Source organism: Squalius cephalus (assembly GCF_949319135.1).
Source record: "Squalius cephalus genome assembly, chromosome: 1".
Taxonomy (NCBI): Eukaryota; Metazoa; Chordata; class Actinopteri; order Cypriniformes; family Leuciscidae; genus Squalius; species Squalius cephalus.
The window spans coordinates 6616788-6760966 of NC_137122.1; the positions used below are offsets into that span (position 1 = coordinate 6616788).

The window sequence follows — 144179 nt, forward strand, 5'->3', positions numbered from 1 at the left end:
TTATTACTCATTGCACATTAATAAATCAACGTTTTGTTTTGAAAAAAAGTTTGTTGTTTATTTACAATACAATGTTCATGGTTACCTTCAAAGCCTTCAAGTGTTCACAAGATGTTGTATGAGTCTGAACATTTGCACCCTCATACTGATAACTATAATATACTTATAAAGACAGTAAATAAAGAATTAGTAAAACTAAAAATATGGATGGATATTAATAAATTATCTTTGAATTTAAATAAAACGAAGGGAATGATGTTTGGTAATTATAAAGAAAACGCAGAAATATTATTAAGTATTGATGGTGTTGCATTAGAAATAGTGTCAGAAGTTAAATTCTTGGGAATTACTATTGATAGTAAATTATAGGGATACTCCACTTTAAAGTGAAAATTCTGTTGAAAAGAAAGGAAGATATTTAGAAGAATGTCAGTAACCAGAGAGTTTCTGGGTCCCATCGACTTCCATAGTAGGAAAAAATATAATATGGAAGTCAATGAGACCAGAAACTGTCTGGTTACTGACATTCTTCTAAATATCTTCCTTTGTGTTCAGCAGAAGAAAGAAATTCTTACAGGTTTGAAACAACATGAGGGTGAATATATGATGACAGAATTTTCATTTTAAAGTGGAGTATCCCTTTAAGCTGGAAACCACACATCAGATACATACAAGGTAAAGTATCTAATAGTATTTGTATAATTAATAAAGTTAAATGTCTTGGAATATAATATACTCATTGCATAGAAATTTGTGGCAATAATTATAAAAGTTCACTACATACCCTCTAAGCATATTTTTATACTGCTCAATTCTAGTATAAAGCCCACAAAAATATATGCATATGTATATGGGTGATAAACTGTTTGTTTATTTATTTTTATTGTGTTATACACTACTGGTCAAAAGTTTTAGATCGGTAAGATTTTTAATGTTTTTAAAAGAAGTCTCTTCTGCTCACCAAGGCTGCATTTAGCATATAAAAAACAATAAAACAAAACATATTTTATGACAATTTAAAATGACTGTTCTCTATTTCAATATATTTTAAAGTGTAATTTATTCCTGTGATCAAAGCTGAATGTTCAGCATCATTACTCCAGTCTTCAATGACACATGATCCTTCAGAAATCATTCTAATATACTGATTTGATGGTCAAGAAACATTTTATGATTATTATCAATGTTGAAAACAGTTTTTTACATTTCTATTTCATGATGCTATGATGAATAGAAAGTTCAAAAGAACAGCATTTATCTGAAACTGAAAGCTTTTGTAACATTAAACACTACCGTTCAAAAGGTTGCTGTCAGTAAGAATTTTAATTTTATTTTGGGGGGAAATAAATAAATTAAATCAATACTTTTATTCATCAAGGATGAGTTAAACTGATCAAAAGTTACAGTAAAGACATTTATAATGTTAGAAAATAATCTATTTTTAAAAATGCTGTTCTTTTGAACTTTCTATTCATCAAAGAATTTTGAAAAAAAATATTGTACATAACGGTTTTCAACATTGAAAATAGTAATGAATATTGTTTGAGCATCGACTCATATTAGAATGATTTCTGAAGGATCATGTGACACTGAAGACTGGAGTAATGATGCTGAAAATTCAGTTTTGATCACAGGAATAAATTACACTTTACTGTATATTCACATAGAAAACAGCTGTTTTAAATTGTAAATAATATTTCACAATAATACTGTTTTTGTTTTGTATTTTTAATCAAATAAATGCAGCCTTGGTGAGCAGAAGACTTCTTTTAAAAACATTAAAAATCTTACCGATCTAAAACTTTTGACCGGTAGTGTATGTATATATTTATATATATTCTTTTCTTTCTTTTTTTTTGTTGCTAGAAATAAACTTCAATCAATCAAATCAATGTTTGTTTTGAAAAAAAGTTTGTTGTTTATTTACAATACAATGTTCATGGGTACATCATGGATATCAAGTAATTAACCAAGTCTGCCACGGGACACTACATTATCCTGCCATGGCACAGTTCCATGTGGAGACTGAAAAAAAGCCTTCAAGTCATTCCGAACAGCTATGGCAGCTCGGGTGGAACGGGCCTTGGACATCCGTGTCGGTTCTATGGGGACAAAGTTTGTGTCGTCTGCCACCATTCTTCGCCACTCTCCAGGCTGCACAGTCCCTTCAGTCACAGTCTGTAAAATGTGGTGGTACATATCGGCTCTCTGGGCTGTTCATTTCGTCTGTGTAGGTGAGGTAGTTGTGCAGGACAACACACGTTTTAACGACACTCACAGCTTTGTCTGGATGGAACTCAATTGGTCTTCCCAGGATTCTCCACCGTGCAGCCATGATGCCAAAGGCATTTTCAATCACCCGCCTTGCTCTGGAGTGGCGGTAATTGTAGATTTACTTGTCCCTCGTCATGTTCCCCCGTTTCAGAAAACACAGTATTAATCACTGTACCACAATCATAGGCATAACAAACATGTTATGAAGACACAATGTAGGCCTACTATGTTTTAATTTCATTACATACCTGGAAAGGGACGCATGAGATTGCAGTGTAGGGGGAAGGCAGCATTAGCAACGATAACGTGAGGGATTTGGACTCTGGTCCCAGGCAGTTCAGCTGGTTGGGGCAGATTCAACTGGTGGTCCAGCAGCATCGACCCAAATCTACTCGCTTTGAAAACGCCACCATCGCTTTCCCGTCCATATCCTCCCACGTCCACCATCGTGAACCGATACCTGGCATCGCAGGTTGCCATGAGGACAATGGAGTGATTCCCCTTGTAATTAAAATAATCACTCCCTGCGTTTGGTGGTGCCTTGACGTTAACATGTTTCCCGTCGAGGCTGTCAACGCAGTTTGGGAAGTTCCAAAGCCGCCAAAAATCTGAAGCAATAGCTTCCCACTGGCTGGTTGAAGGGCAGGGCAAAAATTCGGGCTGCAGCGCAGTCCACAGCGCTTTGCAGACCTCCGATACTATGCGGGACACCGTGGTCGCACCCATTTTGTAGCCCAACCCGGTGATCTGTTGGTTTGCACCCGAAGATAAAATCTTTAAAGTCACTGCCAGTCTCTGAGCGAGGTCAATAGGCATACTGTGTGTATTCTGATGCTGTATTAACGGCTTTAAACGATGAACAAGATCGTCAAATCGACCTTTCGACATCCGAAAATACTTAAAGTGCATTTCTTCATCCAAGTCCCTCAGCGGTCGAACAACCGTAACAAATTCGCCAATCCTTCCCGTCTTCGTGCACTGGTCGTACAGACCACCTTCGCTGACGTCTTCTTTTTCTTCTACGATTAAACATTTGCAATAAAATCATTTGTTGTTCAACGTTGATTAGCTCCAGCTGCAACAACACTCTCTCTCTTTCGCTCGCCATTGTCGGAAATGAAAAAGCGGAACCGGCGCACGGAACCAAAACAAACTAGGAAAGAGATTCGCGAACCACACACCCCCCCCCCTAGCGTTCTGGCGGTGAAATGCACCGCGATGCAACGGAACCCGACGCAGAACCATAAAACAGTCACGACGCCGTTGGAGTGACGGCGTAGCTACGCCGTGGAGTTGACGCAGAAGCATAATGAGGCCTTTAAGAGTAACATACCATAAAAATTTCTTCATCCTCGGTGCCACGGTTCAGGTAGTTATTTAGGAAAAACTGCATTTTTTGGGTTTGGGGGGGCCCAGTGCGGGGGGGGGGGGGGGGGCCCGGGGACCAAATGAAATTTTTCCGTAAAAGTCTAGTGGGGCTACATGCCCACCAAATTTCATGTTCCCCGGTGTTTCGGTGTCCCTGGTATCGTTGACGAAAAATTCAGTAGATGACAAAAAAAAAAAAAAAAACTTTGACAATCCCTTTATGACCGCTTTCGCTAGCTACGCTAGCGGCGGTCATAATTACCGTGATCTCAGACTGTGTTTAAGTGGTTTCTCCACTGCATGGATCTTCATGTGTAGCTTCATGTCACTTTTAAAATCAAAACTCTTCCGACACTGATCACACGTGTGCAGCTTCCCACTGCTGTGGATCCTCTCATGCATTTTCAGATGTGATGATCGATTTTTTTCTCCAGTGTGGATCCTTTCATGTTTTTTCAGATCTGCTGACAGATGACAGAATCTTGTCACAGTGTGAACACTTGTAAGGTTTTTCTCCAGTGTGAATTCTCTGGTGCAGTTTTAAACCGTCCGCTGTAGTAAAAGTCTTCTCACACTCAAAGCACATATACTCTCTCACACCAGTGTGAGTTTTCTCATGTCTATGTAAATTAGGCAGCTTTGAAAAACCCTTTCCACACACAGAACATGAATGTGGCTTCTCCTTCATATGAACTGTCAGGTGTCTCTTCAGCTCTGATGACCTAAGAAATGTTTTGCTGCACTGATCACATGAGAACAGCTTCTCTCCAGTATGGATCATCATGTGAACATTAAGGGCTGATGATCGACTGAAACTCTTCCCGCACTGATCACATGAGAACGGCTTCTCTCCGGTGTGGACCATCATGTGAACATTAAGGGCTGATGATCGACTGAAACTCTTCCGGCACTGATCACATGAGAACGGCTTCTCTCCGGTGTGGACCATCATGTGAACATTAAGGGCTGATGATCGACTGAAATTCTTCCCGCACTGATCACATGAGAACGGCTTCTCTCCGGTGTGGACCATCATGTGAACATTAAGGGCTGATGATCGACTGAAACTCTTCCCGCACTGATCACATGAGAACGGCTTCTCTCCAGTGTGGATCCTCTCATGTGTTTTCAGATGTCCTGACAGACTGAATCTCTTGTCACAGTGTGAACACTTGTAAGGTTTTTCTCCAGTGTGAATTCTCTGGTGCAGTTTTAAACCGTCCGCTGTAGTAAAAGTCTTCTCACACTCAAAGCACATGTACTCTCTCACACCAGTGTGAGTTTTCTGATGTCTATGTAAATGTTGCAGCAGTGAAAAACCCTTTCCACACACAGAACATGAATGTGGCTTCTCCTTTGTATGAACTGTCAGGTGTGTCTTCAGGTCTGATGCTCTAAGAAATGTTTTGCCGCATTGATCACATGAAAACGTCTTCTCTCCGGTGTGGATCCTCATGTGAACATTAAGGGATGATAAATGACTGAAACTCTTTCCACATTGATCACATGAGAACGGCTTCTCTCCAGTGTGGATCCTCATGTGACGCTCAAGACTTCCTTTGGTTGTGAAGCTCTTTCCACACTGAGTGCAGGTGAAAGATTTCTTGGCTCTTTTCTTTAAAAAATTTTTTTTAGTCTTTGAGCGACTCAATGGTTTTCCTTCAGGATTGACATGATGTTCCTCCTTCACTTCTCTCAGTTCTTCACTCTCCTCCTTCACTTCACTCAGTTCTTCACTCTCCTCCTTCACTTCACTCAGTTCTTCTCTCTCCTCCTTCACTTTCATCAGTTCTTCACTCTCCTCCTTCACTTCACTCAGTTCTTCACTCTCCTCCTCCACTTCACTCAGTTCTTCACTCTCCTCCTTCACTTCACTCAGTTCTTCTCTCTCCTCCTTCACTTCACTCAGTTCTTCACTCTCCTCCTTCACTTCCATCGGGTCTGACAGGAAAGAAACAAATGTTACATTTAATTTTCAGTACATCAAAATAATTCAAAGAGAGAAATATAAAGTGAAGGACATGAAAGTTAGCCCTGATGTAATAGTAGAAAGTAGACAACTGTTATAAAATAATATGATAATTTGATGCCTTTTTATTATTGATTATATGTCCTTGAAACTTTCCATGAACGAAGTAAATTTATCTTCCAATTATTATATTTAAAACATTATAGGCACAAATCCCATGTTTCTTTAGCAATAACTATTACCGTATTTTCCGGACTATAAGTCGCTCCGGAGTATAAGTCGCATCAGTCAAAAAATGCGTCATGAAGAGGAAAAAAACATATATAAGTCGCACTGGACTATAAGTCGCATTTATTTAGAATTTTTTTCCAGAAAATCCAAGACCAAGAACAGACATTTAATCTGGAAAGGCAAGTTATTCAACTACACAGTAGCACACAGACAGAACAACAAGCTGAATAGGTGTCCGGTATGTTAACGCAACACATTAACAGTTATTCAGCTACATAATAGCATAAAAAACACATACCTGGGAGGCTGAATAGGCTAAATTAACATAAGCCAGCGAGTCTATTGGCGCTTTTCCATTACCAGTGCCAGCTCAACTCGACTCGCCTCGGCTCGCCTCAGCCCGCTTAGAATCTCGCCGGAGGTGGTACGAAAAAAGTACCTGGAAGCAGGTACAGGTACAACTTTTACACAGTGGAAAACCAAACAGAGCCGAGTCGAGTCGAGCCGAGGCGAGCTGGTACTGTGTAGTGGAAAAGCGCCATAACAAGCAAGTTACCAGTAAACAAGTTCACAAGCTCCCGCGATCTCATTCCACATAATTTTCTTCATCCTTGGTGTCGCTTCTGAACAACTCCGCCAACTAGAGCGCCCTCTCGCGGCTGTAGACGGTAATGTTTTCTCTTGGTTCATCTCAGTCTGAATTAATTTTGATATATAAGTCGCACCTGAATATAAGTCGCAGGACCAGCCAAACTATGAAAAAAAGTGCGACTTATAGTCCGGAAAATACGGTAATTTGATCAATGACACAATTATCTAACATGATATTAACATTAAAATATACAATACTGCCATGTTTCGATACCAACTTTGAGATTGATATTTATTTGACTAAAACCGTTAATTATTAATGGCTGTTCACACTAGACTTTTCCTTGCACTGACTTCCATTCATGCGCATGTTAAAGTGGGACACCAGAAACACAAGCTCAAGTGAATTACCCTGTGACAAATAACACAAGCGTTTAGCATTCAAGTGGAGTAGATTGTTTATTTTAAAATTTGTACTTATTATTATTTGTTATATGTTAAATTTATGTTGTGAGTCGAAGCCTGCAGCCCGGGCCTGCTGAGGCCACGCTGGACAGCACAGCATCCTGAACGTATCAAGAAGGCCAAGAGTTGATCGTTGCCCATTCAGTGATGGTCCCCCACAGTATCAACAGCAGTTGAGGCCAGCAGAGAAGAGAGAGAAGGGCTAGCGAAGAGGCCCTTTAAAAGCAATCATTTCGATCTTCAAAGTACCAATTTATAGAGACCAAACTATATGCGTGGGGTTACGTTGACTGTTAGTTCTATAATAAAATACATAGTATCAAAGGGATAATAGTATCAACAGATACTAGTATTTAAAGACACAACACAAGACAGTAAATCATTCAAAAAATGTTCTGGAATGCATATTAATTTCATGTTTATCAGTTCTTCGATAAATGAATGCAGGAGAGTCTGTTCTAATATCTGTAGGTTTTGTAGCAGAGGCCCTGTTCACATTGCTTAGAGTCATAAAACCAACTTATCTGATCATGGTCATGGTGACAAAGACCTTCTTGCCCTGTTTTGGGGGATGGGGCCACAGATCCCAGAGTGAGTTCTTTTGTTCATTATCATTTGTTAAACTATAACAAATACTTGTGTCTGGACTTGTCTCAGTCATTACACACACATCCAAACTTTAATTGAGGATAGTAAGAGTGCAAGGGCTTTAGATACAGCTTTGGATGTGACTAGCTTAGTGAACACTGTTTATTGTTGGGTCCCCAATACCGACTAAGCTAATGAAATATATGCTTCCAAAGGTCATAGATCCTCTTCTTAATATCATTAATTCCTCTTTGTCATTAGGATACAACATTACTGAGACTGCTCTCATTAGAATCACAAATGATTTGCTCTGATCATCTGATCATGGTTGTATCTCTCTATAGCCTAAGTGTTACTCGATCTTAGTGCTGCATTTGACACTATCGACCACAACATCTTTTTAAATAGACTCAAACACTTTGTTGGCATTAGTGGAATCGCATTAGCATGGTTTAAATCATACTTATCTGAACGTTATCAGTTTGTAGCAGTAAATGAAGAGATGTCTCATCGATCACAAGTTCAGTATGGCGTACCACAAGGCTCAGTACTAGGACCGTTGCTGTTCACTCTGTACATGCTACCATTAGGAGATATCATTAGGAAGCATGACATTAGTTTTCACTGTTATGCTGATGATACTCAGCTCTATATTTCTTCAAAACCTAACGAAACTTACCAATTCACAAAATGAATGCATAGCAGATATAAATAAACTGGATTACTAGTAATTTCCTACTACTTAATTCTGAAAAAACAAAAAACAGATTCTAATTATTGGACAAAAAAAGTCCTCACGTAATAACCTAGAATACTGTCTAACGCTTGATGGCTGCTCTGTCAAGTCTTCGTCGTCGGTGAGGAACCTGGGTGTGCTCTTTGATACCAATCTTTCTTATAATGTCACGTGTCTAAAAAGATCAAAAAAATATCTAAATTACGCCATATGCTCTCAATGAAAATGCTGAGCAATTAGTTCATGCGTTCCAGACATCAAGGCTAGATTATTGTAATTCTCTACTTGGTGGTTGCCCTGCACGCTTAATAAACAAACTACAGCTGGTCCAAAACGCAGCAGCTCGAGTTCTTACCAGAACCAGGAAGTATGACCATATTAGCCCGGTTCTGTCAAAACTGCACTGGCTCCCTATTGAACATCGCAAACATTTTAAAATATTGCTGATTACTTACAAAGCACTAAATGGATTAGCTCCGCAGTACTTGAGCGAGCTCTTAACGCATTATAGTCCTTCATGTCTATTACGATCTCAAAATTACGGGCAGTTGAAAATACTTAGAATATCAAAATCGACTAAATCGATCCTTTTCCTATTTACCACCAAAACTTTGGAACAATCTCCCTTACATTGTCCGGAAAGCAGACACACTCTGTCGGTTCAAAGCTAGACTAAAAACACATCTCTTTAACCTAGCATACACATAACACATTATAGACTTCTATAATTCAATGTTAGGCTGCATAGATTAGGTCAGCCGAGACCGGGAACACTTCCCATAAATCCGGATGTACTCGTTACATCATAAGAAGAATGGTATCTACGCTAATATTAGTCTGTTTATCCCAAAGTTTACCGCAGTCCGTCGTATCCAGGGCGTATCCAGATCTGATTAAAGGGGGGGTGAAATGCTATTTCATGCATACTGAGTTTTTTACACTGGTAAAGAGTTGGATTCCCATGCTAAACATGGACAAAGTTTAAAAAACTAAGTTGTACGTTTGAAGGAGTATTTTTGTTCCAAAAATACTCCTTCCGGTTTGTCACAAGTTTCGGAAAGTTTTTTTCGAGTATGGCTCTGTCTTACGTAAGATAGGGCGGAATTTCCTTATATGGGTCCTAAGGGCACTTCTCCGGTAAGATCGCGGCCGCGCGCGCACTCGTAGACCAGAGCAAGAGAGTGAAAGCAGTTCGCCATCAAAGCGCCCTGCCCGGCTTTTGGGAAGTCAATGTCACCAAAGAAGTGTGTTTTTGGTTGCCAGGGCAAGACAACCCTGCACAGATTCCCAAAGAACCCAGCGTTAAGGAACCCGTGGCAGTTTGTTTTCCTGAGCATAAACGGAGTTGTGCAAGACTTTTGTTCCCTGCATTTTGACGATGATTGTTTTATAAACAAAGCCCAGATCTACGGATTTGCAGATCGTCTAATGCTTACGGATCGAGCAGTCACAATGATAAAGGTTCGCGGTCGTGCGTTGGAACCAGACGGTGAGTAAAACTGTTTGTTGAACAAATGTCTCTGTGTGTTGTCACTAGCTTGGTGCGTTAGCACAGCTAAGCTTCGCCCACACGGCCCGCCCCCAGCCGCTCGTTTTTTTCCGGAAAGACTCGGTACAGCCTATCTTTATGTTAAAAATTTAATAAAACAAAATACTTTTTGGAGATATGAAGGATGCAATATTACTCTATAGGTACTCAAGATTAACAGGAGATTGAGTGAAAATGAGCATTTCACCCCCCCTTTAAGGACCAGCGCCTGGACACGACAACAACGTAGTCCTGAACTGTCAACTAGTCTTCTCCCCTATGAAGGCCTCCTTCCCTTTACCTCTATACAAATAAAACGTTGTCGGGATAATTCCGGTTCGCGTGGCTACGCAGACGCGACGACAATTTCTGGGCATACCTATCGCCCGAACACGTGATACACATATGCGTGCCTTCTGCATTTTCCCGGATTTGCGTTTCAGAGGTTTGCGCAGAGAAAACGGGTAATCGTTTGCACCTTCGAACCTATTTCAGGGAGTGCGTTCTCGAGACACTAGGCACTTTTTTGTGCGGATGGGCAGCCGGAGCGCGTTAAAGGGCACCTATTATGGAATTTTGAAAATGACCTTTCATGTAGTGTGTAACATAGATCTAAGTGAACAAAAACATCCTGCAAAGTTTTATATATGAAAGTTCACCGTAAAAAAAGTTATTGTCTCTCAAAAGTAGGAGTCGACTCTGAGTCAATTTTAATGAATCGTTTTTCCAATGAGTCATTTTCCTTTTCGTTGTGACGTCAAGACGAAAAAATTTCAAATTGGCCGCACCCACTCATTGCGCACGCACGCAGACACCAGGGAAAACTTGAAAACATCATGTCGACAACAAAACGCTGTGTTCTGAAGTGCGAATCAAAAGTGACCTTTTTTCACTGCCCAGGGACGAGCATGTGAAGAATCAGTGGCTAGAGTTTATATTTACAACTATACCATGCAAGTAACGTTGTAGCCCAAACCTTGTGCTGTGTTCACGTCATTTTAATGACGATTGCTTTACAAACTGCTTTCAAGTGTGGATTCGCGAGCCGGTTGTTACAGAAGGAAAGTTCAGTACCAAGTTTATTTGGATCAGCTTCTTCCTCCGAATCACAACCTGTAAGTATTATTAATAATTGTTGCTTTTATGTGTTATGTAGCATGCTCAAGTATTTGTGTGTTGTGTAAGTTACGATCAGCGCAGCTTCTAGGTCTCCAATGTAAATTTTTTTGAAGTGAAATGTTAGTCGTTGTTATTGGATTTGTCAAAGAATAGAGCACTACCTTGTAGTACTGCAGTGCTTTGTGACACCTTGAGGCTGAGGCCAGCAACTCGCCTTAGGGTGCCGGCTTGGGACCTGGCAATAGTTTTGGAAGGCCTGTCAGGGACTCCATTCAAGCCCCTAGATTCATTCTGACTTTAAAGACCATCTTTCTTCTAGCTATTTCGTCCCTAAATAGGGTCGGTTCCCTTTCGGTTCCTCCCACCTGCCTTGAGTTTTCACCCAGGATGGTCAAGGCATTCTTATACCCTAAGCAGAGATACGTCCCGAAGGTGCCAACCAATATTCCGAGGCCTATTGTACTGCAGGCTTTCTGTCGTCCTCTGTTTACTTCTTCAGACCAGGAAAAACTGAATCTCGTGTCCAGGGCGAGCACTGGATACTTGTGTCCACAGGGCTGCCCAGTGGAGAAAATCAGATCAGTTGTTTGTCTGCTTTGGATCACCCAAGAAGGGTCTTCCAGCCTCTAAGCAGACAATCAGCAAGTGAATAGTTGAGGCTCTCTCTCTTCCCTATCTCCCTATCTATCTCTTCCCTTCAAGAGGTTTGTGATGCGGCGGGTTGGTCCTCGCCACTCACATTTGTGAGATATTATAGCCTGGACCTGGACGTATCTTGCCGCCAGTTTTACATACAGGCAATTTTAAGCATGGCATATTGGGAATTCTTGTTCCCAAAGCGTCATTGATGCTGCGCGAGTTCCCTCGAAAGAGAAAGTCTCAGGTTACCACTGTAACCCTAGTTCCCTGAGAAGGTAACGAGATGCTGCGTCACCCTGCACATACTTCCTGCATCCCTGTGATCGACTTTGCTTTGGCTCTCGAAGCTAGCGCCGGTTGCACAGGATGTGCTTTTATCCTTTACCCGCCCGTGACGTTCCTTCTTTCCAATGGACTAGTTGACATACGTGCTTCAGACGCAATCACGTAGGGGCGTTCCCAAATCATCATCGACGCAGCGTCTCGTTCCCTTCTCAGGGAACTAGGGTTACAGTTGTAACCTGAGACGTTTTCTTTGTAACAAAATACTGTTGAAAAACAAACAGAACTAAACTACATTGTGGAGATGATTCGAGCACTAGGGGTAGGCACCTGTTAGAAACACATTATTTGAGTCAGATAGATGACAAAAGCCTATTAAACTGCTCAATTGAAAGACAATACTGTCATTTCTCACACTATGACATGGATAAAACATCAATAATACATTTTACACCATCATGACTATAAGTTTGCGTGTGCACTCGCAGCCTTTTGTTCTGTGCAAATGCAATGTTGTAATATTGTGTTTATTTTGTGTAGGCTTATTTATATCTGATTTATCTCATACAGGATGCATTTGGTTAAGAATTAATGTAGTAAAGTGTACGGTATTGCACGTACAGTGTACGGCAATGCACGACTAATAATGACTATTGGACTGTCATATTACATAACATTATAAAGAGAACAATATTGTAATAAAACATTTATTATTTGGATTATTTGGGTTTAGTTGCCGTGTCGCGTTGCTCCAGAAATAGCACGTCCACAACATAAGTCATTCTGAATGGCACGTAACCAGTGATGGGGATAACGGCGTTATAAATAAACAGCGTAACTAACAGCATTATTTTTTTCAATAACGAGTAATCAAACTAATTACTGTTTCCTCCGTTACAACGCTGTTACCGTTACTGTTACTAAAAATGCGGCATTACTATAATTGAGCTCACTGAAACAGTTTTCATCCGAGTAGGCTCTCTCTCAGCCACTTGAGCTGCAAATGTGACCGAATGTGAATTACACATTTCAGCATTAGAATAATCTCTGTAGTATATTGGTATCATATAGCCTACAATGTTTAAATTAGTTTATATAACATAAACTCCAAAATAACCTGCAGGGAACGATGATAATATTTTAATAAAGGTGTCTTAGAATTTGAAATTGAATTTATCTTGGCATAGTTAAATAACAAGTGTTCAGTACATGGGCATGACATACAGTGAGTCTCAAACACCATTGTTTTCTCCTTCTTATTTAAATCTCGTTTTTTGAAAAACACCCCTGAAAAATAGGCGAATCTCCACAAAACACCGACTGTGACGCAACAGTCGGGATCATTAATATGTACACCTCCAAAAATTTGCATATGCCAGCCCATGTTCAATGCCATGTTCAATGTTCAATGTCAAATCATCAGAAGTTCTGCAGGTGAATAAACAAGCAAGGATCATAGGGAAAATGGCAGATCTATCTATCTATCTATCTATCTATCTCAGGGATGGGCAACTTCGGTCCTGGAGGGCCACTGTCCTACAGAGTTTAGCTCCAACCCTGAAAAAAATCACCTGCCTGTAATTTTCTAGTAATCTTGAGGACCTTGATTAGCTTGTTCAGGTGTGTTTGATTAGGGTTGAAGCTAAACTCTGTAGGACAGTGGCCCTCCAGGACCGAAGTTGCCCATCCCTGATCTATCTGATACCGCTACAGTTTAATTCGAAGTTGTTAGTTTGCTCTGCCCATTTCACCACGGACTGTTTTTCTAACCTGGAACAATATCAAGCAGCCAGGCTTCTCTCTGCGTCTCATACTGACGAAGGGGGCAATTTCAACTAACGTTATATTCCCGCAAGTGGTAAGTAGTGATTTTATTAATGATAATTTACACTGTGTTATCTAGATCCAGCGCGATATTTTTTTTTCCTCGAGAGACATCATGGCTTGCAAACGAGCGAACGAAGCATGGCAGTTGCTCAGTGTTTGGATGTACAAATGAACACAAAAGTATTTTTTTAGTTCCTTCATCCGAGCCTCTGGAGAAGAACCAGTGGGTTATGTGAAAATCTGATGCGTAATTGTTCAAGTTCAGAAAGATAATCTTTCTCTCAAAGTTGTTCAATACTGTTTGCATCAGTAAATCAAGCCAGTGACTAAACGCTCAACTTCTCGTCGTTTCTCGCAGAAACTGCGTTGCAGTGATAAGATCTTCATTCACGCGATCGACAGGCTGTCATCTGCTCAATGGTCATCACTGCAACCTTTTATGTGATGGGAATAGATCTAAATACTTAAACTTCTCACGATTCGTTAATCCCGATAGCTGTAATAGTAAAAACGTATAAAAGCTGTAATAGTAAAAGTTTTCCAGATAGATCTACATGTAATGCCAGATATTTCATATGCAAGCATGTCAGCCAATCACAGCAGTGGGCGTTTACACTGAAGTCTCACAGCAGCCAATCACAGCAGTGGGCGTTTACACTGAAGTCTCACAGCAGCCAATCACAGCAGTGGGCGTTTACACTGAAGTCTCACAGCAGCCAATCACAGCAGTGGGCTTTTACACTGAAGTCTCACAGCAGCCAATCACAGCAGAGGGCGTTTACACTGAAGTCTCACAGCAGCCAATCACAGCAGAGGGCGTTTACACTGAAGTCTCACAGCAGCCAATCACAGCAGAGGGCGTTTACACTGAAGTCTCACAGCAGCCAATCACAGCAGTGGGCGTTTACACTTAAGTCTCACAGCAGACACACCCCTTCAAACAGAGTGTTCAAATCAGGGGTTGAAATCTGGCTAGGAAATATGCCTTTTATTTCTAAATTATAACAACTTTAGATCTAAAAAAAACATACTAACATTATAAGGGCACCCCAGGAAACATTATAAAATAATAAAACAATCCATTCTAGGGCACCTTTAGTATAAGTTTATAGGTGTCTCTTACATTGTCCCACAGCAACATTAAATTAGTGTAGATAAGTGTACAATGTTTTATAATAATACAGTGTTCTATTTAGTGTCCATTTAATTCATTTAACATTTCATATTGGGGGTATCCAAGAAATTTCTTATATTTAAACACTTTTTTTTAAAGTAACGCAATAGTTACTTTCCCTGGTAATTAGTTACTTTTGTAACTTACTTTCTCAGCTCTCAGATTCTGTCGATTTAATTATGAAATTCAAACAATAAACACGGTTTTGGTGCTTGACAAATCGCTGACAGAGTTCAAGCGGCACGTGAACCGATCATCTGTTATGCCACGTTACAGGCAACCTGTAACCCGTGTTTTTCCAACTCGTAACTGGGAATACATGTAGCCTATTGTTTTTTTAGTACTTGCGTAGTCATATTGTATTGTATCGATATCGAGATATCTGGCATGAAAATCGAGATATGAAATTTTGTCCATATCGTTCAGCCCTACCGAGGTCCACCCACCACAGATTTAACAAATCCTGTGAGAAACACTGGTATTGCTATGCTAATGCAGCTTATAAGTTGTTTTAGGATTCACCGCTGTGGAGTATAGTTCAACTGTATTAATTATGTCACATTTTTACTTATTTCATCTGTTAACTCTCACTCATTCTTATACTCACTCATTACATGACATTAGCGGTTTTAAGGAAATATGATTTGGTATGCATATAATTAAGGGCGTGCAAAGATGGGTGGTGTTTATGATCATATAGTGGGCCGGTCTTGGCCAAAATGCCTGGGGCGATTTTTTTGTTCCAGTCCAGCCCTGAGTCAGACCAATGTCGTCTGCAAATTATGCAAGACCGTCGTCGGTTTCTCTATGTTTATTTAACACTTTGCACTATTTTATTACTCTTTATTAAGCATTTCTTACGCATTTATTAATTTTGCACCTTAATGTTAAGAGATAATTGTTAAGTGTTCATTGTGATTTTAGACTTATGTTTACATTATTATAATTATTTGAGTGTGTTCCATGGTTGTGTTGACATTTCTGCCTTTATAACTGAGGGGATTATAATCAGAGGAGGGTTAAGTTTAAAATAAAAAATGTTTAAATGTAACATATTTCTCTCCTGGTCCTTTAAATAGGTCATTATCAATATCGATATGAAACACTTAGGCTAGGCCTACTCATATTGTGATACAGTTTTCAGCCATATCGCCCAACCCTACTACAGATAAATAACTACAGCAGCATAATATGTCCAAATTAATCTAAAATCTTATCTAATCTAATCTAAAATATAGTTTAATGTTATGATTCATTAATCACTATAAGTTAGATCATTATAATAACATTTTATATGCGCAGAAACTGAAAATTACCATAACACTTTTGAAAATAAAGAGCACCACAGAGCACTATTGTACGAAGAGTAAAACGCTATAATTTTAAGGAGCAGCTAGGCTATTGATTTAATGTCTCACGTGGCTCATTATAGGCTGTATGTAAGAGTAAAATAAAGTAAAGCATTTAGCAGATCTGTTCCAGTATGACACTTGAGATCGATATAATCCATCCATTCCCTTCATAGATCTCAAACTTTAACGTTTGACTTGACGAAACAATCACACAAACGAACACAACATCGCTCAGGTCTGAATGAACTCAACATATTCTCCTCATGCTCGCTGCTGCTGCACTAAATGTTTATTTCAGAAGGAAGACGCCAGAAAAGACGCACAAGTATCGCTGCGATCGATGAAAACAATACAGAAATGAGCCTGTCGCTTAATCAAACTGTATAAAGTGTGTGTGACGGTTGTGTAAATGTGAGAAATACCGTGAACTGCTCTCCTCACCTCAGAAGACTCGACGCTGAAACTCTCAATGACGGAAGAGACGGCGCGAGCGAGCGGTGACGTCATCGCCCTCCAACGCACGCGCGTACGGGACACCCCCGCAGCCAATCAGGGCCACGCAGATTCAGCTTCACTAGTAGCCTTCCATTAGTATTATTTTTGAACTGAAGTGACTCCAGTTACCAGTTACTAAAGGTGAAAGGAACTTTTTCAAGTGAAGCCCAAAATAGGCAGAATAGGCAGAGGAGGATTATGGTGTTAGAATTTTTGCTTTATATATATATATATATATATATATATATATATATATATATATATATAGATATATATAGATATAGATATATAGATAGATAGATAGATAGATTAATATTCACAAATAAATGTAAAGAGATTCACAAAAAAATATATCAAATTCACAAATAAATTGATTAAGATCCACAAATAAATGTAAGGAAATTCACAAAAAAATATCAAATTCACAAATAAATTAAATGAGATTTGCAAATAAAAAAATTACAATTGTTTTATTATTTTACAAACACAACTCTGCCTGGCATTTATTTGTGAACCGCTTTCTGTGCATTTGTAAATCGCTGCATGTATCTGTGAATCTCTTCTTGTGCATTAGCGAATCCCCTCACGCATTTGTGGATTTTGAAACACTTCTAGCGTCGTCGTGCAGAGAAATCCACAAAGTGGTCTCCACCCACCGTTTACTCAAGCCAATCAGATAACGGCCACAAATCACGTTTGGCTTTACACTCGGGGCGATCTTGCTCTGAAATAACTTTGCTCATTCATCATACATCTGCACTGGCTCAAATAGGAAGTGTAGGCTACGCATAAGGCCCATACAATCGCTACAGCAAAGGATGTTTAAAATTTGGATTTTGTCAGAATTAGACCATTAGACTGTGTATCAAGTCAAGCCACAATTTTGGCGAGCCTTGGAAAAAGCCCAGCAAACATCGGTCCGATGGCAACGTCGTGTCCCTGGCCAAAAATAGTCGCGGTAGGACGGGATAAATCGGTAAAAATATGTAACACAGAACATTTCCTAAAAATGCATTCAGATACATTTGTACATGTCCACAGTTCTCTGGGATTGCATGTATAATTGTTATTTTGACTTTTAGTTACGTGTAGTTCAATATACAGCAGAGGAAATAAGTATTGAACACGTCACCATTTTTCACAGTAAATATATTTCCAAAGGTGCTATTGACATGAAATTTTCACCAGATGTTGATAACAACCCAAGGAATCAGTACATACAAAGAAACCAAAACAAATAAGCTCAGAAATTAAGTTATGTGTAATAATGTGAAATGACACAGGGAAAAAGTATTGAACACATGAAGAAAGGGAGGTGCAAAAAGGCATGAAAAGCCATGACAACAGCTTTTTTCAGGATTTTTTTCCTGTATTTGAAAGTGAAATAAATGAATATTTGGACTCCATAAAATATTCAAAGAACTGTAAAGCTCTGAAGACTGTGCAGACATATTCAACACTTGTGACGTCCCTTGACTGAATGATATTGGAACTCTTATAACTGTAAGTGTGACAGGTTAAAGAAAATACTTACTGTACTGTGTACTGTTATGGGTTAAAAGGTTTTATTAAATTAATAGGATGTGAGTATCTTAAAATATTTAAGGTTAAAAAGCTCATGCGTTCAGTACTAGTAATAAGGATTTCATATAATTTCATACAATTCATATAATTGTGTTAAAAAGTTAAAATCTGACATGTGTACAAAGGGTAACAATCATAAGAGGAATATGTAAATGTTATATTGATTACTTCATTTTGTAGTGCCTAATTTACGGGTAAAAGGTGTTAATCTGTGATCGCCAAAGTGATCTTAATCTATGCGCCCGTGATTGATTGCTTTTGTCTTCCAATCCTTTTCTCCGGGGAAATCGCGGTCTTTTCCTCATAACACTAAAGTTTTCAGTGAGGAAACACCCATATCACTCTTGTGATTATTTCTCCCCTTTTTCAGGTACGTTGTAGATATTAAACTGAGTTGAGTAAATGTAATAATGAGTTAACATGTTAAGAGTGTTGAAGGTGTGTTTTAGTAACATTTTGAGTAAGTGAGAGTTAAGTTTGCAGAGTTTAAAATATGCGTGTGTGAGCGGAGCCCCCGCTCGGTTACAGAGAAAAATAGCTTTGTAACGAGAGCAGCCGCCATTCTATGTCAATTGTGAATTAACAGATACACAGTTAATAATCCATTTTGCTGTGTTATTTGTATAATGTCTTTCAAGCACTTTATTGATATGTGTGATAAATGTAGTTATTGTTTATTGAGCTAAAGCTACGTTGTGCATGATTGACAGCTAAAGTTATATTGACAAAATTAGTATATGTTCCAGTGAATTATAGAGTATGCTGTTGTGACTTGAATAAGCCATATACCTACAAAACTACTATTTGCTGTACATCTGTTGATTTGTAAAATGTATTATTTTTGCAAATATAACACTAAAGTTTTCAGTGAGGAAACACCCATATCACTCTTGTGATTATTTCTCCCCTTTTTCAGGGGTGTAACATAAGTGATGCTATGAATTGGACTCATTCATTCATTCATTTTATTTTTTTGAGTGTCATGCACAGAATTTGTGCCCAGCCCACATGGGCTTATAAGACACTGACATTTCAAATGAAAAGCAGACCTTATACCATTATAGACAATATCATTACATCTTGGGATAGAGCGTTCTTTGCCTTAAAGTCCAAGCTTTCTCCACAAATGTTGCCACACTAAACCAGTCATTACTAAACAACCAGCCCAACATATCCCCTTCAGATAACCAAAATAAATCAGGATTCTTACATTTAATCTTTTCAAACAAAACATTTCTCAAATCATAATACAAAGGACAGTAAAACATAAAATGAAATTCATCCTCAACCAAACTCAAATCACAGACAGCACAAAGCCGGCCTTCCTCAGGAACCCCTTTATACCGACCCACCTCCACCTCCAAAGGCAGCACTCCTGCTCTGAGCTGTGCACACAGGGATCTCTGTCTCCTTTTCATATTACAATTCACATAGGGCTCTGTGGAAAAGCAGACCTTGAACTGCACATAAATTCTCAGTTTAGGTTTATTTAACACTTCTAACTCCCACTGCTTTTTATAAATATCAAATAATGTTTCTTTTATAATAGGTATTTTAAATTGTAAATTATTCTGAAACAAAATTTGAGAGTTTACTTTATATGAGATCTCATGAACATCTTTAGTCAGGGGTGCCCATTGACTTTATCCCAGTTAAAGACTTTCCTGGTAAGTCTATAGTCAGGTAGGCTCACCAAGCGATTCCACAATCTACACACTTTAACCCTTTGCCTCACCACACAAGGCTCCCAACCCATGTCTCCCTCTACAGCTACCTTAGGGGCGAACCTATGAACACCGAGAAAACAACGTAAAGCTCTATGCTGAACAGAGTTACACTCAGGACTTTCCATAAATCCCCACACCCCAGCAGCATAAAACAGCACAGGTGCAACCATAAAATCATACAGCCGCGTGAATATAGGGAAACTCAAATCAGGACATACCTTCATCTTAGTAACCACAGACCCCAATGCCCTTCCAGCAGATTCCCCCAAAACTCTCCTGCCCACAAAAAAACTCATATTTTCTTGAAAAACAAAGACAAGGTACTTATACACTGTAAAAAATTATCGTGATTTTAACGTGATTTAAAAGACTGTAAAAATCCTACAGTTAAAAACTGTTAATTGGTTAACAGAAAGTTTCCATACTATATACGGTAAATAACTGTGATAGATCTAATGGTACAATTTTACTGTAAAATACCGTTAAATTTACAGTTTTTGAAAGGGAAAATGAACATTGTATAATTTACAGTCAAAAAAACTTAAATTGACGTTCCCACAATTCCCTGTGTGACACTTCACATTTGATGTATTTTTGTTGAAATAACTATGTTTCTTCATAGTTTTCTTAGTTTGTTCTGATCACACTGTAAAACTTTACTGTAAATTTACAGCGAATTTCTTACAGAATTGTACTGTATTTCCATAATACAGTATAAGGCTGTATCTTTTACAGAACAGCTGTAAATATACAGCACATTTCTGTTTTCATCCTACTAAATTCGTAATACAGTATCATACTGTAAACGCATTGCATTGTGGGATTGATTTTTTTCGCGGTCAATTCAGATCAGACGTGATGCGATCAGAGTAGACAGTACAGGCAAACTTGATTTGTCAGCGGGTCTGAAGAATAATTATTCCTTTAATCAATAACAGTTTCTGTGAATTTGTGATTAATCTTTTAACTTTTGTGAGCTTTGGTTCGTGTGAGCTTCGGTTCGTGTTAGCTTCTGTGAGCATCTTTCAAACATGACAGCAGAAAATGTTAACGTCACATGAAGACGGGAGGAAGAATCTGTCATCAAACTTGCATCTGTGACCAAAAGTGGATTTTAGAGCTTGAGAAGATTGTTCAACTTGATACGGTAAGCCAATCTATTTTTTGCGTTCGGATTTCTACATCGTTTACACGAATAGTTTGATTTTGCGAACGCGGGGGAAAAAATCACTTTGTCAAGTAAGTTAAGTTAACGTTAGCTGCTAACTTAACTTCGATATTTCACATAGGCAGCATACTATGTCATTTGCATGACCTGCTTTTATATATATACATATATAACGTTATACGTTTCATTTCTATATTGTTTACACGAATGGTTTGATTTTATAAATGTGGTTTGCTACCGCGGAAAAAAAATCACTCTGTTCCACCTCTTTACCAAGTAACTTAACTTAAATATTCCACATAGACAGCATACCATCTCATTTGCATGACCTGCTTTTATATATATATACATATATATGCGTTTCATTTCTATATTGTTTACACGAATGGTTTGATTTTATAAACGTGGTTGTTACCGCGCAAAAAAAAAAAAAAATCACTCGTTCCACCTCTTTACCAAGTAAGTTAACGTTAACTTAGATATTTCACGTAGGCAACATTTACCATGCCATTTGGATGATCTGCTTTTTATTAATATGTATTTTGTTTTCGTTTCAGGTTTTGGAATGATGACAATCCAGTGCTAAAGTAAGTGCTTTAGTATTGTTACAGTTAGGCTATTCCACGTGTTAACAAAAATGCCATGGTGTCAGTTCTGTGATTGTGCTTTTGAATCGTTGTCAGCATTTTGCCAGCACATGAAAATCCATAGTCATGTTCCAAATACTGTTTTCAAATGTGGTATTCCTGATTGCTCCAGAACATTTAAAAAGTTCACTGCTTTTAAGGCTCACATATTCAGGGATCACAAAGACAGGCCCTCAAAGACATCTGTTGAGCAGTTAGGAATTGATGCTTTAGTCTGTGACATTGGTACATGTCAAGAAAAGTGCAGTGATTTGAAAAACTTCGTTTTACACTTGAAACATCATATCAAAGAAGGCACCAGAGTGCCATGTCCATTTACATGTAATAAAAGCTTTTCTGTAGCATCTACATTGACTTCACATTTATCCAGGAATCATCGAAAATCTTCAGCAGAAAGGTTGCGTCATAGTATACTGCAGTCTAATGTTTCAGTACAGAGGCCGCATGGTGAGGTATCTAACATGGCTGAACACTCACATCCACAGTCTGAATTCTATGATTGTGGTGATGGCATAGAGCAGTTGGAGAATGCACTATTGCCAGATAATGCAGATGAATCTCTTTTTTTGAAAAACATGGCTCTGTTTTATCTCAAGTTACAGGCAAAGCATATTCTCCCCTCATCTGTGATTCAGTCAGTAATTGATGGGATGCAAGACATCCATGATATTAGCCAGTCTCATTTGCTACTCAAGCTAAGGGAAAAATTGACTGCGCTTGGTATTTCTGAAAATGATATAAAGAGCGTTGTTGATGTCTTGCAAACTGATGATCTTTTTCGGAAGTCTAATATTAATGCACTTAGCACTGATAAGAGGAGAAAGTCTTTTTATAAAGACAATTTTAAGTTTGTGGATCCTGTCCCAGTCTGTCTTGGTCAAAATGAATCTGGCAAGGAAAGCTTTGCTCAATATATTCCTATTAAGAAAAGCTTAGAAGCACTGTTCTGCTGTAAATCAGTGATAGAACAACATAAGAATTCACGATCTGAAGTCAGAGCAAAAGATATCCTCTCTGATGTATGGGATGGCAACAATATTGATGAAAATATGCTGTTTAAAACTGATAAAGATTCATTAGCTTTAATCTTGTATGAAGATGCTTTTGAAGTTGCCAATCCACTTGGGTCTGGTAAGAAAAAGCACAAAATTCTTGCCGTTTACATGACACTTGCAAACCTGTTGCCTCACTGTAGGTCAGGCATTGACCCTATGCAGCTAGTTCTGCTGTGTAGGGAACAAGATTTTAGATTTTTTGGACAAGATTTGGTCTTTGCCACTCTGGTAAAAGACCTTAAAGACCTTGAGGAAAATGGTGTTGAATTAGCTGATGGAAAGGTGCACAAAGGTACATTGTGTGCCATAGCTGGAGATAACCTTGGATCACATTACATTGGTGGCTTTGTTGAAAATTTCAGTAAAAGTAAACACTTTTGCAGATATTGTGAAATAGACCGTCAGACATTTAACTCAGCTCCCCTAACAAAGGCATTAACAAGAACTGTGGAGTCGTATGAGCAAAATCTTAAGGATTTGGATGCTGATCAAACTGAAATTGCAATTGGTGTCAAATATAATTCTCCCTTTAATAACCTGAAATATTTTCACGTTTGTCAGCCAGGATTACCTCCCTGTCTTGGACACGATCTTTTTGAAGGTGTTGTGTCATTTGACCTTGCTTTGTACATCGGTCATCTTGTGAATCAGGAGAAACAGTTCACATACACTGAACTAAATCGTCGCATTAGCCAGTTAAAGTATCTTGGGAATGATGCACGTGATAAACCAGTTGAGGTGACTCCTGGTACTGGGAAATTAAGTGGGCATGCAGTTCAGAATTGGTGCCTTCTCCGGCTTTTACCTCTTTTGGTTGGGGAAAAGATTGTCAATCCAACTGAAAATGAGGTATGGCAGTTAGTACTTCAACTCAGACAGATAGCAGAGCTCATCTGTGCTCCTTCCATTAATATTAGTCAGATTGCATATTTATCAGTGCTAATAGAGGAGTATATTGAGACTCGAAAGGTGGCTTTTCCAAATCATCCACTTAAGCCAAAGCACCACTACCTGTGTCATTATCCTGAGCTCACCGATCGTTTTGGTCCACTTATTCGCCTATGGACGCTACGCTTTGAAAGTAAGCACTCATACTTTAAACAGTGTGCGAGAAAACTGCACAATTTCAAGAACCTGAGTGCTACATTGGCAGAAAGACATCAACTTCTGCAGGCTTACCTAAATGCAGGAAGCCCTTTCCCTGAAAATGTTGTGGCAGAGAGGGGAATAGAGTTTCATGTTAATGACTACAATGATGACATTCGAGGATCTGTTGCCTGTCTTAACTTTCAGCCAGGGAATACAGTAGCATCTAATGAAGTGACTGTAAAGGGAACACTTTACAAAAAAAACATGCATGTTGTTTTGCAGAAGAATGATGAGGGAATTGTATTTGGGAACATTCAGTTAATTCTTGTACATGACAATTGCAATGTGTATTTTGTCACAAAGAAAAGTCAGTCTTTTTGTCTTATAGACCAGGGAGTTCATTGCTTGACATCACAAGATCAAGGCTACCTTTGCATAAATCAAGACAGCCTACTGGATTACTATCCTCTGCCTGAATACTCATTGTGTGGCTTGTCAGTAATTGTTCTCCATCATTCCTTCCCAATTCTAGAATAATGTCTGGAATGAAAGAAGTCCTGAAAGATACTGTATTGTCGGTGTTGCCAAGCCTATCTCCAGATGTAACCAACCAGCTGGTTGAGAAGCTCATGGACCAAGGTGTCGAAGGCTTGGATGATTTGGTTTATGTAAAAGAAGATGACATTTTGGAGTTTATACGACCTATCCAATGCAGAAAACTTCTTAGTTCCTGGAAAAATCAAGGTAAAGATAATGTATATTAAAAAAAACAAAAAACTAATAGAGTATATGATTTAAGGGTTAATTCACCCAAAAATGAAAACTTTGTCATTAATTACTCACCCTCATGTCGTTCCACACAAGCAAGACAATCTTCAGTACACAAAGATATTTTTGATGAAATTAAAGAAATTCTGTCACTCCATAGACATTAAAGTAATGCATGTTACACCAGTGGTGTAACCTCTATTTTATGAAGCAACATGAGTGTTGTTTGCACCCCAAAAAAACCCAAAAAACTTTATTTGCACAATATTAATCTCCAAGGTATGTTCACTAAAGCACCATGATGCATGCCATGCTGTGTTGACGTGAGAGCAGACATTGTTTTGTGAACGTACATTGGAGATTATTATTTTGTAAATAAAGTGGTACATTATGTTTTTTTTTTTTTGTATTTGGGGTTAAACAAAGCACTTGCATCGCCTCATAAAATTAAGGTTAAACCATTGGAGTCATATGGATTACTGTACTGAAAGTGCAAGTTGCGTATACTGTCTATTGAGGGACAGAAGTCTCTCAGATTTTATCCAAAAGATCTTCATTTGTGTACCAAAGTGAACAAAAGTCTTGGTTTGGAATGACGTGAGGGTGAGTAATTAATGACAGAATGTACATTTTTGGGTGAATTATCCCTTTTAATTGTCACAATGCATTCCAGTACTGTTTAAAGTGTAATTCTTGAGGCAATAACTGATTATATATATATATATATATCTATATATTTACACAGAACATCAAAACTGCACAGTGGTACTGCCACCTGCTGAGGTTCTCCCCTCGGTTCCCCCCGAAACAAACACTACTCTTGGTTCACCTCCATCAAGCTCCTTAAGGCCAACATCAAGCAGTCTAGCATCAACCAGTGCGTCACATTCATGGACTGAAAATTTCCAAATTCCCTGGAACTTAATGCCAGCCGGTATAAAGAGTGCTGTTGAGAATGGACAGAGACCTTCTCCTTCTGACCGAAGACAGATGATTAGAATCCTTGCTGACGAAATGAGAAAACATGACACAAACCCCACCAGATCACAGTGTCTTACTGTTGCTCGCAAAATAGTGAGCCAGTATCCAAAGTCTTTTGCTGACATGTTGGGTGACAAGCAGGTTGGGGGTGGATATGAATCTGTTCTTTCACAGCTGAAAGTACGCATAGAGCATTTGAATCGAACATGTACACTAAGTCATCATAGGATCCAAAGAAGTGACACTGAATCTACTAGAAAACGAAGTTCCACTGACTCGTATGGTTGTACAAGATGGCAGCCTGCTCTTCCACCTGGTGAAAGTTATGACAGTCTTGAAGCGAAACGTCAGAAGATGGAGGAGATGCATCTTCATGAAGGAATCTCTGGAGCAGAGAGAGGAGACGTTTGCAAGCTCATGGAGGGAACCTATTGGCTTCAGCGTCACATGATCAATGCAACCCCATCCCCTACAATTGCAGATATAAAAACCAAATGGCCTTATCTCTTCACACAGAGGCATATATATGGCCATTTTGAACAGCTTACTGACAAAAAAGTGCTCAGATGTTTGGAATTGTCTATTCAGGAGTGTGGACAAATCATAATTGAGTTTTTCAAAAGCAAACCAACCAATGATGACATTCGAAGCATACTCTCCAGAGGTGGAAATGATGTGGATGCCATGGTCCTACAATTACTCCTTGCACACTTCAAAGAGAAGTTAGATGGTGTTTTCCTTCAAGCAGATGTAAGTAGAGACAAATTTCATTTATCTGTAATCTCTTTTATGTTTTGGTTCTGTTGATCATGGTTGTGCTGTCTTTTTAAAAATTTGTTTCAGGAATTTGCGACTCCATCTGATGTCCAGCAATCTCTTCATTTGCCAGAGAGTCCACGCCTAATATTTCTTGGTATGTAAACATTAAAGGAGTAGTTTTACCCTAAAATGAAAAGCAAGTCATCATTTACTTGCCCCATTGCAAAAAAAAAATGTTTTACTTAACTAGTATTTATTTTCTTGTTTCCAATCCAGATATCTAAAAATTCTTACATGAAGAAGTAAAAATGGTCTTGTTTTCTGAAATGTTTTTGCAAAAAAAAAAAAAGTTTAAGCAAACCATTTTCAGAAAACAAGACAATAATTTTTTACTTGTCTAGTAAATTATTCTTGATGTAAGAACTTGTAGATATTTCGGCTGGAAACAAGACAAAATACTAAGAAAAGGATTTTTTGCAGTGGGGTGTTTTACCAATATCATATGACTTTTTCAGGTAGAGAGTGGTGATGGTATGAGAAATATAAAACAGATTTTAATTGGCAACATATTTATGGAAGAATCAACTGGGTTCAGCAAAATTGTGTCGTTAAGTCCAGCTAACAAACTCTAACACTACTTTCCTTTCACCAGCTCATTGCTATAAATTAAATTATAGTATTACTGTATTGATGAACCCTACCCAAAAACACTACTAAGACAGAATGAAATGGTGAATCCTGTGAATGGTGTTTCAGAGTTATTTTAAGTTATTTAGAACTATGAATAGACAACTACATAGAACCACAGTGGAACCCACAAGTTATTTTAATTATTATTATTATTTATTCATTCTGTTTTTTATTTTTATTACAGGTCAATCTCTAAGCAACCAGCGCTGGATGTTAAGTTTGGAGGGTCAAGTTGTGTGTGAAGGAGCACAGTCCAACTTCATCACTGGCCTGGCAGCGCTGTTTGCCTCCTTCTATAATTTCAACTTGCAGTACCAGGAAGAGGCAGCATGCACTCTTGAGTTTGTTCAGAGGTTAGTCATTACGAATTTTCCATTCATATATTTTAGACTGAATTGTCACTAACCTTTCTTGACAGTATTTGTTAAGGACTTCTTCTTTTTTTTCACAAATGTTTTGTACAGCTGACTACGGTCTTTGGTGTTTTATGCCCCCAACGTCGCCTTCCAGGCAGCGAGGGGATGGGTAGGTTTAAGGTTGAGGGTAGGGTTAGCTGCCTCTAAGGAGCCATTGGGGGCATAAAACACCATCGAGCGCTGACTACTGGGAATAACAATATGGCCCTGGTTTCACACACTACAAAAAATGCTTTTCTTACTTAGTATTTTTGTCTTGTTCCAGTCCAAATATATATATATATATATATATATATATATATATATATAAAAAAAATCTTAAATCAAGATGCATTTACTGAAGTAGTAAAATGCCATAAGATATTATGTCTTGTTTTCTGGGGAAATAAATCAAAATTAAGTGAGATTTTGCTTAAAACTAAATTCCTGTTTGATTTAAAATATTTTTTCTTACCCCATGGACAGATAATTTTGCTTGTTTTCTCTTAAAAAAATCTCACTTAATTTTGATTTATTTCCCCAGAAAAGAAGACAGATATTTTAGATATTTGGACTGGAAACCAGACAAAAATACTAAGTAAGAAAAGCATTTTTTGCAGTGCAGACAGGCCTTAAGCCAGGTCTAGGCCTTAGTAAAATTAGGGTATTTAAAGAGACGGTTCAGAGTAATTTCCACCTAGGGTCCTTTGCACCATGACCTTAGAGCTAAACACCCCCCAGAAGCTTTTTTTCATTATTAAAGTAAGAGCTTATTTAGAGATATCAGCCGGATGGTTTAGTGCAGGCGCTAATGGATCCAAGGCTGTATCTCGTAAATTACCCCACTAATAATGCCCAGAATGGTACCAAACTTATACAGTAGTACAAATAGGTTCTGTACTCATAAATTGAGGCATTGGAAAGTTTGTAAGTACATCAGGAGTTTATTTAAATAACACTTGCCTGATAGCTAATGCTACTGATAACCTGGACGTTCCGGTCACTTCAGTGATTTGGGAAAAGCCCGTAAAAGCTTGCGCAATCACACAGTGTTGCTGAATTTTTTTTTGGACAACTTAGTGTTAACTAATAATTGTTGCAAACTGGTACTACCAACAAAATACTAGTGTATTACTGGAACTGGGACACTACATCGTTGTTACACTATCCTTATGCATCGCTTTCTGTCAGGACTTTTACGTGCTTTTTTTCAAATCACTGAAGTGACCTCGACGTCCGGGACCACCGAAACTCTGATGGGACCTGATTCAGTACCTGTGATGAAGGGATGATATTGTTAATATTATAAATAAATAATATATACACACAGTCTATAATATTTCTTTTTTTCTTTTTTTTTCTGCCTTTTAGACGCTTTCTGGACATCAATCCTGAGCGTGGATCAAAAGCAAAGAGAGGAAAAGTGACTTCAAAGAGAACTGGCCACGTTGTGCAAAAGAAGAACACCACTGTAAGCCCACAGGTTTCCTCACTTCTGAGAAAACTTGCAGACTTTGAATGGAATTTTGTTTAGATCCCGTCAGCAAGTGCATTAAAAGTAAATATGATTACTGCATCGTTAATTCCATTTATAAAAATACAACTGGCATTTCAGCCAATTTTGGGTTTTCTGTTCTTTTTCTTTTTTGACTCTTTCTAGGTCACTTTCAATTTCAGAAAAAAACTTTCAATTTGTTAAAGGTTAACAAAATTACTGCATTATTAAGTGCTAAGTGTTGTTCAAATAACATTTTACATGTTTAAAAAACAAATACAGCTGGCATTTCAGCCAAATATGTTCAGATAAGACAAAACTTTCAATTTGTTAAAGGTTAACAAGATTACTGCATTATTACAAGATTACTGCATTATTAAGTGCCAAGTGATGTTCAAATAACATTTTACATGTTTAAAAAAGCCAAAATGCTTTTAAAATAAATGTTTTAAAACCCAAAGAATGTTGTTGGTTTCTATTTTCTAGTGTGACTACTACTCTTTTGAAAGTTCAAAGTATAATATTTTTAATTATGTAATTAAAGCAATTTTCCCTGTAAAAATACAATTTATTGCTGTAGACAACAGTATAATACTGTAAAATTATGTGGTATGTACTGTATTTTGTAATTACAGTGCAGTACTGTAAATGCTGTTTACAGTACTAGGTCTGTAAAAATACAGTATGTGGCTGGCAACCCAGCTGCCAGTATTTTACTGTAAATTTACAGTACAATGTTTTACAGTATTGTACTGTAAATTCTGTTTACAGTACTAGGTCTGTAAAAATACAGTATGTGGCTGGCAACCCAGCTGCCAGTATTTTACTGTAAATTTACAGCGAAAAGTTTTACAGTGCAGTTATGTACATTAGAGTTTTGTGTTACATTTAATGTTGTTAAATTAATGTTTAATGCATTTTTAAAATTTCATGTGTGTTACCGTGATGGTGTTTAATGTTTGTGTGAATGACATTGTGCAGCTTCTTTAACTTTCTTGTAGAAGAGCTGCTTGTGATGAGCTTTGGTTGATCATGTGACTCTCATCACTGCTGTGATTGGTGGTTATCAGTGTATTATGGTACAAAACAGATATTAATACTTCAATAGGACGGTAAATTCACATTATATCAGATAATGAATTACAGTTTATTACTGTAAATTTTAAGTTTATTGTAAAACCAATAACGTTGCTACCGTATTTATGACGGTGAAGTACTGGCAACCACAGCTGCCGTTTTTTTACCGTAAAAATCACGGTTTAATTTTTTACAGTGTATGTTGCAGAATAGCTCAACAATGATTGACCAAAATAAAATGCATAATCACTTTGGCAGGTAGATGGCTTTCTGAAATGCACAATTTGTGTTTTCTCTAAATTAATAGTAAGTCTCCATTTGGTACACCAATCATTCATAATTTTCAACATTTTTTCTGCAATCAACACAATATTGTCAGCGTATAAAAGAATACTAAGATTAAGGTCTTCAATAGTTATTCCCAGATTTGCCGTTTTAATTTCTCGTGCCAAATCATTAACATAAAGAGCAAATAACGTTGGAGAGAGAACATCTCCTTGTTTTAGCCGATTGTTCAAAATGGCAGAATAAACTTTATAAACTGTACTCAATAAACTTATGCCTCTGTAATTTAGAGGTATTCTAGGGTCGGCCTGACAAGACTTGGGGATTGGCTTGATGATTGATTTATACCACCCTGATGGAATGACACCACTACAAAAACAATTTGTAAACAAACAGTGCAGAGTATTCAAAAGCTTGGGACATTTAAGAACTTCATTTGTCAGTTCATCTTCTCCCACAGCTTTTTGTAATTTAATTTTTTCAATTACCTTCTGTACCTCCGCCACTGTAATGTCACTATTTAACAAGTCATTTGTTGACAGCAGTGGTGGACTAACATTGTTCCCTTCGAGAACTGCCTTGGCCTTACAGGTATTTATAAAAAACTGGTCATCAAACTGATAGGAGCAGCTACTAGCAAACAAGTTGCTATAATCTGAATCCCATCTTTCCAACACCTGATCAGTTTGAAAGACAGATTCTCCACTCTCTGTGATAATTTCAAGTGGGATAGTTTTTTTCTTCTTAGGCCCAAGCTTATTTATTTCTTGCCAGAAGTATTTAGAATTACTATTATGAAACTGTTCCATCTGAAGAACATTCCCCCAACTCCTTTTGTAAGTTCTGAGCTTTTTATCAAATTCAGATTGACCACTTCTAAAAGCTCTGTATAACTCCTGCCCTGAGGAGGGATCTTTACATTTCAAGTATTTTTTTCTCAGCCATACGAAGACTTTGCCACACACTCTGCAGTTCATTATTCCAGTATGGCTGTTTGATTTTATACTGCCTTTGTTTAGTTCTACTATACATTTCACTTTTGGGTCCATATTTGCTAATTTCCTTATTTAATACCATACAGAGACGTTCATAACAATAATTCATATTATCCTGTGTTTTTTCTCCAAGTTGTAATTCCTCTCTTATGACACTTAGAGCATTATCACACACTTCAGAATCAAAAAAATTATCATGCAACTTTCTTATCAACCTTTTAGTTTGTAGACCAAACTCGATATCATTCCCAACACACAGAATCTGCTTTGTTTGAAAACGCAGATAAAGCACAGAATGATCAGGAAGCCTACATCTATCATCTATCATATCTATCTCCTGTAGCCCATTTTTGTCCACCAGGTCATGAGGGGTAAAAACACTAAATTCAGAGCATGTTTTTAAGTCCACATGTGGGATCACTAAATAATCCACCACAACCCCCTCCCCTTGACTGATACAGAGGTGAAGCCATCATTTTCAGGATTAACCCTTCCATTCAGAACACAACATTTAGAATCTCAATGATGAAAATGAAAATCAATGAAACTGTTTATTTAGGCCTGCATCCAAGACAACTCTGGGGGGGATGTCGTCTTCATCAACATAATCTCTAAGGTGCGCAATGCGACTATTTAAATCCCCACATATATAAATAGAAATCGAAATCAGCAGCATATATTAATGACAGCAAATGAGCAAAAAAAAGATCCGCATTACGACCCCATGGTGAGGTTTCTGGAGATAAATAACATGAAATTACCATGAAGGAATACTGAGAAACAATATGCTTAAAGCGCAAACACAAAATTCCATCAAATGTCTTATCAATGGCTTTTATAATGTAATAGTTCAGAAAGCCGGTTTTAACAAAAATACCCACACCTCCAGAGGCTTTTACTGCTTTTTTGTGTGCCACCCTGTTATGTCCAATCCAAGTAAATCCACTGAGTTCGGGGGTAAGTATAGATAAATGAGTTTCATTTAGAGAAATAATGTCTGGCTCAAGAGACAACAGCAGATGCGCTCTAAGTTTACAGTTATTTAGCGTCCATCCATTAACATTCCAATGAACCAAGACAACACAGTCAGCACTTACAGACTGGGCATGGTCTCGTCACATCCGAGGGCCTCTTCCTGCAGTATCCTCTGGACCAACGCGCTTAAAGGAGAACTCCGGTCAATTTTAACATTGAGCTCATTTTTTTGTAAATTTGGAGTGCTGTCAATACAGAGAACAACGACAAAAATCGGTGTTGCCTACACCGTGTTATCCTCTTTTTAAAATTTGCACCCTGTTAACTTCAATGGGGCAAGTTTTAAACCTGCTTTTAGCCTCTTAGCATCCTTGATGTGTCATTACAAGTGCCCAGCCATGTGAGTGATTCCTTCAGAGTGAACATGGTGAATCTGACTGCAGTAGATGTGAAAGATATGAATAAAAGTGATGTTAATTCAGCCAGCGCACATACCTGTATTTTCTTCCTGTTTTCGGTCGAAGTCCGAAGTAGTCGATTGCCGAGTTCACTCGCGTGATAACCTATGCACGTGAACTCGACAATCGACTACTGTGGACTTCAGCCGAAAACAGGATGTAAATACAGGTATGTGAAACACTTTGAGGCTTTGTTTGGCCATAGTCACGTGACATGGGTGTTTTGAATCACGCTTCGGATCAGTGTTTCGAAACATCTGCGCTTCGGGATCTCGCAAAGCTTCGGAACGACTGTTTCGCGTCAGCCATCCCTAGCTTCAACAGAGTACCTGCCTTCAATGAAGTTAACGCTTGTCAATGGAGAGGGGCCAGACTCTTTGTACAAATTAAATGTACGAGAGTCTGGTAGAACCAGGCTAATTTTTTTCTGGCGGTGAAGCGAATGGTAAAAAAAAAGAATGAAAGCGGAACGAAACTGCGCTACTCGTTTGTGCTTACGGACCTTTTATTAGTTCGGACCATTTCGGATATTTCATGAGTCAGGAGGTGTTTTGCATAAATGTTAACATATCACAAATAGTTTCTGTGATTTAGTGTGGTTTATTGTGTTTATATCTTACACTACCATAAAATTAAAGGGACACTTCACCCATTTGCATTAAGCTTTGCATTGTTAGAAACCCAGTCATACTATTGAATGGTCGTGCAACACTCTCTCATTTTCCCCTGAGACGGGAGAAATCTGTTATTTACCTCTTACACTTCCTCCTACAATGACGCAAAAATCGTCATTTTGCGTCATTGTAGGAGGAAGTGTTAGAGGGGGGGATTTCTGTTAAGACTACAGACACTAGTTTCTCATCTTTCCCAGGGTGGGGCGCGCTCACGCTACAGACCTATTACAGATCAGTGGGTGGGACTTTACTCTCTGAAACTGAAAGCAATATCCTCCATCTTGTTTGAAGCTAAGCTAACAGGCGCTGTGGAGACAGATGTAAAGTTATGACAATAGCGGAGGAGAGTGCTCAATATGATATAGAAGAAGAGGATTTCGGAAGTCTGATGCTTGAATCAGGTGTTTGTGGCTACCTTTACAAGCCGCATTATAGCGAAGAGCAGCCGAGGCAGAAGACCTGCCTGCCGCGGACGAGGAGCCCGGACTGGCTCGAGTTAGGGCGGACTGGTGGCGCCGGTGATCTCACAATGCAGCTACGAACCGCTACGAACACAGAGATAGAGTCTGCGGCAAAGAATTTCAACGATGACAATTTCTCCTGGACGAAATCTCTGAATCAGACGAGGACACGGACGTTTGTGTTGAGAACTATCCTAGTTTCGCACCGCATATGTTCTGACTGAACATCCAGGTACCATGCAATAATTCACCTTTTCGAAAGAAATACAAACGAGGAGTAATGCACTATATGAGTTCGCCAAATAACTAGACATTTTGTGTGAATGTGAAATGAATTTCAAGCTCTGGTAGTAGCTAGCCTTGTAGACGGAAGAGTGATTTCTCTTATAGGCAGATATGCGCTTTCTGGATTAGTGGGAGTGGCTTGCGGAGCTGTGCAATGTGGTGCATTGTGGGAGTTGTTGTCTTTCATACAAATGCGTTCTGAAGTTATTTTTTGTCTTTTCTCGGTCACGAAGGCACCAAATTCAAAAATTATTTTACATTTCGACTACATATATGACCCACTTTAAATAAAAATCAATGTTCAAATGGGTGAAATGACCCTTTAACTATTTGTGCAGGTGAGGTAATGCACAATGAAAATAGGCAAGTATCAGGAAGGAGACTAACTTTACCTGATTCCTCACCTATGGCCTCAGCTTTAAATACTTAAGTAATGCTTTATGGCCGTGCCTTTTTGCATAATGAATATAAATCCTGTGTGTATGCAAAGAACGAATCTTCAGTTTTTGATCATATTTGGCATGTATTGTGAGTGTATTATTGTCACTTGGAGGGCAGTTTATGTGCTCTCTATATTAAGGCAGTTAATGGCTCAGGTTTGTTCTGTTACAAAGTTGCTATCTAAGCATACTCTAAGATTATCAATTTTGTAATCACTTCAGTGAAATTTTTAAAACGTGATTTTGTTTGTTGTGCTTGACGAAATTACATTAAGTTGCAATTTTTCTTTCAGGGTCACATAACGAACAGCCATCTGTCAGACGTAGAATTCAGAAATCCTTCTCCAGGCCATCTGGCAGAACCAAAGAGACATTGCATTTGTTTCTTGTTTAATGTCCTTCACAAAGGTGTGTGTGTTTTTTTACCATATAGTTATGGTGTTTATTGATTAAGGTGTCCTTTCTTACCTTAAATATGTTTCACCCATTTGTTTTTAATGTCTATTGTCTCCAGTTCCAAATTCTGCATTATCATCCAAGTCCCATTTTATGTGAGAACTTTGTGATTCGCATCTTATTTTATACACAATACAAACATACATTTTTCTAAATAATTGTTCATACAGTTACAAATATAATGTCTGTCATTGCTCAAGAAAAAGCTAAAGTACAGCCAGCTAATTTTATAGTAACTAATGCAGTATTACACTGTGAAGTGTACATTTCTTATCACTTCACAATTTAACATATGTAGACCAGGTGTAGCCAACCCTGGTCCTCGAGAGCCACTGCCCTGCTTGTTTTCCAACTATTCCTGCCATTCCAGCTTCTGACTGACAGCACACCTGATCCATTATTAGTCAGCAGGAAGTAGGGCAGGGATAGTCTGGAAACAAGCAGGAGAGTGGCTCTCGAGGACCAGGGTTGGCTACCTTGGATTTAGTCATTGTGAATGATTATTATATGGTGAAGGGTTAAAATTTAAGAATATGTTTTCAGATATGCTTCCTTACATAACATCACAGTGAAGAATACTGATTTTAGCTTTTAAGGTTAAGATCTCAGCAAAGTTGAAATTCCTGTTTTCTTTAATGGCTCTTCGAGCCCCAGTTTCACTCAGACTGATGGGATTAGCACACGAATGATTACCCAAATGGCTCTTGGAGCCTTATGCTGATTGAATTAGGATTGGCCAGACCCTCACAGTCTAGAGTGTTACCTTAACCTGTATACCTAATTTGCATGCTTTGTTTGAATTTGTCTCCACCCCCAAAAGTCCCTCCTCCTAAAATGCCTATAAGATAACATGTAAAGTTATGTTAGATCAGATCATGTTGGAAGTTTCTACAGCCGCGTACAGTGGAGTTCTCAATAAAGAATAACTTCTGTTGAACGTGATCCCAACTGTCTCCTGGTCTCTGCTTTGAAGAAAGAAAAACTTTACAACAGATGGTGCCGTGACCCGGATGGAGAAAAAGGAAACTCAAAGAATTTTAAGCTCAAAGTACTGAATCTTGAAACTTCAAGCTCAACAAAAGATCTGACAAAGATTGCCAGACTGAATCTTTCCAGCTTCCTCCAGATTGAAAACTTCAAGCTCCAAAAAAGATCTCAACAAAGCTGACTGAGTTCCAGACTGAATCTTGAAACTTCAAGCTCAAAGATCTCAACAAAGCTGACTGAGTCCCAGACTGAATCTTGAAACTTCAAGCTCAAAGATCTCAACAAAGCTGACTGAGTTCCAGACGAATGTTTTCTGTACAACCAACGATTCGGTGAGTTTTCACTCCATTTCAAAGAACCAATGCAGACCAGTACAAATGTTTTCCTCTGCGCCGTTCAGAGAAGTAGTTAACAAACAGCTGTAGAGTTTGGTTAACTAAAGATAAGCCTCTAAAAAGTTTTCTTTTAGAGATGAAATTGATCCTCTGTTGTTGACAGGGAAGATTAACAGTTACATGTTAATATTGTTTGTACCTTTGTAAGCTAGAGAAGATTTAGCCTCATGTGCTAATAAGATTGTACCCTCTGTTTGCAAGACAGTAGAGAGAAGTTTTTTAGTGTTTGTTTGTGGTAACAGAAATTCACAAAATGTTTAGGAAAAGTACTAGAGAGATTACCCCTTTATGGACAGACAATGAGTTTAAGTCTTTGTTATCAGAACACATGGACACAATAGTGACTGAGCAAGTCAGATTGAATTTAACAAAGAAATTTGGCATTAAGGCAGACGAAGTGTGGTCAATTGAAGATTGCAAGAAAGTGTTGGGTGCATGTATCAGGAAGAAAGATGTTAAAGGCATTGTCTTCTGTCACAGAGAATTTAGCTTATCCATTGTACAAGAACAAGCTCGTTGTATAGATAAGTTGAAAGAACAGAACAAACAATTGCTTACTCAAGTGTCCTGTTTCACGAAAACGGTGGGCCTCAAGGCCTCAACCAAATGTGACACAGAAGACCACCAGTCAGATGAAAGCTATCCTGATTTACAGTCTTTTGATAGTATAGAGGACAATGTCAATGCAGATGTAAATGCAGTTGAAGTGTGCGTAGCTAGACAAAAGCCTCAGGGAAAAGGTGTTGATACAGTTTCATTTGCAACCCCCATATTGCAGCCACAAGCAGTCAAAACATCTTTAGGTCCTAAAGATATTGAGAGAATTGCTGAAAGTTTGCCATCAGTGCAAAGAAATTTTTCTGAGTTTAGGAGAGAGTTGTCCAAAAAGATGCGACTCTATGATATGACTCTAGCTGAAGTCACCCAGCTAATATCACAGATCTTGACTGATTCAGAATTCAATGATTTTGAAAGTGCTGTAAACAATTCTGAACTGCAACAAGCCAGTAAAGATGAAGTTCTGAAAGTGTTCAAGGACATTGTTGGACCGAAAGTGGATTGGTTGAAAATTACTAGTTGTGTACAGAAGAAGGATGAAACTGTTTGTGAGTACACAGAAAGATTTTGCCAGACCGCTGCCGCTTACAGCGGAATTGCTGACACTCCAGAGAAGGTGTTAGGTCATAATGGTCCTCTAGTTCGCGCATGGTCCGATGGTCTTCTGTCAGAACATAAAAATGCATTGCCTTACTTAGAATTAACATGGTCCAGTAGAACCCTGCAAGACAACTTGGACAGTTTAGCTATTTGGGAAAGAGACTCTGATGTCAAGGCAAGAGTAAAAATTGCAGCAGCATCCTTTAAGGTTAACTCAGAGAAGCAAAAGAAACGCAAAAGCCCTAGAGAAGCCAGTTGTTCTTACTGTGGCAAGCACGGACATTTTGGAAATGAGTGTAGGAAAAGCAAAAAGAACTTTAAAGATGTAAATAAGGTTACTCAGCTTCTGCTTAGCCTGCTTGATAATCTGAAGCAGCCCCTCCCCTCCTCGTTAAACTTGTGGGGCAACTTGATACAGTGTTAGCCATTTAGGCTGTGAATGCTTAATTTCCCCAGTAACTCACAACAAAGATGAAAAGACTTATTTTTTGTTTAATAGAACAAAAAGAAAGTGACTGTCTCAGCCTTTGTTTGGGGGACATTCAGTATACTCACAGCCTTAAATGTTAAGCCACAGACCATTACAATCAGACACCATTCTCTGTTAATGATGTTTATTAGGACTGATGTTTCACTAGAGAATGGAAATGTGCCAATTTTCTCACACACTGTACAGTGTGTACACAACACAGGGACAGAATAGGACACGGACAAGTGAGGTGCCCTGGGAAGAACTGACGCAACAGGCGTTCGGGGGTGAACCCAGGGTGAAGACACTACCTCATAGGCCTTTCCCCATTCAGTCCATCCTTACCTCACTGGTCCATAGGTGTCAAATAAATTAAGAAATAGGGAAAGAATGAAACGACAACAGTAGACTCTAAAAACGATAGAACCATAGTGTTTAAACTGCTACAACCGTAGTGTTTTGAAGAAATACTGCTCTCTGGTTTTCTGTTTTCTGTCTTACAGTGTGCAGATAAAACTTGATGGCTTTTTCGAGATCCATATGCAACGACCGTCTCATCTGCGTATGAAGCCCCAACCTCAAGAAGACAACCAGACCCACTGCTGAACGAACCATCACAAAAGAAAATGAAAAATACACAACGCAGAGAATTCACGGACCCTAAATTGCATGTTTGTTTCTGTGTCAGCATGTAATTACAGATGAACAACACAGAATAAGTTATACGTGCCTGTAACTTGCACAAGTTACAAGAATGAACTTGCTATGTGCCTGTAACTTACACCAGTTACAAGAATTAACTTTTAAGTGTCTAAATTTGTATTTTGTGAGAGTTATTTTAAGAACTCTCAAAGAGGGGACTGAAGGGTTAAAATTTAAGAATATGTTTTCAGATATGCTTCCTTACATAACATCACAGTGAAGAATACTGATTTTAGCTTTTAAGGTTAAGATCTCAGCAAAGTTGAAATTCCTGTTTTCTTTAATGGCTCTTCGAGCCCCAGTTTCACTCAGACTGATGGGATTAGCACACGAATGATTACCCAAATGGCTCTTGGAGCCTTATGCTGATTGAATTAGGATTGGCCAGACCCTCACAGTCTAGAGTGTTACCTTAACCTGTATACCTAATTTGCATGCTTTGTTCAACCTCAATGTAAATCCCTCCCCCTAAATGTATATAAATTTGCAAGGCAACTCTCTTGAGTTAGTCTTGATGATGATGATGAACTACAGACTACTTGGAAGAATAAATATCTTCTGCTTATAAGATCCATCTCAAGTCTCCTGGTCTCTGCTTTGAAGAAAGAAAAACTTTACAACAATGGCTACAATAGTTAGTTAAAATAAATAGTAAAATAGTAGTTCAAATAAAACAATATTGTTTACTGTTTTTATTTAACTACCCTCTTATTTAAGTTTGTGTGTGTTTTGTTTTCATTAACAGAATTTCCTAATGTTGTCTTGCCTCTTGACCGCTGCATTCGGGAGAGAGCACAGAAGTGAGGGTATGTGTGTTAATGGTCTTTTCCAGCCATGGGGTTGTCCTATCCAAAATTGAATTTACATTTTACAAATCTTTACATTTTGAAATAGCTGCCACCAGACCCTCAAGGAGCGCTTACCCCATGTCAACCGAAAGTGAAAGTAAGAAATATTATATATTTCTAATTATTGTGAACAGCGTGATTTTTGTTTTTTTGTAAGATAAAATCAGAGATTGATTTGGTAAATATGGATGATGCTCAAAGACTGAGATGGCTGTTCACATGTGAAACATATAAATTTGCCAATTATCTTGAGAAAGCCTGGGAGAAGAGGAAAAAAGCTCTTTATCGAGATGATCTGTAGACGAGGATTCGTTTGTATATGCTGTGTGTGTATGTATATATTTGTATTCATGTATTTCTCCGAATGATTTGTATATGCGATCGGAAGATGTTTGCTGAATAAGTTTGTGGTGTCTTGTAATCCCATGTGGGATGGGCCAAATGTTTGGCATGACACAGAAATAAAATTTAACTAACTATATATGGTGTGTTTAAAACACTGGCTTATTTGGTGTTTGTTGTCAACTTTTGTTAGAAGTACAAGTATTTAACCAAGTATTGATACCATTGTTTTCGCTCGTTGTCAATTCAGTCTCCCCTAAATTGACCTTTACTTGGATTTTTTTTTTGTTTTGTTTTTTTGAGGTGAAGTAATCCTGTGTAATTTCTTTCACAGAATGATGCCAAACGCCTTAATGGCGATTTTCAATATGAGGAGTGGTGGCCAAATTGAAAAGAAGTCATTCAACGCTATACGGACGCCTTTGTACGATGTAATGCAAGGTAATTTTGGCCTTATGACATAAAAAAAATCTAATATTAATGTAATTTTTATTGTTAACTTTTATCTATTCAGGGGACATTCTTTAAAAGACCACCTGTCTTTATCAGAAATGTCCTTGTCACTTTTACAGTTACACACCCTGTTTAATGCAGAACATCTTTTATTGGCATAAGATTATTATGCAGCAAAATAACATGGTTATCTATCGACATTTTCAAAAAAAGTATGTCATTTACCTAAAAAATTAGCCTTTTTCTTTTTTTTTTTTAAACCATATTCTCTTTCCTCAGATGCTGTGATGAGGTGGAGCCCAAATGCTCCAGACTCAGACATTGATGCAGCAGTGGAGGGACACCTGAAGAACGCTCAGGAACAGCTGAGGGTGGTGGATTTAAAAGATGAGTCATAAACAAAACAAAAACCATAAAGCCATAAACAAACTTCATAGACTCTAAAAACTTGTATTTATGGCTGTTTAACAGAAAATGCCATTACCACAGAATTTACCACATTGTATTATTTCTAACAACTGGAAGAATTCAAATGTAATATTCACAATAAAATGTTGTGCTAAATTATAGCACAATTTTTTGCTTCAGTCCACAAATAATGTTTTGACGTACACGTGATTAAACGGTTTTATAGACGTCCAGGTCTAACCGGACCGATTTTGGACCTTTTTAGAACCTTTGTCAAGTTCAGATAGTGTAAAAATAGCCTAAATGATTGCCTTTCACGTTGTTACACAATATGGGTGTGATTATTTTATATGCATGATTATATATATATATATATATATATATATATATATATATATATATATATCTTATACACATCCAGAAGAACCAAAAAAAATAAACCCATGTCGACGTCCAGGGATGCGCAGAAAAGACGTGGAATTCACGGCCACACGACGTCAAAGACGTCAATTCAACTTTCATTTTGGAACTATTTTTCAACCATGACGGGACGTCTCGGACGGATGTCTTTTCAACAGTCATAAAACGTCCAAATGTTTGCTGGGTTTGAACTTGTCTCTCAGCCGCCTGCTCATAGAGATCCATTTAGCCTATATTATAAAGCTCGTTTTGAGGAGAAAAAGGGTTGTAGCTCGTTGTCTAGGTTACTGTGATTGTAAATAGGTGTCGTTTGTGTTCTAACAACGTTTAGCTCAAGAATATTGATCCGGGAAGTTCGAATAGCCTATGTGAATATTGCCAACTTCGCTGAACTCCTTGAGTTAAGCGCTGACCGCATTTCTTCTTTATATTTGAGTCCAAGTTCAAACACTAGAAACGCTCCATTAACTGCCAGCGGGACATTAAACAGTGTCTGTCCGAGCTCACAACAGGTTTTGCGTGGGGAACGTATCATATTAAAACAGTTATAACAGAGTTATTCAGGAATATGTGGTGTAGCCAATTATTAATTTATTTGCACATTTATTTATTTTTGTATAATGTTGTGGACTTATTTTATTAATCTACGGAAGCCCTGAGCCGCAACATAAAAAAAGAATTCCGTAAGCAAAAAAAAAAGTCGAAATATTTTGAGAAGCGTGTGTGTGTGTTGTAGAATAGTCTCTGAGTGCCCCCCCCCCCCCCCCCCCCCCCCCCCCCCCCCCCCCCGTTGATACTCAGTCCGTTGAAAAGATACCTTTCAAAGAGATGAAATCAATGTCCTTTTAGAGGAGATAGAGTGAAGCAGAGATGTAATTTTTAACAGATTTAAAGGATTTCTTTTATTTATTTTTTTGTTCATTCGTTTAATTTTGATTAAAATTATTAGATTGAATTATTTCTATTTTTTTTCTGACTTTTAATTATTTAATTTATACATTAATTTAACCAACAACAAAAAAGAGTAATAAAGTGTAAAATAAAGTACAATCAAAACCTTATATTATAATCACATACATTTGAATAAAGTTAAGGGTGTAATCTGCCGGTTGTCCTGCAGGTGTCCTCATAACTCTGTCTTCTTACGATGAACTTGAGGATGTACGATTACTCCAGAGCACTCGTAGATCTAAGATGATTTTCAAGTGCTACTTAAGCTACGATGCTTTTGGGAAACAGACCGTAATATTAAGATCAGTCGTACGATCGTTTTTACGATCAACTTAGGCTTACGATGCTTTTGAGAAACACAGCCCAGGGCCGGGTTTCCCGATAACGATGTATCTTAGCTCTTAAGAGCGCTTTCTACGTGCAAAGTTACGAACGCTCGCAGCAATTCCACGAGCGTTTCCCAAAAATGAACTTAAGATGAACGCGCGAGAACGGGCTCTACGTGCTCTACGTGCTACTTAAGAGTCGCTGTCCATTCGTGAAGTGCTGAAACATAACCTTATATGGAATCGTATTCTGAACGTTTAACCTAATAATTGTCATCTGTTGTGGATTACCAATCAAGACAAGTCTATATAAAGCACCTACAGCCGGAGGCACTGACAAAATGGCTGAAAAACAAAACAAACAAACAAAAAAAACACACGAAAAGATACCTTTCAAAAAGATGAAATTGATGTTCTTTTAGAGGAGATAGAGTGAAACAAAGATGCCATTTTTTAGCAGAGTTAAAGGATTTTTTTTTTTTTGTCCATTCATTTAATTTTGATTAAAATTATTATATTAAATTATTTCTATTTTTTTTTCTGACCTTTTTTGATTTTGCGAACCGCGTTCATTCTGTCCATTTCAGGAACCGGCGTTTTGCAATAATTCATGTTTTAGAATAAAATGCAGGTGAATAGAGTAGGTGATTTATGAAGTGTGCTTTTATGTCGTGTAATATTTGGGGCAGCAGCAGCAATGTTATTAATGTGTGATAATGTGACTATAATATCCGCTTGTGAGCGTGAGACACACGTTGAGCCGATCCCTTCCCATAATGAACTAAAGAATAGGTTTTACTAGCTACTTTTGAACGATTTGTACATTAATGACCGCTTATATTATGTTACTATCCTATGAAATAGTTCATCATAATAAGACTAAGAAGTCGACTGCTTTTTCTGACGCAGTTTGAGTCCCGTGACAAGCAAGACTTTATTTGTTTTGATTCTTTATTGATTAAAGCTCAACAAACTTTTGCCATAACAATGAAAGACATCACTTATTTTTTAGTCTTTCCAATAACACCAGTATCATGTGGAGAACGATGTTTCTGACGTCAGTTCGTAGTTTAACACAGGTAAACCAGTCAAACCAGTGGACCGGTCACATGCGTGCCCGTTTTAATATGATGCGCATATTTAACCATAGCCTATGAATATTGTATTCTTCCGTTAACTTGTTTAGTGGAAAACAAGTCTGTCGGTAGTAAGGAGTTCCGACATCTGGTTGAATGAACGAGTTCTTCCGCATTCAGGAGTAAAACCTCAGCTGTTCTAAATCCACTGTAAACACGGCTTCAAGTGGCTTATTGCTTTATAAAACTGGTACTCTATAAAAATATTCATTTTAATGTTTATTTTATTCAGAAAATAAACACCAGCAACAAAAATATAACGTTAAAACACAATGTATCCCTCCGCCAAGTAATGTAGTTCCAAAAAGACATGAACTAACAAAGTTAGCATCACAAACGGAAGTTGGCAAGTAACACTAATGTAATGCGCTCACAGGTGTGTGTGTGTGTGTGTGAGAGAGAGAGAGAGAGAGAGAGAGAGAGAGAGAGAGAGAGAGAGAGAGAGAGAGAGAGAGTAAGGGGAGAGCAGGTTGTTATCTCCCATATGCCTCATAAAGTTGAGGTGAAGATGCATAAAAGCAGCTCAAAGTAAATCTCCTTTATAAAAGCTTTACAGGGCATAACTAGTCTTCACTTTAGATGAGCTCACAAACATAGTTCACTGACCACCACTACTAAATGCTTTATAACTACCTGAATTAACATGAATTACAGTAGAAATAAATGTTAGTATTAACATACTAAGTAACTATTAGGTAATGAATGTACACTAAAACATTTTAATATTAATAATTTACTTACACCTTATGAACCACTGACAACTCCTAAATAACCGGTTTGTAAGTAATGCAAATACTTCATTTAGAAATGATAAATTGACCAGAATAAAGTATGAAAATAAAATTAAAATCTAGATTTAAAATTTAAATCTAGAATAAAGCATTTAGCTGTATTTACAAACTGTTTTTAACTTTAGATGATTATTATTAATTATTATTATAAAGTGTTTCCAAATTAAATCTAAATGAGACCATAAATGATGTTGAAAATATGTCCACATACTAAAAGAATTTAGTATGGACGCTATAGGGAGGTGTCCCCACCAATTCCAAAATCAAACCTACGCCCTTGAGCCTTTGTATGACGAGCAGAACACGTCAAAAAAAAAAAAATAGGCCTAACTAATAAAAGCACCTGAAGCTAAAAGACATCACACACAACGGAGACTTCACACGCACAGAAGGACCAATCAACCCGTTGGATGAACAGGTAGGTCTATTTTCTTATGAATGAATGAATGATACATCTTTATTTCAAACTATTATAAGAAAAAGGAACGCATAAATAAAATAGATACAAACGAGTAAAAATAGAAGTAGAAAAAGAAAGGGGATCTGGCAAACATGGGTCCGACGGCAGCGTCGCGGTAGGACGGCATTTCGGTAAACATGTGTAACACAGAGAAGGTGATGTCAAAGACACATGGTCAACTTTTATTTTCCAAATATTTATTCAACTAGGCCTATTCCAACGGTTCGGAGGGACGTCTTTTCAGTGGCCATTATGTTTGCTGGGAGAAGCCCTATCAACACGAGACTTATCATAACCAAGTCCCAATCAAACAAGAAATATCAGGACGTGAAAAAAAGATCAGAACAGACGGTTAATAAGAGTTTATTTCAGCCGATTATCAGTCACCTTTAGGGTTGAGCGCTTTATAGAATAGTGATTGCTATGATAACTCTTGTTTTTTCATACCTTGGCCCTGCCGGTTCACCAGAGGATCTATGGCCACGTGCGCGTGTCAGACTATGTAAAGCAATTGTTCCCTGACAGAGTTTTGGGTGTGTGCTCGCAAGGACGTAGGTTTGATTGTGCAATTGATGGAGACGAGGACATCCAAGTTGAGCTGCATCTGCCATTGAAAGGATAGATCACCCAAAAATGAAAATTCTATCATCATTGACTCACTCTCAAGTTGTTTCAAACGAATTTCTTTCTTATTCTGAACACAAAAGAAGAAAGGGATTGTACAGTAGTAAACTGATTTTCCCCGCATTTATTTGCACAGAACTGTTGATTTCTCCCTTACCGTATGGTTTCCTCCGGAGTGGAGCATTGCCACTTCACACAAGAGCCTCTCGCAAGTTAGAAAGAAAAAACAAAGCCAATTAGTTTAGTGATATGTGTTAAAGCAGGCGGTACTCCGATATATTAACCGTTTGTGTTGAATTGCGAATTTTGAATGTCGTTTGAATTGCGCATTTTTCTTAACGCTCTTGTAAGAGATTTTAATCTAAATAAGATGTTTCCTGATTAAATAAAATAAGCCTAATACATTAAAAAAAAAAAACACACAATACACAACCGGACAACAGTGAAGCAACACAATCTCATGAAAGTGCGTACCACTTGTAAAGCCCTGGGACTAGGGGTCTGAAAAATCAGCTTTGATCACAGAAATAAATTACATTTTAAATTATTTCAAAATGCTAAACAATTTAGAAAGTAATACTTCATAATATTGGTGTTTTTACTGTATTTTTGTTCAAATACATTCAGCCTTTTTCTTTAAAAAACATTTTAAAAAGTCTTTTTTTTTTTTTTTTTTTTACTTTTAACCACCTGTATATATTTAGTTTATTTATATCTGACACTTTCCTAATCACGGGCATTGAAAGTGAAAGGTTTCATGTAAGACTTGTGTGATGCTTTAATCAGTTTGTGGTAAGTAACAGGTAAAAATGTTCCCTGGAAACCCGCACCTGGTCCTCATAAGATTTAGGTATCAGAGGAGGCAGGAAACACACGGACTAGAATCTTAGGAAAATTTAGTTTATATGTGCGTTTAAAGGAAAAAAAACATGAAATAATAATGTACTAAAAAAACTAAAGATTTATATCAGATTCAAATTTCAAATGATTTTACCCTTTGAAAATCTTTAAGTTGAGAAAAAATTAAAAGGAAAACACTAAAAAAACAAAGCACATCACATTCAAATTCTGGAAATTTCCCTTTTATAACACTGGTTTCTTATTTGCTTATTTGTGCTGTTCTAACCAGTCCTTTAAATGCCTGTTGAAATATTCTTAATTTTTAGTTTTTCTTTTCTTCCCTTTAAATTTATAACAATTAACTATTTTTCCAACTATTCCACAAATTATATCAACTGAATACTAGACCATTCGATCTCTCACTGTGGCACTGAAATGTTCAGTTAAATACCTCAGTCAAATGAAATAATCAACAAATACAAATTTCACATATAAATGTCAAAACACATCACATGATCAGTGAATACAATACTGCGAAATGCGAATGAGCTAGGGAACTCTCTATGGAAACGGAAGGATCAGTAGATAATGTTTTTTTTTTTTTTTTTTTTTTTTTTTTTAAGCGCTCAGTTCATTCAGTTGTGAAATATAACGTGAAGAAAACTCAAGATGTATCCAACCAGTTTTCCCGACGCGAATCCAAGAAATTTAAGTCCATTCCGCTCTTTGGGTGGCCCGTGTTATGGAAATTTTACATTTAGATGTATTCTTTTTACTTAGATGTGTTTTTTTACTTCTAGTATCACTTGTATTAACATTAAATTCTTATTTTTACTCATAAGCATTTAAAGGAATATAACCATATAAGCTAAAGTGCATTATTAAATATATGTAACCAAGTTTTAGAAATGCATAAGTTAAGATAAGCATGCAGGAACAAAATGTTCTGGGTTATAGGAGACTTAGTAGACTATGTGTACTCAAAGTGACCTATTGTGTACTTCAAGTGTGAAAAGTATGTGCGCAGCTTTGATAGAAATAGATATAAGCAAAATGTGTGAATAAGAGCAGCAGCTAAAAACAGGAAACTTTTGCAGACGTGATATTGTTCTGTCTAGATAGAATTTATGTTAGACAGAGATCTCGAACAAAGACGTGTTGCCTTTTAAGGTAAACCAAGGCGATCTTTTGAGACAGACCAGGATGTGTTAAGGGTATAAAAGCTGGGCAAAAAGGAGAAGTCAGCGCCCTTCTCATATCAGACTCTGACTGATGTGTGAACTGCCAATTTCTTGCAAGAAATAAAGATCTTTATAACTTTTGAAATCTCCAGCTGTCTTCCAATTATTATTTAAAGTTGAGAAAAGAATTTCCGCAACAAATGGCGACGAGGATGGGATTCGCAAAGCTGATGACCTCCGTGGACGAAGCAATTGATTGAACATCCCAAAGACAAGAAGTCTCTGGCTCCGATACCCCAACGCTAAAAATGCAAGGGACGGGAGAATTGTGGACACCACGGCAGGCCTAGGTGGACGCGATCCCGAATAAAAGAACCAAGCTGCAAAAGCACGGTGAGGGAAAATTATTTACGTGAGTAAATAAGAAAATTATTTGCGTATTGAATATTTTTCCTAAAAGGGTCAGGAGTTTGGAATAAGCCTGAAAGTAATTTCCAAACAGGGTTTGAGAATAAGCCTGATAGTAATTTCTCAAATGCCATGTGTTAATTGTTTTCCCAGAAGGGCCAGAGTTTGAGAATAAGCCTGATAGTAATTTCTCAAACGTCCAGACAAGGTGCTGTTTGAAATAAGCCTGATAGTAATTTTCGAACATTTAAGAAGGCACTTGTTTGGGAAAAAGACCTAGCATCGACGGATGTGGGCATTTTGAAAGTCCTAAATTGACGGATTTAGGCAGGCGTGGTGGCCACGCTGGGGGGAAGAATTAACACAGTAAATATAGTGCGTGGTGACCACGCAGCGGAAAAATTTAAATACGCAAATATAAATACTGTTGAGTAAAATTAGTGCAAAAATGAGTAATGTTAATGATAAAGAGTTGGAGACAGTGGATTTCTCAAAAGGGAATTATTGTTCCATGACCAAGAAAAATGGAACGGGGTGGCATCATAGGATACCACAGTTAATTATATTGTACAGATTTAATGTGTGTTTAATGTCTGAGTGTAAGCCATCTGCAAAAGACAAAGGAAAATTGGACAAAAAGCAAGTCCAAAAATATACAGAAAAAGATAATTATGACTTTGATGGTCGAATTATAGATGTATGGTTAAATGAGGCAATTACCAGACAAAGAAGACAGATAAACGCAGCATTAGCACAATTAGAGAGTGCAAATAGTAGAGAGACCAAGGCAGAGGAAGCCAGAAAAACTTTACTAAACTCTGTTTCTAATTCTTCCGAGGAAATGAGATGCATGAAAACCCGCCTGGCTGAGGACGACCGCTGTCCGGCTCCCTACTCCCCCTACCAACCACCACCAGCAGTGGCCCTCCACGAACCACAAAGACAACCAGGAGCAATGGGAGGTCAAGATCCTGAGGAAGGCAAAGAAGAAGAGGGAACGAGTCTGCAAGCAAGACCACCAAAACACCCATATCGAAGCCTGCTAGGTTCGATCACCCTGCCCTCTGCTCCTCCAGACTACACTCCTCCATCTCCAAAATTCGTAAATGTTCACCAACCCAAAGAGAAGCACAGGCCAGACAATCAAAGATAAGTATCTGAAAACTGTTTTTCTGGACGGTCTGGACCCTGAAATAGGGAAAAAGGTCAAAACGTCTTGTGTGGGGTACCACCAAGCGCGGCTGGAAGAAATCCGACGACACGCAACACATCAACAAAGGCTGCTGAGAGACCAAGCCAAGAACAAACAGAAAAAGACTGACAAAAACACTCAACTGGCTCTGCTGAAGATGGGAGGGTTGATGATGAAAAATTACTCAAGAGGAGGAGGAAGAGGTGGCAGAAGAGGACTAGGCAGAGGAGGAAGAGGACGTGGAATGGGTGACCAACCCGCAATGGACCCTGAAGCTTGTTAAATTGTGGGCGAAAAGGACACTGGAGAAATGACTGTCCGGATCCTCCAAAGAAGAGAGGATTCCAACAGCCACCAAAGCCACAAGGAGATTGAAAGAAGGAGGGGGAGGGGAGCGACGGTGAAGGGTCTGACTCCCAGGTGGTAAATATGTCTAATCTTATCTCTTTTTCTGCTCCTTGCAATGAAGAAAATGTGCTTGCTGTTTCTTGCAATGAAGAAAATATGCTTGCTGACACTGAACTTTTGGTATAAAGCATTTGCAAAATTACCAATGATTGACATTAGTGTCGAGGGAAAGAAAATTAAGTTCTAAATTGACAGTGGAGTGACGAACTCAGTAATTAAAAATGAACAATTGCCTGATTTAACTGTATTATCTGGAAAATGGGCAACCTCCAGAAGTGCCACAGGGCATCTGGTAAAGGAACCATATACAGCAGATTTGTCTTGTCAGATTGGTGATCGCTCATTTTCTCATGCTTTTCTTGTAACTACTACCTGTCCTTGTAATCTTCTGGGAAGAGATTTGATGTGTAAACTAAAGCTGAACTTGTATTGTGATGACAGTGGCCTCACTGCTGATATGAGTATGGTGCGAATGCCAACTGAAACATTATATGTTTTTGAATGGAGCACTCCTCAGTGTGGTCTGCAAAACAAAGACACAAATAGGATGCCTCCTGACCATGATTTCATGGAAGAAAGTGATTTGCATTGCACATGTCATGTTAGCAGTGAGCCAGATTAAATTTTTGCTGAAAAATGGTCTGAACTAGAGATTGAGGAACTAAAAACCTCAGAGTTAATTTGGTCAGATAAATGGTGTGCTGTGAAGGTTGAATTGACTGATAGCCAAGCATCACTGTATGATGTGGAGGGGGCCGTCCCTCACATCTTTTTAGCTAAACCACAGACTGCAGAGTGGAGAGAATGGGGCTTTTTGTGAAACAGTGTGACTAAAAGATTGGTGGCTGACAAAATGTGTGGCCATCTGAGAGCACAGGGTTTACAAACAGTCACTATAAGAGAAAATATTAAGGGAATCAGAACTGTTAAAGTGATGAATAAATAGTACTAAATGAATTGAACGTGTTTAAATATTATACTTTTTATATGAAGGCGTCTAGAATTTGTATCCCGTTATCCCTGGGAGACAGTGTGGAAAAATGGTTTTGATCTATGAGATTCTAAGAGTCAATGGTTTACTGTATGTTTGACTAAGATACTTTTTGTGCATTGTGCATATGAGAATGAGATTGGGTGACCAACTTTAAATATAAATTGTGGGTTGACAAAAATATTGGTCACTCCATTTCATTTAAAAGGTCATTTTCTTGATTCAATAGAAACAATGTTTTCTAATTATAAACATTTGAAATCACATGCTGTCATCATCAGCGAGATAGAAATGTTTTTTATTTTTGTCCATGGATCAAAGATTGTGTGAAGATTTCTAAATCTTCTTTTAAATAGCTTATGAACAACAACAAAAAGTTTGAAAAATTTAAATTGTGCAAAGAATGACAAATTGCATTTGAGAAATTGAAACGGATTCTCTCAACTGCAATTGTAGGTCTATACAATTATTTTAAAGTGTTTCATCTATTTGATTTTGAAAAGTTAGGTTTACGTTCACTGTGTAAACTTAAACATATGATGACTGCATCGGACAATAGAAAATTGATATCCTAACGTTCAGACACTGTCGCAAGGGGAATGCCACAGTGTGTCTACGTTCAGTAGTTTCTGTCGTCGTCGAACTTTGTTACCGTTCATATTTGGTGGTATTTCACTCCTAATATATGTTCCCCATTCAGTTCATAAACTGCTAAGGCAGACATGAATGAATGAATGAATGAATGAATCTCTGGCCAGAGAAGGGTGTGTGGAGTGTGTGAAAGTGAGTGTGTGAATTATGGTGTTCAGAGACATAAATGATGTCAATCAAAACAGCTGTATCTAAACAGGTTAAAATATGACCCAACAGGGAAGAAAATATTCCCAATAAAATAATGGCCATGGATGATTTTGGCTAACTATCCTGAGCTGGGTTATTGTTGTGGCAGAAATAAACAATGCAACACGCACAGCGTATAACTTTGGGAAGGCAGAGAGCAAGCAAGCTTGCCCTGTCTACCCCATATTTAACTTTTTACAGGATGTCATGATGGATCTCATCGAACAGAACTGATTCTGTTCCAAATGTATATAAAATATTGTCTTGTTGCTGTTTAACATGAAATTTTACAGGTCTCATCAAAAAAGGACGACCGGTCGGACAACCAGATGAGTCTGGCGACATGATACATGTTGTCACGAATTAACAAAAATACTTAAGGTCTCCATTCACAGGTGAAAGCAGCCAGGAAATGGTTCACTCCACAAACAAGGTCCCATCTGGGGTGCAGTGACACCTCCGTCCAAGCATCTCGACTTAAACTACACCAACCAGCCTCAGCAACCCCAAACGCCGACACCAACGACAACGCAAAGCGTAGAGTGAGGGACAAAGGAAGTGCTGGTAACTTTCCTCCCTTGCCGGCGTGGGAAGCCCATTGCGACGATTCGCAAAGAATCACCCTGGTGAAGATGCAACGTCCATGGGGCAACGAGATGATCAACACATCTGGAGGAAGATGTGAACCAACTAATGGTTTAAGCTTAGCATAATAATTAATTGTGTGTTATGATAATTGATGTTTTTATTCAGTTTCAATCAAACTGTGCGACTAAGAATTGATATAGATCTCATGATTTGAACAATTACTAATTAATAGGTACATTCAGGTACTCGTAAATTAAGAAGAGGAAAATGTCTTAATTCTGTAAAGTATAAGGACTCTAAATAGGTACATTACTGTAAAGATAAAAATAATCTAGGGACTATTTTTGAGGAGAAACTTGAGGGGTTTAGAACCCTAATTCAGATATCATAGATGCTAAAAAATGAATAGTTGTAATAGTTGTTCTCTAATAAGAGAAGTTACTTTGCTGGACTAGGTCCGAATAGATAATTGGGTAAACTTCTATAGCGATTAATTAATGACTACATTAAATATTTTTTAGGTGTTTCCATTTGTTAAAATAGCAAAAGAAAAACTTTCAAAAGGAGATTGATTTAGGGAAACATATTTAATTTCTGGATATTATTAGTTAAAGAAGTTACCAGTGTGATTATTGAAATGTTCCTTTCATGTATTGTCTAATTTCTGTATTTGATATCTGAGAGGTGACTGTGGGTCTAGTCTATCTAGGAATACAGTAACAGTGCTTGCTAATTTAGCCAGGCTTCCATAAATGAAATATGGACTTGTTTTGTTGAGAAAGGTCTTCAACGAATTAAAAATAATTATGTAGGGAGCACAAAGTTAAAACCTAGACCAAGAACAATGTAACCCAAACATGTTAAATTTAAACTAAAATGAATCTAAACAGTTAAGACATTTCAGTGAAATAGAATATTTGCTCAAAGCAAAATTCTAAAAAGCTTTTTAATTCAGAATGAAGTTACAGATTTAATGACCTGGATCAATGGATCCATTATGAACTATTCCGCATTGCCAACAAATAGAGGCAGGACATGTTATGTCCATCAGTTAATTCTGGAAAAATAGGATTTTAGGATTGGTAACTAATGATTAAATGGCACATCAGCAGCTAAAGTTATTCTCATGGCAACAGCTGGGTGAGAGAATAAAAAAAAAAAAATAAAAAAAATAATGACATTGTTTGAAACAAGATAATACAACTATTGATATTTGTGTTAAGGATAAAAATGAAAATTATGGAACTTTGTTGGTTAGATTTTATTACACATATCCTTAAATAGATCTGACTAAGTAAAACAATCACCTACTTGAAATAAAAGCTAGCAAAATAAGGTTAAGAACAATGGTTAATCAGCAGTATCAGCCTGTTAAAGGCCTAATAGATCAATGTGATTCAAAATTTAGCTTGATTCAAAGTTAAAAGGCAATGTACTATGGTATGATTAGTTTTTTTTGAAAATAGAATTAGATTGCTAGAATTAGAATGTTGGGAAGAAGATGAAGTTGAGGTTACAGTGCCTGAAGATGAGGTATACGAGAACGAGAGCGAACATGAGTTTGACTAAGAAATTAAATGACCATGGGAAAATTTACCTGTTGTAAATTACTATGATTATAGGAGAAGTAAATGTCAAAATTTGTGTGTATGTTCTTTGAATGAACATGGGGTGGAGTGTTATGGAAATTTTACATTTAGATGTATTCTTTTTACTTAGATGTGTTTTTTTACTTCTAGTATCACTTGTATTAACATTAAATTCTTATTTTTACTCATAAGCATTTAAAGGAATATAACCATATAAGCTAAAGTGCATTATTAAATATATGTAACCAAGTTTTAGAAATGCATAAGTTAAGATAAGCATGCAGGAACAAAATGTTCTGGGTTATAGGAGACTTAGTAGACTATGTGTACTCAAAGTGACCTATTGTGTACTTCAAGTGTGAAAAGTATGTGCGCAGCTTTGATAGAAATAGATATAAGCAAAATGTGTGAATAAGAGCAGCAGCTAAAAACAGGAAACTTTTGCAGACGTGATATTGTTCTGTCTAGATAGAATTTATGTTAGACAGAGATCTCGAACAAAGACGTGTTGCCTTTTAAGGTAAACCAAGGCGATCTTTTGAGACAGACCAGGATGTGTTAAGGGTATAAAAGCTGGGCAAAAAGGAGAAGTCAGCGCCCTTCTCATATCAGACTCTGACTGATGTGTGAACTGCCAATTTCTTGCAAGAAATAAAGATCTTTATAACTTTTGAAATCTCCAGCTGTCTTCCAATTATTATTTAAAGTTGAGAAAAGAATTTCCGCAACACCCGCCATCTGGTTCTCTTCTCAAATGCACAGTTCAGCGTCAGCGATTCAATGACTCGAACACAGTCCGAAAAGCACAAACAAACCCGGCCTCCACATAACCGGACAACACACTTAATTCATTCACATAAAATCATGACAACCTTGAAATGATTTTCGATTCAATATCGTTCACTTAACAACTCAACAGATCACAAAATCAGTTGTTAACATCATACAAGTGATAGGCTATTACAAACATATATAATAACAAACATATATTATGCACCAAACAAAATACATTTATTAATCTATCTCCAAACAATCCAAACATTATTCAATTTGAATACTGAACTCACCACTTCCCTTGTGAACACTCAGAACTCAGTTAAAGTTGTTTTCTCCGTGTGACGCAGCTGATATAAAGTTGATTGAGTCGATCTCAGTCTATAACTCGTTACAAAACTCACTCAAATCAGCAAATCTCATTCTATATATATATATATATATATATATATATATATATATATATATATATATATATATATATAGCCTATACAATTCAGATCTTTTAACTAATAACGTCTATAATATTCTTCTCTTTTCAGGGATTCTCTGAAGCAGAACTTGAACTTTTCCCAAGTTCAACCAAATCGTCGCTGCATCTTCTCCGTCTAACTTGTGGGCGGAGTAACCCTCACTGAATCAACCTAATCGGTTTCTCTACCTCTACAGTGCGATTTCATCATTTCCATTGGGTAAGGTTTTTTTTTCTCTAATATGCCTTATATTACATTTAATTTAATTTCAATATTATTGCATTTCAAAAAATCTAAACAATTTATTTGATAATTTAAGGAATTTTTTTCATTCACTATTTTTCCTTGGAACTGTGGCTGTTAATTTGGTCTTATTTTGGCCCTGGGTTACATTCAGATTTACCATGTTCTTGTGTAAATTTGAAAATTATATTTTGAGTTTTATGATTTTTTTTATGGACAATTGGGCAATTTTGCGGAAACTCCCGGTGCTCCTCACACAACATGGAGAATAGTTACATTTCATTAAGACTAAGGTGAAGGTTTTCAGATGTTGATGAAGTTAATTATTAGCCTAGCCTACTATATGTTTGAACGGTGTATTTTTATTTTATCGTTTGAGTGACATTTGAGTGACAACAGCCAGGCTCATGTTTGGAGGACAGAGGGAACACCGTTAGATCTGTCATACAATTGTTAGTTTTATTAAATACATAATGTCAATAGGCTATATTCTGTGTAACTCTTGTTTTTTATGTTTATGTAGTCTAATTTTAAAGGGAATGACAATGGTTATGGTTATGAGTATGATTCTGATCATAGGCCTATACAAATTCAAGACATTATTAGTAATGTCGTAGGCCTAGAAATTAACATCATAGCAGGAGCACTGATCATAACAGCAGATTTTACTCACTATGTTAAAGTTATTGATGTTCTCACTGAAATTGGGTATAAAAACACAGATAGGCTATCGACTTCTACTTTGGTAAATTTACGTACGGATGCGACCAGACGATCTGTACTGCTGTCCAATCAAAAAAGGTGACAAAAAGATTCCTGTTAAAGGAGAACTCGGCAACTCTAGCGAACTCTAGTCACTTCTTCGCTGATTTTCCATTTTGTTGTCGCATGTTTTCCCCACGAGCTCCCCCTACAGCTGTGGGGGGGCGTATATGTCACAACAGGGTCGTAAAATACTCACTTGCGGTGGCCTCTTCCCCCTCTCTACCGCTGCTCATGTGCGTTTGTTATGATCGGAGCAAGCCAACTGAATCGTGTGGAGCTATGTCTACCGAGGTGGGTAATACATCATACATCCGTGTGTGTTTATGTCGAACTGCCGTAAAGCAATTCGTGTTTCGCGCTCGTTCTCATTCTCGTTCTCTCTTCTCACGAGACTTCCAATTTCTATCTTGCCGGGACGGTAGTCCCCAAGTTGCAAGGTTGGTTTTCCGCCTGGGAACGCTGGGGGGAGCGGGGAAAGTCACCAATATCACCAGAACAGGTTGTTTAACCATCCAAAAGAATTCTAGACAGTTTTATTAAGTTAAAAAAGTTACCAAGTTCTCCTTTAATTTCAGAAATCTTTGTTATGCGTGAATAAAAACATCACCATTTTTTAATAAAAAGTGTTCTGAGACTCTCTGGAACTACATTAACAGTTACCATGGCAAAGTTAAAGCTTCTATACAGGACGCTGGAGACGCCACTGCACTGTGTGCTGTTTTGTTCTCAGAAGTTATCAGGTATCCTAAAGTGTTTTACCTTAACTTCCTCATGATGGAGAACTTTAAATCGTGGGATGAGTGTAAAGACCATCATCCCATGTTAACAGGAGGTTCATGGAAAAATATGAGTAATTCTGTCCCAGAAAAGGTTAGAGAAAGGGGAAAAAAAACTCATTCTCACTTGTGTCGAGAAAATAACGAGAGATCAAGAAAAAAGAGGCGCTTTATTTGAGATTGCTCCTCTAAATGAAGAAGCAGATTGACCATATAGCTCTCTGACTCTTTGACTGCACTTTGTTGTTGTGTGTGTTAGAAGAAGACCGAGGAGGAACGGTGTAGAAAGAGGAGGAAGGCTGGAGAAAGAAGATGGAGGAGGATGCGACCAGACGAGCTGTGCTGCTGTCCAATAAAAAAAGGTGACAAAAAGATTCCTGTTAATATCAGAAATCTTTGTTATACGTAAATGAAAACATCACCATTAAAAACTGTTCTGAGACACTCTGGAACTTTATTAAGGGTTATCATGACAAAGTTGATGGTTCTATACGGGACGCTATTTCTCGTATCATTTATACGCCAAAAAGAGTTTTTGTGTACATATGATACGCACTTTATGGCGTGTAATACGCACGCACTCCTCACCCCTAATCCTACCCAAGGGGTTTACAGTGCGTATCATTTGAACGCAAAAACTCCTTTTGGCGTATAAATGATACAAGAAATATAATCCGTGCTATAGATACGCACTTTCATGAGATCGTGTTGTGGAGACGCCACTGCACTGTGTGCTGTTTTATTCTCTGAAGTGATCAGGTATCGTAACATGTTTATCCTTAACTTCCTCATGATGGAGAACTTTAAATCGTGGGATGAGTGTAAAGACCATCATCCCATGTTAACAGGAGGATCATGGAAAAAACAGAATAATTCTGTCCCAGAAAAGGTTAGAGAAAGAGAAAAGAAACTCGTTCTCACTTGTGTCGAGAAAATAACGAGAGATCAAGAAAAAAGAGGCGCTTTATTTGAGATTGCTCCTCTAAATGAAGAAGCAGATTGACCATATAGCTCTCTGACTCTTTGACTGCACTTTGTTGTTGTGTGTGTTAGAAGAAGACCGAGGAGGGACGGTGTAGAAAGAGGAGGAAGGCTGGAGAAAGAAAATGGAGGAGGAAGAAGGAGGAAGAAGATGGAGGAGGATGCGACCAGACGAGCTGTGCTGCTGTCCAATAAAAAAAGGTGACAAAGAGATAGGCCTACTTGGTAATTCCAGAAATCTATGTTATACGTAAATGAAAACAGGTTCATGGAAAAATCTGAATAAATCTCTCCCAGAAAAGGTTAGAGAAAGAGAAAAAAAAAAACTCGTTCTCACTTGTGTCGAGAAAATAATGAGAGATCAAGAAAAAAGAGGCGCTTTATTTGAGATTGCTCCTCTAAATGAAGAAGCAGATTGACCATATAGCTCTCTGACTCTTTGACTGCACTTTGTTGTTGTGTGTGTTAGAAGAAGACCGAGGAGGGACGGTGTAGAAAGAGGAGGAAGGCTGGAGAAAGAAAATGGAGGAGGAAGAAGGAGGAAGAAGATGGAGGAGGATGCGACCAGACGAGCTGTGCTGCTGTCCAATAAAAAAAGGTGACAAAGAGATAGGCCTACTTGGTAATTCCAGAAATCTATGTTATACGTAAATGAAAACAGGTTCATGGAAAAATCTGAATAAATCTCTCCCAGAAAAGGTTAGAGAAAGAGAAAAAAAAAAACTCGTTCTCACTTGTGTCGAGAAAATAATGAGAGATCAAGAAAAAAGAGGCGCTTTATTTGAGATTGCTCCTCTAAATGAAGAAGCAGATTGACCATATAGCTCTCTGACTCTTTGACTGCACTTTGTTGTTGTGTGTGTTAGAAGAAGACCGAGGAGGGACGGTGTAGAAAGAGGAGGAAGGCTGGAGAAAGAAGATGGAGGAGGAGGAAGGAGGAAGAAGGTGGAGGAGGAAGGGTGTAGAAAGAGGAGGAGGAAGGGTGTAGAAAGAGGAGGAGGACGAAGGAGGAGGAAGAAGGAAATTTTTCTCTTTTAAAATGTTTGATTTTAAAACTCTAATATCAGGTTTTATGTGTATATGTTATGTGTGAATATTCCCAAACTATCTGACAGTGCGATCCCTTTGGGTTATGCAGTTTAATTTTTATAAAAAATAAATAAATAAAAACAAGAGATCGCTGTTAGGACTACACAAGACAAATTATATCTCATGTTTAATCACTACAGACAGCATATGTCTGTATTAAAGAAAAACATTTTCATTTCAATATCTCGACTACATTTCAGGCGAGGCAAGGCGCATCTCAAACAAGCCTATTTGCTTCTATGGGGCCATAACGTAAGATACAAGGTAATGGAGCATTTTATACATTTTCGTGTTTCTTTAGAAATAAATAATGGACAAATGGAGTCTTCAAACGCCTCAGATGTAAAGTTATTCGCTGTCAAAGTGACGCCAAAATGACGCCAAAATGAATGGGAGTCAATGGGATGCTAACAGCAGGTGGGGGTCTGCTAATCAATGGCGGCACCCGGGGAACCTTCAAAATAATATGAAACCCTGCCCCCCTGTTCTTTCCATAGATATCATATAATAAAGATAAAAACATTTATTATATGATATCTATGACGTCACATGGGGCGGGGCAGTGCAAACCTCCAAACTCCATCTGAGTCCGTTTTGTCCGACGCCTTTATGTCTGAGGCTGTTCACGTTTACCATGTTCTATAGTGTAAGTTTGAGAATGATATTGTGAGTTTTATGATTTTAATGGACAAGTGGACAATTTTGCCTCAAGTGGGCCGCGCGGAAAACTCCCGGTGCTTCTCACACAACATGAAGGAGAAGAGTTACATTTCATTAAACTATTCGTTTTCGGATTTTGAAGAAGTTAATTATTACTGTATATTTGAACAGTGCATTTTTATTTAATTTTTTACATTTTAGTGACAGCAACCAGAACTCTGCTCATGATCCTGAAGCCGGCTCGTGTTTGGAGGACAGAGGGAACACTGTGAGTTAGATCTGTCATACAAGTATTGTTAGTTTTATTAAATACATAATGTCAAAGTATTTTGTGTAACTCTTGTTTTTTATGTTTATGTAGTTTAATTCCAAAGGGAATGACGAGCCGACAGTCCTTCTCTCCTTCGTTCCAGAGATGGTGAAAGAGAGGGAGTTTTTCAGGACCCCAATAGTTAATCTAAAGGGTGTGAAACCCCGTCCTGTAAAAATGCTCGACCAACCCTTTAAAGTGCGTTCTAACTGGGACATGGGTCATGGGTCAACATTTCAAGACATCATTAATGTCTTAGGCCCAGACAATTTAGTAGACGACATACCAGGAGCACCAATCATAATAGCAGATTTTACTCACTATGTTAAAATTATTAATTTTCTCGCTGAAATTTGGTATAAAAAACCCCCCCCAGATAGGCAGGCTATCGACTTCTCAGTTGGTGACTTTACACTACGGATGCAACCAGACGATCTGTACTGCTATCCAATAAAAAAAGGTGACAAACAGATAGGCTCACTTGTTAATTACAAAAAGCTTTGTTATACGACAATGAAAACATCAGAAGAATTCAATAAAAACTGTTCTGAGACTCTCTGGAATTTTATTAAGGGTTATCATGATAAAGTTGATGCTTCTATACGGGACGCTGGAGACGCCACTGCACTGTGTGCTGTTTTATTCTCAGAAGTTATCAGGAATCATAACGTGTTTTACCTTAACCTCCTCATGATGGAGAACTTTAAATCGTGGAAAGAGTTTAAAGACAATCACCCCATGTTAACTGGAGGATCATGGAAAAAAACAAAAAAGGTTAGAGAAAGAGGAAAAAAACTCGTTCTCACTTGTGTCATGAAAATGATGAAAGATAAAAAAAAAAGAGGCGCTTTATTCGAGATTGCTCCTCTAAATGAAGAGGCAGATTGACCATGTGTTACAGAGCAGGCTCCCGCACCGCCTCCTCTTCACCACCGTCTCTGGAATATTAACATTACTCACCGAACTCCAATTCCCATAATGCCTCTCACCTGGGACTGATTGCACTACACACCTGCACCTCATTCACACACACATATAAACGCAGCGCCAGCTGAAGCTTGGGCTTTGATCCTGTAGGATGTTAAAGGTTTTTTAAATTTTTTTTTTTCTCTTTCTTCCTGGAGGTTGAGGAGCTCAGGCTGGAAGCTGGAGGAGCTGAAAACGCAGCGCCAGCTGAAGCTTGGGCTTTGATCCTGTAGGATGTTAAAGGGTTTTTAAATTTTTTTTTTTTCTCTTTCTTCCTGGAGGTTGAGGAGCTCAGGCTGGAAGCTGGAGGAGCTGAAAACGCAGCGCCAGCTGAAGCTTGGGCTTTGATCCTGTAGGATGTTAAAGGTTTTTTTTTAGGTTTTTTTTTTTTCTTTCTTCCTGGAGGTTGAGGAGCTCAGGCTGGAAGCTGGAGGAGCTGAAAACGCAGCGCCAGCTGAAGCTTGGGCTTTGATCCTGTAGGATGTTAAAGGGTTTTTAAATTTTTTTTTTTTCTCTTTCTTCCTGGAGGTTGAGGAGCTCAGGCTGGAAGCTGGAGGAGCTGAAAACGCAGCGCCAGCTGAAGCTTGGGCTTTGATCCTGTAGGATGTTAAAGGGTTTTTAAATTTTTTTTTTTTCTCTTTCTTCCTGGAGGTTGAGGAGCTCAGGCTGGAAGCTGGAGGAGCTGAAAACGCAGCGCCAGCTGAAGCTTGGGCTTTGATCCTGTAGGATGTTAAAGGTTTTTTTTTAGTTTTTTTTTTTCTCTTTCTTCCTGGAGGTTGAGGAGCTCAGGCTGGAAGCTGGAGGAGCTGAAAACGCAGCGCCAGCTGAAGCTTGGGCTTTGATCCTGTAGGATGTTAAAGGGTTTTTTTTAGTTTTTTTTTTTCTCTTTCTTCCTGGAGGTTGAGGAGCTCAGGCTGGAAGCTGGAGGAGCTGAAAACGCAGCGCCAGCTGAAGCTTGGGCTTTGATCCTGTAGGATGTTAAAGGGTGTTTTTTTTTTCTTTCTTCCTGGAGGTTGAGGAGCTCAGGCTGGAAGCTGGAGGAGCTGAAAACGCAGCGCCAGCTGAAGCTTGGGCTTTGATCCTGTAGGATGTTAAAGGGTGTTTTTTTTTTCTTTCTTCCTGGAGGTTGAGGAGCTCAGGCTGGAAGCTGGAGGAGCTGAAAACGCAGCGCCAGCTGAAGCTTGGGCTTTGATCCTGTAGGATGTTAAAGGTTTTTTTTTCGTTTTTTTTTTTTTCTTTCTTCCTGGAGGTTGAGGAGCTCAGGCTGGAAGCTGGAGGAGCTGAAAACGCAGCGCCAGCTGAAGCTTGGGCTTTGATCCTGTAGGATGTTAAAGGGTTTTTAAATTTTTTTTTTTTCTCTTTCTTCCTGGAGGTTGAGGAGCTCAGGCTGGAAGCTGGAGGAGCTGAAAACGCAGCGCCAGCTGAAGCTTGGGCTTTGATCCTGTAGGATGTTAAAGGTTTTTTTTTAGGTTTTTTTTTTTTCTTTCTTCCTGGAGGTTGAGGAGCTCAGGCTGGAAGCTGGAGGAGCTGAAAACGCAGCGCCAGCTGAAGCTTGGGCTTTGATCCTGTAGGATGTTAAAGGGTTTTTAAATTTTTTTTTTTTCTCTTTCTTCCTGGAGGTTGAGGAGCTCAGGCTGGAAGCTGGAGGAGCTGAAAACGCAGCGCCAGCTGAAGCTTGGGCTTTGATCCTGTAGGATGTTAAAGGTTTTTTTTTAGTTTTTTTTTTTCTCTTTCTTCCTGGAGGTTGAGGAGCTCAGGCTGGAAGCTGGAGGAGCTGAAAACGCAGCGCCAGCTGAAGCTTGGGCTTTGATCCTGTAGGATGTTAAAGGGTGTTTTTTTTTTCTTTCTTCCTGGAGGTTGAGGAGCTCAGACTGGAAGCTGGAGGAGCTGAAAACGCAGCGCCAGCTGAAGCTTGGGCTTTGATCCTGTAGGATGTTAAAGGTTTTTTTTTAGTTTTTTTTTTTTTCTTTCTTCCTGGAGGTTGAGGAGCTCAGACTGGAAGCTGGAGGAGCTGAAAACGCAGCGCCAGCTGAAGCTTGGGCTTTGATCCTGTAGGATGTTAAAGGTTTTTTTTTAGTTTTTTTTTTTCTCTTTCTTCCTGGAGGTTGAGGAGCTCAGGCTGGAAGCTGGAGGAGCTGAAAACGCAGCGCCAGCTGAAGCTTGGGCTTTGATCCTGTAGGATGTTAAAGGGTGTTTTTTTTTTCTTTCTTCCTGGAGGTTGAGGAGCTCAGGCTGGAAGCTGGAGGAGCTGAAAACGCAGCGCCAGCTGAAGCTTGGGCTTTGATCCTGTAGGATGTTAAAGGTTTTTTTTTAGTTTTTTTTTTTTTCTTTCTTCCTGGAGGTTGAGGAGCTCAGACTGGAAGCTGGAGGAGCTGAAAACGCAGCGCCAGCTGAAGCTTGGGCTTTGATCCTGTAGGATGTTAAAGGTTTTTTTTTAGTTTTTTTTTTTTTCTTTCTTCCTGGAGGTTGAGGAGCTCAGACTGGAAGCTGGAGGAGCTGAAAACGCAGCGCCAGCTGAAGCTTGGGCTTTGATCCTGTAGGATGTTAAAGGTTTTTTTTTCGTTTTTTTTTTTTTCTTTCTTCCTGGAGGTTGAGGAGCTCAGGCTGGAAGCTGGAGGAGCTGAAAACGCAGCGCCAGCTGAAGCTTGGGCTTTGATCCTGTAGGATGTTAAAGGGTTTTTAAATTTTTTTTTTTTCTCTTTCTTCCTGGAGGTTGAGGAGCTCAGGCTGGAAGCTGGAGGAGCTGAAAACGCAGCGCCAGCTGAAGCTTGGGCTTTGATCCTGTAGGATGTTAAAGGGTTTTTAAATTTTTTTTTTTTCTCTTTCTTCCTGGAGGTTGAGGAGCTCAGGCTGGAAGCTGGAGGAGCTGAAAACGCAGCGCCAGCTGAAGCTTGGGCTTTGATCCTGTAGGATGTTAAAGGGTTTTTAAATTTTTTTTTTTTCTCTTTCTTCCTGGAGGTTGAGGAGCTCAGGCTGGAAGCTGGAGGAGCTGAAAACGCAGCGCCAGCTGAAGCTTGGGCTTTGATCCTGTAGGATGTTAAAGGTTTTTTTTTAGTTTTTTTTTTTCTCTTTCTTCCTGGAGGTTGAGGAGCTCAGGCTGGAAGCTGGAGGAGCTGAAAACGCAGCGCCAGCTGAAGCTTGGGCTTTGATCCTGTAGGATGTTAAAGGTTTTTTTTTAGTTTTTTTTTTTTTCTTTCTTCCTGGAGGTTGAGGAGCTCAGACTGGAAGCTGGAGGAGCTGAAAACGCAGCGCCAGCTGAAGCTTGGGCTTTGATCCTGTAGGATGTTAAAGGTTTTTTTTTAGTTTTTTTTTTTCTCTTTCTTCCTGGAGGTTGAGGAGCTCAGGCTGGAAGCTGGAGGAGCTGAAAACGCAGCGCCAGCTGAAGCTTGGGCTTTGATCCTGTAGGATGTTAAAGGGTGTTTTTTTTTTCTTTCTTCCTGGAGGTTGAGGAGCTCAGGCTGGAAGCTGGAGGAGCTGAAAACGCAGCGCCAGCTGAAGCTTGGGCTTTGATCCTGTAGGATGTTAAAGGTTTTTTTTTAGTTTTTTTTTTTTTCTTTCTTCCTGGAGGTTGAGGAGCTCAGGCTGGAAGCTGGAGGAGCTGAAAACGCAGCGCCAGCTGAAGCTTGGGCTTTGATCCTGTAGGATGTTAAAGGTTTTTTTTTCGTTTTTTTTTTTTTTCTTTCTTCCTGGAGGTTGAGGAGCTCAGGCTGGAAGCTGGAGGAGCTGAAAACGCAGCGCCAGCTGAAGCTTGGGCTTTGATCCTGTAGGATGTTAAAGGGTTTTTTAATTTTTTTTTTTTCTCTTTCTTCCTGGAGGTTGAGGAGCTCAGGCTGGAAGCTGGAGGAGCTGAAAACGCAGCGCCAGCTGAAGCTTGGGCTTTGATCCTGTAGGATGTTAAAGGTTTTTTTTTCGTTTTTTTTTTTTTCTTTCTTCCTGGAGGTTGAGGAGCTCAGGCTGGAAGCTGGAGGAGCTGAAAACGCAGCGCCAGCTGAAGCTTGGGCTTTGATACTGTAGGATGTTAAAGGGTTTTTTAAATTTTTTTTTTTCTCTTTCTTCCTGGAGGTTGAGGAGCTCAGGCTGGAAGCTGGAGGAGCTGAAAACGCAGCGCCAGCTGAAGCTTGGGCTTTGATACTGTAGGATGTTAAAGGGTTTTTTAATTTTTTTTTTTTCTCTTTCTTCCTGGAGGTTGAGGAGCTCAGACTGGAAGCTGGAGGAGCTGAAAACGCAGCGCCAGCTGAAGCTTGGGCTTTGATCCTGTAGGATGTTAAAGGGTTTTTAAATTTTTTTTTTTTCTCTTTCTTCCTGGAGGTTGAGGAGCTCAGGCTGGAAGCTGGAGGAGCTGAAAACGCAGCGCCAGCTGAAGCTTGGGCTTTGATCCTGTAGGATGTTAAAGGTTTTTTTTTAGGTTTTTTTTTTTTCTTTCTTCCTGGAGGTTGAGGAGCTCAGGCTGGAAGCTGGAGGAGCTGAAAACGCAGCGCCAGCTGAAGCTTGGGCTTTGATCCTGTAGGATGTTAAAGGGTTTTTAAATTTTTTTTTTTTTCTTTCTTCCTGGAGGTTGAGGAGCTCAGGCTGGAAGCTGGAGGAGCTGAAAACGCAGCGCCAGCTGAAGCTTGGGCTTTGATCCTGTAGGATGTTAAAGGTTTTTTTTTAGTTTTTTTTTTTCTCTTTCTTCCTGGAGGTTGAGGAGCTCAGGCTGGAAGCTGGAGGAGCTGAAAACGCAGCGCCAGCTGAAGCTTGGGCTTTGATCCTGTAGGATGTTAAAGGTTTTTTTTTAGTTTTTTTTTTTTTCTTTCTTCCTGGAGGTTGAGGAGCTCAGGCTGGAAGCTGGAGGAGCTGAAAACGCAGCGCCAGCTGAAGCTTGGGCTTTGATCCTGTAGGATGTTAAAGGGTGTTTTTTTTTTCTTTCTTCCTGGAGGTTGAGGAGCTCAGGCTGGAAGCTGGAGGAGCTGAAAACGCAGCGCCAGCTGAAGCTTGGGCTTTGATCCTGTAGGATGTTAAAGGTTTTTTTTTAGTTTTTTTTTTTTTCTTTCTTCCTGGAGGTTGAGGAGCTCAGGCTGGAAGCTGGAGGAGCTGAAAACGCAGCGCCAGCTGAAGCTTGGGCTTTGATCCTGTAGGATGTTAAAGGTTTTTTTTTCGTTTTTTTTTTTTTTCTTTCTTCCTGGAGGTTGAGGAGCTCAGGCTGGAAGCTGGAGGAGCTGAAAACGCAGCGCCAGCTGAAGCTTGGGCTTTGATACTGTAGGATGTTAAAGGTTTTTTTTTTGTTTTTCTTTCTTCCTGGAGGTTGAGGAGCTCAGGCTGGAAGCTGGAGGAGCTGAAAACGCAGCGCCAGCTGAAGCTTGGGCTTTGATCCTGTAGGATGTTAAAGGGTTTTTTTTAGTTTTTTTTTTCTCTTTCTTCCTGGAGGTTGAGGAGCTCAGGCTGGAAGCTGGAGGAGCTGAAAACGCAGCGCCAGCTGAAGCTTGGGCTTTGATACTGTAGGATGTTAAAGGTTTTTTTAGTTTTTTTTTTTTCTCTTTCTTCCTGGAGGTTGAGGAGCTCAGGCTGGAAGCTGGAGGAGCTGAAAACGCAGCGCCGTCATGGACGCAGAAGATCTTTGTTTTCTTTCTTTATTTTCTTAGTTAGGATTAGAGGTTATTTAAAAGTTATACTTCGTTTGGTTTTGTTATTTTTCTTTGGCACCGTCCATGTCCCCTCTTCCTCTTTGTGAAATTGACCATCTTACAGAAATTCTGTATTCACTGCATATTACCTATATTCTTCATGTTTGTGTCTTACTTCACTTTTTGCCTATAACCTTGGTGTACTGAATAAAGGTGTTGGCTTTTTGCACAGTTACCTGGATTGGTGGGTCTTTGTACAAAATATATATGTTTCTCTTTTAATATCAATTTTAAATGTTGGACCCCCGAACCCCTAGACTATATTGGGGGTTGTAACATGAAATAAAGTGATATTTTAAAACGGAGAGACTTGTTAATGTTTGATGTTCTATTATGTTGGTATTTAAAAGTTTTGGTTATGTTAGTTAGTGTTGAGCCTGTGCTTGGATCGAGGACCTGCTACCAGGAACTCGGATCATATAAAGCAACCACTATGGTAGTACTGTAGTTGAAACCAGTATCGCTTCTAGACTGCCAACACTGAACACCACATGTGAATATGACCACATATCTCGCAATTCTGCTTTTAAAAAATATGTATTTGAACTCTTAGATATTTTAACTCTTACATTTTATTTCTTATCCTTATTTCTTAGTTTTCAAAATATATATTTCTTCTTGACAAGTTAATATTATGTGAGCATAGAGTGTCATTCTAAGTCATTTTATGAGAGAGAATTTACTCAGTGACATCAGAACGGCCAAACTTTTCCACTTTTCTGTATATATTTAATTAACCTGATGCACTCCTAAATAATTAAAAGATAGACAGGTAGAGGGCGCTACATATCTTATGTAAGTTATGTTAACTTATGTTATGTTAAACTTATGTTAACTTACTACTCTGTTTTGTCTTCCCCTTTGCATTCAGGGGCGTAGCCAGGGGTGTGCCAGGGTGCGCCGGTGCCACCCACAGTGGCAGCTGGCACACCTAAAAAGAGATGCAGAATTAATATTTTTTTCAGAATTATTTTTTATAGTCTCAATAAAAAATGTTTCACTACACTTGGGCTATTGTTGTTTACTTAGAATATATACAGTGCAATGCATAAGTTTAGACACCCATGCTAAAGTTGACTAAAAAGAGGAATAAAAAATCATCTTTTGGAAATTGAACTTAATGCCTTAATTTAAAAAATTAGGAAAAATCCAACCTTTAAGGACACCAATTTTCTTTGTGAATGAATAATGTATCGTAAATAAATAAATGTTCTTCCTTAAAATACATGATGCATAAGTGAGTACACCCCTATGTTAAATTCCCATAGAGGCAGGCAGATTTTTAATTTTAAAGGCCAGTTACTACATGGATCCAGGATACTATGCATCCTGATAAAGTTCCCTTGGCCTTTGGAATTAAAATAGCCCCACATCATCACATAGCCTTCACCATACCTAGAGATTGGCATGGGGTACTTTCCATAAGATCATCTCTCAATGCAAATCAAACTAGCTATTAGGCTAACTGAAATAAAACCATGCCAATCTCTAGGTATGGTGAAGGCTATGTGATGATGTGGGGCTATTTTAATTCCAAAGGCCAAGGGAACTTTATCAGGATGCATAGTATCCTAAAAAAAATTTTTTTTAAATACTTAAAAATAAAAAATCTGCCTGCCTCTATGGGAATTTAACATAGGGGTGTACTCACTTATACACCATGTATTTTAAGGAAGAACATTTATTTATTTACGATACATTATTCATTCACAAAGAAAATTGGTGTCCTTAAAGGTTGGATTTTTCCTCATTTTTTAAATTAAGGCATTAAGTTCAATTTCCAAAATATGATTTTTTATTCCTCTTTTTAGTCAACTTTAGCATGGGTGTATTCACTTATGCATTGCACTGTATATATATATATATATATATATATATATATATATATATATATTTTAAATCAACCCTTTCACGCAGGACTTCCGTGTTGTTCTGATTTTAACTGCTGAACTTGTTCTGCTTGTTTCTTCTGGCAGCAGCTCTGTGTTGATGTGTCATCTTGAACATTGTGAATTTGCATTTCCTTCAGTCCAACTTGTGCTTTTGGTGTAAAATGGTCATTCGGCTGAGATTAGTCGATTTGTTCCTCCATTTTTTAGTAAGATTTGGTGTGAAAGAACTTAAAGACTAAGAACACAATTATAAGAAGGTAACATGACAATGAAGACAAACTTTTCATTAAAAATAAAGAAATTTAGCAAAGAAAAGAAAATGAAATCATTTCAGATAATCAAGCATAAAATCAGTTTGGCAGCAACATATACAGTCATTGAGTCTGTAAGATATTCTCACCTGTAGATGTGGAAATCACCTCTGATGTTCCTGATTCACTCACCCCACTCTAATTAGAGCAAATACAATAATACAAGAGCATGAACTATACCATACAGGAGTATTCAGTTAAAGATCCAAGAGTTCTGGACTGTCTATAAATAGTTATAAACGTCCATCAGAGCAGCAGAAGGCTATAGCACTGTGTGTTACATCCGTGTGTTGGGTGTGCCAGATTTATTTCCTGCTTCTCTTGTTCACTTTCACTTTCTTAGGTACACCTGATTGGTTCAGGTTTCTTTTTTTTTTTCTTCTTTTTTTTTATCATAACAGACATAACACAGATTGACAATAATATATTACATCCCAGATAGCAACATTGTTCCGGCCCACATCTGGCACATGTGGAAAGATGATCTGGCCCTCATGCAGGCCATAGCAATGCCACATGTCAGCCAAGAGCAAAGAAATAAACCAGAACTGGACCTGATCTGAGCCACAAAACCTGTGTATATTAAATATGGAGTCATATCAACCTTAATAAGACTGTTAACAAGCAGAATCACTGAAGGAAAGAAGAGAACAGAAAAAGAGATGAGCAGAAAGACAAGAACTACAACTGACTTCAGACACAGCCTCAGATGAAATCAACTGAAGAGAAAAGAAGACTAAAGAGGAGGATTAAACAACTCCAGAGAATTTAGATTTGAGTTTTTGGTTTGTGCACTAATGGGCCACCGTAGCCTTGGCTCAATTTGAGCATTCTGCAATGAAAGTCACAAAGCAGGGCTGAACAGCTGTTTTGGAAGCTTCTTCCCGCCTGTCTTCCTTGTCCACTTGCGTCCCAGTTCCTGCCAGTGGTGTTTCAGGCTTCGAAACAGCGATCTGTCTGCTGGCTGGAGGGTGTGGGTGGTGTGGGGAGGATAGCTCACTACATGGATATTATTTTTCTTCATGAGCTTGCGATTGAAGACATGGCTCTAGTGGCCATCTAAGAGCAGGACATGGGGTCTTGGATCCTCCTTAGGCAGCTGCTGGACAAACCGCTGGCCCCACTCCAGAAACAGCTGGGAGTTTATCCAGCCATTTTCTGACACGCGGATAATTGCTTTTTCTGGTTGCTCCTCCAGCCACTCTGCCCTGAGCCTCTTTCCCTTAAAAATTACCATTGTGGGGGTGTAAGTCCCATCCGCATTGAACCCAGCCAGGACTGTTGTCGTTTCTCCTTTTTCCCCTGATGTTACCTGGAAGCAGGACTTGCCAGTCACCCCAACAACCTTTTTTGAGATGAAATGGTCCTGCAGTCCGGATTCATCGCAGTTCCACAGGTGAGATGGCATCTCCTGGATCTGTAGGCGGTGGAGGAGTGACGTGTAGGTCTGAAACCATTGTTCAACTTCTGTGAGATTCATCCCAGAGGCCGTTGCAGCTGAGAGTGATTCTGGCTTGTGGAGGCTCAGGTTTGGATTCCTTTTCATGAACCCCTCAAACCAGTAGTGACCAGCTTTTTGCTTTTCCGCAGAAAAACCAGGGATGCCATTAATTTTGCAGTACTGGAACGTAATACGCCATATATCACTGCATTCCAGGGGGAACCCCCTTTCAGCTAACATTTTAACAAGGCTAGCCAATTCACTCTCAGCCTGAGCTGAGAGCAGGGGGCTCTTACCTGAGGCTTGGCGGTAGCCACTCACCAGCCCTTTCACTCGCCTTTGCAGCGTTGATTTTGCCCTGGCTAGAAACCTTAATTCTGGTTTGTGACCTTCAGTCACCTCCTGCTCATATTCTTCAATAGCCCCTGCCATTCTCTCTTCACTCCATTGGTTTAGTTTTCTTCCTTTCCTACTTAGCTGTCTTTTCCTTTTCTGTAATGCCCTGTCACTCCTTTCTTCTCTCTCTCTCTCTCTGTCCCTCTCCTGGGTGCCATCTTGTGTATATTGAAAAATATAAATTTTATAAAAATGTTATATTCAGACACATTATTATTATTACTTCTAACTTAAAAATGTTATCTTCTTGTTCATGAAATGGCTGCACTGTGTTTGCTAGCATTAGCCCTAAAACTGTCCCACTCAACCTAACACTGCCAGGTTGAGTAGGACAGTGCTGTGAATCTAATTTTCACAAATATTTTATACAGCTAGATGCTTATTGTTATGTTATAATGTATAGCGAGGCGGTTGTTATAGCGAATAACAACCTCGACAGGCTGAACGGGACTCTGACGCGATGCGAGCTTGAATCAGCCTGAAGGGGTTGTTATTCGCTATAAAAACCGTCTCGCTATACATTATCCCGCTTATTACATGGCTACCTACAACATAAATAAATATTTTGACGCAATATTGATTTAAAAAGGAGTTTATTGTAGTGATGTGTCATTCATGAACGATTCGTTCATTTTGAACGAATCTTTAATATGACTCGGGACTACCGAGTTGTCTCGGAGAATGATTCGTTCATTTTGTGTTGACCGCGCATGCGCATTACGCAACATATGGGTCAGTGACTCGTCAGTGTCTGACTCTGATCTGTCTGCTTGGCCGGAAACAGAAAAGATTAGTTCATCTTTCGAGTCTCGAGTCTTCGGGTTCAAGTCCGAGTCTTTCGTTCTTCCTGTCAGTCCCATAGAGGCTATGCTGTCAGTAACGGAAACAGAAATGATTAGTTCATCTCTCGAGTCTCGAGTCTTCGGGTTCGGGTCCGAGTCTTTCGTTCTTCCTGTCAGTCCCATAGAGGCTATGCTGTCAGTAACAGAAACAGAAATGATTAGTTCATCTCTCGAGTCTCGAGTCTTCGGGTTCGAGTCCGAGTCTTTCGTTCTTCCTGTCAGTCCCATAGAGGCTATGCTGTCAGTAACAGAAACAGAAATGATTAGTTCATCTCTCGAGTCTCGAGTCTTCGGGTTCGTGTCCGAGTCTTTCGTTCTTCCTGTCAGTCCCATAGAGGCTATGCTGTCAGTAACAGAAACAGAAATGATTAGTTCATCTCTCGAGTCTCGAGTCTTCGGGTTCGAGTCCGAGTCTTTCGTTCTTCCTGTCAGTCCCATAGAGGCTATGCTGTCAGTAACAGAAACAGAAATGATTAGTTCATCTCTCGAGTCTCGAGTCTTCGGGTTCGGGTCCGAGTCTTTCGTTCTTCCTGTCAGTCCCATAGAGGCTATGCTGTCAGTAACAGAAACAGAAATGATTAGTTCATCTCTCGAGTCTCGAGTCTTCGGGTTCGAGTCCGAGTCTTTCGTTCTTCCTGTCAGTCCCATAGAGGCTATGCTGTCAGTAACGGAAACAGAAATGATTAGTTCATCTCTCGAGTCTCGAGTCTTCGGGTTCGAGTCCGAGTCTTTCGTTCTTCCTGTCAGTCCCATAGAGGCTATGCTGTCAGTAACAGAAACAGAAATGATTAGTTCATCTCTCGAGTCTCGAGTCTTCGGGTTCGTGTCCGAGTCTTTCGTTCTTCCTGTCAGTCCCATAGAGGCTATGCTGTCAGTAACGGAAACAGAAATGATTAGTTCATCTCTCGAGTCTCGAGTCTTCGGGTTCGAGTCCGAGTCTTTCGTTCTTCCTGTCAGTCCCATAGAGGCTATGCTGTCAGTAGCGGAAACAGAAATGATTAGTTCATCTCTCGAGTCTTCGGGTTTGAGTCCTTCGTTCTTTTGTCACGTGACTTGTAACCGTATTGAACACTAATTCACAACCTTTTTACAAACAAGCGCGTAGTTATTTTTTTTTTATTGTTATTATTTTTTTTACTCTTACAGTTACGTGATGCGTTTCTGTTCTCAAGATTATTTTCTATAACATTGAATGTGATATTTAAGAGTTGGTTAATGCAAAGCTTTATCCATATGATAGGGGAAACCACTTTGATGAGACTTGTATACAGTGGATTATAATTTTCAGTTAATTTCATAAACATATACAAATATGGGAAATATATTGACTATTCAAATCTAACTTCACAAATTCAAGTCAATTAGACTATTACAAATTTTGTATCATCTGTATTTTATTTTTCTCTATTGAGTTGTTTTATTATTTTGTTATAATGTGTTATTGTGTATTTTATGTGTTATTTTGTGTTATTAAAGAATAAAATTAATGAATAAAATTAATGAATAAAAATCAGTTTAAAAAATTGAAATGAAGTGTTATGTATTTTGGATTCATGTATATTTTTGAGTCATTCACTATGTTTTTTGTCCATAATAAATCACCTAAAAAGTTTGAAACCTACACCTTTGTACATAGCTTATTATAACACTGTACACATTCTTGACTGGTTGTTTATTGTTTGTTTATTGTTGTTTTTTTTTTTTTTTGCCAACAAAGCTTTAAAACACATTGGATAACCATCCAAAAAGGAATTAAATCAAATTAAATAAAAATAAATACAAATTAAAAGAACACTATAAAGCCACAGAGCATAATAACCATAACCATGAACTTAAATCACAATATAAAGCCTAAAAACAATATTTCACAACAAGCCAGGCTTTTCAAATAAATGAATAATTGTGAAACACACTGTGGCTATATTTTAGGGCCTGCTTTAAGGCATGTTTGCATTCAAAAAAACAAGCTCCCGGACCTTGGCTGGGCTGAGCCTGTTTCTTCGGTCCGAGATAATCTGCCCCATCTTAGAAAATACTCTTTCCGATGGTACAGATGTGGCCACGATGCAAAGTCTAGCCTTTATGACCTAAGAAAGGCTTTTATAAACAGCTGAACATCTCCTCCACCATGCCAGAGGGTCCGATGTGCGGGGTAAGAGTGGCTCCGCAAGGTAGGCCCGCATCTCCACCATAGCTTCTGATGTAGTTGAAGTGGTAGCAGAAGGCCTCAAGCTTGCTACCCTCTCATTGAAGTCTTCCCAAAACATGGCCCCTGCACTGGAAGACGCACCAGAATCTGGAGGATGCTCCTCTTCAGTGTGAGTTGGGTTAATAGCTGCTGCAGCTGCTGTAACCCTTTTCACTGTGTCTTCGGCTGCCTGGTGGTTGACAAAGGCTTGCTTTTTGAACCTTGGATCCAAGCAAGTTGCATCCGCAAGCTTCTCAATGAGCTCCACTCTGCCAAAACGTCTAGTCCTTTCTGACATCAGGGTGTCCACTAGTTTTTTTACAGGTGCAAAGCTGGAGGGATTCCTTTGATTCTGGGCAACAATCCTCTGAAGACCTCTAGTCATCAATATGATTTTGGAGGCAGTCACAAACCTACAAAAATGTACAATTGTTTACATACTGTACATATAACAAAGCCAAAATCAGTATTACACATACTAGAAATACATGCATGATTAAGAGATATAGAGTTTAAAATGTGGTTTTGATATGAATGTTAATCAAAAAAAATGTATTTAAAAATACTTACTTTTCTGCACTCACTTCGGTAGTGACCTCCTCAAAAGGATGAATGATATCTACAATTTCTCTGCACATTTCCCATTCATCTGGCGACAAGGTTGGCAGAGATGCATTAGTGAGAGCCATTGCGGAGATGATTGGCTCTTTGATGTCAATAAATCTTTTCAACATATAAAATGTTGAATTCCACCTTGTAGCCACGTCTTGTTTTAAGCGCAGCTGCTCTTGACCCATTTGTTTTTGCGTGGCCTTCAGCTTATCTGAAGCAACTGTGGAAGAACTCAACCGTTGTCTTGACCTTTTGCAATATTGCTTGGACCTCTCTCAGTGCAGCTCTCACAATAAGGTTCAGCAAATGTGCAAAAGAGGGTATGTGATCCCAGTGGAGGTGGTCTTTCAGGGCTGAAACGATGTTGCTGGCATTGTCTGTGACACAGGCTACAATTTTGTCAACCACACCCCATTCATTGGTAACCCTGGTCAGCTCACTTGCCAGGTGAGCAGCAGTGTGTCTGTCAGTCAAGACAAAGCAGTCCAGGAGATAGGAGGTCATCTGAAAGTCCTCTATAAAATGACAAGTCACAGCCATGTAACTTGTGGTAGTCACAGAGGTCCAGCAGTCTGTTGTAAGACATACGCTAGATGCACTCTTGATTTTGTCCATGATGTCTGCTCTTAACTTCTCATACAGCCTAGGCATTACAGTTTTTGTAAGTGTTTTTCTGCTAGGTAGGCTGTATGATTGGTCCAGAAGAAATGAGTATTCCTTAAAGCCCTTATCCTCCACTATAGAAAAGGGCTGAAAGTCGCAAGCAATCATTTTGACCAGAGCCTCATCTAGTTTGTTCTGTCTCAATGGATCCATTGGTCATGTTATGAAACTGCTCATAGAGGTTTGCTGTTGTGGCCTCCTTGACCTAACTGCTCCTTGGATGGTGGTGGGTGCTGCTGGTATACTGGATTCTGATGATGAGGTGCCAGCCAAAGAAGTCGAATATCCAGCTGAAGAGGTGCTGGTGGTGGAAACAGCTCCAGCTGCTGCAGAGCCACCATCTTCAATCTCTGTTCTAACTTGTGCTAACAGCACAGTTGGATGTGAGGTTTTCAGGTGTCTTCTCAAATTTGAAGTGCTTCCTCCTTTGGTGGAAAAAAAATTCTTGCAGATGTTGCATTTTGCCTCAATGGCCGAAGTTGCCACAAAATGAGTCCAAACATCACTCCTTTTTCTAGAGCTCATCCTGATCTGTCTGAGTGTCTTCTCTGCTCTTCACCTTGTGCAAAACAACGGGGGATGGGACGGGCGTGTCACTGTCCCCTTGGTGACAGCTTTGAGAGACAGTTGCAATATAACTCAACCATTGGCTGAGCAATCAACCAATCATCCAACATGTGTGTGTGTGTCAAACAAGGGTTTAGCCAATGGTTGAGTTATATTGCAACTGTCTCTCAAAAAAATAACTACGCGCTTGTTTGTAAAAAGGTTGTGAATTAGTGTTCAATACGGTTACAAGTCACGTGACAAAAGAACGAAGGACTCAAACCCGAAGACTCGAGAGATGAACTAATCATTTCTGTTTCCGCTACTGACAGCATAGCCTCTATGGGACTGACAGGAAGAACGAAAGACTCGGACACGAACCCGAAGACTCGAGACTCGAGAGATGAACTAATCATTTCTGTTTCTGTTACTGACAGCATAGCCTCTATGGGACTGACAGGAAGAACGAAAGACTCGGACACGAACCCGAAGACTCGAGACTCGAGAGATGAACTAATCATTTCTGTTTCTGTTACTGACAGCATAGCCTCTATGGGACTGACAGGAAGAACGAAAGACTCGGACTCGAACCCGAAGACTCGAGACTCGAGAGATGAACTAATCATTTCTGTTTCCGCTACTGACAGCATAGCCTCTATGGGACTGACAGGAAGAACGAAAGACTCGGACACGAACCCGAAGACTCGAGACTCGAGAGATGAACTAATCATTTCTGTTTCCGCTACTGACAGCATAGCCTCTATGGGACTGACAGGAAGAACGAAAGACTCGGACACGAACCCGAAGACTCGAGACTCGAGAGATGAACTAATCATTTCTGTTTCCGTTACTGAAAGCATAGCCTCTATGGGACTGACAGGAAGAACGAAAGACTCGGACTCGAACCCGAAGACTCGAGACTCGAGAGATGAACTAATCATTTCTGTTTCCGTTACTGACAGCATAGCCTCTATGGGACTGACAGGAAGAACGAAAGACTCGGACTCGAACCCGAAGACTCGAGACTCGAGAGATGAACTAATCATTTCTGTTTCTGTTACTGACAGCATAGCCTCTATGGGACTGACAGGAAGAACGAAAGACTCGGACTCGAACCCGAAGACTCGAGACTCGAGAGATGAACTAATCATTTCTGTTTCTGTTACTGACAGCATAGCCTCTATGGGACTGACAGGAAGAACGAAAGACTCGGACTCGAACCCGAAGACTCGAGACTCGAGAGATGAACTAATCATTTCTGTTTCCGTTACTGACAGCATAGCCTCTATGGGACTGACAGGAAGAACGAAAGACTCGGACTCGAACCCGAAGACTCGAGACTCGAGAGATGAACTAATCATTTCTGTTTCTGTTACTGACAGCATAGCCTCTATGGGACTGACAGGAAGAACGAAAGACTCGGACTCGAACCCGAAGACTCGAGACTCGAGAGATGAACTAATCATTTCTGTTTCCGCTACTGACAGCATAGCCTCTATGGGACTGACAGGAAGAACGAAAGACTCGGACTCGAACCCGAAGACTCGAGACTCGAGAGATGAACTAATCATTTCTGTTTCTGTTACTGACAGCATAGCCTCTATGGGACTGACAGGAAGAACGAAAGACTCGGACTCGAACCCGAAGACTCGAGAGATGAACTAATCATTTCTGTTTCTGTTACTGACAGCATAGCCTCTATGGGACTGACAGGAAGAACGAAAGACTCGGACTCGAACCCGAAGACTCGAGACTCGAGAGATGAACTAATCATTTCTGTTTCTGTTACTGACAGCATAGCCTCTATGGGACTGACAGGAAGAACGAAAGACTCGGACACGAACCCGAAGACTCGAGACTCGAGAGATGAACTAATCATTTCTGTTTCTGTTACTGACAGCATAGCCTCTATGGGACTGACAGGAAGAACGAAAAAGACTCGGACTCGAACCCGAAGACTCGAGACTCGAGAGATGAACTAATCATTTCTGTTTCTGTTACTGACAGCATAGCCTCTATGGGACTGACAGGAAGAACGAAAGACTCGGACTCGAACCCGAAGACTCGAGACTCGAGAGATGAACTAATCATTTCTGTTTCCGCTACTGACAGCATAGCCTCTATGGGACTGACAGGAAGAACGAAAGACTCGGACACGAACCCGAAGACTCGAGACTCGAGAGATGAACTAATCATTTCTGTTTCCGCTACTGACAGCATAGCCTCTATGGGACTGACAGGAAGAACGAAAGACTCGGACTAGAACCCGAAGACTCGAGACTCGAGAGATGAACTAATCATTTCTGTTTCCGTTACTGACAGCATAGCCTCTATGGGACTGACAGGAAGAACGAAAGACTCGGACCCGAACCCGAAGACTCGAGACTCGAGAGATGAACTAATCATTTCTGTTTCCGCTACTGACAGCATAGCCTCTATGGGACTGACAGGAAGAACGAAAGACTCGGACCCGAACCCGAAGACTCGAGACTCGAGAGATGAACTAATCATTTCTGTTTCCGCTACTGACAGCATAGCCTCTATGGGACTGACAGGAAGAACGAAAGACTCGGACTCGAACCCGAAGACTCGAGACTCGAGAGATGAACTAATCATTTCTGTTTCTGTTACTGACAGCATAGCCTCTATGGGACTGACAGGAAGAACGAAAGACTCGGACTCAAACCCGAAGACTCGAGACTCGAGAGATCAACTAATCATTTCTGTTTCTGTTACTGACAGCATAGCCTCTATGGGACTGACAGGAAGAACGAAAGACTCGGACTCGAACCCGAAGACTCGAGACTCGAGAGATGAACTAATCATTTCTGTTTCCGCTACTGACAGCATAGCCTCTATGGGACTGACAGGAAGAACGAAAGACTCGGACTCGAACCCGAAGACTCGAGACTCGAGAGATGAACTAATCATTTCTGTTTCTGTTACTGACAGCATAGCCTCTATGGGACTGACAGGAAGAACGAAAGACTCGGACTCGAACCCGAAGACTCGAGACTCGAGAGATGAACTAATCATTTCTGTTTCCGCTACTGACAGCATAGCCTCTATGGGACTGACAGGAAGAACGAAAGACTCGGACTCGAACCCGAAGACTCGAGACTCGAGAGATGAACTAATCATTTCTGTTTCTGTTACTGACAGCATAGCCTCTATGGGACTGACAGGAAGAACGAAAGACTCGGACCCGAACCCGAAGACTCGAGACTCGAGAGATGAACTAATCATTTCTGTTTCCGTTACTGACAGCATAGCCTCTATGGGACTGACAGGAAGAACGAAAGACTCGGACTCGAACCCGAAGACTCGAGACTCGAGAGATGAACTAATCATTTCTGTTTCTGTTACTGACAGCATAGCCTCTATGGGACTGACAGGAAGAACGAAAGACTCGGACTCGAACCCGAAGACTCGAGACTCGAGAGATGAACTAATCATTTCTGTTTCTGTTACTGACAGCATAGCCTCTATGGGACTGACAGGAAGAACGAAAGACTCGGACTCGAACCCGAAGACTCGAGACTCGAGAGATGAACTAATCATTTCTGTTTCTGTTACTGACAGCATAGCCTCTATGGGACTGACAGGAAGAACGAAAGACTCGGACTCGAACCCGAAGACTCGAGACTCGAGAGATGAACTAATCATTTCTGTTTCCGCTACTGACAGCATAGCCTCTATGGGACTGACAGGAAGAACGAAAGACTCGGACTCGAACCCGAAGACTCGAGACTCGAGAGATGAACTAATCATTTCTGTTTCTGTTACTGACAGCATAGCCTCTATGGGACTGACAGGAAGAACGAAAGACTCGGACCCGAACCCGAAGACTCGAGACTCGAGAGATGAACTAATCATTTCTGTTTCCGTTACTGACAGCATAGCCTCTATGGGACTGACAGGAAGAACGAAAGACTCGGACTCGAACCCGAAGACTCGAGACTCGAGAGATGAACTAATCATTTCTGTTTCCGCTACTGACAGCATAGCCTCTATGGGACTGACAGGAAGAACGAAAGACTCGGACTCGAACCCGAAGACTCGAGACTCGAGAGATGAACTAATCATTTCTGTTTCTGTTACTGACAGCATAGCCTCTATGGGACTGACAGGAAGAACGAAAGACTCGGACTCGAACCCGAAGACTCGAGACTCGAGAGATGAACTAATCATTTCTGTTTCCGCTACTGACAGCATAGCCTCTATGGGACTGACAGGAAGAACGAAAGACTCGGACCCGAACCCGAAGACTCGAGACTCGAGAGATGAACTAATCATTTCTGTTTCTGTTACTGACAGCATAGCCTCTATGGGACTGACAGGAAGAACGAAAGACTCGGACTCGAACCCGAAGACTCGAGACTCGAGAGATGAACTAATCATTTCTGTTTCCGCTACTGACAGCATAGCCTCTATGGGACTGACAGGAAGAACGAAAGACTCGGACTCGAACCCGAAGACTCGAGACTCGAGAGATGAACTAATCATTTCTGTTTCTGTTACTGACAGCATAGCCTCTATGGGACTGACAGGAAGAACGAAAGACTCGGACCCGAACCCGAAGACTCGAGACTCGAGAGATGAACTAATCATTTCTGTTTCCGCTACTGACAGCATAGCCTCTATGGGACTGACAGGAAGAACGAAAGACTCGGACTCGAACCCGAAGACTCGAGACTCGAGAGATGAACTAATCATTTCTGTTTCTGTTACTGACAGCATAGCCTCTATGGGACTGACAGGAAGAACGAAAGACTCGGACTCGAACCCGAAGACTCGAGACTCGAGAGATGAACTAATCATTTCTGTTTCCGCTACTGACAGCATAGCCTCTATGGGACTGACAGGAAGAACGAAAGACTCGGACTCGAACCCGAAGACTCGAGACTCGAGAGATGAACTAATCATTTCTGTTTCCGCTACTGACAGCATAGCCTCTATGGGACTGACAGGAAGAACGAAAGACTCGGACTCGAACCCGAAGACTCGAGACTCGAGAGATGAACTAATCATTTCTGTTTCTGTTACTGACAGCATAGCCTCTATGGGACTGACAGGAAGAACGAAAGACTCGGACCCGAACCCGAAGACTCGAGACTCGAGAGATGAACTAATCATTTCTGTTTCCGTTACTGACAGCATAGCCTCTATGGGACTGACAGGAAGAACGAAAGACTCGGACTCGAACCCGAAGACTCGAGACTCGAGAGATGAACTAATCATTTCTGTTTCCGTTACTGACAGCATAGCCTCTATGGGACTGACAGGAAGAACGAAAGACTCGGACTCGAACCCGAAGACTCGAGACTCGAGAGATGAACTAATCATTTCTGTTTCCGCTACTGACAGCATAGCCTCTATGGGACTGACAGGAAGAACGAAAGACTCGGACCCGAACCCGAAGACTCGAGACTCGAGAGATGAACTAATCATTTCTGTTTCTGTTACTGACAGCATAGCCTCTATGGGACTGACAGGAAGAACGAAAGACTCGGACTCGAACCCGAAGACTCGAGACTCGAGAGATGAACTAATCATTTCTGTTTCCGCTACTGACAGCATAGCCTCTATGGGACTGACAGGAAGAACGAAAGACTCGGACTCGAACCCGAAGACTCGAGACTCGAGAGATGAACTAATCATTTCTGTTTCTGTTACTGACAGCATAGCCTCTATGGGACTGACAGGAAGAACGAAAGACTCGGACCCGAACCCGAAGACTCGAGACTCGAGAGATGAACTAATCATTTCTGTTTCCGCTACTGACAGCATAGCCTCTATGGGACTGACAGGAAGAACGAAAGACTCGGACCCGAACCCGAAGACTCGAGACTCGAGAGATGAACTAATCATTTCTGTTTCTGTTACTGACAGCATAGCCTCTATGGGACTGACAGGAAGAACGAAAGACTCGGACCCGAACCCGAAGACTCGAGACTCGAGAGATGAACTAATCATTTCTGTTTCCGCTACTGACAGCATAGCCTCTATGGGACTGACAGGAAGAACGAAAGACTCGGACTCGAACCCGAAGACTCGAGACTCGAGAGATGAACTAATCATTTCTGTTTCTGTTACTGACAGCATAGCCTCTATGGGACTGACAGGAAGAACGAAAGACTCGGACTCGAACCCGAAGACTCGAGACTCGAGAGATGAACTAATCATTTCTGTTTCTGTTACTGACAGCATAGCCTCTATGGGACTGACAGGAAGAACGAAAGACTCGGACTCGAACCCGAAGACTCGAGACTCGAGAGATGAACTAATCATTTCTGTTTCCGCTACTGACAGCATAGCCTCTATGGGACTGACAGGAAGAACGAAAGACTCGGACCCGAACCCGAAGACTCGAGACTCGAGAAATGAACTAATCATTTCTGTTTCTGTTACTGACAGCATAGCCTCTATGGGACTGACAGGAAGAACGAAAGACTCGGACTCGAACCCGAAGACTCGAGACTCGAGAAATGAACTAATCATTTCTGTTTCTGTTACTGACAGCATAGCCTCTATGGGACTGACAGGAAGAACGAAAGACTCGGACCCGAACCCGAAGACTCGAGACTCGAGAAATGAACTAATCATTTCTGTTTCCGTTACTGACAGCATAGCCTCTATGGGACTGACAGGAAGAACGAAAGACTCGGACCCGAACCCGAAGACTCGAGACTCGAGAAATGAACTAATCATTTCTGTTTCTGTTACTGACAGCATAGCCTCTATGGGACTGACAGGAAGAACGAAAGACTCGGACTCGAACCCGAAGACTCGAGACTCGAGAAATGAACTAATCATTTCTGTTTCTGTTACTGACAGCATAGCCTCTATGGGACTGACAGGAAGAACGAAAGACTCGGACCCGAACCCGAAGACTCGAGACTCGAGAGATGAACTAATCATTTCTGTTTCTGTTACTGACAGCATAGCCTCTATGGGACTGACAGGAAGAATGAAAGACTCGGACTCGAACCCGAAGACTCGAGACTCGAGAGATGAACTAATCATTTCTGTTTCCGGAGTCCGGACCGGACCTGTGTCACACGGCCCGGCCCAGATCAGAGTCAGACACAGACGAGTCGACAACTAACGTCTCGACACGAACCCGAAGACACGAGAGGAGGAGAACAAACGTGATAAATATGAAGTTGCAAAAGAAAGAACGTCTCGGATCAGGAGGTGAGGTCAGATGAACTAAAACTGCAATAGCCTGAACTTAAGACTCAACAACTAATCAATTAATTAAACATTTCAGTTTCTTATAATTCTTCTTCTTATTTTTTACAAATGTAATCAACATTTTCACAAGTACTATATGTGTTGGGCTATTTAACATGTAATTTTAATTATATTCTGCTGAAATGAACGAAATGACTCGAAAAAAGATTCGTTCATTTTGCTGAACGAGACTCAAAGATCCGAGTCAGTGAAATGATCCCACAAACTTCCCACTACTAGTTTATTGATTTAAAAACGATTGTACTGCTTCCTCTAAAGAAAATAGTCCGTTCCGCGTCCATAGCAACGCTCTGTTTATCATGGCAACGGTCTGTTATACTTCGCAGCGGTCTGATATCAAGAAATAACACACCACATTCTACATTGGAATTCAGCCAAGCCATGCAATATTAATCCCTAATGCACAGACAGTATAAATGTAAAGCAAAAGTTTTATTGTTACACCATGTGACAGAATTATCAAACTTATTATTCTAAAATAGATTTACACCTGCCGGGTGGCTTATCTTGAGGTCCCAGGAGTCAAGCGATTTGAAAATGAACAACCCACATCTGTGATGTCACACCAATCACAACCTTTATTTCACATCCAATAGACATTCAGCTACAGTAACAATTGTTGTGATTGGCTTACAAAATTAACCCTTTACAGTAGGCTACCCAAACGCTTAAGTGTCCCACTCAACCTGAATTCACCCTATATAAAAGTGTATTAAGCAATATTCATAAACAAATCACAAGAAACAAAGTCTGTTAAAAGCGTGGAGTCCATTGAACCACACCATAAAACAGTCCAAAGAATCCTGGTGTATTGCTTGTCCCAAAGTGAATGTGAGTAATGTCCACCGGTGGTGATATACGAAGTCCACGGAAGTGATAATCCAAAAAAGGAAAGTCCACAAAGGCCCAGTCTGCTGGTGATCACCTGGTCGTATAGTGAGCAACGACCTCCATTGTTTGACATGCTGCCTGCTTTATACTGTGTTACGTCCAAGGACGTATTCATTTGTGTATTGTATATCAAGAGTGTTATTTGCCAGTGCATATGTGTTTCTCTCTCTCTCTCTCTCTCTAATTGTGTGTCTGATTAGTAGGATTGATGGCTACCACCTGTGCTCGTTACCTGTGAGCGCTGCTCGCGCACTGATTGGTGCGTGTCCTGAGGAGTCTAATATAAAACCGCAGAGAGAGCGCTGAGGAAGGGGAGAGACAGCGCGGCGTTTGAGATTGTTCCGCTCTCCAAGTCCAGACGAGCGAGTTGCGCTCTGTGGTGTATGTTCACAATGTGTGTGAGAATGTGCCTTTGTAGCTTTTGTTATTTATGATTAGACAAGTTTTTATGGGTAACGTAGGGGGGAGAGGATACCCATTACTTTTCTCCTGTTTATGGATTAGTTAGGGAGTGAGGGAAGTTATATGTTTTGTTTTGCTTTTTGTTTTGTATAGGTAAGTTAATGTTATCCCCTTTGTAGTTAGAGGTATTGTTTTGTTTTCTTTTGACTTGGGCCCTCCTCCCGAGGTAATACTTTTGTTTGAATTTATTTTGTAATATGTTTCTCTACTTTATATCTTTCTTTTTATAACGCCTGCTGACGTTAAATAAAAGGCAGACACGCCATGAGAGAATAAACTTGTTGGTTCATTCATTCCTTCTTCTGTGACTCTGGGACTGGAGAGCTGGAGATTCTCAAAGTCTCTCCACTTTTTCTTTGTTCGTCGTTCCCTATTTACCCCTAGATTAAGGGGAAGACGTAACAATTGGGGGCTCGTCCGTTTGTGCGACATATAGTTGAAAGCTTTTCAAGTGAAGAAAACATAGCGGTAAGATAATTTATTCTCTTCTCTCTTTGTGTTGTCTGTGATGTCTTCGTAATAGGGGAGGGGAAAGAGACTTCTTGTGGTAGGAGAAATGGAGTTTGATTTGACAGCTTTCACTCTTTCTCCTACCACAGAAGTTTTTGAACGTTGTAGAAAAAAAGATCTATTGTCGATCGCAGATTTTTTTAGTATTCGGGTGATGAGAGAGGCTACTAAACAGGTTATAAAAAAAGAGTTGTATGACAAGCTAGTAGAGGATGGTATTTTGGCAGAGGGTTCAGATAAGGAGAAATATCAGGATGTGGCACCTATATTTTTTTCAGATTCTGAGCAGGTGCGGTATGATCCCAGGTTGGAGATTAGACTTAGAGAATTAGACTTAGAAATAAAAAAACAAGAATGTGAGTCTCAAATTATTAGGCTGCGGGTTATAGAGGCGGAGAAGGAGCGTGAAGTTCAATTGCGTAAATTAGATCTTGAAGCGTTAAAAAAGCCGGTGCCCGTACCTCGTTCTCGACCACCCTCTATAGCTTCCCCAGTTTCGCCAGTTAGCCCTGATCATGCTTCTACTGTTTCTGCGTTTGACATCAGCAAATATGTTAAACTCGTGCCTCCTTTTAGAGAAGCTGAAGTGGATGCTTATTTTGTAGCCTTTGAGCGAATAGCTGGTAAGCTCAATTGGCCGAAAGATATGTGGGCGTTGTTACTTCAATGTAGTCTCGTGGGTAAGGCACAGGAAGTTATTTCAGCGTTAAGTTTGGAGGATTCGCTTGATTATGATGTGGTAAAGATGACAGTGCTTCGTGTATACGAGTTAGTTCCCGAGGCGTATCGCCAGAGGTTTCGATCTCATGCGAAGACATCCAGGCAAACGTATGTTGAGTTTGGAAGAGAGAAGAGAGCGTTGTTTGAAAAATGGTGCCTGTCTAGCAAAACTGACACCTTTGAACAACTTTGCGAATTGGTTTTGTTAGAGGATTTTAAAAAGAGTATTCCAGAAAAAGTTGTGCAGCACTTAAATGAGCAGAAGATAACCACGCTTGCCGAGGCTGCTGTATCCGCTGATGAATTTGTGCTCACGCATCGTAAGTTTTTCTTGCAAGAGTTACCAACTCCGAATTTTTCTTCATCCGCCGATAAGTTTGTAAGGGAAGAGTTCCCTTCTCAAAGTTTTTCTCGTTCGCGGAAAAACGATGTGCGTCCAAAAATGACTGGTCGTAATTCGGCGCGTCAGGGAGACAGGCGGGCTTGTTTTTACTGCCTGGATCCTGGACATTTAATTTCGGAGTGTAGGGAATGGAATAAAAAGAATGTGAAAACAAAAAGTGTTGCGCTTACGCAGATGCTGCCAGGGGTGAGAGAGGCTGATGTGTCTGGTTATGAACCATTTATTTTGAATGGGCAGGTTTCAATCTCTGATTTTCAGTTTACACCGGTGTCAATCTTGCGAGATACGGGTTCTTGTCAGTCATTTATATTAGAGAGTGTTTTGCCTTTTTCTGAAAAATCGTATACCGGTGCTGATGTGTTAGTACGAGGTATAGAAATGGGCTGTGTACAGGTGCCTCTACATGAAGTGGACTTAAAATCGGATTTTGTCTCTGGCATTGTTAAGTTAGGTGTTCGTAAGCAGTTGCCTGTTGCTGGAGTACATATTATTCTGGGAAATGACCTTGCAGGGGGCAAAGTTTTTCCTAGTCTGGTAGTGATGCATAAACCCATGGTTAAAGAGCAGCCTGACCTAGGTGTTCAGTTCCCTTCTGCTTTTCCTGCATGTGCAGTGACACGGGCTCAAGTTCAAAAGTTTCAAGATGTCGTTAATCTCTCTGATTTGTTTTTGAACACAGAATCCAAGACTGAAGAGACAGAGTCAGGTGAAGTAAGTAAAGTGACAGACACTTCACTAATTCTTGAAGTTCCTTTTAATGTTGGAAAGGAGAAGTTAGCAGTTGAGCAAAAATCTGATGTTTCCTTAGCAGAGTGTGTTAAGGCAGCGGTCAACGTGAAAGACAGAGCGGACGCTAAAGTAGGTTATTTTTGGGAGAATGATGTGTTAATGCGTAAATGGAAACCGCTTTATGATGAAAAAGGTTTGCAGGAGACGTTTCAAATTGTCTTGCCTGTCAGCTATCGTGCTCCAGTTTTAAGATTGGCACATGAAAATCCCATGGCAGGTCATTTAGGAGTGACAAAAACTGTTCGCCGCATTTCTAAATACTACTTTTGGCCTGGTCTTCGATCATCCGTTGTTAACTTTTGTCGTTCTTGTGATGTGTGTCAGCGTATTGGAAAGCCTAATCAGAAGGTACCCGTGGCCCCTCTGTATCCCATACCGGTAATAGAAGAACCATTTGAACGACTTATTGTTGATTGTGTGGGTCCGCTGCCCAAGTCCAAATCAGGACATCAGTATGTGCTAACAATCATGTGTGCAGCTACTAGATTCCCTGAGGCCATTCCCTTGCGTTCGTTGAAAGCACAGACGGTAGTAAAAGACTTGGTTAAGTTTTTTACCACGTTTGGTCTACCGCGAGTAATACAGAGCGATCAAGGAACTAATTTTACTTCTAAAACTTTCTCACAAGTTTTGAAGGAATTAGGAATTGAGCACCGAGTATCTAGTCCTTATCACCCTGAGTCCCAAGGAGCCTTAGAAAGGTTCCATCAAACCCTTAAAACAATGATCCGTGCATATTGTTTGCAGACGGGAAAGGACTGGGTGGAGGGGTTGCCTTTTCTGTTATTCGCTGCCAGAGAAGCGGTTCAGGAGTCCTTGGGGTTTAGTCCCGCCGAACTGGTGTTCGGGCACACCGTGAGGGGTCCGCTAAAACTGCTGTATGAACATTTGTTGATGAAAAATCCTTCTTCTGTATCTCTCTTGGATTATGTGAGTTCTTTCAGAGAGAGACTTCATAAAGCTTGTGATGTAGCTAAGGCCCATCTATCTGTTGTTCAGTTGAAAATGAAGCAGCAGTTTGACAAAAAGAGTGTTCGGAGGAATCTGCAGGTCGGTGACTCTGTTCTTGTGCTTTTACCAGTGCCTGGTGATGCTTTGCAAGCCAAATTTTCAGGACCATATGTCATAGAGCAAAAGCTCAGTGAAACTGATTACGTTATTCAAACTCCTGATCGTCGGCGAAAAACTAGAGTTTGCCATGTGAACATGCTTAAGGCATATGTGGAGAGGGAACCGAAAAATGCTCTGTCTGTAGACGTGCCATTGGTTTCTTCAGTGGTCACTATAACTGCCTCTTGTGCTGTAGAAGACGATGGTGTTGCTCAAACTTCTACTCCTCATCTGAAGAATTCCAGCATTTTGGGTGATTTATGCAGTTATTTGGTACATTTATCTGAAAAACAGTATGAGGATGTGTGTAATTTGATCCAGTCTTTTCCCTCACTTTTTTTAGATGTGCCTAGTAGAACATCTGTCTTATGTCATGACATTGAAGTGGGAAGTGCATCCCCGGTGAAACAACATCCGTATAGGGTGAATCCAAAAAAACGGGAAATTATGAAGTGCGAGGTAGAATATCTATTGAAAAATGGGTTAGCCGTGCCAAGTCAGAGTCCATGGAGCTCCCCATGCTTGCTAGTACCCAAATCAGACTCCACATATCGCTTTTGTACGGATTATAGGAAAGTTAATAGTCTTTCAACACCTGACTCGTTCCCACTGCCTCGTATTGAAGACTGTATCGATAGGGTGGGAGCAGCCAAATATGTGACGAAGATAGATCTGTTAAAAGGGTACTGGCAGGTGCCTCTTACGCCACGGGCTTCAGAAATTTCCGCCTTTGCTACACCCGATAACTTTCTTCAATATACTGTCCTTGCTTTCGGGATGCGAAATGCTCCTGCAACGTTTCAAAGACTTATGCAGAAGGTTTTATCTGATGTACCGAAGTGTGATGCATACATAGATGATGTGGTGCTCTATTCAGACAGTTGGACAGAACATATGACTAATCTTGAGTTATTGTTTACTCGATTGTCAGACGCTTCTCTGACTGTAAATCTCGCAAAGTGTGAATTTGCGAAAGCAGAGGTGACATACTTGGGAAAGAAGGTGGGTCAAGGAAGTGTGAGACCAGTAGAAGCGAAGGTTTCTGCAATAACAACCTATCCATCTCCATCTAATAAACGTGAGCTGAGACGTTTTCTTGGAATGTGTGGGTATTACAGAAGTTTTTGTCAAAATTTCTCCAGTGTTGTGACCCCACTTACTGATCTACTCAGTGATAAGAGAACATTTGTATGGTCTAATGAGTGTGAGCATGCTTTTTTGTCTGCTAAAGATCTTTTGTGTCACGCACCCGTTCTTAAGGCTCCGGATTTCCATCGCCCATTTAAGCTGCATGTGGATGCAAGTTCATCTGGGGCAGGAGCAGTATTGTTACAGGAGGACCATATGAATATTGATCATCCTGTATGCTATTTTTCCAAAAAGTTTTCAAAGTGCCAAAGTAACTACAGCACAATTGAGAAGGAAGCTCTTGCTTTAGTTCTGGCGCTCCAGCACTTTGAAGTTTATTTGGGAGGTAGTAGTGTGCCCATTATTGTATTCACCGACCATAACCCTCTGACGTTTCTTTCCCGTATGTGTAATGCCAACCAGCGTTTGATGCGATGGGCATTAATTGTACAGGAATACAATCTGGATATTAGACATTTGAAAGGCACTGAAAATGTTGTCGCGGACGCGCTGTCCAGAGTAGTGTGTGCTGAACCATAAGAAAGGTTGTTTTTGTTTTTCCTAAAATTGGGGGAATATAGGAAAAATGTATTGGTGGGGGTGTTACGTCCAAGGACGTATTCATTTGTGTATTGTATATCAAGAGTGTTATTTGCCAGTGCATATGTGTTTCTCTCTCTCTCTCTCTCTCTAATTGTGTGTCTGATTAGTAGGATTGATGGCTACCACCTGTGCTCGTTACCTGTGAGCGCTGCTCGCGCACTGATTGGTGCGTGTCCTGAGGAGTCTAATATAAAACCGCAGAGAGAGCGCTGAGGAAGGGGAGAGACAGCGCGGCGTTTGAGATTGTTCCGCTCTCCAAGTCCAGACGAGCGAGTTGCGCTCTGTGGTGTATGTTCACAATGTGTGTGAGAATGTGCCTTTGTAGCTTTTGTTATTTATGATTAGACAAGTTTTTATGGGTAACGTAGGGGGGAGAGGATACCCATTACTTTTCTCCTGTTTATGGATTAGTTAGGGAGTGAGGGAAGTTATATGTTTTGTTTTGCTTTTTGTTTTGTATAGGTAAGTTAATGTTATCCCCTTTGTAGTTAGAGGTATTGTTTTGTTTTCTTTTGACTTGGGCCCTCCTCCCGAGGTAATACTTTTGTTTGAATTTATTTTGTAATATGTTTCTCTACTTTATATCTTTCTTTTTATAACGCCTGCTGACGTTAAATAAAAGGCAGACACGCCATGAGAGAATAAACTTGTTGGTTCATTCATTCCTTCTTCTGTGACTCTGGGACTGGAGAGCTGGAGATTCTCAAAGTCTCTCCACTTTTTCTTTGTTCGTCGTTCCCTATTTACCCCTAGATTAAGGGGAAGACGTAACAACTGTCTTGTTCCTGATTGCTCACATGACAGGCAGACCCATGATCATTTAAAGACACGCACGTATACAAAAGATAAGAGGAATAAAATGGAATAAAATGACTAAGACAACATGTAAACCTCTTAAAACTCTAATATACATAAAATCAATATAATATACAGAGTGGTTAAAACATGCGTCATGTGTGACAGTGTCAAAACTTCACGCTTCTTTTTTAACAATCATTTTTACTCATTTTCCTGGCACAAGTGCGAAGGAGTTTCTTTTCTTTTGCTCTAACCTTTTCTGGGACAGAATTACTCTGATTCTGTTTTTTCCATGTTCCCCCTGCTAACATGGGATGATGGTCTATAAACTCATCCCACGATTTAAAGTTCTCCATCATGAGGAGGTTAAGGAAAAACACGTTAGGATACCTGATAACTTCTGAGAATAAAACAGCACACAGTGCAGTGGCGTCTGCAGCGTTCTCTATAAAATCATCAACTTTGCCATGATTACCCTTAATTAAGCTCCAGAGAGTCTTAGAACAGTTTTTATTGAATTTTTTTGATGTTTTCAATTTCGTATAAGAAAGATTTCTGGAATGAACAGATATCTCTTTGTCACCTTCTTTGATTGGACAGCAGTACAGATCGTCTGGTCGCATCTGTACCATAAATTTACCAACTGAGAAGTTGATAGCTTGCCTATCTGGGTTTTTATACCAAATTTCAGAAAGAAAATAAATAACTTCAGCATAGTGGTTAAAATCTGCTATTATGATCGGTTCTCCCGTGTTAATGTCTGCGACATTACTAATAATGTCTTGAATTTGTATAGGCCCATGATAAGAATTTGACACAAAATCAGAACCAGAATTAAAATTAAAATGATAATAAAGATGAAAATGAAACTTATAATTATGATTATAATCATAATAAAAATCAGAATCATAATTAAAATAAAAATCAGAATCATAATTAAAATAAAAATCAGAATCATAATTAAAATTAAAATCAGAATCATAATTAAAATAAAAATCAGAATCATAATTAAAATAAAACTCAGAACCAGAACAAAAGTCCCAGTTAGTGCGCACTACAAAGGATTTGTCCAGCATTGTTGCAAAGATGTCTTTTTCACCCTTTAGGTGAAATATAGGGATTGTGTCCTTGAAAAATATTTTGTCTTTCATCTTCAGTGGATCGAAGTAGACACGGACTTCTGTGGGTCGAAGGCTTTTTGACAACAATGGTTTGTTGTCATTCCTCTGGGAATTACACTATAAACATAAAAAAAAAACAGTTACACAGAGAATATATTGACATTGTTTATTTAATAAAACAATTGTACGACAGATCTACCTGAGCAGAGTTCTGGTTGTTGCCACTAAGCATCTCGATTGAGTCGTCCATCGTCTCTCTCACCGTCTCTGGACCGCAGCTGATACAGAGAACCGGGTTGTCATTGTCATTCCTCTGGGAATTATACTATAAACATAAAAAAAAACAGTTACACAGAGAATATATTGACATTGTTTATTTAATAAAACAATTGTATGACAGATCTACCTGAGCAGAGTTCTGGTTGTTGCCACTAAGCATCTCGATTGAGTCGTCCATCGTCTCTCTCACCGTCTCTGGACCGCAGCTGATACAGAGATAATATATATATTGATTGTTTGCTTCTACGGATGTCCCCGTCTCCATCAATTGCACAATCAATCCTACGCCCTTGCGAACACACACCCAAAACTCTGTCACAATTTCTATAGTATGACGCACATAGTCATAGCTCCTCTGGTGAACAGGCAGGGCTAAGGTATGAGAAAACTTCAGGAAGCTGGCAGTGTTTTTGAGGCTCTGGTTGGTTTTCTTTTTAGCACGAAAAGCAGAGCATTAGTCATCAGTTTATAGTCGAAAAGATTTATACAGTGATGGAATCAGACTAGAAACAATCTACGATTAAACTACTAAAAACATAAGCTATCAACTACTAAACTAAATAAACTTGTAGCCGTTTGCCTGTATATTTGATTGACTTTACAAGTTGTGTTAGACACCGTATGAAATTAGCGTAAGTAAGGGTTAATGCCCTTCGAGTGTCCATTGTCAGGTATTAATGGAAGACGGAGAGGCGTGCGCGGAGGACGGTTGCCTCCGCCGAAGTCCATTAATACCTGACAATGGACACCTCGAAGGGCATTAACCCGCTTATACCATGGTCACTTGCCAAATAACACATTTTTAAAACATTAGTTTATATTTTAATTACTTTTTGCAATCGAAATCTAAAGTTTTTACAAACAATAACTTGGTTTCCCTGGTTATGCCTGACGGTTTATTTAGCCTACTAGGCAAGGCAAGTTTATTTATATAGCACATTACATACACAATGGCAATTCAAAGTGATTTACATAGAAGGAATTAAAATAATAAAAAGAAATAAGAATAATTAAAACGGTTTAGAAAAATATAATAAAATACAGTAGGCTACAAACAGTCGGACGAACAGTGGCACAGTGCTCAATCAGTAAATGCATCTAAACAGAAGTGTTTTGAGTCTGGATTTGAATGTGACTATACAGTAGGAGCACGGGTACTAGGTGTCCTCTATCACTTTTTAATGGACACCCTGCAGCCAATCAGAATCGAGTATTCACCCAGACCATGGTATAACAAGAGTTATCATAGCGATCTCTTTTCTATAAAGCGCTCAATAGCTTAAAGGTGACTGATAATCTGCTGAAATAAACGCTTATTAACCGTCTGTTCTGATCTTTTTTCACGCCCTGATATTTCTTGTTTGATTGGGACTTGGTTATGATAAGTCTCGTGTTGATAGGGCTTCTCCCAGCAAACATAATGGCCATGACCCGTTGGAATAGTTGAATAAATATTTGGAAAATAAAAGTTGAACATGCGTCTTTGACATCATCTGTTCTGTTACACATGTTTACCGAAATGCCGTCCTACCGCGGCTATTTCTGGCCAGAGACTCGACGCTGCCGTCGGACCCATGTTTGCCGGATCCCCTTTCTTTTTCTACATCTTCTATTTTTACTCGTTTGTAGCCTATATCTATTTTATTTATGCGTTCCTTTCTTCTTATGATAGTTTGAAATACATATTTATCATTCATTCATTCCTTCATTCATTCATAAGAAAATAGTTTTGTATGACCTACCTGTTCATTGTTCTTGTGTGAAGTCTTCGTTGTGTGTGATGTCTTTTTATAGTTACAGCTGGAATAACTAGTATTCCTCCGCCAAGCAATGTAGTTCCAAGGAGGTGGCCAAGCGACACATTGAGCAACAAAGCATCACAAACGGAAGTTGCGCAGTAATACTAATGTAAACATTTTAGTATTAATAATTTACTTACACTTGTGACTTTCTAAGTGATATTATGAACCACTGACAACTCCTAAATAACTGGTTTGTAAATAATGCAATACTTCATTTAGAAATGATAAATTGATCAGAATAAAGTAGGATAATTATAATAATGTTAATAATAATCATAATGTTGCACTATGATAATAAAATTATTTAAATCTAGAATAAAGCATTTATAGCTGTATTTATAAACTGTATTTAACTTTATATGATTATTATTCATTATTATTATAATAAAGTGTTACCAGGCCTATCTAAATGAGACCATAAATGATGTTGAAAATATGTCCACAATGACCACATTTGAACTGGTCTAAACTAGAAGGTTCCATGAGCCTCTGTATGACGGACAGAACACGTCAAAAAAAGCAGACACCTGTAGAATATTGTGTTATAACGTTATATTTTTGTTGCTGGTGTTTCTTTTCTGAATAAAATAAACATTAAAATGAATATTTTTATAGAGTACCCGTTTTATAAAGCAATAAGTCGCTTGAAGCCGTTTTTTAGTGGATTTAGAACAGCTGAGGGGTTTTTACTCCTGAATGCGGAAGAACTCGTTCAACCAGATGTCGGAACTCCTTACTCTACCGGCAGACTTTGTTTTCCACTAAACGAGTTCACGGAAGAATACAATATTCATATATAGTTAAATATACGCATCATATTAAAACGGGCACGTTGGATAACATATGTGACTGGGCCACTGGTTTGACTGGTTTACCTGTGTTAAACTGCGACCTGACGTCAGATGTGAACATCGTTCTCCACATGATACTGGTGTTATTGGAAAGACTAAAAAATAAGTGATGTCTTTCCTTGTTATGGCAAAAGTTTTTTTAACAAAACAAATAGTCTCGCTTGTCACGGGACTGAAACTGCGTCAAAAAAAGCAGTCGACGTCTTACGTCTTATTATGATGAACTATTACATACACTGTAAAACATGAGAGCCCCATTAAGTTATATGAACTTACTCCTTGTCTTTAACTCCAATTGCAATGGTAAGTTGTAGAAATTGAACTAAAGTGTATAAGTTTTCTAAAATTAAACTTAAAGTTATACATTATGTTGACTACTTGTGATTTTTGTCTGGCTTGTAAAGTTCATTTAACTCGTGGCTGTAAGTTACGTTGGGGGAGGGGTGATACAGAGCAAATACCGCGAAACACAGAGAAGTTATCGCCATTTTGAGTTGACGCAGCTGCCAGCAGGAGCCATTACGCGAATTCGTGCTGAAAAACACAAAATATCCGTGGAAGGTAAGTTTTTCTTTTTAATTTGTAATTATAAATGAAGGACATTACATTTTAATTATTGTAAGCAGCACATTGACCGTGCTCTGCGAATTTAATTACACCATGGTGTTTTCACATGGTGATGATCGTGTTTGAGGGGTAAAAGTTAGGCCTATATGTCTAGTGTAGGACTTAATGTGAATTAAACAATCCGAAAATACTGCTGCAGGGTTTTTCCGGCCTAGAAAATTAACGTTATGTGGTCACATTTCGTGTTGCCTATAACGTTGCTACTGCTGTCAACAAAACTCAGTCAAAAGATTAGGCCTGTCGCGATCTGATCTAACGTTAATGATTTAGTGCTTAAAAATCTAAATATATTCCATAGCTTAATGTGATGTAACGTTAGAGACGAATATTGACATTGCTTAATTCAAGTTCATGGAAACTCGTCTTCCCTCCGCTGCGGCTGTCGATTCTCTAACGTTGCTTTCAAACGGCGCGTCGCCGTTCGGTAAGTTAACGACATTCAGCATGTTAAAACTATGCCAATATGATATATTCCTAATACAAGGCTCGAAATTGCGACCATATGGTCGCATATGCTCCCGAAATTTAATCTCTGCGACCTAAAAATATATTCGGGAGCGAGTGCAATAGCTGCTAATGGTTGTGGCAGGACCTGTTTTCAGGGAGCTGATTATCACGCGAAATTTAAAAGGCTTAATAAGAGGGATGATGAAATAAGGTTTTTAATAAGGCATTTAATTTTTTTGGTCGGCCGCGAAAGCAAATTTAATCCCGCCAAGGCCTGTTTTGATCGGTAAGTGACAGATGACTGACTGCTGCGCTTGTGACAGCCGGGCGCATTACTGAAAGAACGAGCAGAGACTCCAGAGAGAGAGAGAGAGCCCCGGCCGCGCGCGCGCGCCCTCTGACCGTCTTCAAACTGTCTTGCTCTCTCTATTGATTTTTAAAATGTTACTGGATTTATTTGTATCTTTGTAGAGATTAGTAATGCAGTGCAAAGGTGCTTAAAATATTACCTTCCATCTGTATAATAAAACTGGGTATATTAGATTTTAAGTATTACACTGACCTTAATTGAGAACGTGCTATACATTTTTTCTTAATTTTCTTCTTCTTCCTCTTGACAGATTTCAAGAATGTTCCCTTAATGAAGTGGAAATGTAAGTTTTGTGCATTCTCTACTAATCATCAGGGAAGAATTCTACAGCACTACAAAGAGTGTCATGGGCATCATCGGAGGAGTTTAGGCCTCACCTGTATTCATAAAGACTGTTTAAAAACTTTTCAAACCCAAGCCGAACTTAAAAATCATTTAAAAGAACATAAAAAAGGATACAGGATTTTAACCAAATTATCCTGTGATTTATGTAAATTCTCAGAGTCTTGTGACATTTACAAATATTTCATCCATCTGAAGATTCATTTGAGAAACCGAGAACGTGTTAATTGTCCATTTGCAGGTTGTTTTTTCAAGTCTAGTGTGCTATCTACTTTTACTTCTCATAGAAGTCGCTATCATAAGCCTTCCACCTTAGAAAATTTCAGACCAGAGCTTGCTGTTTCTGTGCCTGTTGTTGAAGATGACTTTGTTTCAGACACTGAAGATATACTTGAAACTGAGTCTGTATTTGAGGTGGCTGGATCTGGACTTGAAAATGGCAAGGCCATCCAAAATCAGTTGGGATCTCTATTTCTCTGCATGCAAACACTTTTGCATGTATCTAATTCTGCAGTCACTTTAGAGGAGAATCGGAAGACCATGCTTTTAGAGGTCCAAAAGTGTGATCCAGACCTGCAGCTTCTTGATGAACTGATGACTGCAACATTCTCTCAGCGAAGAAAGGAAATCATTGGTGACGAGCCGCTCATCTCTGTAGTCAGGGACAGATGGCCTGCACTCTTCAATGAGAGACAGGTAACCAGTGCCAACCCAGACATTCACAGCAAGATAAATTACAAGGAAATTATTTATTTCCTTAAATGGGTAGTGACATGGCTGATTTAAATGAATTTGAGGTTCACATATGCCTGTGAAATAATTTTCATCTGTACTTGCTAGGGTTGGGAATCGTAAGAAATTTTCCGGTTCCGATTCCGGTTCCGCCAAACGATTCCGATTCCAGCGGCTGCGATTCGCCAGTCTAAAGTATAGTCCAAGTATAAACGCTTATTGCAGGCTTAACGTAGTAATTCAGGATAAGACAAAAACACGGTTTAAAAAAAAAAAAAAGGCATTCATGATGCACATTTGCTCATTCTATACATTTTGTAAATTCTGAACACAAAGAAGTTACGGACTGCGTCTTTATGAATGTTTTGAAGCATCAGATGTAATCGACAGACTCGTTATCTGAAGGCAGCGACTTTCAAAAGGTGATTTACAATATTTTGGTTGCTACCGTAGACATCAGTGTATATATACTCGAATTATAAACTTTTATCTCAGTACTTCTGTGATCATTTGAATATTTGTAATAGAAATATCGATACTGTGATTGTAAAGCCGTTTCATATTGACAACTGCTCTCTCTGGGTCAACAACAGCGCAAACAGATTTGAATGTTCAGGGGTGAGGTTTTTGTTATTTAGGAATAAGATCGCGTGGGTGTTTGAATCGAGATCTTTTAAAGATTAATCGTGCAGCTCTGACTGTCTTTAATTCTCTCTCTCTCTCTCTCTCTCTCTCTCTCTCTCTCTCTCTCTCTCTCTCTCTGTGCGTTGATATCTGACGCAAAACGTATTTGAGTAGCGCGAGGGCTTTTCAGTGCATTCATTACTATTTTAATATGAGGTGAGACGTCGCTATTAAAGGATAAGCTTCCAGCACTTCCCCCACCAGAACCGTTTTCGGAACCGAAACCTAGGAATTTCACACGGTTCCGGTATTTTTTCAAAAACAGTACCGGTTCTGAATAAGAACCGGTTCTCGGTTCCCAACCCTAGTACTTGCTGTCCCTAACTACTCTCTGTCGCTCTTTTCCCTCTCTCAATCTTTGCTGTCTTATGTGTCTGTTTCAGATAAGTGGAGAGTTCAATAGACTAGTCACCACCGATCTACTGCAGTCATTCTTAAATGGACTAGATGCCTTGGTGCCAAGTCTTTTAGAGCTGTACAAAGTAGCTGTATCTTCAAGCAGTAGGTTGAGCCTTAGCAGTGTTCTGCAGTGCCTTGATAAGGAGGTATGAATAACAGTGGACTAATTATTTTACATTTGATTACTTAATTCAATTTTGGTTTCTAAAAAGTACTGATAGGCCTACCTGAAAATCACTGATTATTTCATTATTATTATTATTATTAAATTATTTGTTCTTTTTTAATTAATAACTGTTTACTTGTTTTGAATAATCTTTGAAATTGATATTTGACCCTAATCAATATTTACTAACATAGGGATTCTAATTTGTATAATGCTAGTCACTCTGTCTTGTTTACAATTGTTCGTAGGACACAAATCAGAACAGAAGAACAGCTGCCTTACTTGGTCTTCCACACTTCTTTACAGAGGATACTTCAGATATAATCAAGATGTGTGATGTAAGAAACTATATTTTCACATTGTTAACGCACTAATGATACTGAATTCATTGCAGAGTAGTAGGGATGGAGAAAATAATGATTCACTTAACTGTCATGATTTTGTTTTTGTGATATATATATATATATATTTTTTAATAATAAATAAATAATTAATTAGCTTCATTTTAGTCTTTGTTTATAATAAATAATTGCCCATACAGTGGCTTTTAGCCTAATTTGTGCTTCTCCAGTGGCTTGTTTTGACTTTAATCCCAGCCTTTTAGAGCATATATTGAAATGAAGTAAAATCATGATATGGCTTAGTGCAATTGTCATTCTTTTATTGGACCATTTCTATCATTTTATAGACCAAATCTATTACATGCCTTTTGAATTAGGATTGATACTGTCCATTTGTTTAAAGGTTCATGGTGAAACCCTGGATGTCATTATGAAGGGAATGCGTGCTGGACTACTGATTGGACACGAAGGTGTCCTGAATGATGCATTTCCTCTTGATGTCTCCAACGTGGCTGTGGTGGTAGAAGAGACAATTGTTCTCCATAATCTCAGAGACATACCCACTGGCTTTGCTCTGTTAATGGGCACAATCTATTGCCTTAACCTTGAATATCCCCGCAATATGAGGTACTCCTTCGAATTCCTGCAGAAAGTAATCATGAAGATTAAAACTGACCACTGTTCTGCCAAGATACATGGACTTCGAAACAAACTGCTGAGATATCATTTATAGACTGGTCTCAAACCATACATCGGAGGGAACATTACGGACCATTTCAAGTAAAACCCAAGTACTGCTGAAAAATATCAGAATTATAAATGCTTAGATGTGTTTTTAATGCAAGGTTGTTAATTTTGAGAATTTCTGAAGCTTTTGCTGAGGGGACACTTAATGTTAATTTGCATTCTGTTCTTTAATTTAGCTGATTCTAAGTGTTTTTAACTAACTGCTGGTGTTGTCATTTACAGTTGCAAAGACTCTTTGTTTCTATAAGAAAGTATGTGAAAGATTAAATGGTTATACAATAGGTAACATAATGAAACTGTTAAATAATAATCCTTTACTTAAAACCTTTTTTTCCTAACATGAATTTTGATATTACCGACCATTTCAAGTAAAACCCAAGTACTGCTGAAAAATATCAAAATTATAAATGTTTAGATGTGTTTTTAATGCAAGGTTGTTAATTTTGAGAATTTCTGAAGCTTTTGCTGAGGGGACACTTAATGTTACTTTGCATTCTGTTCTTTAATTTAGCTGATTCTAAGTGTTTTTAACTAACTGCTGGTGTTGTCATTTACAGTTGCAAAGACTCTTTGTTTCTATAAGAAAGTATGTGAAAGATGAAATTATTGTGAAATTTTGTAACATAATGAAACCGTTTAATAATAATTCCTTACTTAAAACCTGTTTTCCTGACATAAATTGTATCATAAAACCAATGTTAAATGTATGCAACATTGAACTATTACAATAAAACTACTACAATACAAATATTTTTGAGCAGATGATTTGTTGATTATGAGTTTTCAATAATGTAACCTAGTAAGTTGTCTTAACTTGGAGAATCAAGTTGAAACAACATTTGACAAAGTTGTTTAAACTCAGAGAATCAAGTTAAAACAACGAATGTTCATTAGCTAGTTAACTTGTAAAACACAACATTTTGAGTTGAAACAAAGAATATATTTAAGTTGAGTTAACTCGTGTTTTTAAGGCAGCAGGTGAACTTTCGTTTCTAAGTTTAACAGACTTGAAATGTTTTACAGTGTAGAGTAACATAATATAAGCGGTCATTAATGTACAAATCATTCAAAAGTATTCTTTAGTTCATTATGGAAAGGGATCGGCTCAACGTGTGTCTCACGCTTCACAAGCGGATATTTAATATTATAGTCACATTATCACACATTAATAACTTGTTTTTAAAATGCATTGCTGCTGCCCCAAATATTACACGAGATAAAAGCACACTTCATTAATCACCTACTCCATTCACCTGCATTTTATTCTAAAACATGAATTAACGCTAAACGCCGGTTCGTGAAATGGACAGAATGAACGCGGTTCGCAAAATCAAACGAATTCCCAGTCAGTAAGCATTGCAAACAAGGTTTCCAATAATAACATACATAACTTCTCAAAATATTTCTTTATTTTATTTTTTGTTTACGGAATTTTTTGTTTTGTTTTGTTTTAGCCTATTTTGCGGCTCAGGGCTTCCGTAGATAAATAAAATAAGTCCACAATATTATACATAAATGCATAAATAAATTAATAATTAGGCTACACCACACATTCCTGAATAACTCTGTTGTTTTAACTCTAAAACTAAATATTACAACTCTAACACATATTACAAACTACAACCATAATTTATTAGTTAAATTAGCCCGAATGTTTACAACCCAGCAAACACATTTACGTTGTGGCAACGTCTCTGGCACGTTGCATTTCTGCTATGGCAACATCGCTGTCTACGTGCTCGCAACATTGTAACAACGTAGAATTGTAAGACGCGACAGTGCTGTAGCAACGTTGTTGCGCGACATTCAGCAACTGAGAGATGACGCCCTGACAATATTTTTATATGGTGTATTTTGTTAGATAATTATATACTTTTATCGTTTATTGTTTATCTATATTATTATTTAATGGGGCTATCAACACCTGCAAGTGTAGCCTACACTTTGAAGAGTAAAAATGACAGAAGGTTTCGTTAATTCAACTTGAATAAAACTGCATATAATCAAATTGCACTTCCAAAAGTCATACATTTGCGAAAAAAGAAAAAAAGAAATAAACGAATATACAAATGTATTTTAAGTATAATAAATAAAACATAAAAAGCAAAGAACATTTAATGAACAAAACCGGGTCTGTCGCGGGGAAACATCCACAAATCCAGAGGAGCAAAGAAACGAATGAGACTAAATAGCGGAAAAATCAAACGAAAAACTAAACAGTGCGAGCGATGCTACATTAATCACATTAGAAATTAAAGTTGTAGGTTGTGTTTGATAGCTGAGGTAACTGTTAGCCTAAACGCAATACTCACGTATCCTTGCTCGATGGTGAATGAGAACACAATGAGCCCAACAACAGGTGGTTGGAAATTAAAAGGCTGATTTTCAGGGCAGTGATGAGTACATTATGTAGTCCAGTGGTTGTCAAGACACCCTAGACACAACTTTAAGCAATGGCCCTGAACGATGGTTTAATGTCAACATTGTGACAACGCTGTAACAACCTTCACCACACAACGTAGTTATAGCAACCTTTTGGCCATGTTGATAAAACGTTGTTAGAAGGTTGGCTATGTTGTGCCAACGTTCTGTGTTTGCTGGGAACTTGGTTATTCTGTGTTGGTCAAGAAATGCGTCTTGCACGCATTGTGTTTATCGTGCAATTTATATGCCAAAATGAGTTTTTACGTACATATGATATGCATGGGTATGGATGAGTCGTGTGCGTGCGTGTGTGTGTGTGTGTGTGTGTGTGCTGGAAAGCCCGTTTCGCATGTAAATCAGCACAGCAGATGTGTGTGTGTTTCACTCAATATGTTTTCATGTACCCCAGTCACATTTAGCCTTAGCATAGCTTAGCTTTTCCAACTCCACCTGTGCCTACAGGGTTTACATCCAGATGTGTTTATGCACATTTTACATTTATGTAATTTATGTAATAAAAAACAAACAAACAAGAGTAACACAAAAAATCTAGCTTGTATATTGTTGTGTTACTTTGTTGTCCAAACTGACGGAAAGTAACGAAGTTCAAAGTGAAATTATTCTGAAGTCCTACTACATTTCTACAAAATAGCACCTGGTATCGATAGAGCACACTTCTGAGTGACTGACCACAGCAAACATACATCTGTGTATAAAACATCAGCAATTAAAATTATGTTTTTTTTCTGCTCTCCCCCTATATACACTGCTCAAAAAAATAAAGGGAACACTTTTTAATCAGAGAATAGCATCAAGTCAGTTAAACTCCTGGGATATTGATCTGGTCAGTTAAGTAACAGAGGGGGTTGGTAATCAGTTTCAGCTGCTTTAGTGTTAATGACATTAACAGCAGGTGCACTAGATAGGCAACAGTGAGACAACCCCCAAAACAGGAATGGTTTTACAGGTGGAGGCCACAGACATTTTTTCCCTACTCATCTTTTTGGACTGTTTTTCACCAGTTTTGCATTTGGCTAGGGTCAGTGTCACTACTGGTAGCATGAGGCGATACCTGGACCCTACAGAGGTTGCGCAGGCAGTCCAGCTCCTTCAGGATGGCTCATCAATACGTACAATTGCCAGAAGGTTTGCTGTGTCTCCCAGCAGTCTCAAGAGCATGGAGGAGATTCCAGGAAGACAGACAGCTACTCTAGGAGAGCTGGACAGGGCTGTAGAAGGTCCTTAACCCATCAGCAGGACCGGTATCTGCTCATTTGTGCGAGGAGGAACATGATGAGCACTGCCAGAGCCCTACAAAATGACCTCCAGCAGGCCACTGGTGTGAATGTCTCTGACCAAACAATCAGAAACAGACTTCATGAGGGTGGCCTGAGGGCCCGACGTCCTCTAGTGGGCCCTGTGCTCACTGCCCAGCACCAGGGAGCTCGATTGGCATTTCCCATTGAACACCAGAATTGGCAGGTCCGCCACTGGTGCCCTGTGGTTTTCACAAATGAGAGCAGGTTCACCCTGAGCACGTGACAGACAGGAAAGGGTCTGGAGAAGCCGTGGAGAATGTTATGCTGCCTGTAACTGGTTTGGTGGTGGGTCAGTGATGGTCTGGGGAGGCATATCCATGGAGGGACGCACAGACCTCTGCAGGCTAGACAATGGCACGCTGACTGCCATTAGGTATCGGGATGAAATCCTTGGATCCATTGTCAGACCCTATGCTGGTGCAGTGGGTCCTGGGTTCCTCCTGGTGCACAACAATGGCCGGCCTCATGTGGCGAGAGCATGCAGGCAGTTCCTGGAGGATGAAGGAATGATACCATTGAAGGGCCACCACGCTCACCTGACCTACGTCCAATAGAACACCTCTGGGACATTGTGTTTCGGTCATCTGACATCACCTGGTTGCACCTCAGACTGTCCAAGATCTCAGTGATGCGCTGGTCCAGATCTGGGAGGAAATACCCCAGGACACCATCCGTCGTCTCATTAGGAGCATGCCCCGACGTTGTCAGGCATGCATACAAGCACGTGGGGGCCATACAAACTACTGAGTACCATTTTGAGTTGCTGCAATGAAATTTCAGCAAAATTGACAAGCCTGCTGCATCATTTTTTCACTTAGATTTCCGGGGTGTCTTTGAATTCAATCCTCTGTAGGTTGATCATTTTCATTTCCATCAAACGATGTGGCATCCTTTCGTTCATAACACATTACCCAGTCCATATTAGTATAGATATCCAGCATGATATTTTTCCCCATTGAGATCTGATGTGTTTTCAAAGTGTTCCTTTAATTTTTTTGAGCAGTGTATATATATATATATATATATATATATATATATATATATATATATATATATATATATATATATATTGTAGCAACAATGGGTTGTACATTAATATTAATATTAGCTCAAATGATCTTTAGGGAATTTTAATTATTAATCATGAATATGATTAATATTTTGCATTTTACAGTTATATTAATTTATCGCAGCTGAACTAGATTGATATATGAATGATTACCATAACGGGTTATGGTTCGTCATTAATACATCAATAGTCTTATTTCAGCTCGAAGTTATGGGATAACTTTAATGGAATTAATTTAGTTATCAAACAATCTGTTTGTCCAGCAAACATTGAACGTAAGATTAACTTAACTCTCAAGGAAAAGAATCCTTCTTACAAACACGAGAAAGAGTATCTTTTCCAGGCCTTGAAAAGACAATTCTCGGTGTTTGTAAAATTAGGTTACTTAAATCGTACCAAGATAAAGCATATAGCTAAGATCGAACATTTCAGGGACTTAGTAACATGAGCAATTAAAACAGAGTCAGTCAAGGACATATGGAATTTAATAATACACTAATACATCGAACTAAGGAATATATCAAACTACACAATACACACGGATTATATGTCTATGTACATAAAATACAGTTAAACAATACAAGATAACGAATAACAGTGAGAGAGAATAAAATGATCAGAATTAGAGAAAGATAGAATGACAGAAAAGGATGAGAGAGAGAGAGAGATGAGAGATGAGATCGGAAGTGAAAGCAAAAATCTGCGATCAGAGATCGCAGTAGGCTATGGCAAAAATCACAGACAGTAACCCTTAAGAGACAACAAAGAAATCACATTAAAAGTTCAATTAAATAATCGATACTTGCATATGGTTCTCTTTGTATGAGGAAGGAAGGCAGGGTCCTGCGTGTGTCTTTAAGAGCAGCGTGAGTCGTCTGAGGGGAGGCGTGCGCGTGCTGTGTCTTCCATGCGAGCGCGAGCGCGGGAGGTTCAACGAGTCTCTTTCTTTGAGGTGAAGTTGCCGGGAATGATTCAGGCTAAGTTCATTCAGCTCGTGAATGAACAGAGGCGAATAGGAAAACGAAACTAGACTATAGAAAAACATACAAAGAAATAAAAGAGAAGAAAAGAGAAGCAGGCCGAAGCCGGTCCGGACTTGGGTTTCCAAAGTTTTGGAGGAGGGAGAAGAGAGAGAGGAAACTGAAGGTTTAGGCTTTTATCAGTGTCCCGTGTACCGCCCCCTTTTCGTGGAGGACGAATCCTCTTAGAGCATTCCGAGCAGAAGATTTTCCTTGTGTGTTAATGCAGCCCGACCCTCGTGTGGGATCACGAGGGGGCAAAATATGATATTATGCTCGGGGAATTAAAAACGTCATCGAACCATAACGTTTATCACAGTCTCTTATCAAAAATCTCCTTCGTCGTGCAAAGGGGATTAAAACAATACTAAGAACGAATAGTGACACAGATAGACACATAGGGATACATTCTTTTGTTGAACAAAGGCATTAAAGATTACATTACTGTAATTCAAAAACACAACTACTCTAATATCACACTGGGGAACATGCAAATCACCCGGAACACTCTTTATAAATTCGTAATAGATGGTAAAATGAAATGTTACTACGTGGAAGTCCATATATGGTAATGTACGTGTGTGTTAGAATGTCTCCTCAGTTGCATCTCGTGGTGGCGTACCACGTGAGGGGTTGGGGGTTTGATTGGAAAATGGCATTCAGCAAAGACAAAGGTAGTTCTGTGGGCAAGTTAACTTAGCCTGAGGCGTCGTAGGATTTTGCTGAGAGAAGCAAGATAGTCCTAGTTGTCCTAAACAACTGAATGGGGTAAGTCTTGTAATGTGCCTTCAGTACACAAAGAACAAACGTTAGACACAGTAAGGGAATTTTTGTTGCAGCACGTGATAGTTTGAGAAACAAACAGGGGCTTGTTCGTTGATTTCATTAAGTCGTGGTAAACATTAACCAGCGGTCTGCTTGCATGCTACCAAGCCAAATTATTCAAAGCTTTCTGAATATGCCATGTATATGCTTATATGTGTTTTAGCATGAGAGAAACAATCAGGATTCGCTAATTCAGAACATCTGGCCGGATGGACTGTCAGTGTTGTTACAATATATATATATTGCCATAGGATTTGTGAATTCTAATAGGTTTTATGGACCCACAAGTTCACTTCCTGATACATATTCACGTACACACAGGCAGAGGAACCCGAGACGCAGAGGACGGAAGGGACGCAAGAATGCTCATATATGGGAAACAACAGTGTCACCAAAAACCTCCTCAGTGACTATAGAAGGTTAATGTTGCAAGACCCTGTCATGAGACTTAGTTCCTCTGGAAAAACCCAAGCTACTGCATTGGAACAATGTAACCAGGTTCCATATAAATATAACTGCTTTCTGACTGTTGAACGCTGCATTTTTGATCTTGATATCGATTGCAACCCAGGAGAGAAATTAAAATCTCTTCTAGATTAATTCTACCTAAATTGCTTTTGGTTTGAACTGCTCTGCTGTATTACTGCAACTTGAAAACTCTCGGATGAGAACAAGTTCATATTTACTCCTAACTGCTTGAACTGCTTACAAGGTAATTAGTCTTTGTAATATTCACTCATACAGGACTGCCCTGTTGAGATTGAATAAGCTGAAGTTTTATACTCTGTAACTTTTTCTTTTGATTTGCTACAAGTATTAATTTTTTGTATAACCAGTGTTTTAATCTTTTGTATGAATAAATTTTTATTTCTAAAGACAATCACTGTTAAGTTTCTTACTTCAGCTGATAAGACAGTTCTAAAAGCAATAGACAGAGCAATTCTTTTAATTCGTTCTTACTACTGAAGATAACAAGGTTCCAAGAGCGATTCTGCTGGAAGGTGAGCATGAGTTTGATTCATATGTTTAGTTTAGAAATGTTTATTATTGTTTACCTGGGAGTGTAGGGACTACACTTAGACTTACTGGTATAAATAACAAGCTATAAAGGGAATAGTACCAATTCTGACCTGACAGCAAAAGGCCGCCTTGACACAGTGATACTCGGGGCTAATCAGGAAAGTGAGTGTAATACCAGAACTCACCACAATATATATATATACGGAAGTCTCTGTGACAAGTTAGATGGCTGACAGTATTTGTACATTCTGTGGGTGAGATCGCACCCCCAATGGGCGGGTTGAACACATGCGGAACAAGCTCCTACTACTGACTGTAGTCTCTCGCCTCTGGCCAAAAGAGTCTCCATGACGCTAAATGACGATTGTTGAGTCATCTGAGGTTTTTTCCAGACACACAATACAGAATTCTCTCGTCTCAGGGGGACATGAGGGAGGGAAGCACGGCCATTCGAAAATACTACCGGGTTTCTACTGATGCCAAACTTAATGCTAATCGGTGAAGTATCCCTTTAAGTATCCCTTTAACTATCCCTTATCCCTTTTAGTTATCCCTTGCTACCAACGCCCCATTTAGTACTCATCATTGTAATCTCTACACACTCATTGGTTGGCCTTCCCTTCACATCCGACGACAAAGACACTGGTTCTACTTAATCTATAAAATGATCCTAGGCAAAGGCCCTACCTACTTGAGAAACCTAATCTCGTTAGCTTCTCCCTCTCGCAATCTGCGATCAAGTAGGTTTTATCTCATTATCAGTAGGTCTATCTGATTGGAACGAACTGCAAAAATCCTTAAGGCTTGAATCAATTGTACCGTTATCCGCTTTCAAACGATTGATATCTAACCTACTGTCACACCACTGTTCATGTTAGCATTACCATTTTTTCCCCTGTGCAAACTAGTGCAATTACTTTATCGTCTTTTCTTTCTGTATTGTTATTTGTCAATATTGCATAATGCACTTTATTTTATATACAGTTTATTTATCTAGTACGTTCTAATGTTCTAACGTATCTAATACTGTCTAGTTATTGCATTCTGACTTATTTTTGTACGATGCACTCTTGACTGAACAACTGTTTGTAACCTGTATTATACTGTCTTGTCTTTTACGTGTAACTTTATGTTGTCTGCACCATGACGCTTTATCTTGGCCAGGTCGCCGTTTTTAATGAGAATGAGTCCTCTATGTGCCTACCTGGTTAAATAAAGGTTAAAAAAATAATAAAAAAACAGTGCTTAAAGGGCTGTACAAATACTGTCAGCCATCTAACTTGTCATGGAGACTCGCAATAAAACGGCATCTTTTCAGTTTCGAGTCGACTAGTAGCCTAGCTGTATCATTTCTCCTGATACTGCCCTCTGTAACCGGTAGGCGTGGCTTGGGCGTGGCCTCGTAGGGGAGCAAAGCAAGTGCATTCTGGGAGTTGTTGTCTTTCATGCACATGAGCCAAAAATACATTTTCTGGCTTTTCTCAGTCTAGAAGGCACCAATAATTTCACATTTCTATTACATAAATGACCCAATTTAAACACACATTCATCTTTCCAGCGGTGAAATATCCCTTTAAGTCACATGCTAAAATCATGATGACATATGGTTTGCTTCACTGATATACACACTCCGCAACTGGAAACAGAATATCTTAAATGTATTGTTTCAGAACATTTGAATAGTTATGCGAGTCAGTTGAGAAAGAGAATTGCAGCCATTTCCACATTATAATCTGTTTTAGAATTAAACTGAGCATAAAATGAGGAGAGATTCCAACTCTTCAGTGACAAATATCCTGCCCAAGTATTATTATACCCGAAATTTATGATAATGCTAAACATCTGAGACATTTGTTTTGTACGATTTTTATTTTTTTATTTTTGTACGTTTAAACAAGGCAATTTGGCAACTGAGCCAGATGTTTTGAATTGGTTGAGCCAGTGGTTTATGGTAATTATTTTTCATATTAAATAGGGTTTTCATGTACTGTAGTTAGTACCTCATAACCATTATTATTAAGCATTATGGAAAAGACAGGAATGATTCTGACAACTCAAACCGTTAGCTGATGACTTTGCTGTGCAACTTTTTTGTCAATGTAAACCTTGTTCAATGTCTATTCATTTGAATGAAGACAAAAGTGTGCAGTTCTAAAATATTTAATTAATCTCATAAAAGCCTTGTGCACATGCTGCAACATAATGAAGTACGTTTCCATCATGTTGTGAAACCTTATTTATATGAATGACAACATACAGGTGGAGGGATGTCAGAACACTTGTCACATTAGTGAGATAAACTGTCGTTTTGCACGTGACGAGATTAGATGAATATTCTTCTCCCAAACTCTCATTTAGGCAAATTATTTATAAGAGAAAATTAAAAGTGTAAAAAGTAGTTTCAATCTGTATGCATTGGAACTTATTACTAACATTGCAGAATTTCCAGAGCAACATTGACCGTAAACAGAATATCACAGATAACAGACAGGAAGAGACTTCATCATGTCACAGCTGAGGATCTCCAGAGTTACCAGATTCAGAGCATCAACCTTCAGAGATACGAAAACAAATACATCCAGTGATTGAGAGCGAGAGAAAAATGTACTTTTAGTGTTGTTTCAGTGTGTAAGTTGAGGACTCACGCATGCATTGCTGGTTGTAATCGCTGCAGCACTTTGTTTTGCAGCCAGCGTTGCAGTTGCAGACATTGCCAGCATTGTACTTCTCATTGCATCTCCCATGACAGGAGGTTGAAGCTACAAAAAAACAAAAACAATCAGTAGTTAGAGAATGATGTGTTTTTAAGGCTGTATAAATGTGTCAGCATGTCAAGGGGCGAATTTAACTTCGGCTGGTGGCAGAACATGGATCTGGGGGATTGAAGAGGACAAATCCAGGCAGGTTGGGACCAGTGTTGTCTGTGATCCACTGCTGATACTGTGACACACGAGTGTATCCATCAGGTTTGTCTGGCATGGCACAATCTTCAGTCCAGCTAATGATACCAGACTGAACCCATAATGAACACTGCCGACTCACCATCGGACCACCAGAATCCCCCTACAGAGAGAGAAACATGGAAAAAGAGATACTATGTTTTTCAGTTCTTTTAGTAACACCAAACAGGGACAAGATACAGTCAGTCTTCATGCACCCTCAATTATGCTGTGTTCATAATTCTCATTTAGAATTGATCTGATTGGTAGTTGTACCTTCCAGTGGCCTCTGCCTCCATTTCTTAAACCAGCACAAATCATATTGTTGGTGATTTTCTCATAACAGAGTGGATCACACTTTGAATTCTCCAACACTAGAACTGTAGCTTCTTGCAGAGTCCCAGGAGGAGGTAAATGTGCTGGACACACACACATACAAACATCAGTTAATGATGTTAGGAGTAGGCATTTTTATGTGACGTAATAAGAGTACAGTATGTATTTGTGTAAGTGTATTACTATTTCGTCCAACATCTCCCCAGCCTGTGATCCAGCCATTGGTGTTGGTAGCAAAGACACTGTTCTGAGCTGCTAGACACACGGGTCTAATAAAGTCAGTAAAGGTGACTGTGGAGGACAGGCGCAGTAGAGCGATGTCATTATCGTAGGTGTTTTGGTCGAATGGTAAATGATGGTAAACGATGTCTTTGATAGTCCTGGTGATTTCATTGGTTTTAGCTCCCTGTTGTGACATCTTTCCCAAATACACAAGCACATCGGATTTGTCTATACTGAATACATGGAGAGAAAATTAGTAAACAAAAGAAAAATATAGCAAACTTTGCTATTGATACTTTGCAGTCACGTGATATCTGGCGGGCAACAAACGCAGTTAGTGCATCCAATCGCACAACAACTATCTGGCATGTCGTGTACACCTCAAAACACCAACTTTTGTATATTAAAACTGGCAACGTCCTGGCAAGATCCTTGATTAGTTCACTGGTTTTCGTTGCTAGAGAATGACGTTCTTGCCCGCCAGCCAGCCAGTACAACTGACGTCACGTGCAAAGTATCAATACAAAGGAAGTATACTTTACCATAAATATTACAAGTGCAAACTGTTGGATGCTTAACTGCATGTTATTTACAACTAAATTAAAATGTTTTATAGTTTAATTTATATTAAATGGAATTAGTTGAACTTAAAACTGCTTTTTTTGACCAACTTAAATAACTTATCTTTATGTGATTTCATAATTACTCCTGTTGCCTTTTAAATATGACTATTGTGGAATGTACTTGCAAGCATTTATGGTAAACTAAAATATCATTTCTATTTAACCCTCCGATGGTCTTCAGGGTCTTTTTGACCCACAAATGACTTTTGCTCAAAAAAAAAAAAATGTTCCCTTTGTCCAAATGGTATGAAACCTTCTACAGCTCTCAACACTTTCTAGATCTACAAAAAAAAAAAAAAAAATTGGAATTATATCTGTTTTTATGTTAGCGTGACAAAATTTGTGACACTCGTGGTCTTCAATCAAAATAGACAAAATTCATCATCAAAATCAAAAACAACGCAGAATACATTGACAGAAATGACAGAAATAAAGTGGCACACTTCCACCAATTCAAAAAGCATCCACAATGCTAAATTATTTTGCTCACAACACGCGTACACACACACACACACACACATATAGAGGAATACATTTTTGAGACTATAAAAACTGTTCTCTTATCATTTGTCAAATAAAATCATCCAAAATGCAGTACCACCACAAAAATAAATTGGTGACACTGACACATTGAAAATGTGCACACTCACACACACACACACACACACACACACACACACAATGAACATTTGTAAGGCAATAATTTGTCAAATAAAATAATCCAAAATGCAGTACCACCAAAAAATAAATTGGTGACACTGACACATTAAAAATGGGGTTCAGTACAAAAAAATGCTAAACTTTGACAAAAATATTTTATTTTTGTTATAATTGTGATTTTATAATATTTAGATATGAATCCAACTGAATCCAACTTGTGAAAAGATATCTTTCAGGTAGTCAAATAGCAAATAGCATATACTGGAGCTCTATAGCCATCTAGTGGTTAAAGTGATTTTTTTTTTTTTTAACTGCATTTTCCAAAAAATGGGCATAAATGTTACATTAAACCATTTAAAATTATCCATGTTATCCCCATGAATGAAAGTTAGAAATCTGGGTTTTTTATTGAGGGAATTTTACATCAAATACTGTTTTTTTGTAAAAAAGCTTATTTAAATATTTATTTATTTATAGAAATTTAAAAGATATCATAAATTCTCCAAAAACTGCACAAATGTTGAGTAAAAACATTAACAAACAGAATAAAATTACATTTGTAAAAAAAAAAAAACTATTATCTTGTTACAAAATTAAATGTTATTGTCTGGGGTCTCTGGAGACCCCAAAAAACACGAGTGTAGACATAAATAAAGACCATCAGAGGGTTAAACTTGTATGGCATATCAAAATATGTGTAATTCGTTAATGCATGACAAAAGATTAAAACATAATGAATTAAAATGTGCTTGAAAGTAAAAGTTGACATTAATATGACATTCTTACAACATGTGCTTTTTAAAGCAACACCAAAGCACTTTTCCTCTGCGGTCGCCTACAGGTTGGAAGTGGAATTGTCCATTAGCGCTGTCGTAAATAATTTCGCCTACCCTCACACGCACGCTCGCTGTTTATGCAGCACCGGCTTTGGAAATCTCGATGTCCACAGACAAGGTAGAGTATGTTGCATGATTTCATGAAAGTATGGTGTATTGCAACATCAGAAACGAAGAAAAACAAACTAATGACATTGCTTGCTATTTTTTTTTTTTTTTTTTTTACTATTGTAACGCTTGTCGTAAAGCAAGTCAAATTAGTAGTTTCTTATGTCTCATTTGAACTACAGATCCGCTACCCGATCTAGCAAACTTGCATAGTGCGGTTATAGCCGATAGAGGGCTGCAAAGCGAATGCAGAAGTGCCGTTCACCCTGTTACGAGTTGATGAACCACTGAAACATTATTTTAAGGTACAAAAGAATCTTTGGTGTTGCTTTAAAAGTATTTTTCCCCTACTATGGTAGTCAATGGGAGGTGAGATCTGCTTGATTACCAACATTCAGCAGAACAAAGACATTTATACAGGTTTGGAACAACTTAAGGGTGAGGAAAGATGACCCCTAAAATATTTTTGGGTGAACTATCCCTTTAAGTGCATCAAGAAACATAGTCATGAAACTGTGCTCTCTTTGAGTACACTAAAGTGGCCCTTTATTTCATTAATATTGTATTATCTTTTAAATATATACTTTTAAAATGCAATGCAGTTAAGCACAATTTTTCACAAGGAAGAATATATCACCAAGCAAAACAGTGTATTAAAATATGTGTGTTTGTGAGTGATGTCTAACCCAATGAGACAGTGAGCAGCTGTCAGCACCCATTCATTGTTGATGAGGGAGCCGCCGCAAAAATGTCCCCCATTGCTGTGAAGACTGGCCATCCATGGCCATGACCCTTCGGGTGCATCCACGCCACCCACAATACGAGGGTTTAAAGGGGGACGTCCACATACTGAGAAAGAGACAGAGATTGCTCACAGTGACACAAAAAGTGTACGGCAAAAATATTAGACCACAAGATTTCATATTAACATGTAGAGAGAGAAGGGCACTTACCATTCAGCTGAGAAAGGGAATCTGCAGTGAGAGAGAAAATGTTACAGATTATGATGGAAATCATCAAAACCTTTACATTTACATTTACATTTGAAAAGAAAGCTATTTAAAGTCCCTATTTAACAATTATTTCACTAGTTCAAGGAAGCTCAATCCTGTTCCTGGAGATCTTCCTGCGGAGTCTGTAATTATCAACTTAATTATAAGGTTCGGTTGTGTTTGGTCAGGGTTAGAGCTGAACTTTGCAGGAAGGAAGATCTCCAGGAACAGGATTGGACACCCCTGATCAAGTTAATACAGATATAACGGTGGTCCTCAAATGATGCGATCTTACCTTTGGCACATATAAGCAGAGCCAGCGTCACACACAGTAACTTCCACATCTTTGCTCAGACTCTCTCTTCTCTGGCAGGATGGATGGCGGTGGTAGTTTGGTCCTCTGTGTCTCTCGCAATCCCTTTAATAATGTCCCACTTCTCCAGTATCTCTTCTTATCACTCATTTGTCACACCCCTCTTCCATTTTCCATAATGGTCTTTTATCTCTTTTGTAGTAAAGACAGCAGTTTGCATTTTACATTGATATGTTCTGCTATGCAAATGCACTTTACTTTGGTCGAAATAAACATTGTGGCCCTGCTCACTTGAAATGCATCAGACTGTGAAGTTAAATAAAAGTTAAGGCTGAAGTGAGGAAAGTTTTTGCCAAGTAAATATAAAGACTGAACCAAATAAATTAGTTTTTTCTGTAGAATTAATATTATTATTGTGGATTATAAGATCTTTAGTTTCATGTTTTACTTCTTTACATATGTTTTTCTGTTTACAGTTTAAAAAATGTAATCTTTTGAAGATGTGATTCAAGTTTATGCAAGATAAACATGAAAGAACGAATCCTATGGGCAGTTAAAAATGAACAAAACAACAGGGGCGGTTCAGCCCCTCTGTCACTTTGGCCCCTATATGAAATTATTGATTTATTGAGTTCTAGTCCACCCTATACCTCTCTTTGCGATTTTTGCGCATGTGTGGTAAATTTAATGTAGCAATGTTTGAACACTAGACCTTTGCCTTATGACAGAAGAGGCTTGTTTGAGATGGGTGTGAATATTCCCAAACTCCCTGACAGTGTAGTCTCTCAATGGGATATGGGATTGTTGTCATATTCAAAAAACAAAAACATGTCTGTATTAAAGGGTTAGTTTACCCAAAAATTTAAATTAGCCAATGATTTACTTACCCTCAAGCCATATGACTTTCTTCTTTCGGACGAATACAATCGGAGTTATATTAAAAATGTCCTGGGTCTTCCAAGATTTATAATGGCAGTGAATGGTTGGAGACAATTTGAAGCCCAAAACACTGCATCCATCCATTATAAAAGTAATCCACACGAATTCCGGATTTATAACCACGACGACGTTGGACAAAATCACTATACATGTAAGTTGAAGACAGCATGTGTGCTGTGATATTATCAGTTATACTTACATGTACAATGATAACTCATAGAGACGGTGCACTTTTACAAATGATGTGCATATGTACAAAAACAAAAGCAAACCTGGGCACATTTACAAACAAACTGTGTGCATATTTAAAAAAATAAAATAAATCTGGGCACATTTACAAACGAACTAATTGCATATTTACAGAAAAAATCTCACAACATTAAATGGAGTTAATCTATGCTCAAATTACAATTTTATTATATGATTATTTAACTGAACCACACATTTATATGTGATAATTTGGCAGACACGAGTGCCACAATTATGTACATAGCAAATGGAAAAGATATATTTATATATATATAGATTTATATATATATAAACTTTTCTTTGATTGATTCCAGATCACATCGTTAGAATGCTGAGACAGAATTCATCATCATCCACAAGGTCCATACCCTCAGTGGTCTCCTCCTGTGGGGTGATATTGGATGCAGAGGATGAGCTAGAACCTGGACAGGACTTAAAAGAATAAGCAGCTGAAGTTCCAAAGAGCTGCAGCACTTTATCAGGCAGTTTGTGCTGCAGTATCTCCATATTATCTGGGAGCCTTGCTCACACATCTCCTTCGCACACAGTCCTCCTCTGGATAAATATATAGCCAAGGTATGGCTTGGGAGAAATGTGGCCATCTATTGATTCTTTTAGGACATCAATGTTTGCCATTGGGTTAATGACCCTGCTGCAGACAGACTTTATTAGCCTCATTAAACAGTCAAGCAGCTTGAGCGGATCTGACTGTTCCCCCTCAAAAGCCTTAACAGCGGACTGCACCTCACTAATGATAGATTTTAAAAAAGTGAGATACAGGAGGTTCTGTGGGTCACTGTACATGGAATGTAGAACATCTGCCATGCAACAGTGTTCACTTGACATGGTAAGGCTGAAATTCAGTTTTAGCTCCTCCCACTGATCCAGGATTCTGGACACAGCAGGCTCTATGGAAAGCCAGCGTGTGGCACAGACCTTTGTTATCAGCAAAGGCTTCTCCCCACAGTTTATTGTCTGATAGACAGCCTTGTATGCCTCTCTGCAGAAATAGAGAACCAATTATAACTACGTGGAAGGGTTTATGGAGGCAGTGCTTACAGCTAACTGTAGAGAATGACACACAGCGGATAAGGACTAGATGTTGTAAGCCTTCCTCCTTCAGAATTTTGTGCACACCATTGTACACTCCTGTCATTACAGATGCATTATCTGTGCCAATGCCAAGAAAGTTCTCCTTCTTGAGGACACACTTCCCAAGAAAAGCTAGAACTGCTCTGGCTATTGATCTAGCATCCCCTCTCTCCAGCTCAACAAGGCCTAGGTAGGTGGCCACCACATTTGTCTTGTCCTCACTAAAATACCGAATTACGATTCCAAGGTACTTTTAGACACTTACATCGGTGCTTTCATCAAGAAGGAGGCTGTATTTGGAGTCACCAATATCAGCCACCAGTCTTTTAATGAAATATGGTGCCAACACCCCATTTATCATTTCAGTACACTTGGTACGGTGCATCTGAAAAAGTTGGGCTCCACTAGAATTTGAAAAAAGCAGCTTTGCATGCCTTACCAATGTAGTCACAAGACAGATTGGAACAGTGTTCAGCAATCGCCATTGCCATTGTTGCCTCTGCCTGTTTGCAAGAGTCTGCGTTTTTTTGGAGCAAATGTTAATGTTGTTTGTTTGGATTGACTGAAGGGCTTGGACTTTTCATTGTGCTTTCATGCTTTTTACCATCCGACAACTTGGCACAAAATTCTGTCTTGCAGTACAGACAGTAAGCCCTTGTGTCATTGCCCACATAGGGCTTCAGCCACCCCTTTAATTCAGGGATTATCTCCCATTCTTTCCTGTACTTTTATGAATATATCTTAGAGTGTGACATGTTTGATATTTTAAATGTGTGTGATGTTCAAGCTGTGTGTATTTGTATTTATATTTACTTGTGTATATATGTGTTTTTTATATTTATATTATGTGTATTAGTTGAATTTATATTGTGTGTATAAACGTTTTTGTATGTGTATATGAGTTTGAGGAAGTTTATTGTTGTGTTTGGATAAGTACAATGTACAGTCTATAATATACGGTCTGAAGTCAGAGAGTTCAGAAACCGGAATGAACTAAAGCCCTGTGATAGTGAGTAATATAAGCACATGACAAGAAAAAACAGTAAAATTAAATGGGTTGAAATTAAAACAAAGGAGAAGCTAATAAGTGATCACTGATTAGTCCGTGGCAACACAGCATGCACATGCGCAGCTCATTCATGGCTATGTCAGCTGGCGTGCGGTCAACGGAATGTGCTGCTCGTCTCAGCCGCTCACTGTACAGAGCAGACGCAGTCACGCAGAGAGAGATGTGGCTGCATCGGGGATGTAAGACCTCATGCTTGCAGTACTGGCGATATTTGGAAAGTTGCTAAGTGTAGCGGTGTGTTATCTGCGTTGTGTTAGGCTTCAAGTAATACTCGTGAACGCTGTAGTTCGTCTCTCAATTCTCTTTATTTGATCTGCAGTAACAGAACAGTATATGAGGACTTGTTCAGCACTTTAGAGCAGCGTGCGGCAGCAATGCACGACACACTGTAATTAATAAAGGATAAAATTAATATAGAAATAAAAATAATAAATAAAACATATGTGTGTCCACTACAGCGGGGGTTAAAGTCACGATTATACAAGTATTACATATAAAACAATCAGTTACAAGAAATACGGCCTTGTTTAATCAGCACATAAACTTGCGTGACCTACCGCTATGATTTCTCATGCAGACTGGGAAGAAATAAAGTGCGTCACCCCCAGATCAGCATGGTGGACGGAAAGGAAGACCCAAAAATGGTCATGACAAGTGGAATCACAAATTATTCTTAAAGCACACTTGCTACATAAGGTTTGTCCAAAAAGTTGCTAGATTTGTCACTAGTCGCTTTTTTGGAAAAAAGTCGTTAAAGGGGTCTGAGAAGTCACTAAATCTGCAACACTGTGTGTATGACGTAGGATGTAGGAGAATCATAAGATTAGACACCTCTTGCGGTTTAAACAAATAGGGCTGTGCAACAAACTCAAGCTCCTCTTACATCGAAATCCTCAGACATTTCTCGTTTTAATCTTCTAATTTGCAATTTTGCTCTATCCTCTGCGCTTCCGTGTGGTCATTACGTCATGCGTCAGGTCAGAGGTCACTCTTTCACCGTAAATTTATGTGTACGGCCATCGGTCGGAAGCTAGTTATTACAGTTTAAAAATATTTGTGTTGTTTTGCACAATGTATTTTATATATATACATGTTCACATTTAATTGCTGTGTTTCTTTTGTTTGCAAGCAGTATCCCCAAGCCATGCCTCTATTTCCTGTAATTCAACATACTTGTAATTCAAATACATTGGACCAGGGGTGGTTTCTTCATTAGGGCGATTGGGCGATGCACCACCACCAAAGTGCGAAAGGGACTTTTCAATAACATTCGCATTCAACCCATGATTCAACCAGTCAATGAAAGCTTTAGCGTAAGTTCTGTTAGGAAGACTCAATCGTTGCGTCACTTTTTACCTCTACATCTAACCAATCATGTGCTAATACTTGCAGTATAAACGACTGGTACTTACACATGTCTGAGTTTGCAGATGCTGACGCTGCCCATTACCTCCATCCTCCCCACCTCCACCATGATGGTCCCTTCCCATACCTCCCGGGGGTCGGCTGCGCCCCTGCCTTCGTCTTCAGGCAGGAAATGCCTATGGATGGGGCCTACGCCAAAGAACATTATAAATATTTTCTTGCTCGGCTGTTAATAAATATATGCTTTGTTATATCATTCTATCTCCCGAGTCTTTCTGGTAGAACTTTTGTTCCTGTTGTTCCAATATACAGCACCCTGGCGGATGATATGACCTCTGGCGTGCAATAAAGGCATATTATTTAACAGAAACTAATTATCTTTTTATTTTATTTTGTGAACTTATTGGCTTTCAACGTTAAAGCTTACAGTAACATCTCACATCTATGCCAAAACGAAACACTGCCATTAAAACTTAACACTCCCTTAACTTAATTCTTGCAACAAAACCATACACACAAGCACCATTTGAATTACTCTTTCATATCCCCAGCAACACACTGATGGGCATTATATAAAACACTGCAGTCTTTGTTTGTGTTTCTATTTTTATTGTCATTTTCTCAGATTCAGTCTTCTGTAAAACTCAAAAGTAGAATTTCTGCAGTAATCAAACAAGAGTTAAAAAAAAAAAAATTCTTACAAAAAAAAGTAGAATCACAAATCATCAAATTTAGCAGCAAAACAAAAGTAAAAAACAAAAAAAAAAACAATTACTGTGTGTGTGTGTGTGTGTGTGTGTGTGTTGGTATATAAACCTATGACCAGACGTGCTTTTGTTAATAATATGGTATAATAATATACAATATATATAATATATAATAATATTTTTTACTAAATATAATAAATTCCAACTCTCATCAGTTCAGTTAGTGTCATCTGTCTTGAGTGTTTAAAAACATGCAGGTTGTGCTGGAGTTTATGCTGGATTTAGTGCATAATTCAAATAATATGTTTTACACATTGTGAGCGTTTTGCAGTTGTTACAAATAGGCTATGTTATATTGCAGTTTGGAGGTTTTATTTTGATATGGATTATTTCAGCTCAGCTGACTTTTTATTATATTTGTTGGTTTCAGCCAACCCTACACTTGCTATATAAACTGTGACACGAGCACAATAAAGCTGACTATTGAATGAACTACACTTCTGTGTGTGTGTCATTCTTGGTCCCCAGATCTGGTGTTCTACTCTGCTCTACTCTTCATTGATCATTGACTTCATTCTAATATCCATTTTTAACTATCAGTCTGTTAATGTGTCACTAAAGCGTTAATCTCTCCTCACTTTACACTGTTTAATCTTAAAACAGATTATAATATGGAAATGCTCCAATTCTGTTTCTCAACTGACTATTCAAATGCTCTAAAACAATAAAGTGGTCATGCTCTCTCCATTCGTTCACTGTGTATACCAGTGATGTGATAAAGTAAATTGCATGCCATAATTTTAGCACAATTTTAACACAATCAGAGTTATATTAAAAATGTCCTTGCTCTTCCAAGATTTATAATGGCAGTGAATGGCTGGAGACAATTTGAAGCCCAAAACACTGCATCCATCCATTATAAAAGTAATCCATAAGGCTCTGGGGGGGTTAATAAAGGCCTTCTGAAGCGAAGAGATCAGCGGCCAATGATTAATCATTTTTTTTGCAAAATTTTTGTAGCCGACTACGCCACCTAGAGTTGAAACTGAACCAGGAACTCACTATTAAAACAGGTTCTTTATCAGGGGAAGGAACAGTGGAAAACAACACCCAGATATAATTGTATCAAAACTAATTTTATTGCTGTAAAACCTGCTGCTCACTCTTTTATCTTTCTGGTTCGGAGTATTGAATTGCTACAGGATGTCCGGTTAGAACATTACGTCTCACACCAGGGTTACTTGTAGATGATTTATTGTGCAAATGTCATGTATGTGATTCTGTAAACATAAACAATATTCAAATATACATAAACATATTAGTATAAATCAAAGATCTATAAACAGTACTAGATTCGGAAGGGAATGATTCAGATTTCTCTCGGCACAGCTACTAGAAGACAGACGGTTTGCTCACGTCACATCTACGTCGTCAAGCTCAGTTTGAGTCTGCGCAGTCGCTCCGCCATCAGGAAGAAGTGCTTCTAATTGACTTCACTTGTCTCTGTTGAATCCAATATCATTATTATTATCCAATATTGAATCCATACTTATTTTACTGTCTATGGGAATGCCGTGACAGCGATCCTCAAACTCCCTTACGAACGTATTATGCAATAAAATATGCAAATGTACAGTTAGTTGCACCCACACACACAATCCTCAAATCCCTAGATGACAACATTTCTTCCGAATTTAACTGTTATTTATAATAAACAAGCACATCTATACATCCCCTCTCCATAAAATCTTTTTTCCAACTCCCCGGAAAGTTTTAGAACAGTCCAAATCACGAACAGAGGCGGGGGAGTTGGGAGAGTCTATTTCCAAAAGGTGGCCTTTTTTTACAATTGCAATAAAATTGATGGAGAAAAAAGAAGAAAGTCCATAGTCCACAAAAAATCTGAGCTCAGGGAACTAAGTTCAACTCTGCTAAGCATCTGAATTGCAGCTGACGTCCATTTACTCTCAGTCCCACTAGAGGCCATATAAGCACGATGCTGGAACACAGAGAAGAAAAACAACTGCCAGCATACGATGTCTAAACTAATATCACTTCATATCCACACAGTTTGTAAGTTTATTTGAATGTCAAGTGTATTTGAATTACAAGTATGTTGAATTACAGGAAATAGAGGCATGGCTTGGGGATATCCCTGCTGGAAAAACCAGCACAGACCAGCATAGCTGGTCATACCAGCTAGACCAGCATATGTTGTGTTTTGGTGCTGGTATGCTGGTGACCATCATGGGATGCTGGTATGCTGGTGACCAGCATGGGATGCTGGTATGCTGGTGACCAGCATGGGATGCTGGTATGCTGGTGACCATCATGGGATGCTGGTATGCTGGTGACCATCATGGGATGCTGGTATGCTGGTGACCATCATGGGATGCTGGTATGCTGGTGACCATCATGGGATGCTGGTATGCTGGTGACCAGCATGGGATGCTGGTATGCTGGTGACCATCATGGGATGCTGGTATGCTGGTGACCATCATGGGATGCTGGTATGCTGGTGACCATCATGGGATGCTGGTATGCTGGTGACCAGCATGGGATGCTGGTATGCTGGTGACCATCATGGGATGCTGGTATGCTGGTGACCATCATGGGATGCTGGTATGCTGGTGACCATCATGGGATGCTGGTATGCTGGTGACCAGCATGGGATGCTGGTATGCTGGTGACCAGCATGGGATGCTGGTATGCTGGTGTGCTGCTATGCTTGCTGTATGCATTTATTAAATGCATCCCATGCTAGTCACACCAGCACCAACATTGGATGCTGGTTACACACATTGGAAACTATGCTGGACAACAGTAATAGATATTAAGGATGGTAGCCTGTTCACCAGGGTGGAATGCTGGACAGCTACATTGAATTTTGGTATGATGAAAATCATGAAAATGCAAGCTTACATTAATATATGTAACAAGTTCATTTAATAATAACAAGTAAACATTAATACAATAATAACAATTATTTAACAAAAAACAACACATCTGGCTCAAAAAGCAAATTACAATAAAACACATTAACAACAATTGATCTTAAAGTGCTCACTATGGGGTTCTATTTGTGCCAAAAATGAGTCGACTGCTTTGTGCTTTGTACTACACATTTGTCCTTCTCAACAGTAACCTGCTAACAGTTGCCTACTTTTTCAGATAAATTAGTATATGTTGATGTGTATGCTCTCTGTTTATGTCGTTTTGTTCTGTCATCCTTACTGTATTGATCCAAATTTTTCAGGTAAATTACTAAATGTTGATGTGTATGTTCTTTGTTTATGTCGTCTTGTTCTGTGTTCTTGTTTGTGATTCTACTTTTTTTTGTAAGAAATTTTTTTTTTTTAACTCTTGTTTGATTACTGCAGAAATTCTACTTTTGAGTTTTACAGAAGACTGAATCTGAGAAAATGACAATAAAAATAGAAACACAAACAAAGACTGCAGTGTTTTATATAATGCCCATCAGTGTGTTGCTGGGGATATGAAAGAGTAATTCAAATGGTGCTTGTGTGTATGGTTTTGTTGCAAGAATTAAGTTAAGGGAGTGTTAAGTTTTAATGGCAGTGTTTCATTTTGGCATAGATGTGAGATGTTACTGTAAGCTTTAACGTTGAAAGCCAATAAGTTCACAAAATAAAATAAAAAGATAATTAGTTTCTGTTAAATAATATGCCTTTATTGCACGCCAGAGGTCATATCATCCGCCAGGGTGCTGTATATTGGAACAACAGGAACAAAAGTTCTACCAGAAAGACTCGGGAGATAGAATGATATAACAAAGCATATATTTATTAACAGCCGAGCAAGAAAATATTTATAATGTTCTTTGGCGTAGGCCCCATCCATAGGCATTTCCTGCCTGAAGACGAAGGCAGGGGCGCAGCCGACCCCCGGGAGGTATGGGAAGGGACCATCATGGTGGAGGTGGGGAGGATGGAGGTAATGGGCAGCGTCAGCATCTGCAAACTCAGACATGTGTAAGTACCAGTCGTTTATACTGCAAGTATTAGCACATGATTGGTTAGATGTAGAGGTAAAAAGTGACGCAACGATTGAGTCTTCCTAACAGAACTTACGCTAAAGCTTTCATTGACTGGTTGAATCATGGGTTGAATGCGAATGTTATTGAAAAGTCCCTTTCGCACTTTGGTGGTGGTGCATCGCCCAATCGCCCTAATGAAGAAACCACCCCTGGTCCAATGTATTTGAATTACAAGTATGTTGAATTACAGGAAATAGAGGCATGGCTTGGGGATACTGCTTGCAAACAAAAGAAACACAGCAATTAAATGTGAACATGTATATATATAAAATACATTGTGCAAAACAACACAAATATTTTTAAACTGTAATAACTAGCTTCCGACCGATGGCCGTACACATAAATTTACGGTGAAAGAGTGACCTCTGACCTGACGCATGACGTAATGACCACACGGAAGCGCAGAGGATAGAGCAAAATTGCAAATTAGAAGATTAAAACGAGAAATGTCTGAGGATTTCGATGTAAGAGGAGCTTGAGTTTGTTGCACAGCCCTATTTGTTTAAACCGCAAGAGGTGTCTAATCTTATGATTCTCCTACATCCTACGTCATACACACAGTGTTGCAGATTTAGTGACTTCTCAGACCCCTTTAACGACTTTTTTCCAAAAAAGCGACTAGTGACAAATCTAGCAACTTTTTGGACAAACCTTATGTAGCAAGTGTGCTTTAAGAATAATTTGTGATTCCACTTGTCATGACCATTTTTGGGTCTTCCTTTCCGTCCACCATGCTGATCTGGGGGTGACGCACTTTATTTCTTCCCAGTCTGCATGAGAAATCATAGCGGTAGGTCACGCAAGTTTATGTGCTGATTAAACAAGGCCGTATTTCTTGTAACTGATTGTTTTATATGTAATACTTGTATAATCGTGACTTTAACCCCCGCTGTAGTGGACACACATATGTTTTATTTATTATTTTTATTTCTATATTAATTTTATCCTTTATTAATTACAGTGTGTCGTGCATTGCTGCCGCACGCTGCTCTAAAGTGCTGAACAAGTCCTCATATACTGTTCTGTTACTGCAGATCAAATAAAGAGAATTGAGAGACGAACTACAGCGTTCACGAGTATTACTTGAAGCCTAACACAACGCAGATAACACACCGCTACACTTAGCAACTTTCCAAATATCGCCAGTACTGCAAGCATGAGGTCTTACATCCCCGATGCAGCCACATCTCTCTCTGCGTGACTGCGTCTGCTCTGTACAGTGAGCGGCTGAGACGAGCAGCACATTCCGTTGACCGCACGCCAGCTGACATAGCCATGAATGAGCTGCGCATGTGCATGCTGTGTTGCCACGGACTAATCAGTGATCACTTATTAGCTTCTCCTTTGTTTTAATTTCAACCCATTTAATTTTACTGTTTTTTCTTGTCATGTGCTTATATTACTCACTATCACAGGGCTTTAGTTCATTCCGGTTTCTGAACTCTCTGACTTCAGACCGTATATTATAGACTGTACATTGTACTTATCCAAACACAACAATAAACTTCCTCAAACTCATATACACATACAAAAACGTTTATACACACAATATAAATTCAACTAATACACATAATATAAATATAAAAAACACATATATACACAAGTAAATATAAATACAAATACACACAGCTTGAACATCACACACATTTAAAATATCAAACATGTCACACTCTAAGATATATTCATAAAAGTACAGGAAAGAATGGGAGATAATCCCTGAATTAAAGGGGTGGCTGAAGCCCTATGTGGGCAATGACACAAGGGCTTACTGTCTGTACTGCAAGACAGAATTTTGTGCCAAGTTGTCGGATGGTAAAAAGCATGAAAGCACAATGAAAAGTCCAAGCCCTTCAGTCAATCCAAACAAACAACATTAACATTTGCTCCAAAAAAACGCAGACTCTTGCAAACAGGCAGAGGCAACAATGGCAATGGCGATTGCTGAACACTGTTCCAATCTGTCTTGTGACTACATTGGTAAGGCATGCAAAGCTGCTTTTTTCAAATTCTAGTGGAGCCCAACTTTTTCAGATGCACCGTACCAAGTGTACTGAAATGATAAATGGGGTGTTGGCACCATATTTCATTAAAAGACTGGTGGCTGATATTGGTGACTCCAAATACAGCCTCCTTCTTGATGAAAGCACCGATGTAAGTGTCTAAAAGTACCTTGGAATCGTAATTCGGTATTTTAGTGAGGACAAGACAAATGTGGTGGCCACCTACCTAGGCCTTGTTGAGCTGGAGAGAGGGGATGCTAGATCAATAGCCAGAGCAGTTCTAGCTTTTCTTGGGAAGTGTGTCCTCAAGAAGGAGAACTTTCTTGGCATTGGCACAGATAATGCATCTGTAATGACAGGAGTGTACAATGGTGTGCACAAAATTCTGAAGGAGGAAGGCTTACAACATCTAGTCCTTATCCGCTGTGTGTCATTCTCTACAGTTAGCTGTAAGCACTGCCTCCATAAACCCTTCCACGTAGTTATAATTGGTTCTCTATTTCTGCAGAGAGGCATACAAGGCTGTCTATCAGACAATAAACTGTGGGGAGAAGCCTTTGCTGATAACAAAGGTCTGTGCCACACGCTGGCTTTCCATAGAGCCTGCTGTGTCCAGAATCCTGGATCAGTGGGAGGAGCTAAAACTGAATTTCAGCCTTACCATGTCAAGTGAACACTGTTGCATGGCAGATGTTCTACATTCCATGTACAGTGACCCACAGAACCTCCTGTATCTCACTTTTTTAAAATCTATCATTAGTGAGGTGCAGTCCGCTGTTAAGGCTTTTGAGGGGGAACAGTCAGATCCGCTCAAGCTGCTTGACTGTTTAATGAGGCTAATAAAGTCTGTCTGCAGCAGGGTCATTAACCCAATGGCAAACATTGATGTCCTAAAAGAATCAATAGATGGCCACATTTCTCCCAAGCCATACCTTGGCTATATATTTATCCAGAGGAGGACTGTGTGCGAAGGAGATGTGTGAGCAAGGCTCCCAGATAATATGGAGATACTGCAGCACAAACTGCCTGATAAAGTGCTGCAGCTCTTTGGAACTTCAGCTGCTTATTCTTTTAAGTCCTGTCCAGGTTCTAGCTCATCCTCTGCATCCAATATCACCCCACAGGAGGAGACCACTGAGGGTATGGACCTTGTGGATGATGATGAATTCTGTCTCAGCATTCTAACGATGTGATCTGGAATCAATCAAAGAAAAGTTTATATATATATAAATCTATATATATATAAATATATCTTTTCCATTTGCTATGTACATAATTGTGGCACTCGTGTCTGCCAAATTATCACATATAAATGTGTGGTTCAGTTAAATAATCATATAATAAAATTGTAATTTGAGCATAGATTAACTCCATTTAATGTTGTGAGATTTTTTCTGTAAATATGCAATTAGTTCGTTTGTAAATGTGCCCAGATTTATTTTATTTTTTTAAATATGCACACAGTTTGTTTGTAAATGTGCCCAGGTTTGCTTTTGTTTTTGTACATATGCACATCATTTGTAAAAGTGCACCGTCTCTATGAGTTATCATTGTACATGTAAGTATAACTGATAATATCACAGCACACATGCTGTCTTCAACTTACATGTATAGTGATTTTGTCCAACGTCGTCGTGGTTATAAATCCGGAATTCGTGTGGATTACTTTTATAATGGATGGATGCAGTGTTTTGGGCTTCAAATTGTCTCCAACCATTCACTGCCATTATAAATCTTGGAAGACCCAGGACATTTTTAATATAACTCCGATTGTATTCGTCCGAAAGAAGAAAGTCATATGGCTTGAGGGTAAGTAAATCATTGGCTAATTTAAATTTTTGGGTAAACTAACCCTTTAATACAGACATGTTTTTGTTTTTTGAATATGACAACAATCCCATATCCCATTGAGAGACTACACTGTCAGGGAGTTTGGGAATATTCACACCCATCTCAAACAAGCCTCTTCTGTCATAAGGCAAAGGTCTAGTGTTCAAACATTGCTACATTAAATTTACCACACATGCGCAAAAATCGCAAAGAGAGGTATAGGGTGGACTAGAACTCAATAAATCAATAATTTCATATAGGGGCCAAAGTGACAGAGGGGCTGAACCGCCCCTGTTGTTTTGTTCATTTTTAACTGCCCATAGGATTCGTTCTTTCATGTTTATCTTGCATAAACTTGAATCACATCTTCAAAAGATTACATTTTTTAAACTGTAAACAGAAAAACATATGTAAAGAAGTAAAACATGAAACTAAAGATCTTATAATCCACAATAATAATATTAATTCTACAGAAAAAACTAATTTATTTGGTTCAGTCTTTATATTTACTTGGCAAAAACTTTCCTCACTTCAGCCTTAACTTTTATTTAACTTCACAGTCTGATGCATTTCAAGTGAGCAGGGCCACAATGTTTATTTCGACCAAAGTAAAGTGCATTTGCATAGCAGAACATATCAATGTAAAATGCAAACTGCTGTCTTTACTACAAAAGAGATAAAAGACCATTATGGAAAATGGAAGAGGGGTGTGACAAATGAGTGATAAGAAGAGATACTGGAGAAGTGGGACATTATTAAAGGGATTGCGAGAGACACAGAGGACCAAACTACCACCGCCATCCATCCTGCCAGAGAAGAGAGAGTCTGAGCAAAGATGTGGAAGTTACTGTGTGTGACGCTGGCTCTGCTTATATGTGCCAAAGGTAAGATCGCATCATTTGAGGACCACCGTTATATCTGTATTAACTTGATCAGGGGTGTCCAATCCTGTTCCTGGAGATCTTCCTTCCTGCAAAGTTCAGCTCTAACCCTGACCAAACACAACCGAACCTTATAATTAAGTTGATAATTACAGACTCCGCAGGAAGATCTCCAGGAACAGGATTGAGCTTCCTTGAACTAGTGAAATAATTGTTAAATAGGGACTTTAAATAGCTTTCTTTTCAAATGTAAATGTAAATGTAAAGGTTTTGATGATTTCCATCATAATCTGTAACATTTTCTCTCTCACTGCAGATTCCCTTTCTCAGCTGAATGGTAAGTGCCCTTCTCTCTCTACATGTTAATATGAAATCTTGTGGTCTAATATTTTTGCCGTACACTTTTTGTGTCACTGTGAGCAATCTCTGTCTCTTTCTCAGTATGTGGACGTCCCCCTTTAAACCCTCGTATTGTGGGTGGCGTGGATGCACCCGAAGGGTCATGGCCATGGATGGCCAGTCTTCACAGCAATGGGGGACATTTTTGCGGCGGCTCCCTCATCAACAATGAATGGGTGCTGACAGCTGCTCACTGTCTCATTGGGTTAGACATCACTCACAAACACACATATTTTAATACACTGTTTTGCTTGGTGATATATTCTTCCTTGTGAAAAATTGTGCTTAACTGCATTGCATTTTAAAAGTATATATTTAAAAGATAATACAATATTAATGAAATAAAGGGCCACTTTAGTGTACTCAAAGAGAGCACAGTTTCATGACTATGTTTCTTGATGCACTTAAAGGGATAGTTCACCCAAAAATATTTTAGGGGTCATCTTTCCTCACCCTTAAGTTGTTCCAAACCTGTATAAATGTCTTTGTTCTGCTGAATGTTGGTAATCAAGCAGATCTCACCTCCCATTGACTACCATAGTAGGGGAAAAATACTTTTAAAGCAACACCAAAGATTCTTTTGTACCTTAAAATAATGTTTCAGTGGTTCATCAACTCGTAACAGGGTGAACGGCACTTCTGCATTCGCTTTGCAGCCCTCTATCGGCTATAACCGCACTATGCAAGTTTGCTAGATCGGGTAGCGGATCTGTAGTTCAAATGAGACATAAGAAACTACTAATTTGACTTGCTTTACGACAAGCGTTACAATAGTAAAAAAAAAAAAATAGCAAGCAATGTCATTAGTTTGTTTTTCTTCGTTTCTGATGTTGCAATACACCATACTTTCATGAAATCATGCAACATACTCTACCTTGTCTGTGGACATCGAGATTTCCAAAGCCGGTGCTGCATAAACAGCGAGCGTGCGTGTGAGGGTAGGCGAAATTATTTACGACAGCGCTAATGGACAATTCCACTTCCAACCTGTAGGCGACCGCAGAGGAAAAGTGCTTTGGTGTTGCTTTAAAAAGCACATGTTGTAAGAATGTCATATTAATGTCAACTTTTACTTTCAAGCACATTTTAATTCATTATGTTTTAATCTTTTGTCATGCATTAACGAATTACACATATTTTGATATGCCATACAAGTTTAACCCTCTGATGGTCTTTATTTATGTCTACACTCGTGTTTTTTGGGGTCTCCAGAGACCCCAGACAATAACATTTAATTTTGTAACAAGATAATAGTTTTTTTTTTTTTACAAATGTAATTTTATTCTGTTTGTTAATGTTTTTACTCAACATTTGTGCAGTTTTTGGAGAATTTATGATATCTTTTAAATTTCTATAAATAAATAAATATTTAAATAAGCTTTTTTACAAAAAAACAGTATTTGATGTAAAATTCCCTCAATAAAAAACCCAGATTTCTAACTTTCATTCATGGGGATAACATGGATAATTTTAAATGGTTTAATGTAACATTTATGCCCATTTTTTGGAAAATGCAGTTAAAAAAAAAAAAAAATCACTTTAACCACTAGATGGCTATAGAGCTCCAGTATATGCTATTTGCTATTAGACTACCTGAAAGATATCTTTTCACAAGTTGGATTCAGTTGGATTCATATCTAAATATTATAAAATCACAATTATAACAAAAATAAAATATTTTTGTCAAAGTTTAGCATTTTTTTGTACTGAACCCCATTTTTAATGTGTCAGTGTCACCAATTTATTTTTTGGTGGTACTGCATTTTGGATTATTTTATTTGACAAATTATTGCCTTACAAATGTTCATTGTGTGTGTGTGTGTGTGTGTGTGTGTGTGTGTGAGTGTGCACATTTTCAATGTGTCAGTGTCACCAATTTATTTTTGTGGTGGTACTGCATTTTGGATGATTTTATTTGACAAATGATAAGAGAACAGTTTTTATAGTCTCAAAAATGTATTCCTCTATATGTGTGTGTGTGTGTGTGTGTACGCGTGTTGTGAGCAAAATAATTTAGCATTGTGGATGCTTTTTGAATTGGTGGAAGTGTGCCACTTTATTTCTGTCATTTCTGTCAATGTATTCTGCGTTGTTTTTGATTTTGATGATGAATTTTGTCTATTTTGATTGAAGACCACGAGTGTCACAAATTTTGTCACGCTAACATAAAAACAGATATAATTCCAATTTTTTTTTTTTTTTTTGTAGATCTAGAAAGTGTTGAGAGCTGTAGAAGGTTTCATACCATTTGGACAAAGGGAACATTTTTTTTTTTTTTGAGCAAAAGTCATTTGTGGGTCAAAAAGACCCTGAAGACCATCGGAGGGTTAAATAGAAATGATATTTTAGTTTACCATAAATGCTTGCAAGTACATTCCACAATAGTCATATTTAAAAGGCAACAGGAGTAATTATGAAATCACATAAAGATAAGTTATTTAAGTTGGTCAAAAAAAGCAGTTTTAAGTTCAACTAATTCCATTTAATATAAATTAAACTATAAAACATTTTAATTTAGTTGTAAATAACATGCAGTTAAGCATCCAACAGTTTGCACTTGTAATATTTATGGTAAAGTATACTTCCTTTGTATTGATACTTTGCACGTGACGTCAGTTGTACTGGCTGGCTGGCGGGCAAGAACGTCATTCTCTAGCAACGAAAACCAGTGAACTAATCAAGGATCTTGCCAGGACGTTGCCAGTTTTAATATACAAAAGTTGGTGTTTTGAGGTGTACACGACATGCCAGATAGTTGTTGTGCGATTGGATGCACTAACTGCGTTTGTTGCCCGCCAGATATCACGTGACTGCAAAGTATCAATAGCAAAGTTTGCTATATTTTTCTTTTGTTTACTAATTTTCTCTCCATGTATTCAGTATAGACAAATCCGATGTGCTTGTGTATTTGGGAAAGATGTCACAACAGGGAGCTAAAACCAATGAAATCACCAGGACTATCAAAGACATCGTTTACCATCATTTACCATTCGACCAAAACACCTACGATAATGACATCGCTCTACTGCGCCTGTCCTCCACAGTCACCTTTACTGACTTTATTAGACCCGTGTGTCTAGCAGCTCAGAACAGTGTCTTTGCTACCAACACCAATGGCTGGATCACAGGCTGGGGAGATGTTGGACGAAATAGTAATACACTTACACAAATACATACTGTACTCTTATTACGTCACATAAAAATGCCTACTCCTAACATCATTAACTGATGTTTGTATGTGTGTGTGTCCAGCACATTTACCTCCTCCTGGGACTCTGCAAGAAGCTACAGTTCTAGTGTTGGAGAATTCAAAGTGTGATCCACTCTGTTATGAGAAAATCACCAACAATATGATTTGTGCTGGTTTAAGAAATGGAGGCAGAGGCCACTGGAAGGTACAACTACCAATCAGATCAATTCTAAATGAGAATTATGAACACAGCATAATTGAGGGTGCATGAAGACTGACTGTATCTTGTCCCTGTTTGGTGTTACTAAAAGAACTGAAAAACATAGTATCTCTTTTTCCATGTTTCTCTCTCTGTAGGGGGATTCTGGTGGTCCGATGGTGAGTCGGCAGTGTTCATTATGGGTTCAGTCTGGTATCATTAGCTGGACTGAAGATTGTGCCATGCCAGACAAACCTGATGGATACACTCGTGTGTCACAGTATCAGCAGTGGATCACAGACAACACTGGTCCCAACCTGCCTGGATTTGTCCTCTTCAATCCCCCAGATCCATGTTCTGCCACCAGCCGAAGTTAAATTCGCCCCTTGACATGCTGACACATTTATACAGCCTTAAAAACACATCATTCTCTAACTACTGATTGTTTTTGTTTTTTTGTAGCTTCAACCTCCTGTCATGGGAGATGCAATGAGAAGTACAATGCTGGCAATGTCTGCAACTGCAACGCTGGCTGCAAAACAAAGTGCTGCAGCGATTACAACCAGCAATGCATGCGTGAGTCCTCAACTTACACACTGAAACAACACTAAAAGTACATTTTTCTCTCGCTCTCAATCACTGGATGTATTTGTTTTCGTATCTCTGAAGGTTGATGCTCTGAATCTGGTAACTCTGGAGATCCTCAGCTGTGACATGATGAAGTCTCTTCCTGTCTGTTATCTGTGATATTCTGTTTACGGTCAATGTTGCTCTGGAAATTCTGCAATGTTAGTAATAAGTTCCAATGCATACAGATTGAAACTACTTTTTACACTTTTAATTTTCTCTTATAAATAAATTGCCTAAATGAGAGTTTGGGAGAAGAATATTCATCTAATCTCGTCACGTGCAAAACGAAAGTTTATCTCACTAATGTGACAAGTGTTCTGACATCCCTCCACCTGTATGTTGTCATTCATATAAATAAGGTTTCACAACATGATGGAAACGTACTTCATTATGTTGCAGCATGTGCACAAGGCTTTTATGAGATTAATTAAATATTTTAGAACTGCACACTTTTGTCTTCATTCAAATGAATAGACATTGAACAAGGTTTACATTGACAAAAAAGTTGCACAGCAAAGTCATCAGCTAACGGTTTGAGTTGTCAGAATCATTCCTGTCTTTTCCATAATGCTTAATAATAATGGTTATGAGGTACTAACTACAGTACATGAAAACCCTATTTAATATGAAAAATAATTACCATAAACCACTGGCTCAACCAATTCAAAACATCTGGCTCAGTTGCCAAATTGCCTTGTTTAAACGTACAAAAATAAAAAAATAAAAATCGTACAAAACAAATGTCTCAGATGTTTAGCATTATCATAAATTTCGGGTATAATAATACTTGGGCAGGATATTTGTCACTGAAGAGTTGGAATCTCTCCTCATTTTATGCTCAGTTTAATTCTAAAACAGATTATAATGTGGAAATGGCTGCAATTCTCTTTCTCAACTGACTCGCATAACTATTCAAATGTTCTGAAACAATACATTTAAGATATTCTGTTTCCAGTTGCGGAGTGTGTATATCAGTGAAGCAAACCATATGTCATCATGATTTTAGCATGTGACTTAAAGGGATATTTCACCGCTGGAAAGATGAATGTGTGTTTAAATTGGGTCATTTATGTAATAGAAATGTGAAATTATTGGTGCCTTCTAGACTGAGAAAAGCCAGAAAACGTATTTTTGGCTCATGTGCATGAAAGACAACAACTCCCAGAATGCACTTGCTTTGCTCCCCTACGAGGCCACGCCCAAGCCACGCCTACCGGTTACACAGGGCAGTATCAGGAGAAATGATACAGCTAGGCTACTAGTCGACTCGAAACTGAAAAGATGCCGTTTTATTGCGAGTCTCCATGACAAGTTAGATGGCTGACAGTATTTGTACATTCTGTGGGTGAGACAGATAATAATCAACCAGCCCTTTAAGCACTGTTTTTTTTTTTTTTTTTTTTTACCTTTATTTAACCAGGTAGGCACATAGAGGACTCATTCTCATTAAAAACGGCGACCTGGCCAAGATAAAGCGTCATGGTGCAGACAACATAAAGTTACACGTAAAAGACAAGACAGTATAATACAGGTTACAAACAGTTGTTCAGTCAAGAGTGCATCGTACAAAAATAAGTCAGAATGCAATAACTAGACAGTATTCCTAGTGAATCAATAATAAGAAGGTACTATATAATTAAACTGTATATAAAATAAAGTGCAGTATGCAATATTGACAAATAACAATACAGAAAGAAAAGACGATAAAGTAATTGCACTAGTTTGCACAGGGGAAAAAATGGTAATGTTTTACCTGCTCAGCTACTGTTCAGACGCTCTTGCTTACTGCTCCGAGCTTTGCTCTATCGCTTTTACATTTTATCTCCTATATTTTATATTTTATTTCCTTTTATCATCTAATTTTAACTTCAGCAAACAGCACAGTGCTCAGACAACAAAGTTTGGATTACTACAAAAACGCAGAATTCTTTTACCCGACCAGCTTACATTCCGGGAAAGGAAAACACAACTGCCTACATTCATACGGATAAGAGAAAAAATGCCTCTTCAGGTTCAAGAATCTACTTGCTGCACCAACTGCCACAGACTTTTACAAAGGATTGCAGTTCTCGAAACAAAGTTACTTACGGGACCACCAAACCAGACGGAGCACACAACAGAGCTTCGTCATGGACACCCTCAGCATACCGGTGAGTCCCATGAAACTAGTGCTCCTCGACAGGTAGAGAAACAAGCCGATCGACTTACAAATCGATGGCACAAACAGGGAGCTAGACCCAAAGGCACTCGAGACATCAGATTGTCACAAGCAACACATATTGCCGCAGTAGCATCCTCTACCCCAGACACAGCTCTGACAAGGATTGCAAACACTGGTCTCCTACCCCTGCCTATACATCTTGAGAACAGATTTGAAGTACTAATGAATGTAAATGAGTGTGATGAGGTTCAGTTCTCGTGATGAGGGAAGGAAGAAGACAAGGGGTCGGCGATGACTGGGACACTCGTTTATTCACTCAAGTTGAAAACACAAACAGAAAGGTGCGCTCGTAGCGCGTTCACCATGTAATAAACACAGCACAAACTCAGTCCATAAATCAGCATATACACGACAGCTTCTCTCAGTCCACAGCAGCACACAAGGTCCCAGTTTCTCTCTCTCTCCCACGCTCTCTCCCGGTCGTGCTTATATCCGGTCTCTCCACGCCAATTACTGAAATCAGACACAGGTGTTCATCATCTGAACTTGACCTACTTACTCACCGCTCGCTTCCTTCCTCTCTCTCCCGCTACAGACTCTGCAGAACCACGCCCCCCTCGCCACATACCCCCACCGCCCGACTCAGGCCGGGGAGCCATCCGGCCTGCAGCCTCCCCCCCCCTCCTCCTGGAGAGGAAGTCGGCCACAGCCATCTGTGCACCCGGCCTGTGGATCACCTGAAACTTAAAGGGTTGTAACGCCAGATACCACCGGGTGATCCGCGCGTTGGTATCTTTCATGCGGTGGAGCCATTGCAGGGGAGCGTGGTCCGAACAGAGGGTGAACTCCCGCCCCAGGAGATAATACCGGAGGGTGAGAACGGCCCACCTGATGGCCAAACACTCCTTTTCTATGGTGCTGTACATCGTCTCTCTCTTCGAGAGCTTCCGACTGATGTACAGCACCGGCCGCTCTTCACCCTCCACCTCCTGGGACAGGACGGCGCCCAACCCCCTGTCCGACGCATCTGTCTGTAACATAAAAGGGAGAGAAAAGTTAGGAGCATGTAAGAGCGGTCCGCCACACAGAGCAGCCTTTATCTGGGTAAAAGCCTGCTGACACTGCTCCGTCCACTGAACCGTATCTGGTGCTTCCTTTTTAGTTAGATCAGTCAGCGGGCTGGCGAGGTCCGAATAATTAGAAACAAATCTTCTATAATATCCCGCCAGCCCCAGGAACTGCCTAACCTCCTTTTTGGTCTTGGGTCTTGGACAAGTCGCAACCGCTGCAGTCTTATCAATTTGGGGACGCACCTGTCCATGACCCAAGTGGAAACCCAGATATCTGACTTCCACACGCCCAATTGCACACTTCTTCGGATTGGCCGTGAGCCCAGCCCTTCTCAGCGTCTTCAGTACAGCGCGCAAATGCTGCATATGTCGCTGCCAATCACCACTATAGATGATGATATCATCCAGATAAGCAGCGGCATATGCAGCGTGCGGCCGGAGAATTCTGTCCATCAGACGCTGAAAAGTCGCTGGAGCCCCGAACAACCCGAACGGAAGAGTAACAAATTGGTGTAATCCGAACGGCGTTGTGAAAGCTGTCTTTTCTTTGGTCATGGGAGACAAGGGGATCTGCCAATAACCCTTGGTTAAGTCCAGTGTCGAATAAAATCGAGCAGTACCTAGCCGATCAAGCAATTCGTCAACTCGGGGCATTGGATATGCGTCGAATTTCGACACAGCATTCACCTTCCTGTAATCCACACAGAACCGTACTGAGCCGTCCGTTTTAGGAACTAAAACTATCGGGCTCGCCCAGTCACTGTTGGATTCTTCTATCACTCCCATCTCTAGCATTGCTTCTAATTCGCTCTGAACCACTTTTTTCTTGTGTTCAGGCAAGCGATACGGCCGACTGCGAATTACCACGCCCGGCTCGGTCTCAACATGGTGCTGAATGAGATTCGTTCGACCAGGCAGGGGCGAGAACACATCAGCAAATTCTGCTTGTATTGTTTTTACATCAGTGAGCTGGGAGGGTGAGAGGTGGTCTTCCCCAGGGGCCAGAGCGAGAGATTGTGACTTTGAACTCACTTCTGGACCGAGATCCTCCTCTCCGCTCACTACCATCGCCAGCATCACTGATTCTGCCTCAGACCATTTTTTAAGTAGGTTGAGGTGATAAATTTGATGTGCTCCGCCCCTATCCGTTCGAGCTACCTCATAGTTGAGATCCCCAACTCGCCGTGTGACCTCAAAGGGTCCTTGCCACTTCGCGAGTAATTTTGAACTTGACGTAGGGAGTAATACAAGCACTTTATCTCCCAGTGCAAATTGACGCAGTCTAGCCCCCCTGTTGTACAGCCGACTCTGTTTGTCCTGTGCCTGTAACAAATTCTCCATAGATAGCCGCCCCAACGTGTGGAGTTTTGTTCTCAGATCCAGGACATACTGAATTTCGTTTTTACTATTAGAAGGTCCGTCCTCCCAAGTCTCTCTAAGGACATCTAACACCCCACGGGGCTGACGTCCATAGAGAAGCTCAAAGGGGGAAAACCCCGTGGAGGCTTGCGGGACCTCCCGTACAGCGAACAAGAGGGGTTCTAACCACTTATCCCAATTTTTGGCGTCTTCGTGTACGAACTTTCGAATCATGGTCTTTAACGTGCGGTTAAACCGTTCCACCAGCCCGTCTGTTTGTGGGTGATAGACACTGGTTCGGATCGATTTAATGCCCAATAATTCGTAAAGTTCGCGAATAGTACGTGACATAAACGCCGTGCCTTGATCGGTGAGAATTTCTTTCGGAATTCCCACCCGGGAGATTAGTTGAAACAGTGCGCTCGCCACGCTTTTCGCGGAAATACTGCTGAGCGGCACTGCTTCAGGATACCGTGTTGCATAATCCACCAGGACTAAAGCAAAGCGGTGTCCCCGCGCTGACCGTTCTAATGGCCCGATGAGGTCCATACCAATTCGTTCGAAGGGGACCTGCATTAATGGTAGGGGGCACAATGGTGCTTTTGGGTTGGCCGGTGGATTCACCAACTGACATTCACGACAAGACGCACACCACCTGCGCACATTCTCGTGAATGCCCGGCCAGAAAAATCGGGCCATGAGACGGTTAAGTGTAGCCGTTTGTCCTAAATGCCCGGCCATTGGATTACAATGAGCCGCCTGGAAAAGCATTTCCCGACGGCTTTTAGGAATCAATAACTGAGTTGTATCTTGTTTTGTCTGGGTGTCTTGGGTCACCCGATACAACTTATCTTTCAAAATTGCAAAATATGGATAGGAGAGCGGTTGTTCAGGGTGAAGAAGCTGACCGTCGATAGAGCGAACCTGATCAAAGGCATTTTTCAGCGTTTCATCCTGGGACTGTTCCAGGGGAAAGTCATCATGCTCTGTGAGGATTGTTTGCTCTGGAGCACTCTGTTCCCCCGAAACAGACCCCAGAGGTTCCGGATCAGCCTCTCCCAACTGGGCAACCGCCATTCCACTCTCATCTCTTTTCCCCCAAGAGGCACCCGCACATAAATACCCCAATAATTGATTAAACGCGGGCCAATTGGTCCCCAAAATTATCGGATGCCGGAGGTGCGGGTTAACTGCCACCTCTACACTATGCTTTTCTCCCCTAAATTGAATTTCCACAGGCAAAATAGGATAACTCACCACTTCCCCGTGCACACACCGCACCTTAACCACACGGCTATTATCCAATGCCCTAGGTTGAATCAGGCTTTGATGTATGGAGGATTGGTTACATCCTGAATCCACCAAAGCCTGATAGGTACCCCCCTTGATACGCACTGGTATTTGGTACAGGCCAGCTTGATCGGGGGCAGCCTGTGGCGCGTCGGGGACCCGGATCAGTGTCCCCACCTCCATCACTGGACACCGGTCGATGAAATGACCCGGATCCCCGCAATACCAACAGGCCGGCCCAGACTTTACCGCCACCCTGGCGGCAGGAAGCGGATCAAGTGATTGGCGTGGAGAGAGCGGTGGGGCACTTTGGGTGGAGAATGGCCCAGGGGTCGAGCTTCCTCCCCTGGGAGGTCCCCTGGATGTCACCGTAGGCTCCGTCGGAAAACCCGTTCTCCACCTTGGTGCTGGTTTCGGCTGGAACCCTCCACGCGTCCGGGGAAGTGGCACCGGCCTAGAGGAGAGAGAAGGAGAGGGGGAGAGAGAGAGAGAGAGAGAGAGAAGCAGATGGGAGGGGCTCGCCGACCCCTGGGCACGCCACCATCTGGTCCTCCGCCAGCTGGATGGCCTGGTTCAGCGACGTCGGGCGGTGGCACTGGACCCACTGAGCAGTTCTCCTCGGCAGCCTCGCTATGAACTGCTCCAGTACCACACGATCGATGAGACCCTCGACGTCGCTTTGGTCGGCCATCAGCCATTTGCGGCAGGAGTCCCGGAGCTGTTGTGCCATGACGAAGGGCCGGCCGGACTCTTCCAGGGTCAGCGATCTGAACCTTTGTCGATGTTGTTCTGGAGTCCGACCGACCCGCTGCAGGATGGCACGCTTGAGGTCTTGGTAGACCAGGAGATTCTGGACTGGCAGTTGATGTGCGGCTAACTGTGCCTCTCCGGACAGCAACGGGATCAGCCGCATTGGCCAGTCCGCTTTGGGCCATCCCCGATCCTCCGCTGACCTCTCAAACAGGTCCAGAAATGCCTCTGGGTCATCTTGTGCACCCATTTTGTTGAGAGGCAGCTGCGATGATGAGTCTCTTGCTGGGGGGATGGCCCGAACCTCCCGGTCTACCCAGCTCCGGAACAGCTCGCGGTCTTCATGCTGGGACCGGAGGAGCGCTTCAAACCGCTTGTCTTGCTCCTCCTTGATCGCCAGCAGGTGTTGGTGTTGTTCCTGGTGAAGACCGGCGAGCGACTGGATGATATCCGCAAATGGCGTTGCTGGCGGGGTCTGCATGGCGGCGGCGTTCTTCTTCCCTCCCGGGTTTCGGCACCAGTGTGATGAGGTTCAGTTCTCGTGATGAGGGAAGGAAGAAGACAAGGGGTCGGCGATGACTGGGACACTCGTTTATTCACTCAAGTTGAAAACACAAACAGAAAGGTGCGCTCGTAGCGCGTTCACCATGTAATAAACACAGCACAAACTCAGTCCATAAATCAGCATATACACGACAGCTTCTCTCAGTCCACAGCAGCACACAAGGTCCCAGTTTCTCTCTCTCTCCCACACTCTCTCCCGGTCGTGCTTATATCCGGTCTCTCCACGCCAATTACTGAAATCAGACACAGGTGTTCATCATCTGCACTTGACCTACTTACTCACCGCTCGCTTCCTTCCTCTCTCTCCCGCTACAGACTCTGCAGAACCACGCCCCCCTCGCCACAATGAGGAATCCCCAAATGTGATGAATGTGATCGAACACAGACTGAATGGGCCAGTAGCTAACACTGATGCTAACTGGCGCTCAAGGTCGAGCAGACAGCGGCACTCAGCTCAGAGCGCAGCCGAGCCCAGGACTCTGATAGTGGGGGACTCCATAATCAGAAACATTAGCAGCAGGGATACAACTACGTGGTGCCTTCCACAAGCAACAACTTCTGATGTAAACAAGGAACTTCAGAACATTCTCCGACTCATCATTCATGTGTGGGGAAGAATGATATTCATAAAGAGCAGTCAGAACTCCGTAAGAAGGATTTCAATGAACTTTTTGAAACACTGAAAGTTCAAACATTCATCAGTGGACCACTCCCAGCAAGAGGAACAAACAGGTTTTCACGGTTGCTTGGGCTTAATACATGGCTGCAAAAAACCTGCAATATAAAAGGAGTGAACTTCATTGACAATTTCAATCTTTTCTGGAGTCAGAGACACTTTTTCATCGGGATGGCCGTCACCCAAACAAACTTGGTTCAAGAGTGTTAAAGGACAATATCTACTTCTTCCTCAATCATCCTTCTGCAGTGTGTGTCAATCAGCCATGGGCGTAGATTACGCGGGGGACGTGTCCCCCCCACTTTTTATAAAATGTAAATTCGTCCCCTGCACTTTTTCATAGGGAAAGTGTGTCCACGACAACCTGAGGTTTTCGCGGGTTTGTATAGCCTACCTCGAGATTTAAAATCCAAAGAGTCAAGGATAGTCTATCTACGTGACTTTCACGTTTCCATGGTAATCAGTCACTCGCGCATCACGACACGCCCATGCTCGCACACGCGCGCCCGCGCCCAATCCATTTTTTTCATAGAGGTCGTCGCAATGAGTTCAAAACGGCAAAACAACTCTTCACTCCTTTTTCACGAAAAAGTCACGCACTGTAAGTAAGTTGTCATGTGTTCGTATCCGAATTGGGTTGCACAATGATGAATAACTCTTGTCTATTTCTCTTGTTGAATAATTAACAAGTTTACTACTAAAAATATTCACTACCCGCGAAACGTGCACTTATTGTCAATCTTTTTTATTCGTAATGTCTTTTATTTTCACAGATGTTATCAAAGCTCTTCAAATTAGAATGAACATGGTGATTGTTAATGCTGAATTTGTATTTTCATGCATTAACAGCCTGCTTGAATCAGGCAGCGTTAACGTGTACATGATGACAAACTTTAAGTTCTCTTGAAAAGGCCTAACCAGAACGTTTGAAGTAGTTTTAAAAGCTTGAAGTTTGAAGGTTTTCAATTGGAAAGTTTTAGTTTAGTAAGACAGACAGACAGACAGATAGATAGATAGATAGATAGATAGATAGATAGATAAATAGTATTATATTAATAATATTAATAATAAATAGGGAAATAACAGATAGCCTAATGCAAGGATGATTCTGATTTAATTTAATTTAATTTAATGTTAAGTGGTGATTGATTGCCTGTAGTTGATACACTGACGGTAACAAAGTTTCGCTGTTTAAGTTTGAAATGAAAGATGGAGCATAGGCTACATTTATTAAAATTAAGGAAAAAATGCCCTTTATAAAGGTAAAAAATGTATTCTGATAAGAGTGTTTTCCAACAGTGATGTAATGAAACATTGACAATTTAAGTTTGAAGGGAGCCTCTGTTTAGTCTATAGGAAATGTAATTTTTCCAAAAGAAGAACTTTTATTTTAAATAAATGTTATTTTTAAAGCAGCCTACTTCAGTGTGACATTTTACCATATTATCATGCTTAACACTGAGAATTTGAATAATTGTAATTGTGATGATCAAATATCATAGGTTAGGGCGGTTGGCAGGTGAATTATTTATTTTTAACAGCAGATTCGGGTGACTCAAAGTGCACCAGATTAATGAATTTATCTTTAAAATGTAAAAAAATTCTTCCGGGGGGGCATGCCCCCGGACCCCCCTAGAGGTACCGAGCTCCACCCACAAACACAGTAGGCTATATAATGGTCTATGAAAAATACACATTTTATTATCTTATTATTAAAATGCATGATTAGGATTTTACCACCTCCGAGTTTGGAGCCAGGAAAAACCCTGCATGTGCGATATAAAGTACTGAACATCTTTCTTTCGTTCTTTCTGTTTTATTGCTTTAAAAATAAATAGCATATTAAGCCAATTAAGCAAAAACCTGTCAACAAAAGTCTGAAAAAAAACTGGTATTACACTTGACATTCTGTCCCCCTCACTTTTGAAATGATGGCTATGCCCCTGCAATCAGCTCACCACAGACAGACATATTAGAACTGCTCAAAGATTCAGCACCCAAGGACGACTTCCTGGAAAACAGCCAGGGAATCCAGGACAGCATATTACAGCCTCCGATAACACCAGAGCAACAGCTCCCTTCACCAGACACGTTATCCCTCTCTCCAGCATCGCCACTTCTGTGTTTCTCACAGAAAATGGAAGAACTGGTGTATGCTGGAACCAGACTATCCCACTCTTTTGCTGCAAGCCCCCAGATACCAACCAAAAAACGACAGGCACCACAACCACCTGTACCAAAGCCTGCACCAAAGCCTGCGGGCCCAGCTCGCCCTCCCCCCCTGTGAGAGCTCTTCGGCCTCTGCCACAACGCCAGGGCCCACACCCTCCTCCATCTGCTCGAGGTGGACCGAAAACAACTGATACCAGCTCTCAGTGATATGTGTCGGGTCCCCGTTATGATAACAGTAACTTTCTCAAATGTTTACAGAACAAGCGGGAACCCAGTGTGCCTGTATCTTTCTCTATTTCTGTTCTATTACAAGATAGAAAGTCTGGTGCCTATTACACGTCAAACTAAGATTGCTGTGGGGACAAAAAGTAAGACTGTTAAAGGAGAACTCCGGTCAATTTTAACATTGAGCTAATTTTTTTGTACATTTGGAGTGCTGTCAATACAGAAAACAACGACAAAAATCGGTGTTGCCTACACCGTGTTATCCTCTTTTTAAAATTTGCACCCTGTTGACGTCAATGGGGCAAGTTTTAAACCTGCTTTTAGCCTCTTAACATCCTTGATGTATCATTACAAGTGCACAGGTCATGTGAGTGATTCCTTCGGAGTGAACGCGGGTCAATCTGACTGCAGTAGATGTGAAAGATATGAATAAAAATGATATTTATTTAGCCAGCGCTCATACCTGTATTTACATCCTGTTTTCGGTCAAAGTCCATAGTAATCGATTGTCGAGTTCACGCGCATTGGTTTAGTACCTATGATCATGTGCGTGAACTCGACAATCGATTACTATGGACTTCGACCGAAAACAGGATGTAAATACAGGTATGGCTGAATAAACATCATTTTTATTCATATCTTTCACTTCTACTGCAGTCAGATTGACCCGCGTTCACTCCGAAGGAATCACTCACATGACCTGTGCACTTGTAATGACACATCAAGGATGTTAAGAGGCTAAAAGCAGGTTTAGTACTTGCCCCACTGTAGTCAACAGGGTGCAAATTTTAAAAAGAGGATAACACGGTGTAGGCAACACCGATTTTTGTCGTTGTTCTCTGTACTGACAGCACTCCAAATTTACAAAAAAATGAGCTCAATGTTAAAATTGACCGGAGTTCTCCTTTAAGTTAGCACTTTTAAACATTCGCTCACTCAAAAATAAATCACTTCTAGTCAACGACTTAATAACCACAAACAACCTGGATTTTATGCTTCTAAATGAAACCTGGCTAGAAGACAGCTGCAGTGTAACAATCCTCAATGAAACATCCCCTCCTAACTTTACTTTTATGAGTGTCTGCAGAGCTGTTGGGAGAGGTGGGGGTCTAGCTGCTCTTTTTAAAGATATCTATAAATGTAAGCAAATATCATTTGGGAATTACCCTTCTTTCGAATATCTGGGTATTGTGTTAAAAGGTGCTCCACGCATTTTACTTGTCATTATTTACAGGCCTCCAAAATACTCTCCAGCCTTTGCTGAGGACTTTACAGAACTGTTATCAACAATTACCTCAGAGTTTGACTGTTTTGCCATTGCTGGAGATTGTAACATCCACATAGATAGTGCAGAAAATAATATGGCAAAAAACTTTTGATCTGACTCAGCATGTACATGGACCCACACACAATCGTGGACACACTCTAGATTTACTTATCAGTAAGGGTCTAAACATTTCATCGATTGTTATTAAGGATGTAGCACTGTCTGATCATTTCTGTATTTTCTTTGATATATTGATCTCTCCTGCCACTGAAGCTAGATCTGTGTCTGTCAAGAAGAGATGCTTCAATGAGAACACTAGTGTACTATTTATGAAGGCTATATCCTTAACACCAAGCACATCTGCAGACTCTGTTGATTTTCTCCTTGATTCTTTTAACTCAAAAGTTAAAGGTATAATTGATGATATTGCTCCTGTTAAAGTCAGGAAGAAGAGTGGCAGACAAAAAGCACCTTGGAGAAACTCAACAACAGTGCAAAATATGAAAAGACAATGCAGAAAAGCAGAGTGCACGTGGCGGAAGACAAAACGTGTAGTC

The 144179-nt window shown here is 39.5% G+C and overlaps 4 protein-coding genes and 1 long non-coding RNA gene across 6 annotated transcripts; 2 read left to right on the forward strand and 3 right to left on the reverse strand.

The window, feature by feature from the left end:
• Window positions 1–1861: 1861 nt before the first annotated feature.
• LOC307156174 (uncharacterized protein) lies at window positions 1862–68805 on the reverse strand. Of its 2 annotated transcripts, none has more exons than XM_079867403.1 (2): window positions 68599–68805; window positions 1862–5583 (listed from the first exon to the last, which is right to left on the reverse strand). In XM_079867403.1, the coding sequence occupies exon 2, from the start codon at window positions 5576–5578 to the stop codon at window positions 4088–4090; it is 1491 nt and encodes a 496-aa protein (XP_079723529.1). In that variant the 5' UTR covers window positions 5579–5583; window positions 68599–68805; the 3' UTR covers window positions 1862–4087. The 2 variants fall into 2 exon arrangements, with proteins under 2 accessions (XP_079723529.1, XP_079723530.1); XM_079867404.1 differs by lacking the exon at window positions 68599–68805 and adding an exon at window positions 16585–16602 and having other exon boundaries at window positions 1868–5583.
• Window positions 39522–41016, forward strand: LOC307156672. Its single transcript, XR_013820770.1, has 3 exons — window positions 39522–39758; window positions 40338–40444; window positions 40736–41016. It is a non-coding gene; the product is annotated as an uncharacterized lncRNA (long non-coding RNA).
• Window positions 68806–89957: 21152 nt separating the features above from the next.
• Window positions 89958–93023, reverse strand: LOC307169279 (uncharacterized protein). The gene is made up of 4 exons (XM_079889818.1): window positions 93011–93023; window positions 91396–91474; window positions 91189–91314; window positions 89958–91106 (listed from the first exon to the last, which is right to left on the reverse strand). The coding sequence occupies exons 1-4, from the start codon at window positions 93016–93018 to the stop codon at window positions 90057–90059; spliced, it is 1263 nt and encodes a 420-aa protein (XP_079745944.1). The 5' UTR covers window positions 93019–93023; the 3' UTR covers window positions 89958–90056.
• Window positions 93024–108597: 15574 nt separating this feature from the next.
• On the reverse strand, window positions 108598–113019 carry LOC307170780 (testisin-like). The gene is made up of 6 exons (XM_079892076.1): window positions 112863–113019; window positions 109911–110182; window positions 109668–109810; window positions 109302–109515; window positions 109098–109211; window positions 108598–109004 (listed from the first exon to the last, which is right to left on the reverse strand). The coding sequence occupies exons 1-6, from the start codon at window positions 112952–112954 to the stop codon at window positions 109000–109002; spliced, it is 840 nt and encodes a 279-aa protein (XP_079748202.1). The 5' UTR covers window positions 112955–113019; the 3' UTR covers window positions 108598–108999.
• Window positions 113020–127540: 14521 nt separating this feature from the next.
• On the forward strand, window positions 127541–132534 carry LOC307170984 (serine protease 27-like). The gene is made up of 8 exons (XM_079892324.1): window positions 127541–127673; window positions 127987–128007; window positions 128112–128274; window positions 130950–131221; window positions 131322–131464; window positions 131617–131830; window positions 131921–132034; window positions 132128–132534. The coding sequence occupies exons 1-8, from the start codon at window positions 127625–127627 to the stop codon at window positions 132130–132132; spliced, it is 981 nt and encodes a 326-aa protein (XP_079748450.1). The 5' UTR covers window positions 127541–127624; the 3' UTR covers window positions 132133–132534.
• The last annotated feature ends 11645 nt before the right edge of the window (window positions 132535–144179 follow it).

Coding starts and splice junctions, on each gene's coding strand:
- LOC307156174 (XM_079867403.1), bottom strand. CDS start 5,578: ATGGAAGTGAAGGAGGAGAGTGAAGAACTGAGTGAAGTGAAGGAGGAG.
- LOC307169279 (XM_079889818.1), bottom strand. Junction 91,315..91,395: donor ACAACCAGAACTCTGCTCAG/GTAGATCTGTCA, acceptor TTATGTTTATAG/TATAATTCCCAGAGGAATGA. Junction 91,107..91,188: donor ACAACCAGAACTCTGCTCAG/GTAGATCTGTCG, acceptor TTATGTTTATAG/TGTAATTCCCAGAGGAATGA.
- LOC307170780 (XM_079892076.1), bottom strand. CDS start 112,954: ATGGCCAGTCTTCACAGCAATGGGGGACATTTTTGCGGCGGCTCCCTC. Junction 110,183..112,862: donor GCTGCTCACTGTCTCATTGG/GTTAGACATCAC, acceptor CCATGTATTCAG/TATAGACAAATCCGATGTGC. Junction 109,212..109,301: donor ATGTTCTGCCACCAGCCGAA/GTTAAATTCGCC, acceptor GTTTTTTTGTAG/CTTCAACCTCCTGTCATGGG.
- LOC307170984 (XM_079892324.1), top strand. CDS start 127,625: ATGTGGAAGTTACTGTGTGTGACGCTGGCTCTGCTTATATGTGCCAAA. Junction 131,222..131,321: donor GGGAGATGTTGGACGAAATA/GTAATACACTTA, acceptor GTGTGTGTCCAG/CACATTTACCTCCTCCTGGG. Junction 131,465..131,616: donor GAGGCAGAGGCCACTGGAAG/GTACAACTACCA, acceptor CTCTCTCTGTAG/GGGGATTCTGGTGGTCCGAT.